The 144,179-nt window shown below is 36.7% G+C and overlaps 1 protein-coding gene across 1 annotated transcript; it reads right to left on the bottom strand.

Annotated features, from left to right (window-relative positions):
• Window positions 1–7,304: 7,304 nt before the first annotated feature.
• Window positions 7,305–119,513, bottom strand: BAALC (BAALC binder of MAP3K1 and KLF4). The gene is made up of 2 exons (XM_074267677.1): window positions 119,068–119,513; window positions 7,305–9,070 (listed from the first exon to the last, which is right to left on the bottom strand). Exons 1-2 carry the CDS (start codon window positions 119,270–119,272, stop codon window positions 8,988–8,990), a joined length of 288 nt encoding a protein of 95 aa, XP_074123778.1. The 5' UTR covers window positions 119,273–119,513; the 3' UTR covers window positions 7,305–8,987.
• Between the last annotated feature and the right edge of the window lie 24,666 nt (window positions 119,514–144,179).

Below are 144,179 nucleotides of genomic sequence, written 5' to 3' on the forward strand. Positions count from 1 at the left end.
TTGAGCAAGGGAGTAGTCTAGTTAGATTGGTGCTTTTTAAAAAATGGCTCTGGCAGTTGTGTAGAGAGGGTGGATTAGAAAGAAGATTGAAAGTTGAGTAGTTAATACATTGTTGGTGGAGTTGTGAACTGATCCATTCTGGAGAGCAATTTGGAACTATACCCAAAAGTTATAAAACTGTGCATTACTCTTTGATCAAGTAGTAATTCCACTGGACCTGTATCCTAAAGAGATTAGAACAATGGGGAAAGCACCAACATGTACAAAAATGTTTGTAGCAGCCCTTTTTGTAGTGGCAAGGAACTAGAAATTGAGGGGATACCTCTCAATTGGGGAATGGCTGAATAAGTTATGGTATGTGAATGTTATGGAATATTATTGTTGTATAAGAAATGATGAACAGGCTGATTTCAGAAGGGCCTGAAAAGACTTACATAAATTGGTGCTAAGGGAAATGAGTAGAACCAAGAGAAAATTATACAAAATAACAAGATTATGTGATAATCAACTGTGATGGACTTGGCTCTTTTCAACAATGAGATGATCCAAGGCATTTGTAACAGTCTTGGGATGGTAGGAGCCATCCTCATCCAGAGAGAAAAGTGTAAAGACTGAATGTGGATCAGAGCACAATATTTTCCTTTTTGTTGTTTGGTTGCTTGTTTGTTTTTTCTTTCTCATGTTTTTTCCCCTTTTGATCTGATTTTTCTTGTGTAGCATAATGAATATGGATATATATTTAGAAAAATTGCACATTTGTTATACTGGATTGCTTACTGTCTGGGGGGCTGGAGGAAACAAAAATTTGAAACACAAGGTTTTGCAAAGTACTATCTTTGCAGTGTTTGGAAAAATAAAAAGCTATTATAAAAACAAACAAATAAATTTTAAAAATGGAGTGGCCAATTAATAGCCTTTTGCTATACAACAGAAGAGAACTGGCAGGAGTTTGATTTAGTCTGGTGGCCAAAGTGTAAAGAAAAGGAGAGATACAATTTGGAAGATTTGAAATCTGATGGGCATGGGGGCAAGGAGTGGGAAGATGGAAGTTAGTGAAGAGTCAAGGATAATTCTGAAATTATGAACCTCTGTGAGTGTGAGAATGGTAACCTGCTGAAGGACAGAAGGGTTTGCTACTGGGCTTCTTAACCTTTTTTTTTTTTTGTGCCATGCATTCCTTTGGAAAGCTAAAGAAGCCAATAGATCTCTTTTCAGAATAACTTTTTTATTTTTGTTTTGAAATTTTATTTAATTTTTAGTTCCAATTTCTCTTCTTTCTGCTCACTACCCATTGAGAAGGCAAAAAACATCTTACCCATTATATATGCGAAGTCATATAAAGCTTATTTCTACTTTAGCCATGTTTGGGGATAGGGAAGTGGGGGGGGGGGGGCGGGAAGGAGGCATATGGAGGAGGTAAATAAATAAATAAAGGGAAACAAAGGGAAAAAATGTGCTTTAGTCTGTACTCTGAGACCACCAATTCTCCATCTCAAGGATGGATAGTATTTTGTATCATGAGTCCTTTAGAGTTGTAGTGAATCATAGTATTGATTAGTTACTAAGTTTTTCTCAGTTACTTTTCTTTATAATATTGATATATATATATAGTGTAGATTGCTCACCTAATTCTTCTCATTTTCCTAATTCTTTCTCATTTTTCTAGATTTTCTTAAACCAACCTCTTTATCATTTCTTACAGCATAATAGTAAGTCCACCATCCATCATCCATCAGTAAGAAGGCAGAAGACATTCAGTTTTATACTAATAACAATACTAAGTAACAATATAATGTACTTTGATGATCTCTGAAGGCTATTAATGGGACAAAGAGGTATAGTGTATCTCAACTCCTCCATGCTGAGGGAGCCCCACTGATTAGTGATGAGGACATAATCCTAGAGAAATGGGCTGAACACTTCCAGTGTTCTTAATAGACTGACATCAATCAATGCTGAAGTCATTGACACTTTATCTCCAGTTGAAATTAATCCATCTCTAGCCAGACTTCCAATAGAAAAATAGGTTTTGAATGCCATCTCCTATGACAAACCACCTAGTGCTGATTTTATTTCAGCTGAGATTTACAAAGTGGGGGATGGGGTGAGGTGGAAGAGCAGGGTCCATTGTTCATACAATGAAATTTTCTGAGTTATGTGGCAAGAGGAAGTCCCTCCCCCATCCTAGAGTTTAAATAAAATTAAAGGAAATTGATTGTCCTGTGACAATCATGGAGGGATCTCTCTCATTATTGGCAAGATTCTTGCCAGAGTCTTTCTCAATAGCCTGATGTGTCCCCTAGTAGATAATTATCTATTTGAGAACCAATGTGGCTTCAAAAAGGGCTGAGGAATTGGCCACATTGTTCAAATGCCAAACATATGCTTGCCTGAAAGACTACTTTATGAAAAATACACAAGTTATGTGTTCATATGGTGGTCAGAAGAAGCAATAGAAGGACACTCTTAAGGTCTCTCTGAAGAACTTTGAAGTTGATTATGTGACATGTCAAAGGATGACATGGCTACATCAAAGAAGGCCTACATAGTGTGTCATTTTGGTTCTCTTTGAAAATGAAGAACAACAACCAGGACTACATACTCATATACCATGCCTTCTCAGCCATTTTCCTATTGATGAGCATTTACTCAGTTTCCAAGTCTTTGCCATTACAAAAAGAGCATCTATAAATATTTTTGTATGTGAGTCCTTTTCCTTTTCCTTTGACTCCCTGTGGTAGAGATCAAGTAATAGTTTGTTGGGCCTTTGGGGCATATTTCCAAATTGTTCTCCAAAATGATTGAATTAGTTTGTAGTTCCACCATCAGTGCATTAGTGTACTTATTATCCCATGCCCTTCAGCATTTATTACTTTTCTTTTTTTGTCATCTTAACCACTATGATGGATATGAGGTAGTACCTCAGAGTTATTTGAATTTCTCTGATTATTAGTGATTCAGAGCATTTGTGTGTGTGAGTTTAACAATTGATAACTTTTACTTCTTCCCCTGAAAACTTCCTGTTCATTATACTTTGACCATATTATCAATTGAGGAACAACTTTTATTTTTGTAAATTTGAATTGGTTTGCTACTATACTTAAGAAATGAGATCTTTATCAGGAAATTTGTGGTAAATTTTTCCCTCTCTCAGTTTTGAGCTTTCCTTGTAATTTTGGCTACATTGATTTTTTGTGTGTAATTTTTTTTTATTTTACATAATCAAAAATTCATTTTACTTCCCTATCTCTTATTTGTCATAAGCTTTCCCCCATTCATAGATTTGCCCAGTTATTTCTTCTTTGCTTTTCTAATTTACTTATGCTTAAATCACGTATATCTATTTTGTGTATGTAGTGTGAGATATTTGTCTATATCTAGTTTCTGCCAAACTATTTTCCATCTTTTTCTGTTTCTATTGACATAATGATTTTTGTTGTTTTTGTTTTTAATAAGTCAATTAGGCTTATAGTTTTCTTAATATTGAATAAGTCTGAATTCCTGGTATAAATCTAGTCTAATCATAGTGTATGATCTTTGGGATTTACTGATGTAATCACTTTGCTATTATTTCATTTAAAATTTTTGCTTTAATAGTCATTAGAAAAATTAGCTCATAGTTTGTTGTTGTTGTTGTTCTCTGTTTTACTCTCCCTGCATATTTATGTGAGAAAACAATTCAACAGGATTCTTTATCCTTTTAAAAAATTATTTATATACTATTGGAATTGTTATTAAAATGTTTGGCAGAATTCACTTGTAAATTTCACCTAATCCTGGGATGTTCTTTTTTTTCTCCTTAGGAAATTCTTTATGGCTTGTTCAATTTATTTTTTTAAAATAAAAAATATTTAAGCATTTATAATAATAATATAATAAGTTATTTAAGCATTATGTTTGATTTTCCATTAATCTGAATAATATTTCTTTTTAAAAATATTTATCTATTTTGTTTAGATTATCAGTTTTATTAGCATACAGTTGGGCAAAATAGTGCTCAATAATTTCTTTCATTTCATCTTTATTGTTGTGAATTCACCTTTTGCATTTTTAATAATGACCATTTAACTTTCTTGTTTTTGAAATCAATTTAGCAAAAAGTTTGTTGATTTTATTGGTTATTTTTTAATAAAATTAGCTCCCAGTTTTGTTTATTAGTTCAATTTTAAAAATTTTAAATTAAAAAAAATTTAAAAAATTTAAAATCTCTCTTTTAATTTTCAGGATCTTTATTTTGGTGTTCAATTGAAGATATTTGCTTTTTTCCCTAGTTTTTTTAAATTGCATGCCCAATTCATTGACTTGATCTTTCTCTCTTTTACTAATGTAATTTCCCCCTAAGTATTTATCAATAAACATATATTTTCCCCTATATTTTGGGTATATTCCACAAATTTTGGCATGTTGTCTTATTGTTGCCATTATCTTTAATGAAATTGTTGATTTTTTTTTTTCTGTGACATTCTTTGATCTACTAATTCTTTAGGATTAGATTAGTTTCCAATGACTTTTAAGTCAAGGTTCTAAGTCTGCAATTATTTAATGTAATTTTTATTGCATTATGACTTGGAAAGGGAGTATTTAATATTTCTGCTTTTCTATATTTGTGAGGTTTTTATGCCCTAATACATGGTCAGTTTTTGTGAAGGTATCATTGCATTCTCAGAACAGATGTATTCTTTTCCATTCCCATTCAGTATTCTGTAGAAATCTATCATATCTAACTTTTCTAAAATTCTATTTTTCTTCTTAATTTCTTTCTTGTTTATCTTATGAGACTAGATTTATTTAGCTATAAGAGTGGATAAATTGAGATTCCCTACTAGTGTCTTTTTAATATTATGCTACTGTCTATGTGCTCCTTTATAATATTATTTTATAATTTCATCCTACAACTTACTTAACTTTGCCTTCAAGAGTTTTTCGCGTGTTTATTTTTATTTTCAGTCTATTTCTTGACTTTGGATATTATGTTAGAGTGGGATTCCATTCATCTATGGTAGGGGTTGACTGACATGCTTATCTATTTTATGTCCTTCTACAACTTTTATAGTTATGTCTGGAGACCTTATAAGTTTTCAGTGCTTCCAAAGTTGTGTAATCTGAGGAGATGTTTGGTCACTGTCCTCTTGATTTGCATTTCAGTGTTTACCTGTATCAGTTTCCTGCATTCTCACAATAACTGCTCCTTTCTGCTTTGGAAGTACAATCCATACTCAGCTCAGATCTCTGCTCCTTTGTGACCACTAAAAAGAAGCCACTAAATTGTACTGTACCCAGTGCTAGCATAAAAGGTGAATTCTTTTGTGTTGAGTTTGAGAAGCCTGGGAGATTTCCACAGAGCTAACAGACTAGAGTTCAGGAGGGGTGTGTGTGTGTGTGTGTGTGTGTGTGTGTGTGTGTGTGTGTGTGTGTGTGTGTGTGTGTGTGTGAGAGAGAGAGAGAGAGAGAGAGAGAGAGAGAGAGAGAGAGAGACAGAGAGAGAGAGAGAGACAGAGAGAGACAGAGAGACAGAGAGAGAGACAGAGAGAGAGAGACAGAGAGAGAGAGACAGAGAGAGAGAGAGAGAGAGAGAGAGAGAGAGAGAGAGAGAGAGAGAGAGAGACAGAGACAGAGACAGAGAGAGACAGAGAGAGAGACAGAGAGAGAGATGGGGAGAGATGGGGAGAGGAAGGGAGAAAGGGAGAATTTATGAAGAGATGATCATTGAATGCATGGTTGCTAATGAGTATACCAAGAAAGAGATTTAGAGAGAGAAGATGGTCTAGAACAGTGTTGAGTATATCTAATTATGGGGCAGATGCTATATGTTAGTTCAGTCCAATACTACAATTATTATACAGTTAATATATTTTAAATCACTGTGTTAAGGGTATTAAAATAAAATGAACATTAGAAACTGACTTCAAGGATTAAAAAAAAAAAGGCAAAGGAGACTGAGGAGCATTCAGGTTGGTAGGAAAACTAGAAAGCAGTTTCATAGTTGGTGGCAGTGATGTTTCCCAGTATCAAAAGCTGCAAGGAGATCAATAAAGTTTATACAAAAAAGAAGATCAAATTTAATAGCTAAAAGATTACAAACTTTAGAGAGAACAGTTTTTGTCAGAGTTAGAAGCCAGATGGCCTGGGGTTGAAAAATGATTGGGAGGTGAAGAAGTGCAAAGTGAAAGCAAGAGAATGAATTAATTTTTCTAGGAATTTGTTTGTGACAGGGATGCAGGGCCAAGATTTGTAATTGAGCTTCCAAATTTTTTAAAGCATAAAAGTAGACCTGAACTTATTTGTAAGCAGCAGGGAAGGAGCCACTAGATAAGAGAGGGAGAAGGACTGATTAGAAGAGCAAGCTCCTGGAAGAACCTATCAAGGCACAATTATAAGGATTGATCACAGATGGGAATAGAACCATATCTATGAAAGATTAAAGCAAAGAAGGATGGGGACAGATAAAGAAGAAGGATTTGGAGGAACTAAATACAAGTACAATACCCTTCAGGATGCTTTTCCTGATCAAACTTTTTACTCTCAAATAGTAATGAACTTAGGCCTATGCCATCCGGGCTTCACATAGTATATTTTACTTCTGTGCACTTATCATGTATTTTATTTATCTTTGTGTATGGGTGTGTAGGTGAGTATGTGTATCTCTGTGTGTGTCTCCACCACCACCCCCAAAACGTCTCCTGTACCAGACTGTTAGCTTTTGGGAGGAAAAAGACACTATTCAATTTAAGCTTGCCATTTTATCATGCCTATCATAGGAGCCTGAACACAGTAGGAACTTAATAACATTGGTTAAATTGAGGTTATCTAAAGGTTTATATAGTTGATAAAGTTGATAAAGACAAGATCTGGGTCTGTAGTCTAAGGCTAAAATTTAAGATCCAAATAATATAGGAAATTTAACTACAAGTACCAGTTCATTTTGTGCCATGTGTAATGTAATGTGGTATGGTAGCAGGCACCCTGCGACTAGAATAAAAAGAGTTGAGTTCAAGTTTTGGCTCAAATTACTGGAAGACTTTCAACAAGATATTTCACTTTTCTGGGCTTCTGCTTCCTCATCTGTAAGGTGAGAGGGGAAAGGATTGGACTAACTGAACTTTTATGAAGTTTTAGAATCCTTGTACTTAGAATCTGAATCAGTTTTCTTAATGCTAACTGCAAAAGGAGTTGTTGGCTTTAACCTGCACCTGGCTTCTGTTGAAACCTACTAGGGCAATGAATTGACAGGCAAGTTAGCTAACTATATTTTCACCTGCATGTGCACAGGTTACATAAACACACATCACCAGATTGCCTAGTTCAGCTAAAAATTGAGTTTATTTAAACAGCAGCTGATGAAAGAACCCTTATTCTCCCTTAGGAAGATCCCAGGTGTGTTACACAGCTTAGAAATGCATGTAATATTATTGGTGGGGAAAAAATGTTTTCAGCTAAATAGATACATTTCTTCATCATTTTATAGGACTGCTAGAAAATAGTTGTCTACCAAAAGTTTATTTTTTTTTAATTGTATAAACTTTCTAAGAAGAGTAAATGCACATTATTCTAACAGTTTCTTAACATGATGACTTCCCAGATCCCAAGATGACATAATCCCTGGGATCTACTTTAGGTTATTTATCTAGAAGGCAGCACAAGAGGAAAATTAGCTTGTGCCATTGAAATGTTCCTTGATTTCTTAATTCATATGATGATAAATAGCCTTTAATTAGTCATTTTTAATGATGTCATACAATTCCCTTGTTCTGAGGGGACAGAGTACTAGGTGTAGAGAGTTAGGGGATCCAGGTTCAAATCCATGTCCTCTGCCTCTTAATTTGTGTGAATATGAGCAAATTACTCATATTTCTGGGCTTCTATTTCCTTCCCTACAAAGTAAGTGGGTTGGATATGATTGATCAATAAGATCTTTTCCAATTGTAAATGACATGTACATAAATTTAGAGCTAGAAGAGACCATATATGTCATTTCATCCAACTCCCTCATTTATAGATGAGGCTCAGAGAGAGAAATGACTTGCCTATGATCACATAGGTAAGAGATGTTATAGAGGTGGAATTTGGAGCAGATCCTTTGGCTCCAAGCCCAATGTTCTTTCCAGTTTTCTGATTCTGTGGAAGAATACAGATTTTGTAAACAGGAAAGATGAATTCATTTGTACCAAATGATCTAAAACAGCTCCCCAGATTGGCTAAGTGGGTTCTTTGCTTTGCAATTACTCTTTGGGGCTGACATAGCACTTCCCACAGGAGAAGAATGAGAAGCTAACAATTGTGTAAAGTTCTGTTTGGCATTGGACTGGTGACACAGGAAATGTTTTTCCTCCCCTATCAAGGATTCTTCCCCATGGGAAAAAGGGACAGCATTATAGCACTGGGATGAATTTGAATCTTTACTCTCATGCTGAAATAAAAACAAAATTGATGATTTCCTATTTCTTGGTTTCTCTTTTTGGGGAGTTGGAGAAAAGCCAGTTTTGAAGCCAACTGAAATGCTGAAAGTTTTGGGACACAGGTATAAAAATTCCTCTGGAGTGATGACCCAGAAATATTTAATGGCTGCTCTTGGGTAATAATATTGTTACACCCTCCCCCTGCCATTTTCCCTTTCAAAATGTGACTTGTGACTGCAGTAGACCACTGCAAGTCCAGATGTCAGACCTGGGGTAGAACATCTGATAGAACCTGGAGGGAGGGGGGAAATCAATTGGCCCATTAGCAGTTTATTATAATATAGGAGTACTGTGCCAACACATTAGATAAACACAGATCAATGAATGTCCAAACACTGATGGCAACTGTTTGCTGCCAGGTAAGAGATGCAAAGTAACCCAAGGCACTCAGCAATTTAGCCTATTCATTTGGAAGCATCCACATTTCTTTACATTCCATTGAGACATCAGCAAAGCACTGCCAAATGATGCTAGTGTCCATCTTCTTTGATTTGAAAACACAGTTAATTCACTCAATTCTTCATATTTCTTCTATATTTGTCCATTTGTTGGATGCTTTTGGTAACACTGATGGTGACTTCTCTTGCTGGCATCTGCTTGCACTCTTTTTTCACCTGTTAAAAAAGATTTACAACATAGTTACACCTTCACTTGACAACAGTCAAAGACCCCTCCTTCTTTAACATTTTGAAGGGTATCATGGGGGTGGGGGGATGAGGTTGTGGAGCAACAGCAAGCAATATTCTTCACTTAGAATTTGATCTCAGAAAAAAATTAATTGACTCAATCCGGAGTAAGTCAGTTAACACCTAGGAAAAAACAGTATTAGTTATTTAGTTTTCCTAAACATCATTTCTTTCCCATTGGAAGACATACCTTCTCCTCACATAGTTACTGAGTCTCACTGGGCCAGAATAGATATTAATGGGGGGTAAAAAAAAAAAAAAAACAGACAACAAACAATACTCAGTGGTGCATGGAAGAGACAAATCAACTTCTTTAAAATAAGATTGGGTATACATATATTATATTTAACATACACTTTAACATATATAACATATATTGGCCAACTTGCCATCTGGAAGAGGGAAGGAGGGGAAAAATTGTAACAAAAGGTTTTGCAATTGTCAATGCTAAAAAATTACCCATACATATACATCTTGTAAATAAAAAGCTATAATAAAAATTTAGCGAGAAGAAAAATAAAATAAGATTGGTTGATGACAACATTCATGCAAAACTGCCTAGGCTGGATTGCTTGACTGGTTTTCAGCTGTTAAATTTTAAAAGCTCAAAATCAGCTAATTGCCATTCTTGAGAACACCTGGCTAAATTCCCTAGGAGAGCAAAGATTATACTAACTGAAAACTGGCTCCAGTTATTGGTATCTCCAAGCTTGCTTAAAGGCTGTAATATATCCAGAGAGAAAATTATGGAGACAGAATGTGGATGAAGCATAATATTTTCACCTTTTTGTTTGCTTGTTTCTGTTCACTACCAAACTCCTTACATCTCGACTATCCATCAGCTTGGCTTGGCTTGGCTACCCCAAGCTAGGGAGCCAGGTTAAAGAGAGTGACTGCTGTCTGCAGTGGGCTTTTAAAGGGCCTGTGAGGTCACACGCACAGCCAACCATCGAGAGCTGTCATTATGAAGCTATCTCAATATGGCCAGGATCCCACCCATAGGGCAGTCCTATATCCACAGAGAATACTTCTGGGCCGCTCAAATCTCCTGTTGCGCTGTGGCGCCGCCCATTTAAAGGACCCTTACATGTTTCTTTGTTTCTTTCTTGTTTGTTTTTTTTTTCTTCCCTTTTGATTTGATTTTTCTTGTATAACATGACAAATATGGGAATATGTTTAAAAGAATTCCACATATTTAAATTATATCAGATTGCTTGCTGTTTTGGGGAGAGGGGAGGTAAGGAAGGGAGGGAGAAGATTTGGAACACAAATTTACAAAAATGGATGTTAAGAACTCTCTTTACATATATTTGGAAAAAATAAAATACTATTAGAAAATAAAAATAAATTTCTCCATATACACACCCACACCCACACACACCCATATAGTATCTTTGAAAAACAATGTCTAGGGGCAATTAGGTGGCACAGTAGATAGAGCACCAGCCTTGAATTCAGGAGGATCCAAGTTCAGATCTGGTCTCAGACACTTAACACTTCCTAGCTGTGTGACCCTGGGCAAGTCACTTAACCCCAATTGCCTCAGCAAAAAAAAAAATAAATAAATAAAGTCCTAAGTTTCTCTTATTTTCATGAAGTGTTTCATGAAACACTACTACATGCCAAAGCAACCCATTCCATTTTGGATTAATTCTAATTAACAGGAAGTTTGGCTTTACATTTAACCCATTATTATCTCTTTGTAATTTGTACCAACTCTAAATCTTAAGAATTTAAATTTTCCCAGTTCCAATTGTTCAGAGTTGAAGAGAGTCATCTACACTCAGAGAGAGGACTGTGGGAACTAAGTGTAATTCACAACATAGCATTTTCACTCTTTTTGGTATTGTTTGCTTGCATTTTATTTTGCCCCCCCTTCTCTCTCTCTCTCTTCCTCTCTCTCTTTTCTCTCTCTCTCTCTTCTCTCTCTCTCTCTCTCTCTCTCTCTCTCTCTCTCTCTCTCTCTCTCTCTCTCTCTCTCTCTCTCTCTGTGTTTGATCTTCTTTTTCTTGTGCAGCATGATAACTGTATATGTATGTATGTATTGGATTTAACATATATTTCTACCATGTTTAACATATATTGGACTACTTGCAATCCAGGGGAGGGAATTAGAACACAAGGTTTTTCAAGGGCTAATGTTGAAGAATTGTCCATGCATATGTTTTGAAAAACAAAAAGCTTTAATTAAAAAAAAAAATTTAATTTTGTATCAGTTCATAGTACAATGACAATGAAACCTGCCAAAGAATGTTTGAAATACATTCTGCAAATAGCAAATCTGCTTTGGAACTGTCCCAATTATTACATCTCTCATCTATTTGGATAGGGATGAGAGCAGAACCCAGACATTTTTCTGAGACTGGCCCTGAAATTCTAGTATTCAATTCATTTCATCAGGCTCATGAAATGCAAATAATAAGAAAAAAAAAAAAAGTCCCTGCCCGCTAAAAATGTATTGAATGAAGAGTGGGTGGTAATGAGGGAAAGATGCATAGATAAACATCAGATTATAGCTCACAGCTAGCATTCAGGGTAAGTGTAACATTGAATACATAAGCAGGCTTTATTCCACTAGTCAGAAACTAGAAAGAACTCATAACTAGGCTTAAGTCAGCACAACTCTCCTTTCTCTGCTGAACCCCATCTCCCTCAGGCAATGCTCCAGACAAACAGGACTAGCCCATGGTCTGGACTCTCCAAAAGATTAGGAGTAATAAAGAATTGACCTCTTTCTTCCACTACAGACACAGTGCACATAATTCACAGTAGTATGGGAGGGCAAAGACTGGTTTTTCTTCTTTACATCATGGCCTTGTCCTTTGCTTCCTTTTGGCTCTGGTCACAGAGCTCTTCTGTTTGGTCAGAAACTAAACATTGCTCTTTGCCTCCAGCCGCTGTGAGTTCTGTGGTCATGTGGTTTCTTTTCTCCTAAGAATAAATATTAATGCTTCTCTCTTGAGACCATTTAAGTTCCCTAAGTAAATATGAAATCAGTACTCTTTCTGTTATCTACTCTCCCTGTCCCTGTCCCCTTCTCTCTCTCTCCCTCTCCCTCTCTACTCCTCCTCCTCCTTCTCTTTCATCCTTTCTTCCTTTCCTCTTCTTTTTCTTCTTCCTCCCTCCCTCTCTCTCCCTTTCTCCTTTCCCTCCCTCCTTCTCTTTCTCACCTCCCTCCCCTCCCTCTTTTTTCTTTCTTCCTTCCCTCCCTCCCTCACTCTCTCTTCCTCCTTTATCCCCACCCTCCATCTTTCATCCTGTGTGTTGGTCTCTCTCTTTTTCTGTCTTTCTGTCTCTCTTTCTGTTTCTCTGTCTTTGTCTCCCTGTGTGTGTCTCTGTCACTGCCTCTCTATGATTCTATCTCTTTTCTTCCCTTCTTCCTTCCCTCCATTTTTCTCCCTCCCCCTATCTCTGATCCTCTCTCTCTCCCTCTCCCTCCTCTATTTTCTCTCCTTTAGTAGTGTACCTCTAAATTTTTTACAGGATAAGGCTAAAGGTATAGCTCAAATGTCTGACTAAATATCCTTTGTGAGATGTCAAAGGGCCAATTAAGTGTACACAAGACAAGGTTACTTGTCCACACATGATTAAGAAATATAATCAGTATTAGATCAACATCACAAATGTGATATCAATTGGATTGCTTATGTCTTGCATACAAAGGCATATTAAATGCCAGAAATGTTTTGTCATTTATAAATACATATGAACATGCACTCAAACACACTTAGTTCCTAATTTATCAAATATGCTCATATCCTGACCCAAAGACCGTGGGTGCCAGAGACTGTGGTGACATTCCATGTTGTATCCCTTTCCCTCCTCATCCCTCCTGTATTTATTGCTTTCCAGAAGTTTACCTACAGAGAGTAGAATAGATATAGAATGAATAGGCAGATCAAGTGAGGGTTTTTTCAGGATGAGGGATTCATGAGCATGTTTGTAGACAAGAGGGAATAAGCTAATACACATGGAGAGATTAAAAATAAGTGATCCACAAGGAGCAGAAATGGTGGAATTCTATTGCTTGATCAGAGAGAGGAGTTGGACTTGATAAAGAGGAAGGCCACTTTATCATGTGAGACAGGGGTGACTGTCTTACTCTACTTCTGGAAAGTACTTTTGATTCCCAGCAACTAACCCTATAAAAGTGACTGGATGCTATTAGAATCAAAGATTTAATACTGGAAGGTAACTGTGAGATTTATTTAGTCCAAGTAATTTACAGATGGAAAACTAAAAGGTTAAGGGACATGTCCAGTGCCATGTAGATAAGTGAGTGGCAGACCCAGACTGGTAGAGACCAAAGAGGGGAGTTGGGAGAGCAATTTTGGTTAGATAAATAGGATTTGGGAGTCATCTGCAACCATGTGCTTATTGAATGATGAAGATGAGATTATCAAATATACTGTAGGGAGAAAAATGAAAAGAGAGTCTAGGATAGATCCTTAGGCTTAGAGACATGTATGAACAGGAAAGGAGATTTAGAGTAAGTCTCAGGCAGGAATACTGGGAGATAGGAAGAGCTATTTTATTTTTGCTTTTTTTAATTTTCAATGCATGGCACAGTGTAAATGTTTAATAGATATTTGTTGAATTGAATTAAGAAATGTCACAGAATTGTTATAGGGATTGGAAAAGCATTTGTTAAAAGCTTACTGTGTGCCAACATCTGAGCTAAATATTAAGGGCATAAGTAGAAGAGACAGATTATTCCTGGTACCAAGAAGTTCACATTCTAAATAATGGGAACAAGATATACCGGAGGGTGCACTTACAGGAGGGTGCACCTTGGCAGTGGTTCTTAGAATGCAGCTTCATAGTATATGCCAAAGTCCTTATGGGCCTGAAGGGCAAAGCATCAGGACACTGATGATAAAACACCATATAGCATTTCCTGGTACTTCTATCCTTATTCTCAAGTCTTGAGTGCTACCACAATTATATTGTCATTCAGTCATTTCAGTCATGGCTAACTATCCAGGAATCCATTTGGAATTTTCTTGGTAAAGATACTGGAATGGTTTGCCATTCTCTTCTCTAGCTCATTTTACAGATGAAGAAACTACAAACAGGATTAAGAGACTTGCTAATTATCTCACATCTAGTAAGTGTCTGAAGCCAGGTTTGAACTCAGGAATATGTGACTCCAAACCCAGCACTCTATCCACTTACTACTAAGGTTTATACTATGCCAACAATTATATCATGCCATATTTAATGCTGTGGAGCAGACCCTGTAATTTCATTAATAAAGGGAACTCTTGAGAAGGAAAATCTCTCAAACATTGCAGATGATTCAGCTTAGAGGTTTGTCCAGGACCACAAACCCATTTAAGTGTAGAGTAAAAGGCAGAACCTGAATGTTGCCAGTTTCTCCCTACCTCTAGGCCAGCTCTCAGGGTACTTACTATTTTAAAGTCTCTCCCTCTCAGAGTTCTTTTGAAGCTTGGGAAACTTTTAAGGTGCTTATAAAATATTCTTTCCTTATATTAGCAGTCTATGGATGCATGTTTCTAACACCCAGTCCTAAAGTCCATTAGTATGGGACTCTCTTTAGAGATGAAAATCAAAGTCCCAGGTCTTCCAGCAGGGTGGATGGGCTGGAATTGATGAGATCTCTACCAATAAGAAAACAGTCTCATATTACTGAGTTTGGGAACTGGGGTTTACATGGAGAGAGGCAAATTGAGTTGTTTTACTTCAGCAGAAACCAGCTAATTATAATTTCAAGTACAAAGTTGGAGCAGGAGAAAAGCTGCAAGATCATAGTGCATGCAGGTCACTTCTTTAAGGAATGCTCTCAGAGTTCTTGAGGTAATGAAAAGTGCTTTGGGTTTGTAACAGCTCAAAGTTCTGAGTAAATACATAACCTCTTCAAGTGTTGAGAGCGTTTGAATCATACAGGTATTTTCCTTCCTGGTGTGGTTTCCCAGCAGCCGTTGAAACCCCTAATTTAGTGATTTATTTTCCTTAATGAGGGCCAAGGAGAAAGTGTTACTTCATTTAAATTACTGACTGCACTTCTGTGTGGTTCCCATTGAAGATGATTGGTGCTTCTTCCATACCTTTCTCTCTTTTGAGGTTATTTTAACTATCTAAAGTTCCCTGAGTTTGGTGGTATCTCTCTGGAAGGTCAGTGGTACACCATCTTTCTTTTAGTGGCTTTTCACTGCTGACCTTCCTTTTCCTGCTGTCTGCTCTTTGACTTTTGCAGGTTTCTTGCCCCAGGAGTCTGCAGTTTCTAATACTCTTGGTTGCACTCTTTCATTAAAAATGATTCTCTAACTATTCTTTCATTGGAGAGGCCAATTCGGAAACAATAATTCCACAATCATATGGGCTTGTTTCTCTCAAGGTTTAGAAGTCAATCAGTTTATTAAACTCCAGAGAAAATTCTTTTTTAACTGCTTAGTGTAGGCTTGTACTCAGAGTGCAATCAGAAGCTGGAAGTTAAGAAAACTGGTTTCTGGTTTTAGCTCAACTACTGAATGAACTGGGACAAGATCAAATCAACATTACCCTTCCTAGAAAGGTTACACAATCAATTCCCCTTTATTCCACTCAGCATCTCAGTAACTTCCGAACTTGAAACACCACTGGCTAGACACAATTCCCCTACATTTTATCTTTTGATAGAAAGTAAATTCTTTGAGGGTGAACTCCATTCTGGGGTATTTTATCTCCAAGATTTAACTTGGTGCCTACATTAGTAAAGGCTTAATGAACATTTTTTAAAAATTCAATTATCCTGAGCCTCAGTTTCCTCCCCAGAAAAATAAAAGAGAGAAGTGGGGTTGTATTAGATAATTTCTTATATCCTTGCAAAATTCTGATCCAGAACATCAGGTTAATTCCCTTTGGTCTCTTTAATTTTCTTCTCTAGAAATGAGAATCCAGATGTTATCAGCTTTACTCAAGCTCCCCAGATTCTACCACACCCAGCTGAAGGATTTGCCATCCCTTGGGCTCTTCAAATGCCAGGCTCAAGATTTTGGAATGTATCCTCTAGGCAGTAAGGAGGGATTGGAAATTTTTGAGCTGTAACATGAAATGATTAAATCGATGTTTTAGTAACATTAATTTAATCTGGGAATTTAAGATATAAGACAACAAAGAGGCAGAACAACAAGAATATCTGAAGTTTGATGATGGGGTTAGAGAGCAGAATTTAGGAAGCTGGTATTTGAATTTCTAGAACTGGCTTCAAAGGCAAAGACTACATTAATATTCTGGCAATCCTCTAATTATAAATCAAATGTATAGCATCATATCATGATAAAAAGTGGAAAAAACTCTAGAGAAATAAAGCTTGCTTCAGACATTCAAGAGTACTTAGTAAAAGAGCCCCTGCTTTAGCTCTTTGAACAGTTATAGAGGTTAACTGATAGATATCACACAGAGCTGATCATAAGAATAAGAAAAAATTAAATTCTCCTGCATTGCCTTCACTCAATGTGTGTGTGTGTTTTGTGAGTCTGTTTCTCTTTTTCTATCTGAATCTTTCTCTGAGTCTCTGTTTCTGTCTCCATATATCTCCTTCTCTCCCTCCCCCTCCTCCTCCTCTTCCTCCTCTTCTTCTTCTTCCTCCTCCTCCTCTTCCTTCTTCTTCTTTTCTTTCTTTCTCCTCCTCCTCCCCCTCTTCCTCCTCCTCCTTCTCCTCTTCCTTCTCCTCCTCCTCCTCCTCCTCTTCCTCCTTTTTCTTCTTCTTCTTCTTCTTCTTCTTCTTCTTCTTCTTCTTCTTCTTCTTCTTCTTCTTCTTCTTCTTCTTCTTCTTCTTCTTCTTCTTCTTCTCTCTCTCTCTCTCTCTCTCTCTCTCTCTCTCTCTCTCTCTCTCTCTCTCTCTCTCTCTCTCTCTCTCTTCTCTTTCTCTTTCTCTCTCTCTCTCTCTCTCTCTCTCTCTCTCTCTCTCTCTCTCTCTCTCTCTCTCTCTCTCTCTCTCTCTCTCTCTCCCCACTTCTCTACTACATTATCCACATAGCTGCCAAGATGATTTTCCTCAAGCCTATGTAAACCAGATCATGTCATCCTCTTACTTAATAGGACCAAATGATTGACTTCTTATGCTAGAGGTAGGTCATTCAGCAACCACATGCTCTTCAGCATCCCTGAAGTGTACACTAGATGAAATGATGATTAATAAATCATTGAGAAACTACCCTGATATCTTCTACTCCAAAACTTCTCAAGAGGTCAGTTGGAACTGTCTAGTATCAAAGCTACCACTAGCATAATTGTAACCTCACAGGGAGACTTGCATCCTATAACAATCTATGTCCAAAAGTATCAAGAATGGAAGATTCATCTTAAAAAGTCACAAGATCATCAGAAAGCTCCTTAGAAGCCACAGGAGTGGAAAAGAAGACAGCAACCAGCATAGTAGTCCAGCCAGCACAGTACCATAACACTCACACCTCAACAGACCAGGTGCATGGGTCCTGGAGTCAATAACATTCATGTCCTAGATGTCAAAGGGGATTCTAAAGCACTCTAAACTCCAAATATCCAAAGAGGTGAAAGTTAGTGCAAAAAGCCAAGGGACTAGGGCAAGACCAAGCAATGCTGGTCATCTTACCCAAAAGCGTAGCAAAGGCCAGAGCCCAACCCTGCCACAAAGCCCTGATTCAGGAGGGAAAAGATGAAGACATGAATAAATCAAAGAAAACATCATCTAATATCAAAAATAACTGTAAACCCAACTTCATAACAACTGTTAGCAGAAACACAAAGGAAAAAGCTGGATTTCCCACAAGGATTATGTGGATATCCAGAGGACTATATGAATTCCTAGAAGAAATGTTTCATTTTTTAATTTAAAAAATTAAATAAAAGGTCTTAAACAAAGAATTAGACAGATAAATTCAGAATAAAAATAAAATTTAAAATAAGAAAATCCAGTGTCTCCCTGTTATTTCTAGGATCAAAATATAAAATTTCATTTGGTATTCAGAATTCTTTACAACCTGTTTTTTTCATTTTGTCACAGTCTTTCTAACCTGCCTTGCTGTGATGTTGGCTTACTAGCAGCCTAGCTGGGCCCTAGCTAACCCAAGTGACTTCATATTTGACCAGTGATTGGCTCTGCTATGTACAAGAAGTTTCTATGTTTCCAATCTAGGCTTAATTGGCTACATTTAGTAAAGGAAAGAAAAGTTCTTTTTATCACAATCATTTTAATAAGCCATCATCATCCAGATATACAAGATTAGCACACTTTCCTAATTACAATGCTCTAGTCAAGGTCAACAAGGAAGGGGCAGGGAGTTTGGCATCCAGACCACCCACTGATTGACTGCCTCTAAGGCACCCTTCCCACTCAATTGCCTGTGAATCTTCTCAGCAACAAGAATCAGATATAAGAACAGAGACTGAGAGATTTGAGCTTCTCATTAGATTGTACTCTTGTGCCACTGCCTTTCTTCTCATGGATCCTTAGTTGTAGGGAGCCACACACTTTCATACCTGTCAGTAATAAACAGCTTGATTTATGATCCTTTTTCTTGGTAATTCACCCACAATTTATTTACTCTTCTCCAATTGGACAATGAAAGGTTTGGGATTTGGGTCAGTGCACAGAGTGTTCAAAAGTAAAATCAGCTGCTACTCAGGAAATGAGTTCCTATTCCCACAGGTCAAGTAGAGGCCAAGTGACCAGTCACTGATGATATCATAAAAGGGATTTCTTTTGGGGTATGGACTGATCTAAATGATCTGAGATTTTTTTTTAACTATTTCTCTCAGTCTTTAATTCACAGTCCTTAGTTTCTATTGAAGGTGAGTTTGAAAATGGGACTTATTTTATGGGGGAAAAGTTACTTTGTGAATGGTACTTGCTTGCATTGCTCTGCCTGAATGTCCTAAGAACTTTGGAGATGGTGCTTCAATTATGCTCAGGATTGACCCATTATTTCAACCTCCCTGTGAGAAAGGAATTAGGCTACTTTCAGTGAAGGTCACAAAGGCTAAAGCAATTTGACAAAGCACCTGCCAGAATCACAATGAACCAGATCCAGAGACCACTCATTAGTTTCCTGCTTGCTATGGGAACCCTATCTGCCTTTCCCACTGTGCTATCCAAGTTCATGTGAACTATACAGTTTCCAGTACTAATCAGATAGGGTTTCCTTCTTATTCAAATGGCTAAAAGGCAAACTTTAAAAGTGCTGTTAATTCACCCACATCATTTCTCCCCATTTTTCTAGTCCCATTAAAGACAAACATTTAACAAACCTCAGATTTCTTTTGGGCTTTATTGATCTTTTTGCCACTGTCTTATGGATTTTCAAGGTACTATCACAGAATCAACAAGGAGTATTTGATCTTAGCAGTTCAAAGAAGAATCAGCCTTATTTGCATCATTAGACAGGGTACAGAAACTGCTAACAGCCTAAATAGAAAGAATTCCAGGAGTCATCAACAAATCCAGCATGGGAAGCAGATAGTCAAAGGTGCTGTAATCCAGTACAACTTGGAGTATTATGCACAAAAATTGTGTAAAGACACAATAGTGAGCACTCAAAATTTTAGTCTTAAAAATACAACTGATATTTTTCTTCTGGAATCCTTTTAGGGAGATGCCCTGAGATTTATGTTACAAAATGGACTTCTGCTTTTATAGAGGCTGAAGGCTTCATATAAAGCAGTTTCCTAGTCTGGCTCCATTTATTTAGTATCAATAACTGATTACATGTGTAACACTATGTATTGAGGGGGATACAAAGAAATAGGAGTAAGCTCATTGAAGGTAGGGACTATTGTTTGTTTTGTTTTGATTCATTTTGTCGTTGTATCCTAGCACAGTGACAAGAATATTAATTGATGTGTGTTGAGTTAGAAGAAATCTAATTTTAAAAACCTTTGATTTTTCAATCTAGGTTTTTTCCCTGAGGACTGGGCTAGTCAACTTTGCAAGTATGTATTAGTAACATATAAAAAGACAAAAACACAAACAAACAAAAAAAAAACCCCACACTTAACATAAAAGGTAGGATCCTAAAATCATGGGGTGAATTGCTAAGTTTTTTCTTTCTATCACCAATTCTTCCTCCTTTCTAATACCCATCCAGAGGGAGGTCCAAGTCATTTTCATGTATCTTTATCACAAAATGTCTTCCTGAGAAGAGGTTCACAAATGCAAGAGTTCTTGAGTCATTTCAGTTTGTTTGAATCTTTGTGATCTCATTTTCTTGGCAAGATACTGGACTGGTTTCCTATTTTTGCAGATGAGAAAACTAAGACAAACAGGGTTAAGTGACAGAGCCACACAACTAGTAAGTATCTGAGGCTGCATTTGAACTCATGAAGATGAGTCTTCTTACTTTGAAGTCGAATGCTCTATCTACTGCACTATTCAGCTGCCCTCAAATTCATGTATCTGTATTAATTTAAGTATGCTAGCTGTTAATAAGCCTAACATTTTGTCCCTCAGTGAGGCATATTCTTTTATTTCTTTCTTCCCTCTCTGTGAGCCTCTTCAGAAACCATAGCTATGGTATGCTGGGTAGAATACCAAACAAATTGAAGGACCTTAGTCTTTCAGTTATACCTGGTTGAAATTAATGTAAGTTTGAATGCTGCAGAATTTGATGTAGTGTGATTATAAAATGATATTGTGCTGCATTTAGGGTGAAGCACAATTCAATTAATATGATGTTAGTTGATCAGGGTTTTAATACGCTACTACATCATCAGCCTGAATTTGCCTCTCATGAAAAGTGAATGTAATATGTTGGGCCTAGGCAGTTACAGTAATATGCTAAAGCATATGCTATTACCAGTAGCTATGTTAATTTTTTAAATCCCTTAAGAAAATGGCCAAGAGAAAGAATACTTCAGAAGAAACCACAGAATCAAAAGAACAAGAACAATAGTTTGTCACAATATTAGAACAATTTAATATATTTGAGTGGTATAAATGTGGTCATAGTAATGCAAAAGAAGAACAAAATGTTTGAATGCCTGAATTTATGGTCCATAATATTATAAAATACACAGGAGAAATAAGAGAAAAATGTATGATTGCCATCAACTTTTTGTGGTTTACAAACAATTACAAGCAATAGAAGTGTTACAGTGTTAGAGGTGAAGTATCTTAGCTATAAGGATTGAAAACAGCAATGAAAACCACATTCCTATTAGCAGAACAGCCATTCAGACAAAAACTTCATATTTACAATAAAAGAAAATGGAAATGAAATGGATAGTGAAGAAAAGTGTTGCAGATGAGAAAACTGAGACCAACAGGCTCATGTGATAGGGTCATACAACTAGTAAGTGCCTGAGGCTGAATTTGAATGCATGACGATGAGCAAATGGTTGATTCTAATGCTTCAAAATTGAGTTCAATATCATAATGTTAAAATTACTACAGAGATGACCAGTGCAAAAAAGGATGCCCTAGCTAAATATTCTGATGTATTGAAGAAAATAATTTAAAAAGAAGATGAATACTTTGATCAACAAAAATTTAATGCAGATAAAATAAAGCTATTCTGGAAAAGGACGACTTCTAGAATAGAGCCTTAAGTCATTCAATTGCATAGTGTAAGAAAGTGAGCATGCTTGAGATGAAAATAAAGGTTTTTATACCTATCAGCATATGTAGGGAGATTTTGAGAAAGAGATGTTTTCATCATATTAAAAGTAAAGTCTTATCTTGAGATATGTATTTTGTAGTCTTTTTTGTAATTTTATTTCCTATAACTATTACTTTGTAAGAATCTTGATTTAGAAATACAACTTTTCTAAATTTTTTTCCTATTATGTTACATTAATAAGCAAAATTTAAAGGTTTTTTCTGCATACTTTTATTGAGCTGGAGCCAATTACCATATTTAACATATAATTATGACTTCATATAGTTAAATTTGAATAATGAAATGAATATATTATGAAAAATTTAAATAATTCATTATTTGAATAATAATCCTCCTTCATGGAACTCATTATTTACACTAATCAGAACCTAGCTGTTCTGGCTCTGTGACCTTGGAGAAATTATTTAACCTTTATGATTTCAGTATGCTCATCTATTAAATTAAATTACTGAAATTAAATGATTTTGAATCTTCTTTTATTTAAATTTTATTTTCAATTTTTAAGCATTCATTTTTCTTCCTCCCCACCTCCCCAAATTCTCTGAAAAGAAAGAAGAAAGAATCCCATAAGCATAGATATGTAAAATAAATTTTCATATTGTTTAAATCCAAAAGAGCATTTCTTAGTCTGCATATTAATCCATTATATCTCTGCCATGAGGTAGGAAGAGTTCTTCTTTATCAGTCCTCTGGAATCATTTAATTAATCAGAGTTCTTAAATCTTCTGAATTATTCATTTTTATAATATTCTTGTCATAGTATGCGATTTTTTGTATACTGTGACAAGAATATTATAAAAATTCTCTGATTTCTGCTCAGTTCACTCTGTCTCAATTCTTGCAAGTTTTTCATGTCACTTTGAAATCATCTGTTTCCTCATATTTTATAGCACAAAAGCATATATATAAAATACAACAATTTGTTCAGATATTCCTCAATTAGTAGATATCCCTTTAATTTCCAGTTTTTTTGTCACCACATTTTTTTGGTAATCTTTGATTTCTATGAAATTTAAAGCAATAGAATTGCTGGGTCAAAATGCATGCAATATTTAGTAGCTTTTTGCACATGGTTTTAAATTGCTTTAAAAAATGATTGTACTTACAACTCCACATCAATGTATCAAGATACCCAGTTTCCCAGATCCCCTCCAATATGTGTCATTTTCTTTCTTTTTTCCCCTCTCCCTCTATGCCAACCTAATAGATATGAGATAGAATGTCAGAATTGCTTTAATTTGCATTTCTCTATTTGTTAATCATGTGATTCATTTTCCACTTGTGTAGATGATTTGTTTTTGTTACTTGGAAAACTACCTTTTCATATCTTTAGACTTTTTAATCTGTTTAGGAATTGCTCTTATAAAATTTGAATCAGTTCTTTATGCATCTTGGAAATGACACATTAGAGAAATTTGCCATAGGATCTCCATTCCAGTAACTGTTCCCCTTTAAATCTTAGCTGTATTTATGCAAAACCTTTCTTTTTTATTTTATACATTGAAAAGTATCCACTTTACCTTTTGCAATGCTTTCTATTCCTTGTTTGACTACAAATTTCCCCCCTTTGTACATAGATCTGGTAGGCAATTTCTTTCTTGTATCTCTACTTTGTGATACGTTACATCCAGGTCACATATCCTTTTGGAACTTATTTTAAATTAAGCTGTGAGGGGTTGGTTCAAACCTATTTTTCTTTCATACTGATATCCAAAAGTCCTAGAAGCAATAAGACAGGGTAAGAAGTCAAAAAGTTACTGCTTAACCATTAGCTGAATTCTTAGGTTTCTTTGCTTCTTTAGTTGTGTCACTAATTTGTTCTGCTGCTCTATGTCTATTTTTTAAACCAGTACCACATTTTATATATTCTATAGTTATTTTAACCAGAATTTCTTTTCCTCTCTCCTGCTGGGTTTTCCTGGCATTATATGAAAATGCTAGTGATTTTTGTAGATCTAATTTATATTGTGTGATTTTTTTTCTTCAGTTCTTAACTGATAACATCTTTTCCAGCTGGAGATCTATGATTTTGTGACTGAATTCCTTTAATTCTTTCTCTCTACCTCCCCCTTTTGCTCTTACCCTTCACTTCCATTTTAAGAGTCATAGTTACTTGCTCCACATGTAGCAAATGTAGCTGTGTATCTTTCCACTGCCTGTTTCAACATTCTTTCTATCAATTAGCACTCTTGTCATCTAACAGTGAACAGCTCCCTGAGGGAATAGGATGAAGGGGGGCAAGTTTTGATAAGGTAAAAGACAGAGAAAAATTAGGCACGTGGAGATGCTGCTCATGATCTTTAAAATGCCACATAAATAAATGTTGCAAATCTTCAAATAAAACTACCGAGACTTAAGTTTTATCTTGCTGCAAGGAAGTAAATAATGTTTAGTGAACTGGTGATACCAGAGAGTACAGAATCACAGATTGTAAAAGATTCTTTGGATAATGGTTGAACTTGATTATTCTATGATTCTAAAGAAAAAGAGGTTAACTAGGAAAGAAGAGAAAACAGTCATCAACTAAGGAAACCACATGATGCAGTGGGGAAAATTCTGGATCTGGAATCAGAGAACCTGGCTTCAGATCCTGATTTTTTCCTATTATCTCTTCTTCCTGTATGCCCCTGAGTGAGTAATATATATATATATATATATATATATATATATATATATATATATATATATATATAACCTTTTTTAGGCCTTACCTTTCTTATCTGTAAAATGAGGAAGTTCATCTCAAGTCCTTTCTACCTTTAAATCTCTGATTCTAAGAATGTCCTGGAGGTTTAAACCTATGGTTCTGGGAACTAGAAAATAGCCTGAATTCAGAGCTTAAATGAAAGAGAAGAAAAAGATAGAATGAAGAGAAAGTGTGATTCTAAAAATCTAAAATGTAAGGACACAGTTGAGTGGATGAAGAAGATGGCTAGTACTGATTCCAGATTCAACTAGAATTTGAAGGAATGTTCCTAAGGTTCTAAGTGTAAATGACCAAAAGCTCTAAAACAGCTGATTTAGCTCAAATTGCAACTAAAAGATGGAAATAAGATTCAGAAGAACAATTACAGGATTGAGTAGAAGAATCTCTGGCCTAAAAGAAAGGAACAAGAATCATCTCGAACAGATCATTTTCTGTTTTTAATCTGCTCAAACTGAGTCATGACTGTACTAGCCTATCAGTCAATCAACAAGCATTTCTTTATCCCAGATATTGTGTTAATGTATCAGCGATACATAATAAAGTTAAAACAGTTGTAATTTACTTCAACTGTCTATAATCCATTTGCTGGAATTCCTTGACAATTCAGTACTTGAAATTTGTACTGTGTAAATGATACTGCCCCTAGAAAAAGATCATGGCATCATAGCGAGGTAATATAGTGGAAGGAGTGTTGTTCTCAGAGTCAGGAAAAACCTAAGTTCAAGTCTTGCCTCAAAAACTTTCTAGCTGTGTGGCCCTGGATAAGTTACTTAAATTTTTCTGTAGCTCAGCATCCTCATCTGTAAAATGGGGATAATATCATCTCTTTGCTAGGGCTGTTGTGAGGATCAAATGAAATAACATTTATAAATGACTTTATATAATTCAAAATGCCATGTAAATGCTAGAAATCATGATTATTTAGAGCTGCAATGGATCCCAGAGCTTCCTTATTATTATTATTTTGATACTGTTCAATTGTTTCCTGGCCTAGAATTGGTCAGTTGGCAGATTCTTTTGTTCTTTTGCTCTTTCACTCTTTTCTTCCTTCCTTTTTCCCTCCCTCTTCTTTCTTCCCTCACTCCCTTCTTTCTTACCTTCTTTTCTCTTCCTTCCTTCCTTTTCTCCTTCCTTCCTGTCTACATAGGCTATCATAACCTAATCTAACTCTTCATGACCCAATTTGGGGTTTTCTTGGCAAAGATGTTGGAGTACTGACCATTTCCTTCTCCAACTCATGTTAAGAATAAAAAACTGAGGCAAACGGACTAAGTGATTTGCTTAGGGTCACACAGCTAGTAAGTGTCTGAGGCCAGATTTGAACTCAGGAAGATGAATCCTTTAGACCCAGGACCACACAGCACCATCTCCCTTTCCTATTTTACAGAGGCACAAGAAAGTTAAATATCTTGCAGCAGTTCATAGATAAGAGGTATCCAAAGCAAAAGTCAAATCTCTGTCATCTGATTTCTCTAGCTAATGCAATTCCATGAATCTCAGCATCTCAGAGTTGTAAAGAATCATAGAGATCATATAGTCCACAACCTCTCTAAGTAGTAATCCATTCAATAACATTCCTGACAAATGACCATTAAGCTTTGGCTTAAAGACATCTACTGATGGGGAAGTCACTCCTCCTAAAGTTTCCCATTCTACTTTTGAAAAGCTATAATCTTAAGAAGATTTTTCCTCATATTAAGCCAAAATTTGCCTGTTCCTAGTTCTGCCCTGTGGGGCCAAGCAGAACAGGTTTCTCTCTTCCACATGACAGCTCTTCAAATATTTGAAGAAAGGAGCCTAGACAAGCTTAGGGGGAAATGGGAAGGTGGAGAATGGGAAAAATGCCAATGGGTGCAGCAAGATGCAGAATGAAAAGTTGAGGGAACCACCTTTGCCTGCTTCATTATTTTGCCAAGAGCCTAATGAGAGAGCAAGAAAGTCATGTGAATCATATAATGATCTTTCCGCCTTCCAGAGTTTAGAAAGGCAGGTGATGATAGAGGAGCTGCTCTTGGCTTTGGGCCAAAAAAGGCAATCTCATCTAGCATTCCTGCAGGTTCCCATGATCACGCTGGAATCACTGAAATAACCTCTTTAGAAATGCTTACCCTGTCTTTCACTCTCAGTTCTTCTAATTTATATCTTAACCTACTGTTATGTTAATCTTCTTCACAGCACTATTCTACTACTCCAACTTTTTCAATAATTTCCTATTATAGGGCTGAGAATGCTGAGGGAAGGCAAATAGCAGTACAAGACAGGTGTAACATTCAAGCCACTGTCCATAATATTGTTGCCAGAGATTGTTACTTAGCATAGTAATACAAGATCCAGCCTTGAGAGTGTGGAAGTGATAAATAGGTGTAGAATGTTAGATAGTGACTATGAAAGTGAAAGGGCACTTGAATACAGACCCTAGGACCTGATTGTGTTCTCCCATTGAGTTTGGAGAGTTGGCTAAAACAAAAATGTCAAACCTTCAATTCAAACCAGAGGGAAACAGATAAAAATGTAATTGGGAAATTAACAAAATAAATAAATAAAAATACAACAAAACCAAGTCCATATATAGCCAGCAGGGATCCTTATTCATAGATTAGTATCCCTTGTTTTTCTTTCTGTTTGATATCACTAGGCTAGAGGACCAGGCAGAGGCAGCTAACTCTTATTTGGGTTAGCTGTCTGGAGAGGTCCTAATGCCAAGTCCTCTGGAGCAAAATCATGGTTCTGAAAACTATGATGACAATGTCTTGACAGATGAAGATATCTGATTGAAATAATTCTGAGTTCCCATTTATCTTTGAAAGGAAAAAGAAAGAGTGCTCAGATAGAAGCTTTGTTTGGATGTAGCCATAAGAAGTGACAAGCAATGAAGCTGTTGAGAATATTTGTGAATATGTCCATGTCTCCTTATTACCTGCTGAGTAAAATTTAAATTTATTAACTTGATATTCAACACGCTCCAGATTTGATGGACACCAATCTTCCTGATCTTATCTCAAACAACTTCCTCAAAAGTTCTCAGGAGGAACAAATAAGATAATTTATATAAAACACTTTGCAAACTGATATATTAACGCTAGCTATTATTGAGCAGTTAGGTGGTATAGTGAATAGAATGTTGGACCTGTAGTCAGGAAAACTAAGATTAAATCTAGCTTCACACATTTATTTAGTTATGTGACCCTGGGCAAATCATTTCATTTCCACCTGCCACAGTTTCCTCATCTATAGAATGGGGATAATATCTTCCAAGGTTGTTGTGAAGATAAATGGATATTTGTCAAGCACTTTGAAATCCTATAAGAGCTATATATGATTGTTGTTATTGTTGTTTTATATTATATGCTTCAATAATATTATTTCTTATACAAGCTACATAGTTACTACCTGTGACATCTTTGCTACTGTTGTTCCCTATGACTGGAATGTTCTGCCATTCCTCCCCAATCCTTGCACTCTCCACAATGGTCTACTCATCATGCTAAATTTCTGTTCATCCATTTAAGACTAATTCAAATACAATCTCTTCTACTTTGAATAAGTAAGTAAATTGATTTCCAGGTCAAGTGAGCAATAAGATGGTGGACTAGACATTTTCTCCTATTCCCCATGACCTTTCTAATGTCTCCAAAATTAAATTTATGTTTCAAAGATAAAGCAATTTCAATTATCCATGATTCCAGACACCCAGAATAAATGTACTCATCATCCCTCAGCCACCTCCCATGTTACTGGCAGTGAGGCCACATTAGCAGACCCAAGGACAAAACACAGGCTTACATGAAAACCTATCTGTGCACTCCATTCCCTGCCCCTTTTTTCCTACTTCTATGGTGATCCTGGTTCCAGGATATGACTATTTGCTTTGGTCTCAATAGTCAGCTTGGCCACAGACCTTCAGGAGCAAAAGCCCTGTAAGGGTTGCCACCCAGTGGCACTAGTGCTGCAAAGTTTCATATTGGAGGTGACAAGGAAAACAGGCCATCAGAAGGCTCTAAGTTGGTCAAGGCCAGAGAAGTAAGGAACAGAGAGAATATGACAAGTCATTATGACAGGATAACCTACATTTTAAGAGATGAGCAGCAATCCACTAAGCTTGAAGGAAAGAGTATTACCTTCATTGCCTATCAGTTCTGATCATGCACAAATCAATTGGGGCAGAGTCCTAGACTGGAGAACTATGAATTGGCTATGTAGGAGGAGCCTTTTAGCCCCAAAGAAAACCACATTCAGAGGGAAGGGAGTCAGGAAGTTAGTGAAAAGGAAAAGAGAGGGTTGAAAGTGCCAAAAATTTCAGGAAGAAGAAATCTCAATGATCTTGAACATAAGCAGATAAGTCAATAGGAAAAACAATAACAGAAGGAAATATCAGATCTAGTGAATGAATTCAGACATTTATGAATAAATACTGCAGAATGAAGGGAAATGATTTCAATATTTGCCCATAAGGAGTGATGAGACAGAGGACTCCAAAGAATTTGAGGACAATGTGGTACCACAACATAATATTCCTGAGTGACTTAAAAGAAAAATGAGAATACTGAGAGAAGAATTTATATTCTGCACAGCAAAAAATAATGAGCAGAACAGAAAGATTTGAATCTATAATGGCAAGCTCATCAAAGAGATTAAAAAAAAAGAAAACAAATGTGTGAAGCCAATAGACAGAAATGACAACTTTGGAGAAGCAAAAACCAAAAATATTAAAAGAAAATATGCTCTGATATTTGTAGAAATATGTATAGAAGAACTGCACATGTTTAACATATATTGGATCACTTGTGGTATAGGGGAGGAGGCAAGGAGAAGGTTTTGTAAGGGTGAATGTTGAAAATTATTTATGTATATATTCTGAAAATAAAAAGCTTTAATTAAAAAAAAGAAAATATGCTCACTAAACAATACACAATCTGTGTAGAGACAACACAAAAATCATAGATGTGTCAAAAGAACACAACAGGACAAAACAAAAATAAACAATATCATAATAAAAGAAATAATGGAAGAAGACTGCCTAGAACTTCTAAACATAGAAAATGAGATCCTAATTGAAAAATATCCAACAAAGGTTCTCCTTTAGCCTTGTGGCCAAGATGGAGAGATATGGGATAGATGACAGCATAGTTAGACATATTTGGGACTGGTAGAATGACCACACCCAAAATATAGTAATTGATGAGTCAATATAGAGCTGAAGGATCATCTGAGACAAGAGAGTCACCCAGGGATTCAAAAACTTTGAACTGAACTTAGTAAGATGTGTAATAGGAATGAAGTCTTACATGTTGGTTAAGAAAATGACATTACAAATATGGATGAAGGTGACATGATCAGAGATTAGTTTATATGAAAAAGATTTAGAAGTTTTAGAATTTGATAAGCTTGATGTCATGATACAGCCAAAATAGCTGTTGTGAGCTTGGGCTATATTTTGTTGTTTTTTAGATGATTTTCCAGTAATATTTGACACTTTGTGAACCTATTTGGAGTTTTCATGTTAAAGATAGCTGAGCAGTTTGCCATTTCCTTCTTCAGTTCATCTTCCAGATAAGGAAACTGAGGAAAACAGGGTTAAGTGACTTGCCCAGGGTCACACAGTTAGTAAATAACTGAGGCCAACTTTGAATTCAGGAAGACAAGTCCTCTTGAGTTCAAGCCCAGTACTCTATCTATTGTGCTACCAAACTGCCCGATGTAGTCCCCCCCCCCCAGGGTATATTAAGAAACATAGATTTTAGAATCAATGACATAAATTTCCTCTGTATTCTGCCCTGATCCACACACACATGGACACCACTGTTTAGGAAGAACATTGATAAGCTGCAGAATATCCAAAGGATGGCAAACAGAATAGTAAAGGATGTCAAGTACATGTCATATGATGGTCATTTTAAGAAATGATTGTTTTTACCAGGATGTTAGAGAAGATGATGCAAGATAGAACATATTTCTTTAAACAGTGTGGTCTTATGGAAGAAGAATTAATCTTTTTTTTTTAGCCTTAGAGCACAGAACTAGACTCAATGAATGGAAGTTGAAGGGAGCAGATTTAGAATTCTGGGAAAACCTCTAACAATTAGAACTATCCAAAAGTAGGTCAGGCTGCCTCAGGGAAATCATGGGTTCCTTATCATTGGAAGTCTTGAAACAAAATCTTCATGTGGGACGAAAATTTCTCAAGTATTTGTTGTAGTGAAGATTCTTTTTCCAAGATATAGATTGAACTAGATAGCCACTTAGGTCCATTGAACTCTTAAATTCTGTGTTTTGGTACAAACACACACACACACACACACACACACACACACACACACACACACACACATTTTTTAATTTCCCTCAAAAAATCCATGAATTATTTCCATTGGCACTTTGTTGTCTGTGTTAAAAAGTTCTGGAAAGTTTTTCTTATATCATTTTATGTATTTTGATATTCAGGGTTTTCTCCTCTTGTGTTCTTCTGAGGGACCTGCAATCTTTAAAGTGCCTCTATGCATTCTGTTTTGTTGATTTGTTTGACTTTCAAGGAGATCATGTGTATATGCCATATATATACACTTATGTATGTGTATATATACAAACATATTCTATACACACATTAAATGAAGGCATATATAGCATGCTTGTGAACTTTGCAAATGACAGTAAGTTGGATGATAGAATTAGGATCTTGACAGACCAGAATAATGGGGATTGCACAAATCAGGGATAGGTGAGACAACAATTTGTCTGGGAAAATATCTGCAGGCTTTAGGGCAATGAAAACTCAAAATAATTCAGTAGTGTAATATGGTAGCTGCCAAAAACTAAAGCAATTTGGACTAGATTAATAAAACTGTTAATAGTCATAAGCATGATAATAGCTAGCATTTATATAATGCTTATAGGCTCCCAAAATATTACTTCTTTTATCCTCACAATAAGCCTGAGAGCTAAATGCTATTATTGTTCTCACTTTACAGATAAGGAAACTGAGGTAGACAGGGGATAAGGGACTTGCCCAGGACCACATAGCTAGTATGTATGTATCTGAGACAAGATTTGAGCTCAGGTTCTCCTGACTACTTTTCTATCTACTGTGCTACCTGGCTACCTTTAAATTCTAGTGTCCTGGGAGAGAGAATCACCACACTCAGTTCCTGTTGGATCATCTCTGAAATATCATATTATCTTCTTGGCCACCACATTTTAGAAAAAAAAAAACAGAATGGTGAGAAAACTGGAGATTATGCCACAGGAAAATTAGTTGAAGGAACTAGGAATATTTCACCTGGAGAAGAGAAGCCTAAAGGTAATGAGTATTTGAAGAGCTATTATATATACTTACTGTAGCACCATAGATCTTTAGAGAATATTAAATCCAACTCCTTCGTTTTTTCAGCAAAAATTGAGGCACAAAAAAAGTGATTTTCTAAAGGTCACAGAAAGTTGATATCTGAAGCAGTATTTGAAATCAAATTTTTTCAGCTCCAAGTCTAACACTCCATCCACTGCATCATTTACTTATTCTGAGCCACCACCCTCCCGAGAGTAGAGATAGAGTTAGTGGATAGAAATTAAAGAAAAGCAAATTTAAGCTCAACATAAGGAAAAAACCAGGGGCAGCTAGATGGTGCAGTGGATAGAGTACCAGCCCTGAAGTCAGGAGGATCTGAGTTCAAATTTGGCCCCAAACACTTCATACTTCCTAGCTATGTGACCCTGGGCAAGTCACTTAACTCCAATTGCCTCAGGAAAAAAAAAAAAAAAGGAAAGAAAGAAAAAAAGGAAAAAAAAATAACCTACAGCTTAAAAATATCCAAAAATAGAACTAGCTGGGACCATAAGGTCCTGAGTTTTTTAGTCACTGGAGGCTCTCAAGAGGAGGCTAGATGGCCAGTTGAAGTTAAGGATATCATAGAAGAGATTCCTGTTAGTTGTAGGTTGGACTAGGTGAACTCTGAAGTCTCTTCTAACTCTGAACTCTTTGATTGTGTTTTTCTTTGATTCTGGGTACAATTTCCTTATAGACCCTGATTTCTGTTAGATGGTAACTAGATAATAAGATTTTTTTCTGAGTTTGGGGCAAAGAAAAAAAAGTAAACAAAACTGATCAATATATTTTTAAAAATCTTAAAATATAGACAATATTCCATACCCTTGAAACCCCTCACCCCCACATACACTTCTGCAAAGAAGTGGGGTAAGGCATCTTCTTATAGTTTTTCTCTGGCACCAAACTTGTTTTTTCCATTTACATTGTTGTAGTTATTGCATACATTGCTTTTTTGGAGTCTGATTTCTTAACTTTGTATCAGTTCATATAATTTCCATGTTGCTCTATAATAATTATATGTTATTTTATAGCACAATAGTAGTCTATTACATTCATAAACCACAATTTAACCATTTTCCCATACAAAGGCATCTACTTTGTATCTTATTCTTTGCTAAAACAAAAAGTGCTGCAATAAATATTTTGGTGCATATGAAACCTTTCTTTTCATCAATGACTTACTTGGGGTATATACCTTGTAGTGCAAAAGAATATGGCTCAAAGAATATGGATATTTTATCTGCTCATTTCTTTATGAAGATTCTGTTATTATGCTTAAAACATTAATGTTATTTAAAATGGGTGTCTATGAGCAGCTAGGTGGCGCAGTGGATAGAGCACCAGCCCTGAATTCAGGAGGACCCGAGTTCAAATCTGGTCTCAGACACTTAATACTTCCTAGCTGTGTGACCCTGGGCAAGTCACTTAAACCCAACTTAACTTAAGGGAAAAAAAGATAAAAAATAAATAAAATGGGTGTCTAATCAAAATAACAACTCAATTAACATCTTCTAAGAAGTATATAGCAATCCTATGAGTTGTTCACCACTCATTCTTATTATGGGCCAGAACTCTGAAACAAGGATTCTTACAAGATTTTGTTAGTAGAATTGATGAGACAATGGTTATCTAGTTTAGCATGGTGATTAATAGTTCTCTAGTTCAGTATGATTGATTTAATCTTACAACAAATAATGGTTTCCTAGTGATATAATGATTGGTTTATACTTAGTGTAGAGCATATAAGCTGGGAACCTCATCCAGATTCATTCAGAGAGCTAGGAAAGACAAGTGGGCTAGAGGCTGAAGCCTCATTCATCCTATCTCATACCACCTTGGTGGAAGAAATGTCCTCCTGGGGCAGCTAGGTGGCGCAGTGGATAGAGCACCAGCCTTGAATTCAGGAGGACCCGAGTTCAAATTTGATCTCAGACACTTAACACTTCCTAGCTGTGTGACCCTGGGCAAGTCCCTAGCCTCAAAAAACAAAAAACAAAAACAAAAAAAAAACAACTGTCCTCCTTAGCTTCTCCACTGAAACCAAGACTCCAGAAGGCTTCTAAGAAAGCTAGCTTTGAAGCCCCAGGCAAGGAGACAAGACTTTGAAGGAGATAATAAAGGATTTGGACTTCAACACCTAGCTAGTCTCATGGTGATTACTGAACAGAAAGAAAGTCTGCCCCAAAGACTTCCAGAAAAACCAACGAAGACATTACACATTCTTTTATTTTCATAAGTATATACAGGTTTTTTTTATTACAGCTTTTTATTGATAAAACATATACATGGTTAATTTTTCAACATTGACCCTTGCAAAAACTTCTGTTCCAACTTTTCCCCCCTTCCCTAGATGGCAGGTAGTCCCATACATGTTAAATGTTAAAGTACATGTTAAATACAATATATGTATACATATTTATACAGTTATCTTGTTGCACAAGAAAAATCGGATTTAGAAAGAAGGTTAAAAATAACCTGGGAATAAAATCAAAAAGTAAGCAAACAATAAAAGAAAGATTGGAAATGCTATGTTGTAGTCCATATTCATTTCCCAGTGTTCATTCACTGGGTGTAGCTGCTTCTGTTCATTGGTGATCAATTAGAACTGATTTGGATCCTCTCATTGTTGAAGAGAGGCACTTCCATCAGAAGTGATCCTCATATAGTGTAGTGAATAATGATCTCTTGGTTCTGTTCATTTCACTTGGCATCAGTTGATGTAAGTCTCTCCAAGCCTCTCTGTATCCATCCTGCTGGTCATTTCTTATAGAACAATAATATTCCATAACATTCATATACCATAATTTACTCAGCCATTCTCCAATTGATGGGCATCCATTCCATTTCCAGTTTCTAACCACTATGAAAAGGGCTGCCACAAACATTTTTGCACATACAAGTACCTTTCCCTTCTTTATAAGTTCAGTAGCAACAAATACCATCATTTCCAGGAAGCCTTTTCCAATCCTTCCCTTGGTTGATTATTTCCTATTTATATTATGTTTTGTTTATTTGTTCATAGTTGTTTGCATGTTGTCTTCCTCATTACATTAGGATTTCTTTCTTTGTATCCTGGAACTTAGCGCAGGACTTAACTCATAGTAGGTACTTAATACTTATCTATTGGCTATTTATCTTTTATGTCTACTCTTTATAACAAAGTTTCTTAATTTGTCGCCCCCACAAGAGATCTATGGGTAGATTTCAGTGGATGCATGAATTTAGATGGCAAAAAAAAATTGGTTTCCTTTTTAATCCTACATATTTTATTTTATACATTTAAAAGTGTTAGTCTAAGAAAAGGTTCATAGGTTTCTCCAGACTGCTGAAAGGGTATCTCATACACAAAAAAGGTCAACTCCTGTTTGTTGCATCTTACTTGAGATATGCAGAAATTCTTCTCCCTCTCTGGTCCTTTTTATTTTAATGCTCTTTTAATTAAATTGGCAAGATACCTGACACAAACATTCTTGCAATCATTTGATGTGTTTTTCATCCCTGGGCAGGTATATGTCAAGCACATATTGTAACTAGTAATCCAAAAATCCAAATCTCAGTCTCACAAACAACAATGCATATCACAGTCTATTCATGCCTACTCAAAAGGTATAACTTTCTTATCAAACTTGTGTATCCAGCAGTGTTACTACTGGATTTATATCCCAAAGAGATCTTAGAGAAGGGAAAGGGTTCCACATGTACAAAAATGTTTGTGTCAGCCATTTTTGTAGTGGTAGAAATTGGAAATTGAATGGATGCCCATCAATTGGAGAAAGACTGAATAAATTGTGATATATGAATGTTATGGAATATTATTGTTCTGTAAAAAATGACCAGCAGGATGATTTCAGGGAGGCCTAGAGAGACTTATATGAATTTATGCTAAGTGAAATAAGCAGAACCAGGAGATCATTTTACACGGCAACAACAAGATTATATAATGATCAACTCTGATGGATGTGGCTCTCTTTAACAATGAGATGATTCAAACCAGTTCCAATTATTCAGTAAAGAAGAGAATCAACTACCCAGAGAGAGAACTATGGGAAATGAGTGTGAACCACAACATAGCATTTTCACTCTTTCTGTTATTGTTTGCTTGAATTTTTGTTTTCCTTCTCAGGTTTTTTTTTTTTTTCTTTCTTTCTTTCTTTCTCGATCCAATTTTCTTTGTGCAGCAAGATAACTGTATAAATATGTATACATATATTGGATTTAACATGTACTTTAACATATTTAACATGTATTATTCTGCCTTCCATCTAGGGGAGGGGGTGGGGGGAAGGAGGGGAAAAGATGGAACAGAAGATTTTGCAAGAGTCAATGTTGAAAAATTACCCATGCATATGTTTTGTAAATAAAAAATTATAATAATGATAATAATAAAAAAATTTTTTTAAAGGTATAACTTTTATTCTTGTCCTTATTCAAGTTCACTACAAAGTGGACATTAACATGTTATAGAGAATCTCCTCCATTTCTTGTGATATCAGAAGGGTACCATTGAAGCATTCTCATTGTCTCTTTGTATCCCTTATTCACAGACAACTCATCTTCTCTTTCTAGAATATATTTTTCAATATTATCTTATCTATTCTTTGAAATTCCTCACTGATTATATATTTATCTTCCTCACATCTACCATAAATCTTTTCTATTGCCTTCAGTATGATATGAATTTTTTAATAATTATGAGTCCAGACCAAAAAAAGTTGTAAAGAGATATATTTATTTTGGTTCATACTTGTATATATATCCCTTCCGCCTCTGGGTAGAAGTATCCACATCTTGTACTTACACTGATATTTGGAAACTCAGAGGAGAGTTACTAAAACAAGTTCTAAGGGCACCAACTCTTATTGGGAGTGCAGAGAAGTCCCAAGGATAACTATGCTTCTAATTTTGTGACTGTGGGCAAGTCACTTGACAAATACAATTCTTAATTTCCTCATTCTAAAGTGGGTTTCATTCTAGCATAATGATCTATGACTTCTGGGAGAGTAAAGTTTCTAAATAGGAAACAGGATGTCCCTGAAGACCAACTTTATTGAATTTTTAAACTTTTGGCCAGAGGAATAAATGCAAAAAGACCTATATGTCTGAAAGTAATTTGGAATGTAAATGAAAACAAGATTTAGGAGAATAGGCAGGGTGTTATACATGGTGTCCTGCATGAAAGAGAAAGGAGAAGTACTGGCCTTAGCTTTAGTTGCCATAGGCTGGGAAGTCTAGCCTCCCCTCCTCTCACCCCCACCCCCCCCATCCTAGAAGCACAGAAACTAGGCTAAGTACTCATGTGGAACTCCTCCATTCTCTTCAGGGTTCATTACATTAAGTAATAGGACTACCTCTGTGGGATCACAGATTTAGAAATATAAGGTATCTCTAAGGTTATCCTAGTCCAAACCCTTTACTTGATGAATGAGGAAACAGAGGTACAGAGAAATTAAATGACTTGTCCAGAGCTAGTAAGTGGATGACTCAAAATCAAAGTTCTTTCCACCAGACCTCTCTCATGCTCTGCACAAAACATTTCTGCTTTCTCTATTCTCCCTTTATTCATTCTAGCCTGATCATTTTCACCATCCTAATGCACTAACATCAGAACCAAGGTACAGGCTGAATTTGATTGCTATTCATGGCAAGTATAAAATTCCTGAAATTGAAAGGTGAAGGCAGAAAATATAGCTTTTAATTAAAACTACAATTCATCAAAACTCCATTATCCTCTAGAATGAAGACCCAACTTCATTATTAACTGATATATGCATATGTATATAAAATGTAATTTTGATTTCTATGAGATAGATATTATTTTTTCTATTTTACAGACAGGGAAATTGAGACAGAAAGTTTAGGTGTTTTGTCCCTGGTTGCATGGCTAGAAAGTGTCAATGATAAGATTTGAATCTAGGTCTAATCTCCATGTCCAATGTTCCATCCACTGCACCATTTGGGGAATGGCCAGCAGTAATTTCCTTGGTCTTGAATTTAACCAAGCTATCATATTCCTACTTCTGTAGTCTGAAAACCATTCTATTTCTGGCTGAAAACACCAGCACTGTGACTTGTGGGGTTGGTACACTAAGTGCCACAAGTGATATTCTTCTCAGGGTTCATGATTCCACTTCCTGCTGAAGATAAGGGGACACAGATCTGAGTTGATAGTCCATCTTCCAACAATTTGGAGAGGGGGGCTGAAACAAAGTATGGAGTCACTAGATTACACATGATGTTGTTCATTGCTAATGAGTTTCAAGCTTTGTACTTTCCCTCAATTTGTTTGTAATATAACTAGAGAAAAACAAAGAGATACCTTTCCCAGGGTGTTGGGAAATCCTTGTGGTTAGTAAAGAATTATGGAGGCATCAGATAAGAGGTGCTATGTAAGGAGAAAGTGTTATGATTATTATATAAGACTTATTTACTATTAAGTAAGAACCTAGAAACATAAAGTATCAGCTACTCTACAAGATTCCTGAGCCAGTACTTTGATTAAGCAAATTTTACTAAACAAGTAATCACAATGCTCCTTCTTAGGCCAAAGAAACATGGTTAAGAAGGCAACTAAAGACACAAATGTCACAAGTTAAGATGCAAAACACCTCTTCTAAACATCTATTAAACTCTTGATGATGACTGCTATTAGAATGTGAAACTGGAAAGAGCTTTAGGAATCATTTAGCCTGATCACCTCATTTATATCAGAGAAAACCAAGATATAAGATGTCACTGAATTGTCCATGTTGCACAATAAGTCAGAACAGAGTTGGAATGAAATCTCAGTTTTCCTCTAGTGTGATTTATGTCATATCATGTTTCCTCTCAAAGAGTTCTCACATTATAAAGATACCCTATGGGTGAGTTCAGGTATTTTTCAATCAATCATATTCACTCTCTTTAGGATTTTCTTGGCAAAGGTACTGAAGTGAGCTGCCGTTTCCTTCCCCAGACCATTTTACAGGTGATAAATTGAGGTAAACATCTATTCCTTAAAACTTTGGTTCACAATGTACTTCTTAATAGTCAACCATTAGACATAATTAGTTCTTAGCAAAAATCATTTCTAAGATGATACAATTTTTAAAAGTAGCTATAAAATATTACATCCATAAGCCTGAAGTACAGTGTCCCACAAATAAACTCAGTGTCCATGAGATAAGTGGGTAGACACAAATTCAATATATAATGGTAGTAAGGCACATGTATGGGGAACATATGTCTAAGACTACTTATTGTTGAATTTTTAATTTTTACTTCTCTTGAGGAGTCTTCTTCACAAATATGTCTACTGGAAGGGCTGCTCAACTATATACTTTGCTCTATAGCTTGGACCCGATTACTGGAGATATCTCTCATTTGAGTCCAGAGTTGGCCTTTTTCACCAGAGGGAGGATTCCTCAATGCTGCATCCTTCCTCTAGTGATTAACTTTCTGTATCCATATGTCTCTGGAAGGTATATTTTTAGTCCCTCAGCTAAGCCATGAATTATTTCAAAAAGATACTTCACCTGATGTACAAGTTGTTTCTTTTTAAGTAAGCTATTTAGCTGCTAAATACTAAAGTCAATCTCAGTTTTGAGAAGGGAAAAAAAAAAAAACTGTCATGCCCCTCCAAGAGATGAAAATCTGGGTACTTCCCTGACTGCTGGAACTCATTTGAGCTATAAGCCTTGGTTATGTAAAGTCCTTCCACAGGGCATTATCAATTTTCGCTTATCTGGTGGTATTGTTCCCTTCTAACTCAATCAGGGAGATGTTTATAATAATAAATAGGTAAACACAATCATAAGATCATAGATTTTGAGCTGTCACAGACCTTCTAAGCCATCTAGGTCAACTTCCTTAATCTAAAGATGAAGAAACTGAATACCAGAGTAGATAAGTCATTTACCCAGGATGACTCAAGTACAGTCAGAGATAGTATCTGAATCTAGTTCTTTGTGACTCCAAGTCTTTCATCTTATATTAATATCTTGTTAATACATTAAAAGCTTAATATCTATAGTGATATTAAATGGACTAGAGGACTGATAGAAACCAAATCTCTATTAAGTGAACAAGATGTTTCCCTCAGTAAACTTTAAGCTCTTTGAGGGCAAGAACAATTTCAGTTTTGTCTTGATGTCCCAGCACCTAACACAGGACTGGACACACAGTGGATGCTTAAATAATGCTAACTGAATTTCTTTTGACTGAGAGAAATAATTGGAAAGAAAGAAAAGAGCCCCAAGCTTCTATGTCAATAGCTTAGCTCTAGCTTGGTCACTGGCGATACAGGTTAACAATACAAGAAAATAGAAAATAATGACATGATATAGGGATTCATGACAAAAAGTACCCAAATAAATGCAGAGTGGCTTTCACTTGATAACAACTTTGAAGGCATATTTAATGCTGCTTTAGATGTGTGCAGGTTAATCAGGCAAGTTCTCAGTCAACATCTTTTAAATGATTCTTATTGTAGTTCAGTCATTTTAGTCATGTCTAATTCTTTGTGATTCCATTGGGAGTTTTCTTGGCAAAGATACTAGAGTTGTTGTCATTTCTTCCTTCAGCTCATTTTACAGATGAGGAAACTGAGGCATAAATACCTGAGATTAGATTTGAACTCAAGAAAATGAGTCTTCCCAACTTGAGACCCAGAAGTCTATCCACTGTATCTTAAAAATTCACAATTAGAAGATACGGTAATAGTCCAACCAATTCATATAAAAAAAATCCTCCCTACAAGTCATCATCCAATATTTCTTGAAGACCACCAGCAAAGATAAACTACTTTCTAAGGCAGCCCACTACATTTTTGGACAATTTTAATTCTGAATTTTTCATCATATCAAATCAAATTTTGTCTTTACAAGCTCAGTTCATGGATCTCCCCTCTGATGAAGAGGTTCCCTAAAGTTAATTCTGACATTATAATTCAGATTTTGAAGATATATATATATATATATATACAAATATATTTCATATATAATCACATTTTATAAAAAAATCTGTTTCTGAAAGAGCATATCATTATTTTTCAAACATGAATATTTTAATTAAAATCACAAGTATGGTCCAAATGCACATATATATGCATGTATATAACATGTATACATATAAACTAGTAAGTAGATCTTTAAGATACTTTCCAACTCTAAAACTCTATGATTCTCCATATATGTATATATGTTATCACATGTAGAATATTCCAAAGTTTTTGTGCTGCTTTAAACTTAAAACTATATCTATCTTGCTATTTATTTATATTAGCTATGATTATTATCATTAGGTAATCCTTTATTATTGTTTCCTCCATTACAACATATGATCCTTGAGAACAAGATCTGTCTTGCTTTTGTATTTATATCCCCAATATTTAAGCATAATGCTTAGTTTTAAGTTTAAAACTATGATAAGACTTTTAGAATTTCCTGCACAGACAGAGAGGGGAGAGAGAGAGAGAGAGAGAGAGAGAGAGAGAGAGAGAGAGAGAGAGAGAGAGAAGAGAGAGAGAGAGAGAGAGAGAGAGAGAGAGAGAGAGAGAGAGAGAGAATTGCAGGATTTCAGAGGTGAAAAAAACTGTGTATGTATTTATGTGCATATACATATGAATACATATATCTATATGAATATATATATTTGGTTCAGACTTTAATTAAAATATCCAAAATACTATTCATGTTAAATATTGATGACATGCAACTTTTAGAAATACAATGATAGCATAAAGTAAGGTCATACTTATACATGTATGTGAAAATGTATATTGCATAACACCCTGGTGTGCCCTTCAGAGAGAATGTCTGGTGTGCTAGCAGTTAAATGCTTAAGAATAAGAACATTCAGAAGCTGAAGAGAGTCCTGAGAAAGGCAGTATACTACAGAGCCTTGAATTCATGTCATATGATAATCTGTTTAAGGAACTGGACATGTTTAGCCTGAAGAAAAGAGTATTAGAGATGAAGGGAGGATGGGACATAGCATCTGTCTTCAAGTATTTGAAGAATAGTCATGTGAAGGAAGGATTAGATTTTTTCTGTTTGGCCCCAGAGAGTGAAACCAGGAGTGATGGGAGGAACTTATAAAGAGGCCAAGTTACTTTTGATATCAGGAAGAACTTCCTAACAATTTGAGCTATGCAACAGAGCATTCAGCTTTGGAAGGAGAGAGTGAGGTAAAGAAGGAATATGGTTCTCTCCCTCATTAGAGGTCTTCAAGGAGAAGTCAGATATAGATTACTATTTCTTGGAAATGTCCAGTGGGGATTCCTTTCATGTATGGATTAGGCTAGATGGCCTCTGATGGAAGGTTCCTTCCTGTTTTCAAATTCTATGATCCTGTAATTCTGAGTTTGCAGCAATCATAAAAGATGATGTTCTCTGGGTTGAAGTGGTCCAAAGCTGTCACTTTGTAATTGGGACCCATCATCTAACAGATCTTCCCTTTATACCAAAGATTCTTAATTTTTTTTTCATGCTTTAGATCCCTTCAGTGTGCTGAAATCTATGCATCCCTCCTCAGAAGAAAGTTTTTAAATGCACAAAATAAAATATAAGATTATTTCCAAAACCCAACTAGAAATGCATTAAATATATGTATTGTTCTGTATTGTATGATATCAACATATTTTATCTTTTATACATTTCTTAAATATTGTTATATTATAAAATATTCTTATATTTTATAATATCAGATTTCTTCTCTAGTATGAAAAGACCAAAAAATTTTGTGTGGATTTTCCATATTGTGAGGGCATCATGCCCCTATACCTGGTGGTATGAAGGAACTTATAAAAAAAATTTTGAAACAAATTAAAGGACACTAGGTTAAGAACTTCTATTTTATGTTAATCATAAAATATTGGAAATCTAAGAATTTACAGGGGCCTCAGTGATCCAATTCAAACTTGAAACCTAAACTTCCTCAATAATATCTCCCTGAGGTTTAGAAAAGAGCCACCAATTTGGTGTGAGCTAAAGGTGCTCCAAGTCCTGAAATTCTGCTCATTTCTTTATAATTTACTATAAAAACATGAATGACCCAAAAGAAGCTTATCAGTCATTAATACCTTCATGCAAAATAATTTCTCAGACTCTTTCCTAATTACTGCTGAGAAAAGTCTTCTTTAGCAAAAAGGAGAGAAAATCAGGGAAATCTGATAGAACAGAGCTTCTTAAACTTTTTTCCACTCATGACCCCTTTTCAAATCTGAGGATTTTTATACAAGCCCAGGGATATAGATATATAAATAGCACTTACTATTAATAAATCATCATTTTATGACTCCCATAATCAGTTATATGACCCAAATGGGTTTTTGACCCACAGTTTAAGACGCTTTGTGATAGAAGAAGACTGGTCTAAAGTAAAAATTAACAGAAGGAGGGCTTAGTCAAGAGTCCCAAAGTTGGAGGTTGTCTACCACCTGGAGGCATGGGCACCTCCCAGAGGAAGGAGTTAATGGCAATTGACAGGATTCCCAAAGTCAGTCACCTGCTGACTAATAGGAAACAGAGAAACAGTTTAGGAGATGGTAAAGAAGCAGAGAAGGGAAGGAGAGACTGCAGCAAAGACTTATTTCCCTCATTTCACAGTTTCACTGGATAGCCTTGATTCAAAGAATGGAATGATTTTGGCTCAGGTTCCAGTTTTCTTTGATAATCTTGATAGATCTTTCAGGTTCTTATCAAGAGAGTCAAAGCCCCTTTTGAGAGAGTACACTTCTGGAGGGATAGCCATGGCAAGAGCCAATGACCTAGTGCCAAGTTCTAGGGACTGAAGAAAACTTATCTTTTTTCCTCATGGTGAACATCATAATGAAAAATCATAAGCCATTTGCTTGCCCCTTGGGCATATCTTTTTGATGCTCTTCATAGCATTCTCATTCCATACACTAGAAAAATCAAACCACAGACTTAACCAGAAGAAAGAGAACAGATGCATACTATATTTGCTAATACATTTAAACCATTGATTCCTTTCCAAAAAGCAGAGACTTCTGGCTGTTGAGAAAACTGTCTAGTCTCCATACCTCACCCTTTTCCCCCAAAAGGAACCACAGAAAACCAAAACAGCAGCTGGGAGGCATGTGACAGACAGATGCAAGGGCCATGTCATCCTCATCCCATCATCTGGTTTTAGTAAATGATTAAGATCGTTGATCATTTATGCAGTCATCAGGAATTGCATGGCTGTGATTCTACTAGATTGACAGAAAACTTAACCCTCTGGAATGTAAAATGTTAACTATTTATTTGGGGATATTCTTTAGTTTCCATAGAATGAGATTTGGACTCATCATATTGTCCTTCTAGGCTGTTCAAACTTGGATTAGGACATATGGAAAGAGTAATGTTTTGTAGTAATCCTCTGCTGTCACACTGCCACCTACTGAAAGTTTGACTCTATTACACAAAATTAATTGCACAGCACGGGAAAATCTCTCCTTGTTGCTGGCATTTTTCTGTCTTACTGACTTCACAAAATTTTTTGGCAAATTATCAATTGGAATGTGGCAGCCCCTCATAGGAAACCATTACACAAAATCAGAGGAGGAGCTGCAGGGTGTAAAGAGACAAAATTGAGCTGATTCCAAAGATTTCAAGGACAATTCTGACTACACTAAAAACAATATCTGAGGTCCACATGACAAAAGACAAACTTAATTAAGGAAAAGCATTTTTAGTGGTAAAAACAACAATAACTCAATGAAAACATCCACCATGAGGCACATAGCTTGAAAAAAGGAAATCTGGGTGTGTGTGTGTGAAAACAGCTTGATGAAAGTAGCTACCAAGAACAAACCAGCAAGGGATATATTATCCTTTTGGCTTCTCCCTTTAATTGGTTGGTTCTTCCCAGAACCTCTAATATAAGGAGATAATCCCAAGTATCTATTTCTTCATTCCTTTCTGACTTTACTCCTGACTTCTCTACATGTCCCCAGCTGAGTACCTTTATCTTCTGCTTCCATTTCCATTCCCTAGCTTTTCAGCTTTCCTTTTACATGTTATCTTTCCTCATTAGACTATAACTTCCTTGAGGGCAGCCCTCCTTTTATGTGTTCTCCATCCAATATCACACACACACACACACACACACACACACACACACACACAGAGTTATATCTTTGATCTTTCCATCACTTCTAAATTCAAGAATTCTGAAATCCAAAAACTCCAATCACAATCTGATCAGCTTTTCATTTCTTTCTCTATCTTCTTTTTAAAAACTCTGTTCTTTAACTGCATCATGGTCTTCAATCTCTTGACCTCTCAATTCTCTCCCAAGTTGTCTCTCTTGCATTAACCATTCTCTTCTCTTTCCTCCATCTTAATGTCTTGGTCAGCCAATTCAACTTCGCATTGTTCTCTTTGCTTGAATGTCTAATCCCCTTATCATATTGACAATTATGTCCAGCCTTTGAAGCAAGGTTGAATCACTCCCATCATTTCTGCCTTCACTCCTACACATGTGCTGCTGAATGATGATGAATCACATAACTGTTCTGAATGGGTCTACTACAAATTTATACACTACAAACTCAACTGGCTGTTTACTGTTGCTAGAAAATCCTATTGTGCCTCTCTTGTCAACTTATTATCCCACTGTCATAGCAACCCTTCCAAACCTTTACATTCCTCCTCAAAATTCTCATGACTTCCCCTCCTTCTACACCTTTAGTTAAGAACCTTGCCTTATGTTTTACGGAAAATTTTGAAGCCATTTGCTGTGAGTTCCCTCTTTCTCCCTGTTCTTTGTCTCATGTTATTGATGCCTTCTGCCACTCTTTTCTTCACCTTTATCTAATATGATACTTATTCTTCCTCTTTTTTGTTTTATTTTTACATGTAAGTTTTACTATTCATTTTTTATTCTTTAAAAAATTTTGAGTTCCAAATTCTCTCCTTCCCTCCTATCTCTCCCCCACCTGCTGAGTAAGAAAGTAAGAGTAAGAAATCATTTATACATGTGAAGTCATGCAAAAACAGATTTCCAAATTAGCAGTGTCACAAAAAAGCAAGAAAAATAAAGAAAATGAGAAAATGATAGTTCAGTTTTCACTCAGAGTTCATCAGTTCTATCTCTGGAGGTGGATAGTATTTTTCACAATGATTTGTTCATAATTGTCTCAAGTTGTAGTATTGATCAAATTACACAGTTGATCATCATCACATTATTGCTATTATTGTGTACAATATTCTCTTCTTATTCTGCTCACTTCCTTTGCATCAGTTCAGATAAATCTTCCCAGGTTTTTCTGAAGCCATCCCACAACTTGTTCTATCATTCCCCAATTAATGGCCACCTTAATTTTCTTTCTTTTTTTCTTTTTTTTTTAAATAATTATAACTTTTTATTGACAATACATATGCATGGGTAATTTTTTACAATATTATCCCTTGCACTCACTTCTGTTCCAATTTTTCCTTTCCCTCCCTCCACCCCCTCCCCTAAGTGGCAAGCAGTCTTATACATGTTATAGTATATCCTAGATACAATATGTGTGTGCACAACTGAACAGTTCTCTTCTTGCACAGGAAGAGTTGGATTCAGAAGGTAAAAATAACCTGGGAAGAAAAACAAAAAATGCAAACAGTTTACATTCATTTCCCAGTGTTCCTTTTCTGGGTGTAGCTGATTCTGTCCATCATTGATCAATTGGAAGTGAATTAGATCTTCTCTTTGTCGAAGATATCCATTTCCATCAGAATATATCCTCATACAGTATTGTTGTTGAAGTGTATATTGATCTTCTGGTTCTGCTCGTTACTCAGCATCAGTTGATGTAAGTCTCTCCAAGCCTCTCTGTATTCATCCTGCTGGTCATTTCTTACAGAACAATAATATTCCATAACATTCATATACCACAATTTACCCAACCAATCTCCAATTGATGGACATCCATTCATCTTCCAGTTTCTAGCCACTACAAAAAGGGCTGCCACAAACATTCTTGCACAAACAGGTCCCTTTCCCTTTTTTAGTATTTCCTTGGGATATAAGCCCAGGAGTAGCACTGCTGGATCAAAGGGTATGCACAGTTTGATAACTTTTTGGGCATAATTCCAGATTGCTCTCCAGAATTGTTGAATTCGTTCACAACTCCACCAAAAATGAACCAATGTCCCAGTTTTCCTGTATCTCCTCCAGCATTCATCGTTATTTGTTCCTGTCATCTTAGCTAATCTGACAGGTGTGTAATGATATCTCAGAGTTGTCTTAATTTGCATTTCTCTGATCAATAGTGATTTGGAACACTCTTTCATATGAGTGGAAATAGTTTCAATTTCATCATCTGAAAATTGTTCATATCCTTGGCCACCTTAATTTTGAATTCTTTGAAAGTGGACTTACTATTTACCCTGGCTAATCCCTCTATTTATTCAAGTGAATCCTATTCCATCCTGTCTCCTCCAACAGATTATCCCTGCTCTTTCACTTTTCCTTCTCTGTCTATCTGTTGGCTCATTCTCTACTAAGTACAAATATGCCAGGGATTTCCTTATTCTGGGAAAACTCTCACTTGATCTTTCCATCTCCATTAATTATCATCCTATTTCTCCTTCACACTTTTTAGCTAAACTGCTCTAAAAGACCATCTAGAGAACTCCCTTATTATTCTTTTCTTAACCCCTTACAATTAGGCTTTTGACTATCATTCCATTGAAATTGCTCTCTCCAAAATTACTAATATTTTTAGTTGTCAAATGCAATGGCTCTTCTCAGTTCTCCTTAACCTTGACCTCTCTGTTGCATTTGACATTATTTGTCACTCTCTCCTTGATACTCTCTTATCTCGAGGTTTTTAGGATAACATTCTCTCCTGGCTCTTATTTTACCTATCTGACCTCTCCATCTCTGTTTCCTTTGCTGGATCATCTTCTATATCACACATTCTAACCATAAGTATCCCTTATGGTTCAGTTCTTTTCTCCCCCTTTACTACTTCACTTGATGATTAATAACATTAGCTACCAAGGATTTAGTTACTATCTCTATGCTGATAATCTTCAGATCTAATTATCCTTCCTCAGTCTTTACTGACCTCCAATGTCACAGACATCTTGAAGTGGATGTCCAGTTGATATCTTAAATTTAATATATCAAAACAGAATTCATTATTTTTCCCCTAAACCCTTTTCCACCTCCTACCTTCCTTATTTCTATAGAGGGCAACAAGATTCTTCCAGCCTCTCAGGCTTACAATCTAGGTAGGAGTCACCTTGGATTTCTTACTATCTCTCATTCCTCATATTGATTTATGCCAAGGTCTGCTGATTTCACCTTTGCAACATTTTTCAAATAATCCCTCTTTATCTCCTCTACCATCACTATAATGCAGGCCACTTATCACCACACACTGGTGGGTCTTTCTGCCTCAAATCTCTTTATACTTCAATCATTCATTCAACTTCATTTAACCACTAAAGTGATTTTTCCTAAAGTATGGGTCTGATTGTATCACCTTTCCTACTTCAGGAACTATAGTGGAACTCTATTATCCTCAGGATCAAATACAAAACCCTCTGGCATTCAAAGTTCATCATAACCTAGCCTCTTCTACCTTTATAGTCTTCTTAGACCTTACTTGCTAGCATATGCTCTCCAATAATACTGGCCTCCTGACTATTCCATGAATAAGATATTCCATCTCTTAGATCTAGGGCTTTTATCTAGCTATCTTCCATGCCTAGAACACTCCTTCTTCTGCTACACTTACTGATCTCCCTGGCTTCCTTTAAATTCCAATTAAAATCCTTTTACTGGGGGCCTTCCTCAATCCCTCTTAATTCCAATGTATTTCCTATCAATTATTTCCTATTTACTCTATAGCTGATTTTATATATATTTGTTTGCATATTGGGTTCCCCATTGGATTGTAAGCTTTTTGATGACAGGGACTAACTCTTACCTCTTTCTGTAGCCCCAGAATATAGCATAGTGCCTGGCACATAGGCACTTAATAAATGGTTATTGATTGAATATTGATAAATTTTTTTGAATCTCTAGCACTTAGCTACAATGTCTGGTACGTAGGAGGTGCTTTAAAATGCTTATTGGCTAAATGACTACTGAAAATTTAGTACATTCATTCAACAAACATTTAAATGCCTACTTCATGTGAATCACTGTATTAGGGACTATAATTAAAAGAAGTTCTTCTTTTTCATCTACTCACATAGTTTCCTAATTAACCTTCACTGAGTACTTTTCCTTACTTGCCTTAGATCATATCTTTAAAAACTATCCTTCCTCAAAGCCTTCCCCAAATTTTTCTGTCAATTTTTCTTGGCAAGAACATTCATATCTTTGTGCTAATTATTATAAACCATATACCTTATATGCATAATAATTTATCAGTAGGGCTCTATCTAAGCACATTTAGTGGGAATAGAATTAGGGCAGGCACCAAGAGACCTGGATTCTAGCATTGGTTGTGCTGACTGTGTAGCCCTAGGCAAGTAATAGTGATAAGAATCTCATGTCCTCATTTTTGGTAGGCCCACCCTTCTGGCTTGTTCCCCGTACTCCTTTTCTTTCCAACTCTTTTTCCTCCTATTCATTTCCCCCCCTTCTCTCTTGTCTGCCATCTTTTTCTTCTTGCCTGTCTGATAGTCCTTATATTATTACATTATCACTTATACTTCGCATTAGGGACTATCTTTCTCCTCCTCCTCCTCATTCTTTTTCTCTTTCTCCTCCTCTTCCTCCATCTTCTGATTTTTCTACTTCTTTTTACTTATTCGTTCTTTCTTTCTTTATTATCAACTCTTTTCTCTAGCCTTACTTTCTCTTTACACTCAAGTACACTTATGTGTGTGAATCAACCAACTTTTATAGTTATCTTTTATCTTCTTGTTCCCTTACAGCATTCTTGTTTTGGCTGTTCCAGTTTAGTCTGGATCATGATCATCATAAAAATTCATATAGTATATAACACATTGCAGAAAACTTTCTTCACAACAAGCTGTGAGTCAGGTGGGCAATATATTTATTCCTATTTTACTACAATGTTCTAATCTAAGAATCCTTAAGTCTTTTGAATCATGGATCCCTTTGGCAATCTGGGGGAGCCTATGACCTCTTCTTATTAATGTTTACAAGTACATAAAATAAAATATGTAGCATTAAAAAAAGGAATTCTGAAGAACAACTTGGAACTATGACTAAGGACAGTAAAATTGTACGTACCCTTTGACCCAACAGTCCCGGTAGGTATTTACAGGTAGTATACTAAAGATATCAAATAAAAAGAAAATAGGTGGGGCAGGTAGGTGGCTAGAGCACCAGTCCTGAAGTCAGGAGGACCTGAGTTCAAATCTGCTCTCAGACACTTAACACTTCCTAGCTGTGTGATCCTAAGCAATTCACTTAACCCCAGCCTCAGGGGAAAAAAAAAAAAAAGAAAAAGAAAATAGTCCTATATGTACCACAATATTTATAGCAGTTCTTCTTATGATGGGAAACAATTAGAGACTAAAGGAGTACCCAGCAGTTGGGGAATGGCTGAACAAGTCTGGTATGTGATTGTGATAGAACACTATTGTGCTATAAGCAATTATGGAGGGGATGGCTTCAGAAAAATAGGGGAAGACTTATATGAACTGATGTAAAATAAAGTGAGCAGGTCCAGGAGAACACTGTGTACAGTGACAGCAGTATTATTATGATGATCAACTGTGAAAGACAACTACTCTAATCAATAAAATGATCCAAGACAATTCTGAAGGACTCATAAAGAAAAATTCTATCTACATCCAAAAAAAAAGATGTTGAATTCTGAATGCAGGTTGAAGCATGCTTTTTTCATTTATTTTATATTTCTTGCTTTTAATTTATTTTGGCAATATGGCTTACATGTGTAAGTGATATAATGCTTGCCTTCTCAATGGGCTGGAGAGGGAATTTGGAACTCAAAAATTTTTAAAATGAAAATTAAAATAAATGAAGCATAATTATTTTTAAAAGGAAAGAAAAAATAATTATATTTAAATAAAGTGATCAAAATATTATTTTTTGTATTAAATTACCAAGTTAATGAACTCCAGGCTAAGAAGTCCTCTAAAAGATTTATGATTTCATTGATGTGGTTTTAAATCAGATGCTCTTCTCCACCCCCACTCCACAATAATATCAGCTATTTGGGTTAATTCAGTTCTAATCAAGGATTATAATCAGTGAGAAAAATGGCTAATATTATTTAAGCCTTCTTGTACTTTCATATATTCCATGTGTAATGGATTGAGTGTTGGATATGGAATCAGGAAGACCCAAATTCAAATCCTCACTCTAATATTTATTAGGTGTGTGAGCTGAACAAGTTTTCTTCTTTATTCTTATTAGTTTCTTTCGCTCCTAAAAGTATCTTGCAATTACTGTATATATATTCTGCATGTCTTTATGAATATTCTATCCATGCTTTCTTTCCTTTTAAAATGGAAACTCTTTGAGGGAGAAGAACGATTTCACTTTTGTCTTTTTATCTCCTATAGTTAGTTAGCATGGTGTTTGGCACAAAGTAGATGATTAAGACATATTTGTTGATTGATTATTATTATTATGGATTGCTATAGCAACAAAGGCTGTTATATCCTTCTATGTACTCACAGCTCTGACTCACCTCAATAAAGAGCCCAGTCTTTTATCAATGATACCTATGGTCTAGATGAGTTTTCCATTCTGGACAGCTTGCATCTCCAAAATCATACAGATGTTGTTGGTTTCCCCTACCCCCAGAGTTAGTTCTTAGGCACATTATGGCTACTATTCTTAGAAAAACCTGCCTTTCTCCTGAACTCTAACTGTTAAGATCTGTTGAGACTTGGTGACTTTGTAAATAGGGTGACCTGCCAAAATGAGTGGAACCCTGGAGATAGTGCAACAACTCTCATGAAGCAGCCAGTTAGTGTGAAATTTATTTCTGGGTAGGTATTTTTCTCCCTTTAAATACAAACTGCTAAAATACCCAAGGAAGCAAGTGCAAACATGAAAAATTCCTTCTGCTGAGATTTCTCTTTGAGGTGTCCTGGGAAATGGTTGCTGCTTACATAAATGAGGACCATGAGAGAAGGCAGTTGATTTTGGAAATCTTTAGAAGCTGCTGCTACTGCTGCTCAAACAGGATTTTCCCAATGCCTTCTACAGTTTCTAAGCAGATCTCAAACTGTAGCATCTTTCCAGAATGTTGTTCTTAATTACAAGACTGTCAGTTTGCCCTCCAATCCTCTTAATATCCTAAGAATTATCCGTCTCTCTTTGCTCTGTTTCTTTTCCTCTCCCGTTTTCCCCTTCAGGCAGAAGGAGCTGCCAGCCAGCAGACGTCAGAGCTCCCTATATAAAGAAGTTCTTAAACAACCTTTGCTTCATAAAGGTCACACTATACTAGATTATATTTGAAAAAGTCTGTTTCATGCCATGATTTACTGAGTCGGGGGAGCACTCTAAAAGATGCTTACAACATCAATGCTAACTTCAAGTTAGGGCCAGATCAAATGGCAAGGAGACAGGACTGGACAATGCAGGAGTCAGTTTTGGAAATATGTTTAAGAGAGGTTATTTTGATTTGGATTTCTTCCTTACCTTACCCAATGGTTATTTCAATGCAGATAACAAGTGATGGGGAGCTTATTTATTTCTCTTTTTAACCAAAGTAGAAAACTATAGTGTTCATAAAGCTAGATTAGGTAGTTGTCTATGGATTGTAACTAAGAATGAATGAGTTGGAGTGGCTAGGTCATGCAATGGATAAAATCCTGGCCCTGAAGTCAGGAGAATTTGCATTTAAATCTGAAATCAGACATTTACCATCTATGTGATTCTTAATCCCAATTGCCTTGCCAAAAAAAAAAAAAAAAACAACAACAACAACAACCGAATGAATGAATGGTGTTTAAGTTCTTGCTGTGTGCAGCCTAGAGCTATGTCTATTTATCACCCTAAATACTTGTTAGTCTATGGGAAATAATTTGTAGGTTCAAGTTGTGCTCCTAATTGATATTTATTTAGCTATATCTTGATTCCCTTTGCACCAAATGCCAGTTCTTCAGTGAATCCACATAACAAATATCCAAGTCAGCAGCAAAACAAAAATCAGTGCAGATATATATATATATGAATGTTTCAGACAACATAAAATGAATAAGTTCTCTCATTGGAAATGAGATAACTCAGTTCAACCAACAAAGAGTCCCAGAATTCACCTAAGGGGAAATATCTTGAAGTCTCTAGTATAATAATCCCAAGATAATGAAATGATCGAGGTGCCATCTCCTCTACATGTTGGCTTTTTCCCAGAATATTTCTCTTCCTTAAAGGACCTGAAAAGAATCTGTAACCATGTGTTTTTTCTAATAAACTTTAAAGCGTTAAGACTAACCTCTCTCTTTTCCCAAGCTCTTATCAATTCTGTCCTTCCCACAGGTGCAGATATTGAGTAATCAAATCTTCACAAGTGAGACAAGTGGGCTTTGACATTACATATTACATATGTACATTATATATATATATATATATATATATATACATATTACATATACACAACATCCACATATTTATATATTCATGTATATGTATTTATGTTTATATGTACATAATATACACACATTCATACAAAACATATACAAAGCAAATATGAGTTAATTTTGGAAGAAAGGTTTTATCAGCCAGGAAGAACCAGAAAAGGCTTGAGCTAAATCTTGAGGGAAACCAGAGATTCCAAGAATTAGAGGTAAGGAAGAAGTACATTCCAGGCATAGGGACTAATCATACAAAGATAAGCATACTGAATAGGAGAAAAAAGAAAAGATGTATGTGTGAGGTCAGCAAACTCCCACAAGGTTTGGAGAGATCCAAAAGTTGAAAAAAACATACAGGATATTGAACGATCACTTGTTGGGAATGCTGTAAAGAGATTCTGATTTCAAGAAGGGATTGGTCCAGATGTCTTATGAGATTCCGAATGCATGAGGCTGCAGGGGTAGCCATAAGCTTGCTTTTTTAGAGATTTATGCTGGTCCAGTAAGAGTTATTAGCAACCTTTTATCAAAGAATTCACTATCATTTTATATATCATAGTCACTTAGTGATAAATCCTCTAAATTTGCGGAAGATGCTCAGTAGAAAATCAACTAGCATATTAAGTTAATATGGGGTTCTTTTGGGGCAGCTAGGTAGCGCAGTGGATAGAGCACCAGCCCTGAATTCAGGAGGATCCGAGTTCAAATCTGTCTCAGACACTTAACACTTCCTAGCTGTGTGACCCTGGGCAAGTCACTTAACCCCAGCCTCAGGGGGGGGGGGGGGGGAATGTGGTTCTGTTGGTCTGCTGGAGGAAAGCATAAAAATTCTTATCTTTTATTGACCAAAAAAGTAAACCAACCAAAGATGCCATAAATGGCAAACGGACTTGAGATATTTATCTTTTTTAAAAAGTTTTGTTTATACCTTTTGTTTTTATATCACACAATTTTCAGCCATCCCAACCTTTTCCACTATCCAGCATAAGCCTTCCCCTTATAACCAAGAAAAACTGTTAAATAAAATCGATGAACTCATGATGACATCTGACGTGTATATAACATTCAACACCTGTACTCCCTCATTAATATGTGAGCTCCTTGAAGGCAGAGAGTATGTTCTTTTTCTCTATTCTATCACATTGCACTGGGATTCAAAATATTTACCTATTTTGCTATATAAGCCACTATACCCCAAAATACTTTGCTACTGTAGGGTTTTGTTGAAGTAAATATTTTGCTAAAAATAACATTCCCCATTTATAGCACTTGCAATGTATGCTCAATTAACATTTGAAAGGAAGTCCTCTAAAAGGGAAGGAAAGAGTTTCCACACACTTGAAGCCTAACTTTCCTCTATTTCTTGGATTTCTGTAGTTGTTATGTTAAGTGTTTGAGGGTCTTATGATCTTAAGAATATCAGTTATATATACCTTATTGTGCATTTAAATCAATATGTTGTCTTTTCTAATGGTATTTGCATTTTAAATCCTTGATCTCTCTTCTGAACTATAGGTTAGTATCCTCAACTAATATTTATCTCAAACTTGACTTGTCTAAAATAAAATTTTTTTATGTACCTCCCTAAATCTACTTCTCTTTCTAGGTGTCAATAGCACAACCATTCCCCTAGTCTTGCTTGAAATTTTTATTTCAAATCTTTGATTCTTTCATCTTATCTAGCCTGTAATTTCATCTCTCTGTACAGCATTTCTCTTTTATTTCTCCTCTCAACTCCCAATGACATCATCAATTCTCTTATTACCATCTTCTTGGAGGATTACTGTAGTATATACTACATATGTATGTCTAATACATATTCCTTTTTAAATTTTATTTAATATTTTCCAAGTTATTTTCAAAATAATTTTTTTACATTTATTTTTAAGATTTTTGAGTTCCAATTTCTCTCCCTTATTCCCAACAGCAATTAAGAAACCACTTGTGAAGTTATGCAAAACATTTTCATAAAAATCAAATTGTGAAAGAAAACATAATTTCCCACCCTAATGAAAATAAAAACGTTCAAGAAAAAAAATAAGTGAAAAATAAAGATAGAGATAGAGAGAATACTTCATTCTCTATTCAGACACAATCACTCCTTTCTCTGGGTATGGATAAGATTTTTCATCATAAGTCCCTCAGAGTAGTTGTGAATAACTTCACTACTGAGAATAACAAAATCATTAACAGCTGATCATCCCAAAACACTGCTATTGCTTTGTATATAATATATTTCAATTTATTCATGGAGAACTTAAAAGAGTTTTTTTTTTTACCCTGAGAGCATCCTGCTCACCGTTTCCCAGTGAACAATAATAATCTATCAGAGAAAATTGCTTCAAATTTTTTTACAATTATTATTGCTAATTGTATTTCCCCCCATTTATTCTCTCTTTCTTTTCACCCTGTCCCTCCTCAAAAGTGTTTTGCCACTGAGCACTCCCTTCCCCAATATGCTCTTTCTTTTATCACCCCTTTCTTCCCGTATCCTATTCCTCTCCTATTTTCCTGTAGGGTAAGATGCAGTCTCTATTTGAGCCAATTCTGATGAGAGTAAGGTTCACTCACTCACCTTCTCCTTCCTCTCTTCCCCTTCACTGTAAAAACTTTTTCTTGCTTCTTTTTTTATGGCAGATAATTTGCACCATTTCACTTTTCATTTTCCCTTTCTCTCAACACATTCCCCTCTTCCTCCTTAATTTTGTCATTTTTTAAAAAGATATTATCTCTTCATATTCAACTCACACCTGTGCCCTCTATCTATCTATATATTCCTTTTAACTGCCATAATAATGAGAACATTCTAATGAGTTACAAGTATCATCTTCTCATGTAGGAATGTAAATAGATAAACCTTATTAAGTCCCTTATGATATCACTTTCTTGGTTATCTCCTTATGCTTCTCCACAGTCCTGTATTTGAAAATGAAATTTTCCATTCAGCTCTGGTTTTTTCATCATGATGCTTGAAAATTCTTTGTTTCATTGAATGACTACATTTTCCTCTGAAGGATTATACTCAGTTTTGCTGGGTAGATGATTCTTGATTTTTAATCCTAGCTCCATTGCTCTCTGGAATATCATATCCCAGGTCCTTTGGTCCTTTAATGTAGAAGCTGCTAAATTTTTTTTATCTTGACTATGACTTCACTGAACTTGAATTGTTTCTTTCTGGACGTTTGCATTATTTTCTCCCTGACTGAAAAGTCCCAGAATTTAGCTAACTTCTACTACCTCCTCCTTCAAATCCATCCTTCATGTCATTGCCACAATAAGTTATATTATTCATGAATGTGATCATGCAACTCTTGTGCTCATAAATCTTCAATGACTTTCTATTGCCTAAAAAAAACAGTTAAGCTCCATTGCTTGATATTCAAGGTACTCTGAAATTAAGGATCATCTTATCTTTCCATACTCTCTCCATCATACATTCCAACTTGCAACTCTTCCTTCCCTGTAGATAATTCTGTGTCTTTATGAAAATTCTTATGCCTAAAATGTCCTTTTTTCAACATATTGCCTTTTGAATTTCTATTGATCTTTTGAAGCCTAATACTAACATCATATATAAAATGTATGCTCTTTAGGGCAAGACATGCTTTTTTTTTGTCTTTGTAGCTCCAGCACCCACCACAATGCCTGGCTTTAAAAATGATCACTCGAAATCTTCTCTAATCCTTGTCCCACTCAAGACAAGATAATCTGGATCCTGTCTCTTTAATAAACAAATAACATGCCACTATAGTTAATAGTGATATTAACTGTTGGTACATTAAATTGATAGTATGCTCTATATTGGGCTTTCCTCCCATTACTAGATTATAAACTTCATGAGGGCAAGAATTATCTTATTTAAGCTTTATTTCTCCTCTATTCCCAGCATATTTTTCTGCATATAGAGAATATTTACTAAAATGTGTTTTGAATTGAATTGAATTGAATTGAATTGAATTATTGAATTTAAGTTTTTTTAGGTTTTTTTTTTTTCAGCAGTACAATTTTTGAGGTGACAATTGGGAAAAGGAGTTAGATAATTTGCTACTTTTTGGCAAGACGAAAGAAAATATATAGAGATTGGTTGAATTCAATTCTTTGGCTCCTCATCCATCATCAATCTTTGTTATAGAAAATAATTGTTTCATAAGCAGGGACCAAAGAAAACATTTCTTCTAACAATTAGAGACAATTAGTTGTAACCAGATCTACAAGTACTATCACCTGCGGCTGTGGTAAAAACCATGGCTTTATGTAAAATGCTTCTTTGTAATAATATTTGTTGAGATGAGATTTTACTAGCACTTATAAATATATATATACATATTTGCCCCTTCAGCACTTGGAGAATAAGCTAAAAAACTTCTGGATAGTGATGATTGCAACCTCAGGGCTCTTTTACCAGGTGGAGAGAGCTCCCCTTGCCAGAACCTTTGGAAGGATTACCTCACAGAGCAAACTGACTAGGTAAAAGAACTCATTGTCAATGTGAAATAGCTTGTTCATAATTCATTTACACATAGCAGGTGGACGAGATAAACAATATTCACAGGTGCCATTTCTTATCTTCCTTTTACTGAGAGCAGACAAAACTCAGCTCAAATATCACCTTATACTTTCTCTATCTATTCTCCTCAGCTATTAATATCCTCCCCATCAAACTATCTTAAATTGATTCTGTATGCATTTTGTCCTTTAATAAAATGTAAGCTTCAGGAGCAGAGATACTATTTCTTTTTTGTCTGGCACATAATAACTACTTGCTAATTGATTGATTGAACATGGCCAAGTGTGAAACCTGGGCCCTTTTTGGAAACCTTAATTCCTTTTATGACAGTCATATTTTATTCATTAGCACTGAGAATCTTATTTGGGGAAAGCCAAGTCAGAACCTTTCAATGAATACAATAGAATTCTTCTTTATATACCACCCCCCAAACATGGCTTTTGCCCATTCTGGCAAATGTAATGTTTCCTTTAAGTACAATAAAGGGAAAGTAAATGTATTATGAATTTGCAGCAGAGATAGAGTAGGCAGGCTGAAGTAGAGGAAAGAGGGCTTAGAACCCTAACTACCTGGATTTTTGTACTTTTTTGCCACTGACCAGGGATTTGGGCAAATTGTTTAATCCTTCTGATTTAAGCTTCCTAATATGAAATATGAGAGTAATAGTGATTTTTCTACAACTTATTTCATAGGTTGCTGTGAAGATTTTGCAAATTAATACTACTGAACTCCTCCCTCCCAGATAACAAAGGCTTTCTGTAATCAGCATCTGGCACATTATATAAACATATAATGAATATTTATTGAGTGATTGATTAACCACTTCAAGAAAAAATAAAGTGGAAATGTTTAAGTGTGGGAACTTATTTGCTACATGAAACTCAATGTTCAATGTTCATAATATATACACCATCTCTAATCCTTTCCGCATAACCTTATTAAGTTATTGCACACATAAAATCAATTCTTCTCCTTGGCCAGTTTTAATTTCACATTTCTAGAGTGCAATATCTGGTCCCTGGAGCCTTGGTCTTGTCTCAGCAGCTTCCCCTGAATGTCATTAGAAGCCAGTTTAATCATCTCATTTTGTTTTTTCAGACAAATCAAGTTAAAGGCTTTCCCCCTCCTCTCCTGACGAGTGCTAACAAGACTTAGGGCCTCAGGAGTAGAGACTGCTGGCTTTGATTTAAACCAAACCACACCTCTCAATATTTACAGAATGAGGTGTCCTTCCCAATGGAAGGATTTAGAAGGCATCATTATCACAGGCAATAACCTGCTCACAAAGCTGTGGGACGTAGCCCGACTGTGGGATTCTATTCTCTTCTGTGTAATAAAACCAAAGAACTGGAAGGATTTTAAAAGTCAATATCTTTCCCATAGGTCTTAAATAGCATGTTTTCTATTTTTCCATTGGTTTTATTTTCTTTGGTATAAAATAGTTTAGTTGTTCTGTTGTAGCAAACTCTTCATGACTTCATGTGGGGCAGTGGTCCTCAAACTTTTAAAATAGGGGGCCAGTTCACCATCCCTCAGACTATTGGAGGGTCGGACTATAGTAAAAAACAACTCACACTCTGTCCCCGCCCCTCAGCCCATTTGCCATAACCCAGCGGCCGCATAAACGTCCTCAGTGGGCCAGATCTGGCCCACAGGCCATAGTTTGAGAACCCTGAGTGGGGTCTTGGCAAAGATATGGAATGGTCTGCCAATTCCTTCTTCAGTGGATTAAAGCAAACAGAATGACTTTCCCAGTGTCACATAGATAGTAAGTATCTGAAGCCAGATTTGAATTCAGGTCTTTCTAAGCCCAGCACTCTACCCACTTCTCACCACCTAGCTACTTTCATATAATAAGTTATTGATCTGTTTAGTCCAAGGTTTTCTGTTCCATATGTTGAAATGAGCCTGAAAGAACACAGCTAAATTAAGTGAATAGTTGTTATTAAATTTTATCAACAGAATCCTTGAGATTTTCTAAGACAAATGGAGAAAATGGTTCCCTTGGTTTTTTTTAAACTTTCAATAACAGTCTGAAGCATCTAGGGGACACAGTGGCTAGTGCTGGACCTAGAGTCAGGAAGAACTGCATTCAAATCTAGTCTCACTTACTAAACATGTGCCTTATGGGGAGTCACTAACTCTATTTGCCTCAGCTTTCTCATCTTTAAAATGGGGGTTATAATACCATCCCATCCCACTCCTAGGGTTGTTGTAAGGATAAAATGAGATAATATTTATAAAATATTTTGCAAACTTTAAAGCACCCTATAATTCCAGTTATTACTATAGAATGAGCTAAGCAGTCAATTAACAATAATAATAAGTACCTGGATGTTAGGATTACTAAGTGAGAACTGAGGTTTTCTGGACAATTACAAGGTGAGAACTCAGGTTGACTTGATAGAGGGGGCAAGCTCATTGGCTGGGGTGGTTCTTCCCAGAAGCCCTTGCATTATCCCACGCCCATTCTCTGGGAGAATAAAAGAGAGGACTCTCAGAGAAAGAGGAAGACTCTCTGCATTACATCAGGCCTGACGGGGCTCTCTGCAGGAAGGGAAGTCACTTCTAAGGACAAGAGTTAACAGCAACTGCCTGGAGACAACGGTTCACTACAAGAAGAAGAATCTGTCTTAAAGATTTGAGTAGACACAGCAGATCTCTTCCCAGAGAGCGATCCGGCAGCTTCTAGAGACGACAGCTCGCAACATTTGGCGTCCACACGTGGGGCAAGGACTTTTGCTTATCCTGACAAGAGGAGCTAGACCAGACCTTCGCAATTTGGCGCCCGAACAGGGACAGACACGGTCCTGATTCCAGTGGAAAAGCTTCTGATCTAGATCTCAGTCTCTCTGACCCAGAACCGTGAGTAAGGAGGAAACTTTGTTAAAGATTAAGTGAGCGTGCTAATAGATAAATAAGGAACTTAACTTGTTAAGGGCTAAACCAGGAATCTCTTATAGCTGAAATGGGGCAGATGTTAGCTATATTCAATCCCTGGACCTCAGCCGACTCAACCCCAGCCCCAGAAGCAACCTCAGCTCCATTCAGGAGTGGTACTATAGAGAGTATAATCAAGATAATTGAGGAGCAGAGTTTACTTGTAACCTGGGTACAGATTGCTAAACTCTTGGCTGCATTAAGACGCACATCCCCTTGGTTCTTAGAGGAAGAAAAGATAGATGTAGATAAATGGAAGCTAGTGGGATATGAAATGAAAGAATTTCAAGCAAAAAATGGGCCTCGTTCAATTTCTGCAGAAGTATTTTATATCTACAACATAGTTCAATTAGCCTTAAACTATCAAGCAAGTTGTAGGAGAAGGAAAAGTTCTAAAAATGAACAGAGGAGGAAGTGTGAGGAAAAAAGGAAAGATCAAGATCTTTCCCTAGAGCAAGAGGATTTAAATGAGGAATTATGGTATGATTCTCTTGAAGAAGCTTCAACCCTGCCTAGAGAACAGATTATTGACAGGCCCACATCAACCCCACCTTCAGAGATGGAGGAAGAAAGAGGGGAAGAGGCAGAAACACAAACAGAATTGCCTGTGAAGAAGCCTAAGCCTATGACAAGATTAGAAAAAGCATTGGTTAAAGCTAAGAGAGAAGGACAGGATATAAGTGATTTTATACATGCATATCCTGTGATTGAAAATACTGACTCTGTAGGTAAAAAAAGGAGAAGATATGCACCTTTAGATTTGAATAAAATTAAGGATTTGAAAAAAGGTTGTACCCTTTATGGGGCTACATCAGCTTATGTCAAAATGTTACTAGATGGTTTGTCTTATGAAGTCCTAACCCCGAATGATTGGAAATCCATAGCAAGGACATGTCTGGAACCTGGAGAAAATTTATTATGGCTTGCAGAATTTCATGAATTATGTAAAATTCAAGTCAGATGCAATTTGGAAATAGGAGTTAACACACAATTCACTTTTGAGCACTTAGCTGGTGAAGGTCAATATGGAGAGAATTCGGAACAGATTAATTATACCATGACAATATATGAACAAATTGCTAAGGCTGCAATAAAAGCTTGGGGTGTCCTTCCTGGACAGAAAGATCGTGGAGAGGCTTTCACTAAAATACAGCAAGGTCCCAATGAACCTTTTGCAGATTTTGTGGGACGTTTGCAAACTGCTGTCAAAAGAACTATTGGAGAAAATTCAGCTACAGAAATAATGACCAGACATCTGGCTAAGGAAAATGCCAATGAGATTTGCAAAAGAATTATATGGGGATTAGACAAAGATGCTCCTTTAGAGGAGATCATAAGACGTTGTGCTACAGTGGGAACAAATGCTTTTTACACCCAGACAATGATGAACATGGAAAAACAGGGTCCCTCCTGGCAAGGGACTTCTAGAGAAACTCGGCGATGTTTTCAATGTGGAAAAATTGGACATCTAAGAGCTCAGTGTAGGTATGGAGATACAGTGAGAAGACAGGGTGAGAGAAGACCTAAAACCCCATGTCCAAAATGCAACAGAGGACTCCATTGGGCATCAGAGTGTAGAATAATTCAGGGAAATGGGATGAGGGGCCCAGGTCCAGGGCCCCAGGCAAAAAAGACTTGGGGCATGATGGCAGCTGATGTTACACCTAAAGAACCTTTAGAAGGCCAGGACTCTGATTTGATCAACCAGCAGAAAAGCAATCATATGGCAGAAAGGGATTACCTGATAAGTCAGCCAAAAGGCAATCAGATGGAAGAAAGGGATTGAAATTAGGAAAAATAGAGTTGTGTGCAGTAGAGACTACCGAGATACTCCCTGGAGAAGTGAAATCTGTTCCTGTTGAGCCTATGGATCCTTTGCCTCCAGGCACAGTAGGCTTGACCATTTCACCTTCTGAGAGTGCCTACAAAACAGTGTCCATCCATACACTGATGTGGGAGACTGGAGAACGTGTATCTAATATCCCAGTCACTAACACAGGCAGACAACGTGTGATTTATCAACCAGGAGAAGTAGTAGCATCAGGCTTATTGTTACGGACCCCTAATAAGCAACCTAGTGATAGTCGCCTAGATTTTGACTCCAATGAACAAAATCCAGGAATATATTGGACAGCAGCTGTGACAGCTGACCGACCTATGCTTACTATTTATATAAACGGAATACCATTTGAAGGATTGGTAGACACGGGTGCAGATCGTACAGTTATTAGAGGTGCCAATTGGCCCGGTCACTGGCCAAAGATTAAAGCAGACACCTATATGTCTGGGGTGGGAGGATCAATAGCAGCAGAAGTTAGTGCTAGGCCTTTGAGATGGGTATTTGAAGGAGAAACAGGAGCTTTTACTCCTTTTGTGGTTGAAAAAATCCCCATCAATCTGTGGGGAAGAGACATTTTACAGCAGATAGGATTACAAATAAGCACTTCGGCTTTTTAGGCAGGGCTGCTGTTGAAGGCCTACCTGCACTTTCACCAGTTCCTATTCAGTGGAAGACTGATTCACCAGTGTGGGTAGAACAGTGGCCCTTAAGAAGTGATAAAATTCAGGCCTTATTAGACATAGTGCAAGAACAACTTGACCAAGGACACTTGCGGCCTTCTCTAAGTCCTTGGAATTCCCCAGTATTTGTGGTGAAAAAGAAATCTGGAAAATGGAGGATGATAATTGATCTAAGAAGAGTAAATGAACAGATGGAAACTATGGGAACTCTTCAGCCTGGACTTCCATCTCCTACTCAGTTGCCAAGAGAATGGCCTCTATGGGTTATAGACATTAAGGATTGTTTCTATTCTATTCCTCTAGATAAGGAGGATATGACAAGATTTGCTTTTTCAGTGCCTAGTGTTAATTTGGCTGAGCCTTATAAAAGATATGAATGGACAGTTTTGCCACAGGGAATGAAAAACAGCCCTACTATGTGCCAAATGTATGTTGCAGCTGCTCTTGCTCCAGTAAGAAAAGCCTTTCCAAAAGTAATATTGTTACATTATATGGATGATATTTTGGGATGTGCACCTGAGGAACAAATGTTAGAGGCATGTCTACAAAGGACCATGGAAACATTAAAGTACTACAAACTGCATATAGCTACAGAAAAAATTCAAAGACATGCTCCTTTTCAATATTTAGGATATGAAGTATATCCTAAGACACTCACAGTACAAAAGCTTTCTTTAAGAACAGAGAAGTTGAACACCTTAAATGACTTTCAAAAATTAATAGGAGATATCCAATGGATGCGTCCAGTGTTAGGCTTAACTACCAATCAACTACAACCACTATATGACATTTTAAGGGGAGACAGTGCTTTAAATTCACCACGCCAGCTTACAAAAGAAGCACAAAAGGCTTTGAGAGAAGTTGAACTGGCTTTATCCAATGTGGTTGAAAGAGTCACTCAAAAACCCTTGGAAATATCAGTTTTTGCTACAAAAGAGGCACCCACAGCAGTCCTTCACCAAGGAGACAGAGTGATTGAGTGGGTGAACCTCCCAGCACAACCAGAACAAAGCCTTACACCTTACCCAGTGCTTGTGGCTAGGATTTTATTAAAGGCTATTAAGAGAGTAACACAATTATCTGGGATAAGTCCTGAAAAAATATACACATTCTATACTAACGCACAGATTAATGTATGCTGTGAGACCATCCCAGAATGGCAAATTTTATTAGCCACCGCTCCAAATTTTGCACATGGATCTCCATTAAAGATTACCCGGCTACTACATAATTGGCGATGGATTTTTGAAGAAAAGGTTTCTAAGGTTCCTCTTAAAGGACCAACAATCTTTACAGATGCCTCCAAAGAAAATATTTGTGCCATATACTCTCATGATTTAACCATAAAGAGAGTAATCAGGACTCCTTTTCAATCCACTCAACAGAATGAATTATTTGCTATCATGCTAGCTCTCACTTATTACCCAGGAGACGTAAATATAATTACTGATTCAGCCTATTCAGTAGGTGTAGTACAAAGAATTGCCACAGCCCAAATAAAATTTGCAGCCTCCAATATTTATCAGCTCTTTAAGGAACTTCAAGAGCAAGTGAGAAAACATCCAGGCAAGATTTATATCTTGCATGTCCACTCACATAGTGGACTTCCAGGTCCCATTTTTGATGGAAATTCAAAGGCAGATAGCCTTCTAACCATGTTAGCCAGTAGTCCTTTATTTCAGGAAGCACAAGAATCTCATTCTAAATATCATCAGGCTGCTCGAGCTTTACGTTTACAATTTGGAATCACAAGAGAGGAAGCTAGGAGCATAGTAAAAAGCTGTACAGCTTGTCTTCCTTTCCACGCTCCTACACTCCCTCCAGGGAAGAATCCTCGTGGTTTGAGACCCAATGAAATCTGGCAAATGGATGTGACCCATTATAAATCTTTTGGTCGTCTATCTTTTATTCATGTTGTGGTAGACACCTTTTCAGGATTCACATTTGCAATGCCAGCAGCAAAAGAGACAGCCCGAGTGGTCACTGAATTCCTTATACAGGCTTTTGCAATTATGGGTGTGCCACAAGCAATAAAAACAGACAATGGACCTGCATATACGTCCAAACATTTTACACACTTTTGTGCACAGTATAAGATTTTACATACCACGGGCATACCCTTTAATCCTCAAGGGCAGGCAATAGTAGAGAGAAGAAACAGAGATATTAAGGCACTCCTCCAAAAACAAAAGAAAGGGGGAGCCACAGGTAGCCCTAGGGAACTTCTAAATTTAGTTCTCTATACCATTAATTTTCTAATTTTTGACAAAGATGCACTGGCTCCAGCAGACAGGTTTTATAACCCACCAGAAGGGCAGTGTCCAGTGAGAGCATCTCCACTGTCCTTAGATAATTGCCAGGTGATGTGGAGAGATCCAGAAAGTGGTGAATGGAAGGGACCAGATAGGTTAACTGCCTGGGGGAGAGAGTTTGCTTGTATTTCTTCAGCAGGAGAAGGAATCAGATGGGTGCCAACGAGTCATATTCGCCTTGTCCATCAGAGAGAGACAGAAAAAGAGAAAGGCCTCAAAATAAAGGAGAAGATCTAAGAAACATCTGACACTGAAAGAGCATGGATAATAAGAAGACTGTTAAAGAACTTTAAAAACCAGCAGGAATCATTGGACTTCCTCACACAAGATGAGACTAATGGACAATGGACTTATGGACATTTATAAATTTTCAATTTATGATTATGTTATATACTTCTAGCATGTGTTACGTTACTATGTTACTATGTGCTTATGTAATTTATGTAATTATCTGTAATACTTCCCATATTGATGGATTTATGTTTCAAGGTCATGACTGTCCTATGTTCTAAATCAAAAGAAAGGGGGATATGTTAGGATTACTAAGTGAGAACTGAGGTTTTCTGGACAATTACAAGGTGAGAACTCAGGTTGACTTGATAGAGGGGGCAAGCTCATTGGCTGGGGTGGTTCTTCCCAGAAGCCCTTGCATTATCCCACGCCCATTCTCTGGGAGAATAAAAGAGAGGACTCTCAGAGAAAGAGGAAGACTCTCTGCATTACATCAGGCCTGACGGGGCTCTCTGCAGGAAGGGAAGTCACTTCTAAGGACAAGAGTTAACAGCAACTGCCTGGAGACAACGGTTCACTACAAGAAGAAGAATCTGTCTTAAAGATTTGAGTAGACACAGCAGATCTCTTCCCAGAGAGCGATCCGGCAGCTTCTAGAGACGACAGCTCGCAACATTTGGCGTCCACACGTGGGGCAAGGACTTTTGCTTATCCTGACAAGAGGAGCTAGACCAGACCTTCGCACCTGGACATACAAAGAAAGGCAAAAACTAGTCCCTCTTAAGGAGTTCACAGTCTAGTGGGGGAGACAAGATGAAAACAATTATATACAAATAAGATATATTTAGGATAAATTAGGCACAGTCTCAGAGGGAAGGTCCTAAGTTTAAAGAGGATTTATAAAAGGTGGGGCTTTCAGGAAAGGACTTGAAGGAAATCAGGAGGTAGAAAGGAGAGAAAATATTTCAGTATGGGGAACAGCTAGTGAAAATGCTCAGAGCGGGAAAACAAAGTATCCTGTGTGAGGAATAGTAAGGTGGTCAGTGTCACTGGAACTCAGAGTGTGTGGAGGAAAGTAAGGTGTGAGAAGACCAGAAAAGTAGGAAGGGGCCAAATTGTGGAAGGCTATAAAAGGCCAATAGATGATTTTGTATTTGACCTTGGAGGTGATTGGGAGTCTTTGGAGTTTAATGGACGTGAAAGAAAGGGACATAGTCATCCCTATTAATATGACAGCTAAGTAGAGGATGAATTGAAATAGGGAAAGACTTGGTCAGTGGAATCAACAAGAAGGTTAAGACAATAGTCAAGGGATGAGGTGATGATTGTGCTGTCAGAGAAAAAAAGGAAGAGATAGAGAAAGAAGGCATTTGAGTGTTATAAGATAAGGAACAGTTTCCATTTTTCCATGAAGTATGAGGCAAGATCCTCAGTTAAAAGAGTGGAGAGAAGAGGAGCAATAAGAGTTTTGAAGAAGGATAAAATTTGAAGGATAAAATTAGCTTGTTTATGCCCTCACCCCACTCACCCTTGTCTTTATGGATTTTGTTCAAGAAAATTATAATAAACAGGTCTTACTTTTTATGGGTCAAATATAGTTTGATTCATTTTCCCCCTCTTCAACTCCCTCTATTCCTTCCTCCTCCTTTTTTTATTTCTCTCTCTCCCTCCCTCCTTTCCTCCCTCTCTCTTTCTCCCTTTTCCCCCTCCTTCCTTCCATCCCTTCCTTTCTCCCCTCTCCTTTTTCCCCCCTCCCTCCCTCTTTCTCTTTCCTTCCCTCCCTTTTACTCTCTCCATGTATCTACATATACACACTCATATATATATATATATATATATATATATATATATACATATATATATATATATATATATATATATAAATATACACCTATGTGTGTATGTATATGTGTGTGTGTGTATACACACACATACAGATACACACACTCTTCTTAAGGTTTAGTTTTAACCAACTATCTAATAGACATCTGTAATTCAATGTCACACCATCACTTCAAACTCAATCCTGAATGTGCCCCTTTCCAAATACCCATTTTTCCAATATTCCAGACTAACAACTTGAGTCATTTTTGACTATTTATTCTTCTCATTGCTTTCATCTAAACTTGTCAACAAATTCTGTCACTAGTTCTGATATTCACAATCATCAAAGTAGGACAAGTCAACTGTGGGAACAAGATAGCAGCATCTACTTTGTAATGCCTTCACAAGGGCATTAGCTACTCTTCTAGTCTGAAGATGCCTCTAGGGGAAAGCCAGGGTTCTGGGCTGGTATTTCTAAACTGGCCTTTATATTTGAGCTATGTAGAGTTGATTGTGTACCCAATTCTGTATAGAAGTGAATAAGATATCTAATAAAGCTTTGACATAGCAGTGCAGTGTAGCCCCAGGATTTCTGACAATATGAGTAACTACGTATTTGTTTGAGTTTCCCTTTGTTTTGTGTGTCCTTGAGAAATTACTGTACATTGATTTATTTAATCTTGGATTCAGAGCACATAAAAGGGCTAGAAATAATTTTTTTAGGACAGCTATGTCCTCGGTAACACGTCAGAACTCTTCACTATTCTCTTGACATGTCTGTGTAAATGGCTACAGACCTTCTGCAAATTACTAGTCATGAAATTCTAATATCTTCATTGAAAATGTCTCTAGAATTTATCTTTTTTCTTTTTCCCCTTACTATCACAGATCAAGACCAGTATCTTAACATATTGTTTTATATTATCAAACAAACATTTAGCTGATCTTTCTGAATCATATTACCATCCAACTCCCTATTGCTTGCTTCATCATGGACATACTTCTCTGTTTAGCCTTTTTTTTTTTTTTTTTTTTTGCTTTTGGCTCTTCATTTTGATCCAACTTTATTATATACTACTCCCCAAAATGAATTCCTTCCTTTCACTCATCTTGATTTCACTATTTAAATATACTACACATTTTCCTTGATCCTTTTGAGCATGACATTCTTCAACATAGAATGCCCTTCTTCACTCTTCCTCTCTAAATCCTAATTGTCCTTCAAGATCTAAATCATCCAAACTCTATATATAAACTCTTCTTTTCCCTGAACTCTGATCTCATTTATGTTGAGGAAAATAGATTGAGTAACTTTTATTCTTTCAATGATTGTTTCCACTCTCCAACTAGAATTTTAACCTCTTTGAGGGCAAGAAATATGCATGATCTTATTTTGTGTTCCCTACAATATCTAATAGTGCTGGGAAAAATACTTGTTGACTGAGACATGTAATTCCTTATCATCATAAATTTTCCCAAGAAATTTATTTCATTTTACTCAACCTCAAAGATCACTAAATTACAGAGTTTTAGAGAGGGAAGGAATTAGAGGATGACTTATAACATTATCATCTACAATGTACTCAACAAATTTCCATTCAGACTTTGCCTAAAAACCTCCATTAAGAGAAAATTGATCATGTCCTAAAATAGCTCATTTCCTTTTGGGACAGTACAAATTGTTAGGAATAATAGCCTTCTATTATCCTAAAATCTGCCTTTTTACAATTTCCATCTGTTGATCCTAATTTTGACTGTCCTCTAAGGTCAAATAGGATAAATATAATCCCTCGTCCACTTGATATCCCTTCAAATATCCCCATTAAAATTAAGCATCTCTTGTTCCTTCAAGTGGTTCTCCCTGAGATTCATACTATTCAATCTCCCTATTATCAGAGCTCTCCTCCTCTGAATATGCTTCAATGTGATGATATCTTTCCCAAAGGAGGGGGCCCAAAACACAATATGCAAGAGAAGGTCTAAATAGAGTAGAATATAATGCAACTATCTTTCCCCCTAATTTTCTACACTATTCCTGCCTAAAACTGAACTAACTCTTGGATGCTGGGCCACACTCAGATCTTTTTCACAAGAATGATCTAATCATGTTTCTCCTATTCTATAGTTGTGAAGTTAATTTATTTAGTATTGTGCAGGAATTTGCATTTATCTCTATTAAATATTATCTTATGAGATTTAACCTATCATCTCACTATAGGCTATTCAGATCTTTTTGGACCCTGGTCATCATCCAACAGATTCCTTTGCAAATCTGCTAAGTATTCCATTAAAATTTTCATACAGACTATTGACAAAAATGTCCCTAAGATCAAGGAGAAATCCCTGGGGTTCCCTAATTGAGACCAAACTCTTAGGCAGGCATTGATCCATTAATGAATATAGTGTTTGTGTTTGATAATTCAGCCAGTTCTCTATTCACCTGACTATGTTATTGTGACGAATACATCTCTTCATCTTGTCCCAAAAAGAATATGAGAAACTTTATCAAATGCTTTGTTAAAATCTAAGTAAATTGGGGCAGCTAGGTGGTGTAGTGGATAGAGCACCAGCCCTGAAGTCAGGAGGATCTGATTTCAGATTAGGTCTCAGACACTTAATACTTCCTGGCTGTGTGACCCTGGCCAAGTCATTAACCCCAATTGCCTCAAAACACACACACACACACACACACACACACACACACACGTAAATTAAATCAGTAGTGTTCCCCTAAATAACCACTTTTATAAGCTTGTATAAAAGGAAAGTGTTGGACTGCTATGATCTATTTGTAATGAAGCTATGTTGGCTTTTCGTGATCTTTGATTCCTTTTTAAAGTGATCACAAATAATTCCTCTTTTACAGGAATTTTAGAATTTTTTCCAAGAAGCACTATGATACTGTGGTAAAAGCATTGTCTTGGGGCTCTGAGGAACTGAGTTCAAATCCTAATTCTGTCATTTACTACTTATGTGATCTTGAATAAGTCACTTAACTTTCTTAAGCAATAGTTTCCTCAATAGTAAAATTAAGAGATTGAATTAAATGTCCTATAACATCTCTTAGCTTGAAATCTATGATCCTATGAGGTTAACCATTTCTTGCCACTTTAAACAAAATTCCAAGGACATTTTAATGTTACCTTTCTACATTTCATCTCATCATAGTAAACCACCCCCCAAACAGTAAAGTCCCAAGCTTACTTGAATTGTTGTATTCAAAAATCAAAGACTCCATAATAAAAATGAAAATGTACTTCAGTATGAGTAATGAAACATAATTACTCTCAAATAAAAAATATTACATCAATTCTGTGCTGATTTCAAAAGATAGTAGAAATGTTCCAAAACAGCTAATCTATTCAGGTGGGATATTTTTTTCTACATGGTTCTAATACTAATGCTTAATAGTATATAATAAAATTCATTTTTAAAAAAAATTCTGAAAAGAGATTTAGAAAATCACATTTGGAAATGTCAAGAACTCGTACACACTTAAGTTCAATGGAACTAAAGGTGGTAATATGACATAATGGAAGAAAATCTGGCTGTAGAATCGGAATGTGAATTTTCTCTGAATTTTCTTCTCTTTGTGGCCCATGGACAAGTTAGTTTGCCTCCTCTCCAAGGTCCTTTGGAAATTTAATTATGCAATACCAAGTCAAAGTTCCCACTAATCCTATTTCCCACAGCCTCTGAATTTGAGTCTTCTCTAGCACTCAATCATATTAAGGATACCCACCCCAATTTGGATGTTGCCACTCCCCCATAAGCATTAGGGACTATTGCAAATTACTATTGTTCAGTTATTCAGTCACATTCAACTCTGTGCAGCTCCATGGACTATAACATGCCAACTCCTTCTCTCTCTCTCAAAGTACATCCAAGTTCATATTCCTCATGATTAAATACTATAAAAGAGATAGAAACAAATGTCTCATTATAACTCATGAATTGGATTTAAGTAAGGCAGAGCCCTAGTCACTTTTTCAGAGTCATATAAGTCCAGTGACAAGATAAAAGTCAGGACAATTTGCAATTATCCAGGGTGCAGTGGATGACCTTGGTATCTTTAATACATGACCAAGCTCAAAACACTCCACAGCAGTTGCTTCATCAACTTTCATGGTCATTGGAATTCATTGTTCTCATCCTTTCATGGGCTGGAGGAAGTCTTCACATGCCTAGGGTAGACACTCCAAGATCACAAATAGATTTGTGATCTATCAATTAACTTCATCCTGGTTTAGCTCATTTCCTGAAAGATTTTTACTGGGATGTGGCCATTGTGTATGCTACAACTTCTTGAAGCCACAGGTGAGAATTGGGCAAAACAGATAGACACCAAAAGTAGATAGATGAGCAGCCTTGAAAAAAGCTCAGCCAGCTTTGACATCAGAAATGCTCGTCCTCCTTAAACACCTCGGACACTCTTTCTAAGACCATAAATCGTAGCTAATTGCCTATTCATACAAGAAGAGGTGAGTTTCTATATTTAAATTTTCCACATTATAGGTCTGAAATCTTCTCCCCCCTCTCTACAAATTGTTTGACAATCCCCAGTGAAGTTGCCTTCTGGTTCCTCATTTTGAAAATGACCTTGGTTTGGAGGTGACCTTGAGTTCTTGAAAGTTTGCAGTTATTAGCAAAACTATAAAATTTTAATTCTATTATTGACCTAGTGATAGTCTATATGTCCATAATCTGAGGGCCTACTTAGCTTAGAATGACGTGAGAGGATTATTTATTCCTAGAAGGCTTACCATAAAGTGTTAAATTTTAGTGGTCACAGAAATTCTCAAAGGTCATTTCCTAAAGTCTCCCAAAGACTGGGAGGTAAAAGAATTTGGTTTTAGATCCAGTTCTGTTATACCTGCCTTGTGACCTTGAACAAATAACTTGACTGGATAAGTCTGTATATCTCAGTGTTTTTATCTGCCAAAAAAAGTGTGTATGTTGGGAGGACTGGAGCGGATAGGGAGAACTACAAGATCTTGGAAGCCTATTCAACTGTGATAGTTTCTGGTTCTAAATGAGGTTTCTGAGGCATCATCCCTGATTTTGGTCGAAAAATTGTACATATACATTAGACAATTTACCCACATTCCACCTGTCTTTTCTCTCTATCCAAGAATATGTTCCATTCAGTGAAAATTGCTTTTACTCAAGCCAGTCACCAGGAGTAAATGTTCTAGACAGCAAATGCCAACTGCCTTTCAGAACAGCTTTGCCTGGCTAATGAAACACAGTCTCCTTTATTCTGCAAGATCAAAACGGTAGAAAAGAAAGGTCATGAATACAGGGAATGACGCTAGAGCATAAGAAATTCAATGACCACTAGAAACAAGGAATCATTTAAGGAAAACTCTTGTCTTTAGTATTCTGTGAAGGTTCCAGTGAATATGCAGGGCTAGAATGATTTTATAAATAGAGGTTTTGATATCATTTTAATTGAATAGGAAAGTATTGGGGTATTTATGTGGCCTTGTAAATATTCATGAGGGTTAGGGGAAATATTATTAGTCACTCAAAGTTTAGACTAATCAATTAGAATATTTTGGCTAAATGTCCATCCAGATCCTGTTGATTTCCTTTGATATTTCAGTCAACAGACTAGAAAATCCTCAAAGGCCATATACATATTGAGGTAAGATCAAACAGAATCCATTTTTGATAGCCTTTTGTCTGAAATAGTTAGTAAACTGGCTCCAGCCTACATTTTCAGTCTTATTTCAAATTATTACCTTTCATGGACTCCATATGTCAGCCAAATTGTCCTACTTATAATTTCCCAAGAATTTTCCTTGCATTCTACTCATTTCTCATACTGTTCCCTTTCCCTCAGATGCCTTCCAAAAATCATGGAAGATCAGAATTAGAAAGGATCTCAGAGGCCATGTAGCCAAACACATTCCTGGACAAAATCTGTCACTCCAACATACCTGGCATCCATCTTTTGTTTCAATACTTCCAATGGCAGAGAATCCATTTTTCTCTCAAGGCAATACATTCTACTTCTGATTGAAGCAGGAAGTTTTTTCTTACCTCAAGTTCAAATTTGTCTTTTTGAAACTTTTGTTCATTGCTCCTAATTTTGATCTCTAGAATCATGAATAATAAATAATTTATCTTCTATAATAGCCATTCAAATGCTTGAAGAGAGATATTAAGTTCTTCTTTCTCCAATTCTTCCACCCCCTCCCCAGGCTGGGGTTAAGTGACTTGCCCAGGGTCACACAGCTAGGAAGTGGTAAGTGTCTGAGATCAGATTTGAACTCGGGTCCTCCTGAATTCAGGGCTGGTGTTCTATCCATTGCACCACCTAGCTGCCCCTCTTTCTCCAATTCTAAATCTTCTCTTCTCCATGATCAATATCTTTATTTCTTTTAGATGGTCCTTATAAGCAATGATCTTAAGCCCTTTAGAATCTGGTCAACCTCTTTCAGGACCATCCAGCTTATCACTGTCTTTTATAAAATATGGCATCCCAGAACTGAACTTCCTACAGATGTGCTTCAGCCAGAGCACTGTATAGCAAAACTTTTGCTGGTCTAGTCTCAAAATCTATTTCTTTTTTGATATAGCCTAAGATTGAATTAGGTTTTTTGAATGCCATAGTGTGCTATCAATTCACATTTAATTTGAAGTCAAATAAAACTCCAAGATAAATAAAATCATTCCTTCATCTTGTATTTGATTTCTGAACTCAAATCTAAGACTTTCCATTTATCCCTTATAAATATTGACTCATCATATTGAGATTTTAGAATTCTATCTATCCAACAAGGTCTGACTGAAATATCACTTCCTCCATATAGACTTCTCTGTCGTCTCAATCATAAAGTAGATCTTTCTCTCTTTTGAAAGTGTTTTAAAAAGTGTTTTATATTTTTCCTATACATGTTTACTTATATTTCATATAATAATCTTGCTCAATTGTTTTCTAACAGATTGAAGGTACTACAAGACAGGGACTTTATGATGCTCATATACTTTTCTGATACTGCAAATATCGATGTTCTCCATATGGTTGTCATATTTGTAATAGGCTCCTGCACCTGAATTGATAGAAGATTCTAGAAGGCAGCTTCTTTTCTGTGTGGGTATATCAGAGAGAGACAGCTAGAAACAGAGAAACACAGAGAGAAATAAAGAGAAAGAGAAACAGACAGACAGAGAGGAGAGACAATAATAGCACCTCAGAGGACTGTTTAGAGGTTCAAATATGTCAATATATGTGAGACACTTTGTGTACTTTAAAGAACTATATAAATATTATCTGCTGTTGTTGTAACTCAGTACCAGGAGAAAAGATACTGACTTCTGGCATCCCAATGCATGGTAATGTCTCAAAACATTTTGCTGAAATAATGTAAAGCAGGACCAGTCAAAACAAGGACTTATTAGTTAACTGGAAAACATGGCCTTATATTTATCCTATTTTTTTTTTCTGTCTCCAGTCTCTCTTTGTATTTCCCTATTATTTGCCACAAAGATTATTTTATGGAGAACTCACACAGGCAAGTGCTCACAAGATGGTCAGAAAAAAGCTATACAAGGACACCCTCAAGGTCTCTCTTAAGAATTTATACTTAAGAATTTATACTGCTAGATGGTGCAGCAGATGGAGCATCAGCCCTGAAGTCAGGAAGATCTGAGTTCAAATTTGACCTCAGACACTTAACTAGGGTCTTGCCTAGGGGTGTGACCCTGGGCAAGTCATTTAATCCCAATTGCCTCAGCAAAAAAAAAAAAAAAAAAAAAAAAAAAAAAAAAGATTGTATGACATGGAGACACTGGCACAAGACTGCCCAGCATGGTGTGACCTCCTCAGAGAAGATGCTGTGCTTTATTAGCAAAACAGAATTGAATTAGCTCAGAAGAAACTTGAGATGTGCAAAGTTAGAGAAGCCACCCCAAATGTTCATAGGGACTATTTGTGTTCAATCTGTTGGCAGAACATACGGTGTTCTGATCAGCCACAGTCAGACACACTGATTTGACTCCAACGTAGTGATGTCATTTTAGTTCTCTTCAAGAACAAAGACCAAAACCACCTTTCCCACCCTATTTCTTGTGTCTTCTTCACGTGACCCTACTCCCAAGAATTAACTTTAAACATGACCTTTCTCCCTTAGCGTTTTGGACCAGTGCTCTAGGGGGAAAAAGCACCAGATTTGAAATCAAAGGACAGATATTCAAAGTTTGGCTCTTCCACTTAGTATCTGTATCACCTTAACTAAATCTCTTCCTCCCTTTTGACTTCAGTTTCCTGACGCATAATAAAATGTTTGGATTAGATGCTTCCTTAAAGTTCCCTTCGGGCTTCTTTCTCCTCACTCCCTTTCACATACATACTATTCCAAGCCAGACTAGTTGACTCACTGTTCTTTGAATCTGACTTCCCAGGGCCTATGCACAGGCAGGTCCCTTTCTACCTTGAATGCATTCTCTCCTCCCCTCTCCTATGGAGAATCTTTAATTTCTGTCAAGTCTTCACTGAGATGCCTCCTACTAATAGCTTTTCCCCACCACCACCCCATTGCCAGTTATTTATACTCTCGCCCTCTTGCAAGTATATATCTACATATAATGTGTAAGTAAGCTCCCTGAGGCCAGGGACTATTTTTTTTAATGTTATCTTTGTATCCCCAGATGTATCTCCATCAATATATTCTTAAGTTAAGTTTGCTGAATTGAATTGAAAATTGAACCTGAAAGACCAAGGGAGGAGATTTTTTTTTCAACATAGAGATCTAGTGCTGTATATAAAATTAGGAAAACTTGGATTCAAATCCTGTCTCTGATATTTGCTACTTATATGATTTTTAATAAATTATTTAGTCTCTCTGAGCCTCAGTTTCCTCATCTGTAAAATGTAAAGAATAATAACTAGAGGCGCTCTCCACCCAAGTATTCTAAAGACATCTCAGACTCAGCATACTTAAATCAAGACCTCTGATCTAAACCTCATAATGCACTCCTCCAAATTTCCCCATTTCTACCAAGGGCACCACCAGTTTTCCTGTCTCTCAACTTCTCAAACTCTGAATTATCCTTGACTCACCCTACTTACATTATCCAATTCATTGACAAGTTTTGTCAAGTTCATTTCCTTATTATCTTTATATTCATTCTGTTCTCTGTATTTAAACTACTTTCATTTAGGTCTTTATCACCCCTTGCTTAGACAATTATAGTAGCTTCCTAATTAAGTCTCTCTCTAGTTTTACCCCCTGCCACGCTATCCTCCACACAGCTGCCAATTTGATAATCTTTTTTAAAATAGTATTTTATTTTTTTTCCAATTACATGTAAAGGCAAGTTTTAACATTCATTTAAAATTTATTTTGAGTTACAATTTTTTTCTCCTAACAGTGTCTTGGACAGATGGATATTTAATAAAGATTTGTTAGTTCAAATTGCACACACACTTTGAGGGGGATACACCTGTGATTTCATCACGCTAAGAAACTTCTTCCCTCTACCAATGCAGATAGACCTTGCTCTGTAATATAGTCTATTTTTAACACAATAAAACTTTAATTAAAAAATGTAAAAACCATTCATAGCATAATATGCATTTGAACAAAGCTTCTTAAACTGTGGTTCATGATCCCATATGGGGTAGCATAACTAAATATGGAGAATCACAAAATTATGATTATTATTAGTAAATGTTTGATTTGTATACCTATTTTATATACCTATATATCTGGGGTTACATAAAAATTTATCTGGTGAAAAGAGGTCATGAGAGGAAAAACTTTAAGAAGTCCTGCATAAGAGAATTGTTTAGAACTTAGAAAGGTTATTTGTTTTGTTGGATGTTCCACAAACAATACATAGGGAGCCAGAACTTCCATCAGAGGCTCCTGATGGATGATATTGTTATGCCACAGTCTCCTTCACCTGTTCTACCTCAGTTTCCCTGCACTAGTTTCCCTCATTGTCCTGACTGAGTTTCCCTGAATTGTTCTATCTCAGTTTCCTTAACTGTTCTGCCTCAGTCCCCTAAGTTGTAAAACCCCCTGGTTCATTAAGACTGAGGACCATTTGCTCTAAGGTTATAAATTGTCAATGGGAGAGGAGGAGCAGATCAGACTTCCTGACTCCTAGCTCCTTCTGTCCCCAAGAATTTATGACACTGCCCCTCTAAAATATTCCAAAAGATAAGACTATCTCCGATACTTCACTGACATCTTTATTTCTGTTATTCAAACATTCTGACTCTGGCTTTTAGTAAAAATTTATAACTTCCCCCCATCCTGATTTTCCCGCTCTTTTTCCTTCCCTTTGTCTGAAGAGCTATAAAAGTGTTTATCGTTCCCCCATTCATTACTGGATACTTTGAGACAAGAGTCCTGTCCAGTCAATTAAACTCTCCAATTAATAAAATATTAAAAAAAACCTCTCTAATCTCTATCTTGCCTCAGTTTCTCCGGCATTACAATATCAGAGGCATATGTATCCTAGTTCACCAGTAAACATACCCATCAAAGACCCATATTCAACTTTAGCATTAGTCTTTCTATTTTTCTTGTTATTTAATTAATTTATCTATTTTAGGCAATCATGGCAAAGTGATTTCCCCAATGTCTAGTATGTGTCTGAGGCTGAATTTGAACTCAGGTTTTCCTGACTTCAGAGCCTGAGCCCTTTCCACTGTGCCATCTAGCTGTCCCTTGGCCTTTGTTCTTAAGAGCTGAAAAATTTAGTAGAGCTAAATCAGCTCCATGGAGGAAGCCATCCCACTAAAGGAGCTCCTTTGATAAGGAATTGGAGTCAAAAGACAAACTGTCGTTCTAAATAAAAGCTCTTTGCCTCCCAGGCCCAAATATCATTCATAAGAACCCAGAAGGCTTCTTTAGTGCTAGAGCTAGAGGGGAGGTGAAGGTGAGAGAGAGAGAGGGAAGGAAGGCATTTGCACATAACCTGAATAAATAGAGATGCTCTTGAGCCTATTAAGGCAGCAGAAAGTAGTGACAATGAAGAGATTTAACACAAATTAGAAAGAACTGTGAGCAATTTTACTATTATCTTCAGTCTAATTAAATTCACTATCCCATCATACTCTGTGTTTTAACCACTCTGGAATACTCTCCAAACTCAAAATTCAATTCTCTATCTCCTTTCTCTATCCTTGCTTATGCTTTTTATGCTTCCACTCATCTCTGCCTGCTGACATCCTTCTGATTCTTCAGATCCCAAAGCAGCTGTATCCTCTTATATTAGGTGTTCCCTGATCTCCATCTTTCCCAGCCTGAAGTGATGTTTTTCTTTGAATCATTCACAGTGCTGCCTCACACAATTGGTAGAACTTTGGACTTGCAGTTAGGAAGAGTTAGATCCAAATCCTACCTTGAACACTTACTGGCTCTGTGACTCTAGGCAAGACACTCAATTTCTCTTTGTCTATTTTCTAATCTGTAAAGTGGGAATAATAAAATAGCAGGAAGTGATCAAAGAAATCCTTGTTTTGCTAGGCTGGGACAACTTTCATGGAGCCAGACATGCATAAATTTTATTCCTTTTCTGAAGGGCATGGATTTTATTAGGATAATACAAAAAATATGATTGGAAACATAAGAGTCAGAATCAGGATTCAGAATGAGCTTCCTCCACTGTAGTCTGTTAGAGCTGTAGAAATAAATCTGTCCTTTTTGGGGGTCACATACCTTTTCCTTTTACACATGGGTTTCTCTCTATTGGATTTCTGGCAAGGTATAGGGAGGAGATTTCTCTCTCCCCTCTTTCTTCCCCCACCTATTGACAATGGCAGCTAATACTATAAGCACATAGTGACAGGAATACATACAGACTTTTTGTTTTAAAAGCACCAGTTAATACCTATTAACCTGGGAAATGGATCCTACTATTCAGAGTTATCATCTGGTCTGAGACTTTTATCTGCCTCAATTTTCTCAGATGTAACATGGGAATAATAGCCTCTATCTCCTAAGGTTGTTTTGAAGCTCAAATGAGATAATAATCACAAAGTACTCCACACAGTGTCTGATGTATCATAATAGACCAAACGAGTGCTTTTTTTCCTTCCTTGTCTTTATTTTCTGGAGGGGGGGAGAAATATAATGAGCTATTTGATATAGTTTATGTTTTTATATCTGTGAATAAGTGCCTGTAAGCTATTCCAATTTATGGTGAAGGAAATAAATATCTGCCCTATCAACCTATACCTGAGGTTCATATTGTACATTGAACATCTTTATGGGGAGGGACTGAGGAAAGCCTAGACAAATCTTAGCTTTGTTTTTTATTTTGTTTTGTTTTTATGAATTTGAACCAATCTTACCAGGGTGGGGTGGGGGGAAGAGGGGAAAGCAGACAGAGAAGATGGAGAAGTGGAACCAAAATGGCAGAGAAAAGGCAGGAATTCACCTAAGACCTCCCAAAGTCCCCTCTAAACACCTTTTAATAATGCCTCAAAATGAATTACAAAGTGGCAAAACTCACAAAAGGTAGAACAATTTATTTTCTAGTACAACTTAGTTGGCAAAGAAGTTCTGTTGCACCAGCATAAGAGTAGAATGTGGTGAAGTGCAGGCTGTTCCAGTGCACACTAGACTCCAGCAAATCAGCAGCAGGAACTAGAGGCACTGAATCAGTGGTGGCAGTGGTGGCTTTTGGGGCTCTCAGCCCACAAATGGCAAGGGGATTAGATAACTGGTTAGAAGATTACAGGGATTCCTTTGCTTGTACCAGGTGCAATGCTGTTGCATTGTCCATATTTGATTCTGGGGGCAGTCCTGAGTACTGGTTGGTCATTCACAGACCAGGGCGCAGGCCAGGAAAGTAATGACTGCTCCTCTCTTTAGATCATACCACCTTGGAAGAATAGAAAACTTAAGACCTCAAAAACTAGCTCTGAAAGTAATAACAAGAAAGGCCTGAATCTTGAGACAGTTCTTCCTTCACCCACAGAGCAGAGCTCTACTTTAATGTAGAGTTAAAAGTCAAGAAATACGATGGAAAATGAACAAACAATAAAAAAGAACTTGACCATAGAAAATTACTAGACATAGAAAATCAAAACACAAACTCAAAAGAAGACAACAAAATCAAAACTGCTATATCTAAAACCTCCAAAAAAAGGTTTGTGAATTGATCTCAGGCCCCTAAAAAATTCCTAAAATAGTTCCAAAAGGATTTTTAAAAAATCAAATAAGATAAGTAGAGGAAAAATTAGGGGAAGAAGGATGAGAGTTATATAAAAAAAATCATGGAAAAGGATCAACACCTTAGTAAAAGAGGCACAAAAAAATACTGAAGACAATAAAACTAATTCTTACCTTTGACACAATGTGAACATTAATCTCTTGGTTCCCCGGATAACTCTCTAAGACTGTAATTTGCAGGGAAGGTACATATCTGCATTGGGAGAAAATTCCCTATAAGAAAGAAATAACAGGCCCAGTACCTGTTCCTTCTTCTAGCTATGTAAGTCCTTATTTTATCTCTCCAGCTTTTCAGTGGCAGTCTTTTTTATCTGTATATCTTTTTTTTTTTTTTTAATGGAAGCAGCAAGGTGTCACACTGGATAGAGTTCCTGGGCAGTTCATTTAACCCTGTTTGCCTTAATTCTTCATTTGTTAAAATGAGCTTTGTCAAGAAAATCCCAAATGGGGTCAAAAAAGTTGGATACAATAGAAACAGCTGAAATGAAACTTTCTCAGTGGCTAGAACATTATGTGACATGGAGAAGATCCTCAGTGAATGTTAGTTAGATTGAAATATAGTTATGATGTATAATAAGGATTGGAAAAGAGCCCTGAAAACAGGACTATCTTTAGCCTTTTTGTGTGTATGTATTACCAGTGCTTTATACAGTGCCTAACACATAGTAGGAGCTTAATAAATGCTTACGCACTGATTGACTTAATTTCAAATTTCAGTTGTCAGTTACTATCTGTAAGTCCTTGGGCCAGTTACTGTCTTTGTATCTCAATTTCTTCATGTATAAAATAATGGGATTAGACCTATCATTTAAGGTTTCTTCCAATTCTGAATCAATGAGCTTGTGATACCTAAGCAACTTATTTTGCTTATGTTAACTATTCTGTACCATTAACATGATAATACAAATATACACACACATAAATACATATAATTCTCCCTCGGTACTCATTGAATTTCCCTATTATAACTAAGTGCCCTGTGTATAGTAAGTATTTAATAAATATTTGTTGAATCATTTACAAATCACTATCTACTCAATAAGGAAATCTAGAAGCTTAAAGTCAAAATGTTAGAAGTCACTGCCAAGTGAAGGATGTTCAGAAATTGAAAACAAAGTATCTCTGAAATTAGACTGAAAGTCAAGGAGAAAAAAAAAAGTTTCATTTTATAAATGCTTAATTTGCAGAATTCTGGATACATTGATTATGAAAAAAATTAGCTGCACCTGCACTCAATTCTATTGAATTGTCACCGGAATTGGTGTTTGTGAGCAAGCAATTTGTTTGCTATTGATAGACAGTTGTGTTTCCGTTGCCCTTCAAACTAGGGAAAAGACACAGGAGGGGCTGATTAGTAGGCATTTGTCAGAAAATCTGGGAAAAACTAGGAGAGAAAAAAGCAAAGCTAATTCCATGGACTGAATAATATCTTAAATGGGCTTTCTGATTCCTGAAAACAAATTTTGAAAATGTATTTGACAGAGCTGGATGGAAATTTGGTTGCATTTTTATTGCTTCATTTACAACCCTTTCTTTGGCTTTGATTGCAAACCTCACCAATAAGTAGAGCTTGACAAAACATATACCTCATCTTCCTGCCTTCCTAAGTTCTGCCATTCAGGCACCATCCATTCAAAAATTGTGCTGAGGGAGGAATTCGGCTCTAATAACTTTCTGATTCTAGGCAAGATCCATCTGGGAGCCTGTGGGAACCTTCCTTCTTCAGCTTACAAACTTCTGCATGACTTTGCCCTTTTCACTTTCTATTCTTGTTCAAATCAAATCAAACCAACATATATTCCAAATTGTCAATAAAATTTCAAACAAATCAGTAAGATATGTTGTGTGCAAAAATGTGTGTGGCAGCCCTTTTTGTAGTGGCAAGAAACTAGAAACTGAGTGGATGCCCATCAGTTGGATAATGGCTGAATAAGTTATGGTATGTGAATGTTATAGAATATTATTGTTCTATAAGAAATGATCAGCAGGATGATTTTATTTTATTTTTTTATTATAGCTTTTTATTTACAAGATATATAGATGGGTAATTTTTCAACATTGACAGTTGCAAAACCTTTTGTTCCAATTTTTCCCCTCCTTCCCCCCATCCCCTCCCTCAGATGGAAGGTAGACCAATACATGTTACATATATTAAAGTATAAATTAAATATAATATATGTATACATGTCCATACAGTTATTTTGCTGCACAAGAAGAATTGGACTTTGAAATAGTGTATCATTAGCCTGTGAAGGAAATAAAAAATGCAGGTGGACAAAAATAGAGGGATTGGAAATTCTATGTAGTGGTTCACACTCATTTCCCTGAGTTCTTTCTCTGGGTGTAGCTGGTTAAATTTTTTACTGTTCTATTGGAACTTAATTGTTTTATCTTATTGTTGAAGAGGGCCACTTCCATCAGAATCAGCAGGATGATTTTAGACAGGCCTGGGGAGATTTACATGAACTGATACTAAGTGAAATGAGCAGAACCAGGAGATCATTGTACACGGCAACAATAAGATTATATGATGATCAATTGTGATGGACGTGGCCCTCTTCAACAATAAGATGATTCATACCAGTTCTAATTGTTCAATAATGAAGAGAGCTATCTACACCCAGAGAGAGGACTGTGGGGACTGAGTGTGGTTTACAACATAGCATTTTCATTATTTCTGTTGTTGCTTGCTTGAATTTTGTTTTCTTTCTCAGTTTTTTCCTTCTTGAACCAATTTTTCTTGTGCAGCAAGATAATTATATAAATATAAATATCTCTCTCTCTCTCTCTCTCTCTCTCTATATATATATATATATATATATGTATATATATATATATGTATATATAGGATTTAACATATATTTGAACATATTTAACATCTATTGGATTACCTGCCATCTAAGGGTGGGGTGGGGGGAAGGAGGGAAAAATTTGGAACACAAAGTTTTGCAAGAGTCAGTGTTGAAAAATTACCCATATATATGTTTTGTAAACAAAAAACTTTAAAAAAAAACAAAACAAGAATTGCTGGGGAGGGAGAAAACAGACTAGATCTGTAATTTTATCAGTATAGAGGATTTCCAGGTGACAAATTTTTTCTGTCAATACAGGGCAGCACCTTCTCTGAAACCTATGACTTGTTTCCTAAGATGACTAAGAGCTTGAATAAATTGTACAAGGACACACAGTTGCTGTATATAAAAATCTGCACTTGAATCAGATCTTTTTTGGTTTGGGGTGTAGTTTTCTGGTTACTATACAACACTGTGTCTTTCACAAAGTAATCCAATTACAATTCCACAATATTAGAATTAGAAGGAAGTCCTTTGATATCAAAGAAATCTTATATCAAACATGAGGCTTTCTGAAGGCTATATGCAGTCCTCAGCACTCTGGAATACCTAGAACTAGATTAAAATTTAATCAGGAAATATTTAATAAAATAAATAAAAATACAAAAAAAAATAATGTTACAGTAGATAGAGCTCTGGGCCTGAGTAAGGATGGCTTGTCTTCCTCAGTTCAAATCTGGCCTCAGACACTTAATAGCTGTGTGATCCTGGGCAAGTCACTTAACCCTGTTTGCCTCAGTTTCCTCATCTGTAAAATGATCTGGAAAAGGAAATGGAAAACCACTCCAGTATCTTTGCCAAGAGAACCCCAAATGGGGTCATAAAGATTTGTATGTGACTGAAACAACTGAACAATAATAGCATATTATCCATAGGGATCCTTTATATTTGTGTTAGTGAGTTTGACATTACTAATCCAACCCCTTTATATTTTAGATGAGAAACTATAGCCAAATGAACTAAAGTGATTTTTTCCAAGGTCACATACCAAGTAAACTGCAAAAGTGAGACCCCAAATTGCAGCTTCAAGTTCAATGTTCTTTCCACTGTCTGACAGCATGCTATACTAGAATGAATATTAGCTTTCATGTCAAAGGACCTAGACTCAAGAATCCTGTCCCTGTCATTTTTATATCAAAGAACTGGATTGGAATCCTACCTGTATGACTTTGGACAAGTCACTGTTAAGTGGGTTTCACTTCCCTCTCTGTCAAATGAAGGGACTGGACTGGACAGACTAAGATTGTTCAAGTTCTAACTCAATGACCTTATGCTTCTCTTCCACCTAAAATGCTGAGAATGCTGTTCTGTGTCTTCAAAAATCACAAGGAAAACACAGAAAATGCTTCCAAATTTAGCTGTTTGGTCTCGGGTAGATGGTCTACAAAAGCCAGGAAAGGTTCTCCTGTTCTATGGGTTTGGCACCTGCATCTAGGGAGCCTTGAATGTGACTGAAATGAGAACCACTTCTCAGGCCATTCTTACCAAGCAGGACAAATTACTTTCTTTTTTATTCCCAGAACACAGTGGGGCTACTTTCTTTGGTAAGAAGCTGGGGTAGAATTTCCATAGCTTGATTGGTTCCCTTCACAAGCAAAGGAGGAGTGGCAGGATTCCAGCCAAGAGCTGGGGAAAGGATGGGATGGTGGTGGGTGAAACAGCATCACAAGATCAAGAGATTCTGGGGAAACCAACTAGCCTCCAGTCCTAAGGCTTTCATTCTTATTTAATGAAGGTTTGATTATCCATTTTCAGGATGATTCACAGATCTAGGCCACTGGTTTTCTCAGTGGTAATGATATTGCCTACTCATTCTGGAAATGTTTGCCTTAAAAAAAAAAAAAAAAAAAAAAAAAAAAAGCTTTGTCTTTCTATGATGGTTTTAAGAAGTAATCATTTGAGTCCTTTCTGGTTCCTAGGCAAATTGTTATCCCATAGGACAAGAAGGCTGATTAATCTTACATTCTGTACAGCAACTCACTCATTATTCGGCATCATTTTTACTAATACCTGTGTTCCAAGCCTGAGCTTCCTTTAGGTGTAAGAGAGTTTTGTGGGGGAGTTTTAATTACTATTTTTTTCTTTTTTTTCTCTTCTTTAAATGCTAAATATAAGTCAAGAGAAACATGAATTCAAGACCCAATTCTAGGACTTATTAGTCATTTAAACTTGGTCAGCACTCAGTCAACAGAACTGTGAAATGCTCTCTTCACTCCTAAGTCTGGAACAGAGGGCTGAAGTCCCATAACCCAGATGAAAACTAATGTGATTTAACTGCTCTAAGCTTCAGTTTCTCATCTTATGAAATGGTAGCTTTTTTTTAGGGAGGAGGAAGAAAAGGAGGGAGAAGAATGGAAGAAAATAAAAATTAAAAAAGAAATTTACATGATGACTTTATATATATAATGTGTGTGTGTAAGTATGTATATAGTGTGTGTTTGTGTGTGTGTGTGTGCAAGTGTATGTATGTGTATTGGCAAGGCAATTGGGGTTAAGTGACTTGCTCAGGGTCACACAGCTAGGAAATATTAAGTGTCTGAGGCCAGATTTAAACTCAGCTCCTCCTGATTTCAGGGCTGGTGCTCTATCCACTGTGCCATCTAGCTATTCCCTTTCTCATATATTTTAAAGGAATAGCAAGATATATATATATATATATATATATATATATATATATATATATATATATATATATATATATAATAGATTTGTAGTTTCATGTACAAACATCTTTTTATTATATTATGCTTTAAATATTTATTTTTTCACAAATTAAAAATAAAAGTAATTAAAATTTTAAAATAAAATAAAATGGCACAGATATATACATCATTTCCCTCATGGAGTGGTTGTAAGGAAAATGCTTTTCAAAGCTTTAAATGGTTTCTAAATGTGAGTTTTCAAAATATTGATGATAATTATTCCTTAATGTTTTGGACATAACTATTGAGATCTTGGAATACTTGGGCTTTCTGATGTTTGAAGGAAAACTGATTGAATGCATGAGGTACTTTTGAATTGATAAATACATCCTTGTGAAAGTCCTGAACTTTGAATATAGCCAGATTTAGGACACATTCTCTCTGATGAGAGCTTTCTCTTCATCCATCTTCTATAGAATTTTGGAGTTGAAAATGACCAAAAAGTCATTTAATGTACAGTTTTACTTAATGTAGACATCTCGACTATAGCATTCCTGAGGTTATAGTTATATGACCTCTGCTTACTGCCTTCTGAGGACCATTACAATTTTCATCAGCTATAATTATGAAGTTTTATTTTTATACTAAATAAAATCTGCCTCTCTGTAACTTGTGTGATATTGGGCAAGTCACAACCACCGTGCACTTCCTTGGTTACATCTCCCCTTTGCACATTGATTTTTCCTATTACAATGTAAGTTTGACATGCTTTCACTTGCATCCCCAGCATTTAGCAAAATGCCTGGCATATAAGGAGTATTTAATAATTTAATAAACACTCTATCTGAAGCCATAGAAGAAGTACCAAATAATGTCGATTGAATCAAAAGTGGCAGAGAATGGCCTCTATGGGTTATAGACATTAAGGATTGTTTCTATTCTATCCATCTAGATAAGGAGGATATGACAAGATTTGCTTTTTCAGTGCCTAGTGTTAATTTGGCTGAGCCTTATAAAAGATATGAATAGACAGTTTTGCCACAGGGAATGAAAAACAGCCCTACTATGTGCCAAATGTATGTTGCTGCTGCTCTTGCTCCAGTAAGAAAAGCCTTTCCAAAAGTAATATTGTTACATTATATGGATGATATTTTGGGATGTGCACCTGAGGAACAAATGTTAGAAGCATGTCTACAAAAGACCATGGAAATACTAAAGTACTACAAACTGCATATAGCTACAGAAAAAATTCAAAGACATGCTCCTTTTCAATATTTAGGATATGAAGTATATCCTAAGACACTCACAGTACAAAAGCTTTCTTTAAGAACAGAGAAGTTGAACACCTTAAATGATTTCCAAAAATTAATAGGAGATATCCAATGGATGCGTCCAGTGTTAGGCTTAACTACCAATCAACTACAACCTGTATATGACATTTTAAGGGGAGACAGTACTTTAAATTCACCACGCCAGCTTACAAAAGAAGCACAAGAGGCTTTGAGAGAAGTTGAACTGGCTTTATCCAATGTGGTTGAAAGAGTCACTCAAAAACCCTTGGAAATATCAGTTTTTGCTACACAAGAGGCACCCACAGCAGTTCTTCATCAAGGAAACAGTGTGATTGAGTGGGTGAACCTCCCAGCACAACCAGAACAAAGCCTTACTCCTTACCCAGTGCTTGTGGCTAGGATTTTATTAAAGGCTATTAAGAGAGTAATACAATCTGGAATAAGCCCTGAAAAAACATACACATTCTATACTAATGCACAAATTAATGTATCCTGTGAGACCATCCCAGGATGGCAAATTTTTTGGCCATCGCTCCAAATTTTGCACATGGGTCTCCATTAAAGATAACCAGGCTACTACATAAATGGCGATGGATTTTTGAAGAAAAGGTTTCTAAGGTTCCTCTTAAAGGACCAACAATCTTTACAGATGCCTCCAAAGAAAATATATGTGCTGTATACTCTCATGATTTAACCATAAAGAGAGTAGTCAGGACTCCTTTTCAGTCCACTCAACAGAATGAATTATTGGCTATCATGCTAGCTCTTACTTATTACCCAGGACACGTAAATATAATTACTGATTCAGCCTATTGAGTAGGTATGGTACAAAGAATTGCCACAGCCCAAATAAAATTTGCAGCCTCTAATATTTATCAGCTCTTTAAGGAACTTCAAGAGCAAGTGAGAAAGCATCCAGGCAAGATTTATATCTTGCATGTCCACTCACATAGTGGACTTCCAGATCCTATTTTTGGTGGAAATTCAAAGGCAGATAGCCTTCTAACCATGTTAGCCAGTAGTCATTTATTTCAGGAAGCACAAGAATCTCATTCTAAATATCATCAGGCTGCTAGAGCTTTACATTTACAATTTGGAATCACAAGAGAGGAAGCTATGAGCATAGTAAAAAGCTGTACAGCTTGTCTTCCTTTCCTCGCTCCTACACTCCCTCCAAGGAAGAACCCTTGTGGTTTGAGACCCAATGAAATCTGGCAAATGGATGTGACCCATTATAAATCTTTTGGTCGTCTATCTTTTATCCACATCGTGGTAGACACCTTTTCAGGATTCACTTTTGCAGTGCCAGCAGCAAAAGAGACAGCCCAAGTGGTCACTGAATTCCTTATCCAAGCATTTGCAATTATGGGTGTGCCACAAGCAATAAAAACAGATAATGGACCTGCATATACTTCTAAACATTTTGTGCATTTCTGTGCGCAGTATAAGATATTACACATTACTGGAATACCTTTTAACCCGCAAGGGCAGGCAATAGTAGAGAGAAGAAACAGAGACATTAAGACACTCCTCCAAAAACAAAAGAAATGGGGAGCCACAGGTAGCCCTAGGGAACTTCTAAATTTAGTTCTCTATACCATTAATTTTTTAATTTTTCACAAAAATGCACTGGCTCCAGCAGACAGGTTTTATAACCCACCAGAAGGGCAGTGTCCAGTGCGAGCAGCTCCACTGTCCTTAGATAATCGCCAGGTGATGTGGAGAGATCCAGAAAGTGGTGAATGGAAGGGACCAGATAGGTTAACTGCCTGGGGGAGAGGGTTTGCTTGTATTTCTTCAGATGGAGAAGGAATCAGAGGGTTGCCAACGAGTCGTATTCACCTTGTCCATCGGAGAGAGACAGAAAAAGAGAAAGACCTCAAAATAAAGGATAAAATCTAAGAAACATCTGACACTGAAAGAGCATGGCTAATAAGAAGACTGTTAAAGAACTTTAAAACCAGCAGGAATCATTGGATTTCCTAACACAAGATGAGACTAATGGACAATGGACTTATGGACATTTATAAATTCTCAATTTATGATTATTTGATCATGTTATTTGTTACATACTTCTAGCATGTGTTATGTTACTATGTTACTATGTGCTTATGTAATTTATGTAATTATGTGTAATGCCTCCCATATTGATGGATTTATGTTTCAAGATCATGACTGTCCTATGTTCTAAATCAAAAGATAGGGGGAGATGTTAGGTTCCTGCTAAGTGCTAATGAGATAATGAGATATTAGGTTCTTACTAAGTGCTAAGTCGGTACTTGACAATTCTCTAGTTCTGGCCTCTACTGTGAGTTTTACTTGTGAATTTCTGGGGAAGAGCTTGCATGCTTAGGAGGATCAAGTTCATTGGTTGAAGTAATTTTTCCCAGAAGCCCTTGCATTATCTCATGCCCATTCTCTGCGAGGATAAGAGGGAAGTCACTACTCTGGACCAGGGTTAACGGCAACTGTCTGGAGACAACGGTTCTCTACAGGAAGAAGAATCTGTCCAAGAGATTTGAGTTGACACAACAGAGAGCGATCGGCAGTTTCTGGAGACAACAGCATGTTACAAAGAAGGATGAGGAGGGAGGAGATGTGGGGGAGACTATACATAAGAAAACAAGGTTTGAAATGGGCACTAGGAGGAATGAGATTGGGAGTCAATAAAAGTGAAATAGAAAAATTGTTAAAGCACAAGTAAGAAACAACTGCAGTGATGTAGCACAAATTTGTAGGGGATGAAGTCAATGAAGGCCCTGAGGTTATACATCAATGCTTAGAAATCCTTGATCAGGAGCAGACAAGTTGGATGCTGGAGATTATTCAGGGATGAGATCAGAAAAAGTCGGATATAAGGGGTAGGAAATGGCTGGTAAAACATTAACAGAGAATGAGCTCAAGCCTGAATATGAACAAAAATGAAACCAGAGTGGGAAGGGGGAGGGGTGAAAGGGCACCAAGTACATCCAGATCACAATTAAGGAAGATAAAATTAATCAGACAGTGGAAGAGCTGGAAGGATATGAGGTTGTGGTTGGAGAATCAAATTTCAAAATTCCAGATGTTAGAGAAAAGAAAGATCTAATGTTGGACCATCCCAATATGCCATGGGATCATAGGATCATAGAACTACAGCTTGAAGGGACTTCGGAGGTTATCTACTGATTTTATATCTAGTTCAGCTTGCCAACCTAGAGAATACTGTTGTTCACTCAAGGACTTAAGAGGCCAAAAGTAACCATGGCAACCAATCAGACATTTTACCCAGAGTTCACTGCCTCTGTAGGATGTAGGATGTGGGATGTGTTCATGGCACAACCTACAGAATGCACTTTACAAGCTCCTGACTCTTCTGGAAATAATCTAGGAAGATTATTTTATCTGTACTGGAAGAACTCACAAATCATTTCAAAGCATGGCTGATAATGGCATTAGCAGAGAGTACAGTAAGTAGCCCACCTGTATCACCTATTGTGTGGTATGGAAGATGTAAATGTGTATAGGCTACAAAACTTTGGAAATTTAAAGCAAAATGGACAAGTACACCATGCCAAGGAGTTAATCTACTCTGAACTACCTTTTAGGCAGCAAGCCAGTGGTTTGCAGTTTTAGGTTTATTAAGTAAATATTATCAAATTTCTATATCATAGAAATATAGGAGAAAGACTACTTTTATCTACTCAGTGGTATTTTACTAGTTTATCATTTGTTTCAAGGTATCTTGCAGGCTCTTATCACTTTGCAACTATTGATGAATAAAATAGTTGATAAAATGAATTATATGAAAGCGTTGGTATATCTATAAGATCTCATCATCTTTGGAAGAACATGAAAACGTAGGGACAGTGAGACTGTTAAAAATACTGAATTGACTAAAGTAAGCTTGTATGAAGTTACCAATTGACAACCTTCAATTCTGCAGAAGCTCTATCAAGTCACACAGTATCTCAGAAAGATATATACTAATCCAGAAGAAACAGAATCATTCCTAAATAATTTCATCCACAGAACCTTAGAGATCTGAGGGTTTTTTGTAGTAGTTAATGGTTTATTAAGAATAATGCTGCAAGATCTAAACTACTAAGTAACTTTACTTGGGCATATATAGTTGAAGAGATAAAGAAACAAGTTTAGAAAGGTCAAATATTTTAAAACCTATACAGCCATTTGGAGGTCTACGGATGGACAAATATGAACAAGCTTTCAGACTTGGTCACTACATTATTATATCTATGCAGATCCAAGCAAGTCATTTATCTTATACTCAGATGCTAAACTTGAGAGCAGTCTTGTGTCAAGAGAGTGATGGTCACCAGAAACTAATTTCATTCATCTGCCGACTAGTGACAATAATATTCACTTCCCATACACAAACTGAAGTTCTTGACTTTGAAGTGAGTAATCACAGAAAAGTACAAAGACTATGTACATGAAGCAAAATTTCAAGTGCAGAGGTTAACTCTCCTCTCACATATGTTGACCAGTATCAAGTTAAATGCTTCTTGCTAAAGATGAGCAGCAGGTCATAGTCAACTGTGAACTCAGTATGCTTAAGGAAGACTGCTAAGGATGCAGATATCCTCTCCCAAATTCCCTGTGACACTGAAGTAATGGTGATGATGAAAGAAAGAGTGACGATGATATACAGGGAGCTTGGTCACAATCAGTTGGAAGTATATCTGAGAGCTTGAAACTTCTACCAGTCAGCATGGCAGGAGTGTATGTGAAACTTGTTTCATTGAATCTATCTTCTTTGCCTCTTGTGCCATGTGGATGACATAGCAAGAGCAAGTGGGTGATGAAAGATTATGAGGAGGGATGAGAACCAAAGAGCAAGGAAATAATGCTAATGTTTTCCAGTTCCATTCACTTGAAGGCAATGATGCTAGATGCTGGAGCTGTACAATGGAGCAACAAACTATGAATGATTTCACTTATGGGACCATGAAGCAGTTGGTGCTACCAACCATGTTGATTTATGGGCAAGAAAATACTACAGGAAGATTTTAGATTTAGGAATTTTTTCATGTAATGAGCACTAAGTAAATCTGCTCAAGTTATTTCTTTTTTATATACTATTTTTACAATTACACATAAAGACAATTCTTAACATTCATTTAAAAAAATTTTTGAGTTCTAAATTTTCTTTCTCTTTTCCTGCATATTTGAAAAGAAAAGAGTAATAAATCTTTATACTTGTCTCCATTGACTTGTTTGGGGTTTTTTTTTAACCTCTGGAAGAGATAGTAATAGCATAAGTCATATCTTAGTAGTAATCATTTTACTAGTAGTAATCACAGTAGTGATCATTTTATCATTTCTGAATAAGTTATCTCCAACTAGGAATCATAAATTTCCTGTGGCTTGAAAAGCATTGTGGGTAAAGTTTGTTTTGCTTTGGGTTTGGGTTTTGTTCTTGTTTTTAGAAGGAGAGGGGACCTAAATTTCCATATCCCACCTTGACTGAAAGTGCAGGAGACTCCAGTCTAATGCAGATTAATACAGAAGCTTCAATTTGTTCCATTTTACTGACCTGAGCTGTATCACCCCTCTTTGGGTAGCCTGGTAGTGCTTTACTCTTGGAAATGTATTCTTGGAAACTCTTGGAATATATTAGTGATGGATTTAATGGGATAAGTTAATCAGTTATCCCTATTGCAGCTAAGAATTCCTCAAGAAATCCACCAGTCTCAACTTCTTAGAGGCAGGGATTACAAATATGTGCTGCTATGCTTGGCCAAAGCATTTCTCAGTTTATAGATTTCCTGCTAGGATATATTCTGATCAAGGCAGAAATTTTTAGAACAATCTAGCCCAAGAAATGCTAGCCTTAATGTGCAGAAGTTTAGAACTACATATTACTCTCCCAAGCATTCCAATCAAATATATCAATACATTAAATTGGGGCAAAGGATACTCTCATTGGAGTCATTTTATGATATAACTTTACCCTGAATGAGGCTACAAACTTTATGCTGTAAAGTTTATGATGTTTGCATACTTTTTGATTTGTGCTCTCAGGATAGAGAATAAGTGAATGAATAATTGAATGACTGACTGAATGAAAAGGCATTATTAAGCATGTCCTGTATGCCAGGGACTGTGTTAAGTATTATAAAAAGGGAAGACAGAAGTTACAGATAGTCACAAGCAATACATCTCTAATCAGAGAGAGAGGGTAAAGGAAGCTTATCAGTTAATTGTGACTTCACTTTGGAGGAGTTCTTATAGAAATAAGAGATGATAAGATGACCAAGTTGATTATGAGGACCTCCAAGGAAAATGAGTTTTAATGAGAAATTTGGGTGTTAAGAGACAGATGACATCTGAACAGATTTTTATCTAGAGTTCACAGGAGTGGTAATGTTTCAATTTAGTAATGATGGAAGACACCCTATCTCCTGCTGCCACATACTCCTGTATATTGCTATCATGGATGTTCATGATAGGAATATATGGCCAACGCCAATCCAAGTAGCCAGTTATAGAATGGTCTACTGAATCACACATGCACGACCTTCATACCTTTCTTTCTTCTTTCTTCATCCTGGTGAGCTACTAGATATCTATTAATTTTCTTGATTATCCTCCCTCTCAGAATGAGAAAATGCATGTAAATTATCACCTTGAACTTCATGAGGTAAATCTGAGAGACAAATATGAGCCATGGAGTGAAAAATGTTTCACATAAGATGAAAGCTGAAAAAATGGTGCTTCAGCTACTAATTGGATTTGAAGTTATTTAGTTTTAGGTTGTTATATAGTTGGTCGACTAATTAGAATGATTTTTCGCAACAAAACCAGTTTCCAAGTAAATCTTCAACTGAGAATATTTAGCTATCCATCTGTCTATATAATAATAATATTTATGAAGCACTATAAAGTCTGCAAAGCACTTTATAAATATTTTTTATTTTACCCTAACAACAACCCTTAGAGTTAGGTGTTATTATGATCTTCATTTTTTGTTTGAGGAAACTAAAAGCCAGAAAGGTTAAATGATGTGGCCAGTTACATAGCTACTAATCATCTGAGTTTGGATTCAAATTTAGGTCTTCCTGACTCTGGCACTTTAATAAATGTGTCACCTAGCTGCCTATCTGTTATCTATCCGTTAGGTTTTCTCACTCTACTTTGCTTCTGCTAATTTGTCTGGTTGCAACTCTATTTCCATTCTAAGTTCACTATCTCTAATCTCATCATGTTGCTAACTCAAGGTTTGATTGACACCACCTCCCTTGGGCTCCTCTTCCCTCTATCCAGAGGATTGGAGAGTTGATTACCAAAATTTTCCCTGTGCCTTCTTAAATAGAAGGCATAAATTGGACTCTCAGCTAGCTCCATTCTGTATTTGTTACTCTGCTTGGTTTCAACTCCACAGAGCAATATGCCCCCATGCTAGGTACATCTATCTTAACTGGTACCCTGTCTAATCTTCCCATTTTCTTTTATGTTTTGTCTCCCCTGTTATGTTGTAAGCTTATCTTCTGTTTATTGATAGTTTCTCTACCCCTTAACTCAGTGCTTAGTACATAGTGCCACTTGAATGTATACAGATCCTGGATATCAATTATTGATACTAGAAAAGAGATGTAGTAGCAGAACAACAGAAATAAGAATCAGACTGCATACTGCTCCTGAGTATTGTATTCAACTCTGGCTATCATATGTTAGGAAGTTCATTAGACATTCACTATTATCAATGTAATTATTATAGGTGGTACCAGAATTATTAGATAAGAGTTTTCTCGTGTCAGAGCTCTTTAAAAAATATAGCTGAAGAAACTTGGGTTTCTTGGGAGGCTGTGACTTAGAATTTGAAAACAAGTCCTCTGATTCAGGAACCAGTGTTCTTTCCATTGTATCATGCTGCTGGTTACACACACACATACACACACACACACACACACACACACACACACACACACACACAATTTATGGAGTTGAAAAGATTAAGAAAATGATAGGGCAGCAAGAGAGGGCACTGAGAAAGGAATTATCAGTATGTATTGAAGTCCTTGAACCTTGGCAAGAGGTGAGTTAATTTTAAAAAAAAATGACAAACCTTGACCCAGATACTTTCACCAAGAAAGTGGGCAAAGTGGTTGAGCAATCGGTGGGTGGTAGCAACAAGAACAGATAAAGGGTAGTTGTGTGGACATCAAAAAAGTCAATCAATAACTATTTATTAAGCATCTATCACATGCTAAGTGCTAGACAAAAGAAGAAAGGACATTATGAAATACAGGCAGAGGAGAGATCTGGAGTCAGCGATAAGGAGCAAAACCCTAGCTTCCTGGGTTAGTTGGAAAAGAAGACATAGCTTCCAGTGGAAAGAATTGCTAAGGACATGATATCCTTAGGGGATAGGAAAATTTCTGTTAAAGCTGGAAAGAATGTGGGACTCCATTTGGCAGAGGGGCTCAGGATACCCATCCTTCATTCCCCAAATGGCTCTGCAGCCCTCTCTCTAGACTGGACACCCTTCCCTATCTAATGTATCCCTCTCCTTTTTCAGTTACATTTTTCTTGTTATTTTTCCCCCTTAAAATATAAGTTCCTTTAAGACAGGGACTGGCTCTCCTTTTGTGTATTTGTAACTCTAGGGTTTAGCTCAGTGCCTGGCACATAATAAGCATTTCTTAAATGCATGTTACCTATTTCTTACTGATAATGCTTGCCATCAGGGCCAGAATTAGGGGCAGTAGGTAGAAGCCAAAGAAAGACAGGCTCATTCTAAAAAATATTTTTCTTATTAAGTGGAGCTATCTAAAATTAGGAGTCAGTAGAATGGAATAGCCAAGAGGCTAGTGCCATTAGATTGAAGAAAAATAAGAAAGGGGAGATAGAACTAGATAGATGAATGAAGAGCTTTGAGTGGAAAAAAAATTGTATTTGATCCAGGAGATAATGGGCAGCCCAGTGGAGTCCATGGCTGGACTTGAATCTTAGGAAAATCATTTTAGTGGCTGAAAAAAGAAGAAGGATTGAAACAAGGAAAGACTTGAGGTGACCAGATTCATTAACAGGTTTATTGCAATGTTCCAGACAGAAGTGATAACAGCCAATATCGGGATGGTAGCAGTACCAGAGTGAGCAGGATGTGTTTGAGAAATGTTACAAAAGGGAAATCCACTGACCTTGGCAATAGACTGGATATGGAGCTAAGAGGTAGTGAGGAGTTGAGGATGACTTCTAGCTTATGAGCTTGGGGAACTGGGAAGATGGGGTTTCCCTCCACAGAAATAGGGCAGGGAATGAACTTAGAGTTAGGGCTATTTGTCTGAAAAGTTGTAGAGGAGTTTTCTTTGTAGGGATATATTTGAGTGGAAGACCTTGCCTTCCAGTTCTGAGATTCTGTAATTCTGAGGTGATATAATGAGGCATCAGTTCTGATTTGGGACAGTTTAGGGGACTGGAGCTTTTGAAGACCAATACCAGGAAAAATTTCAGTGTCAGATATATTTGGAATGGATTGCATGGGAGTGGTTTGAAGGGATTCAAAAAATTGTGAATAACAGCTGTGATTCTAAGAAATATTGGTAGAATTCTAGAGGAAATGGTACTATGAACAATGGAAAGCTAGTGACTTTTATGGGTCATTGCTGACCTTGGGATTCTTTGCAAGTAGACTATGTTCTCATTGTCTTCAGTATCCACTGAATTATGCTTGTTTTATGTTAAAATTGATTCAAATTGAATAAAACAATTTTCTCCTCATTTCTTTTTCACTGATTTGGCTTTTGCTAAACTGCAGCTGGCTCTATTTGGCACAGTTTCTTCGTTTCTGACTAGACATGAAAGGTGATCCAACAGAAGGAAATGATGTGCAAATGTATTCTTCACCTGAAATTCATTATCTAGTAACAGGCTACTTGAAAATTCGACATTATTCTGAAGAACCTAGGTAAAGATTCAATGATGCTTTAATAATTGGATTTAATGAGCTGACAAAATTTGAGGATGGGCATGGCTACCACATTGGCACCGGACAATTTATCTCCTTAGAGACTGACCCTCTGGTTTCACATCTGGCTTATTCATGTTCTCAAACCAAATTGGTTTTCATATCTCTCATTCAGCTGTGCTGTTTCCCCCTAAGTATCTGTCTATATCAATGTCTTTGGGATAGTTTGGTAAAAATGGGAAGTATAGTCAAAGGACTTGGCCATTGTTATTTATTTAACTTCCCTGGGCCTAAGTTTCCTTAGTCATTGGACAAGATAACCTTTATGGTTTCTTCCAGATTTAAATACATGGTGCCATTATCCTAAGGTCTCAATTCTCCCCTGCTTATTTTTCCTCTACATGTGGCCAGACCTCCTAGTAAATGATAAAAGCCAGTGAACTTGATTCCAGCATGATTTTGGCCCAAATATAAGCAGCCTTGTATTAAAATTTCATTCAGTCAAGGTTCAAATTCCTTCTTCCATTTTTTGTGGTGGTTTAAACTGGTTAGTTTTTATAGCTTGATTTTTGCCTCCCTCCATCCAAAATCTCACAATACTTTATATTCAAATACTATCTTCTCTAAACTGGAAGGAAGGACATCTATGAACTGATGTAGATGGAACAAAATCAGATCAATTGTACTCCGTCTCTCAGTTCCAGACATTTTCTCTGGCTTTCCCCCATGCCTGGAATACTCTACCTTCTCGATTCCCTGGCTTCATTCATGTATCTGCTAAAATACCACTTTCTTCAGAAAGCCTTTGTCAACGTCTCTTATTTCTAGTGCTTCCCTTTATAAATTATTTCATATTTATCTTGTAAATAGGTTGTTTGCACATATTTTTGCCTTTTCTTTCCCCATTATATTATGATACTCTCACAAGCAGCAATTGTCTTGAAATTCCTTATATCCCAGCACTTAGCATGGTACTTGGCACATAGTAAACCTAATAGTGGTACTGTTTTATTTTTCTCTGATTTAATATTTTATTTTTCCTGCTACAAGCAAAACGATTTTTTATACTTGTTCTTAACACTTTGAATTCCAGATTCTCTCCCTTCCTCTTCGCCCATTGAAAAGGCACAAGTGAAGTAATACAAAAGTGAAGTAATGATTTGTTCCAACCCAAAAGAGCCTAATTCTAGTAATAAGATAAAGTATAACAAATAATTTCAAAATATGTAAAAAGATAAGAAAAAGCAATTTTAAGAAGGAGAAAGCCCCAACAACTGGGAGAGAAAAGTGGAGTTGAGAAGGTTTTTATAGAAAAAGTGGCACCTGAGCTATGCCTTAAGAAAGTTCAGGATTTTAAGCTGTGGAGTGAGGAAGAAGATGTATTTTCCAGGAATAAAGTTTTTCACCGACACCACTTTCCTAGACCAGCTAAGCAAAAGCACTACAAATCAAATTCCAAGAGATTTAGATCATGTCTAAATGGGGCCAAAACATCTGCTCGAAATGGGAAATGCAATCACTCTAATGACTAATTTGACTGATTTGCCCCCCATTTATATCTAAAGATTGAATTCTATTCAACAAATATTGATTGAGTTGATTACATTTTTTCCACAAAGTAGACAGCCTCAATCCCAACACTGAGCCAATTCCTATCAAAATAAGTAACAGCATTAGTAATTATAACTGTTCAGTTTATGTCAAGGCAAACATAGAGAGCTGTATTGAGCTGTGTTAAAGTCAGAGGATTGTATTTGATTTGAACTTTTTTCTTTATTATAATTAGATTTCATAGTTACCCAATTATCCAGCATTTGAATTCAACTGACAGGTATGCATTCTTAATTTTCTTAATCTGAAATATATCTATGTGTCTTATGGGGGGGAAAGGAGTTATGTGATCAAATATGCTATGAATAGAAAGAGAAAACAAGTTTAATGCTTCAAATATTACAACTTTGCACAAAGAAAACAGATTAAATGGATACTATTTTCTTTTGAGGTAATAATGATGTTTTTGTCAAGACTGAAATGGTCAATAACGCCTACTCACTGTCTTTATAGAGTTTGGACAAATCTAGAGATTTAGTGATATGTTCAAATGAATTCATCTATATAATTCCTCTGAGCCTGTTTTCCCCCCAAAATAAGATCCTTCATGATAGCAGAATCCTAAAATATCAGAGTTGGAAAGGAGCTCAGAGAACTAGTTCTACCTGTTCCTAAACAGGAATCTATTTCACACAAGAGCCAAACCTTATCTGAATATCTCTGATGAAAAGTCACCCCCTGCATTCTGAAAAGACTTCATCCTACTTTGAGTCAGTTTAAATTATTAGGAAGTTAGCTTTTTCTGATATAAAACTTAATTCTTCTTGTTCCCTGAAATTTCTGCCCATTGTTGCTTGCTCTACCTTCTTGGACCAAGCAGAACAAGACTAAATTACCCTCTAAAGTTGATAGCTTTTCATCTACTTGAAGATAGTCATTATCTCTGCTCTGAATCTTCTCTTTTGTATTAAATGTAAGAGGGGGAGTGTAGGGAAGAAAGGATGTTGATAAGTCAATCAATAAAATTATTCCAACCACCTAAAGTAATTGCTGTACCCTGGTACCTTAACATGATAGCAATTTATCTTAATTAGAAAAACAAACAAAATCATGTGAAAAGCCTTTGATCAATATAGATAGCTCTGTTGAGACACTGGATAAACTGGAAGTGGCACTGGACAAAGAAAGAATATTTAGATTAGGTTAAAAGACTTTATCATACCCTAAAAATCAGCCATAAAATATTAAAGTCTTTAGAATTCAAGAGATTCCAAGTCCAGCAAGTTTTATGACAATGGAGAGGTGAGAAAACTGTTTCTAAGAAGGAATCATTGGCGGAAGGGAAAGTATCAAGGTTTTTGCTTCCTTCCAACCCCTACAATTGACCAAAAGAGGATTATGTGAATTTTAGAGGTCCAGATGACTTACTGCCTTCCCAACTGCGTCTTAGTAGTGTTTATAGAAAATATAAGTATACTCTCTCTGTCTCTCTTTTTCCTTCCCTCCACTCCCCCTCTCCTCCTTTCCCCTCCTCCTCCCCTCCTTCTCTTTCCTTCCCCCTCTCCTCTTTCTCCCACTCCCTCTCTCTCTTTCTCCCTCTCCCTCTCCTTCTCCCTCTCCCTTTCTCTCTCCCTTTCTCTCTCTGTTTCTCTGCCTTTCTGTCTCTCCACACACACCCTTCCACATACACCTCTACATCTTTACAAAACATCTTAGATATGAATTGAAAGAGAGAATATCTAAATATAGAAATGTTTTCCTTCATAAATGTCCTTGAGGACAGTGCTTATTATTCTGCCCTTTTTATCTTCAGTGCTTAATACAGTGCCTAGCACAAAATGCGTTCTTAACATATGGTTGTTAACCTATTGATTAACATGGCATGAACTTCAACATTTTGACTGCCCTCTTCTCCACACTCTCCATTTTCTCAACCTCCTTCTTAAACAGGTCACAAACCAAAATCCTAGCACATTTAGTGGCAGGGAATATATAGTAAGACAAAAAAAATGGGATTTGGAGTCAAAGATTATTTTGTTGTTTGTTGTTCACTTGTTTCAGTCATATTTGACTTTTTATGACCACATTTGGGTTTTTTTGTTTTTTGGGTTTTTTTGCAAAGATAATGGAGCGATTTGTCAATTCCTTCTCCAGCTCATTTTACTGAGGTAAACAGGGTTCAGTGACTTGTCCAGGGTCAGACAGCTAACAAGTATCCAAAGCCAAATGGATCTTCCTGACTCCATGCTTGGGACCATCAATGGTGCCTTTGAGCTGAGTTGGGTTTAAATTTTAAATCAGCTACTTACTGACTGTGGGACATTAGGCAACCTCTTAAGGTCTCAATTTCTTTATTGGTCAAATGAGTTTGAATTAGATAACCTCTGAGATCCCTTCCAGTTATCATCCTATAATCCTTTGACATGACATTTCCTGAGCAATTACATTCCCAGCACAAAATTAATACAATGCCTAGCACAAAGGACTTCCTCTCTCCCTTCCTTCCTTTCTCTCTCTATCCCAGGCTCTCCCTTTTTTTCCCTTTCCCTCCCTTCCTCTTTCTACTCCATTCCTCTTTCTCCTTTTTCCTTCATTCTTTTCTCTCCTTATCCCTCTCTTGGCTCCACTGTGGCTACACAGTAGTTGGCATGTTGTGCTGGGAAAGAGTCCTCCATAATTTGCTAAGAATGGAGTAAGTAATGTTGCTAGATTCAGATGTCAGATACAGTCAACCCCCTAGACTTGTGGCTGAAGATTTTTGAATATGAAACCAAAATCTATTCAATTCAACAAAAATTTAGTAAGCAATTACCAGAAAATACCTGACCTCAAGAAGTTTACAACTTAGTAAGGGGATGCGAATATACACAAAATAGTAGTAATAACATTTACATTGCACTTTAAAGTTTGTGCCTATGGCATCTCATTTGAGCCTCAGAATAACCATGTTAGTTAGTTAGGTATTATTGTTATTTATATATTATTATTACAGATGAAGAAACTGAAGTAGACAAAATTTAAGTGATTTTCTTGAGGTAACTTAGTAAATGTGTCAACTCAGGTCTTCCTGACTCTAAACTCAATACTATATCTACTATGCCACCTAATTAGATATATTTATATCAGTTATCTAGACATATTTATATCAGGGTTTTTTTTGTAATGGCAAAGACATGGAATGTTAGAAAGGTGTCCTTTAGTTGGGGTAATGGATAAAAAAATATTCTCTATGGGTATAAAAACATTTGAAGGAGAAGGAGGAGGAGAAGAAGAAGGAGAAAGAGAAGGAGAAGAAGAAGAAAGAAGAAGAAAATCATTTATATAGTTCTTCTGAATTTTACATTATAAATATCATGTCATTTTCTATTCATAATAAACTCGGGAAGTAGATGCTACTATTTCTTCATTTTACAGATAAGAAAACTGAGGCAGGCAGAGGTTAAATAACTTGGTGATGGCCTCAAGGTGTAGAATAAGATCCAATTTTTGACATACCTAATTTGGGAATATGTTTTGTTTGTTTATGGATATTTGTAGAAAGATTTGGTTTTTCTTTTAAATTGGGGAGAAAGGGGAGGGAGAGAAAAATAAATGCTTGTCAACCGAAAAATAAAAATTTTTCTTTTTCTTTTTTTTGAGGCTGGGGTTAAGTGACTTGCCCAGGGTCACACAGCTAGGAAGTGTTAAGTGTCTGAGACCAGATTTGAACTCAGGTCCTCCTGAATTCAAGGCTGGTGCTCTATCCACTGCACCACCTAGCTGCCCTGAAAAATAAAAATTTTTAAAGCAAGTGAGCCATTTTAACACTCTGGGACCCAGTTTCCTCATCTGTCAAGTCCCATCCAACTCTGAATTTGTATAGCACAACCAAATAGTGAGTTCATATCCTGGCTCTATTACTTATTATCTATGAATTGAGACAAAACCAAACTTTTCTGGACTCCAATTTCCTCACCTGAAAAAATATAAGATTGGACTGATCATCCCTCAGGTCCCTTTCAGTTTTAAATTTATTATATATAAAATGATGATCTATTAATTATGAAATGTACCCATGCTAAATGATTATTTAATTTAATAAAGTAAATAATGTAAAAATAATAATAAAGGCAATTTTTAAAATTAAAGGAGAAAGAAATAAAGCACCCCTTGGGAGATTATCCAAATACACTCTGCTAAATTTTCTTTCCAATCTTTGGTCCAAAATGGAACTCGGGCCATGTAGCCAGGCTTTACAGAAAAATGGGAAATATCCACAATTTTAAGGGCTCATGCAGACAAATCAGTATGAGTCCATATATGACACACACTCAATGCATCACCATATCAAGGCAAACTGACCTCAACCTAGTGCAATCGGCTTTGTCTCCTAGGAACTCATTCTTAGAGATGATAATTGATTCAGGTCTTACTTGGAAGCTGTGTTACTTGTTTGCTTTTGCTGCTCAGTGGATCCCAGGGTTGGAACGGTAAACGATTGCTGTGGTCTTAACATCACTCTCTGTTGTTATGGCAACCTTTTTTCTAAACAGTCCTGCTGTTTTCTCCCAGGCCTTTCAGTTTCTCATCCTATGAAGTCCATAAACACACTGGAGAAGGGCATGGTGATTTCCCAAATTTCACAAGAAACTTTGCCAAGACTTTCAATTAGTCAATTGTCCACTGTCTTCTGATTCTCCCATAAGCTTTCAGCCTTCCTGTCTGCCAGTGACCCCTTGCTGTGAACCTTTCTCGTTGTCACTAATTAGAAATTTGTGTCACAGAATGTTAGTGAGTACATTCTTCTCTGGTGGGCTTTGAAATCCCACGAAGTTGAAGGAGAAAGTAAAAATGCATCTAAAAAACATTTGATGTTTGCAGCACATATAACTACCCCAGGTCTTCCCTTTCCCCATAACATTTTTCTGTGACCCATAATTAAATCTGGAATCTCATTCTAAAATTTCTACATTGGGGTCCTTCCTCACTACTGATTAAAAATTAAGGGGTTCAGAGGCATTAAATCATCTCTTTTTTAATTACTTAAAATATCTATTCTATCAACATTTATATAGAGGTGTATATCTATTCATGTACATATATCTATATGGTATCTATATATCTATAGATGAAATAACACTGATGAAGTAACAAATGTTCTGGGACAATTGAATATTTTCAGGGGATGAATCTGAAGCCCAGAGAAAAAGTGACACCCAACATAGCACATCTTTCAAGTGCCAGGATTCAAATCCAGGAATTATGACTCCAAAGCTTTTTTTTTTTTCCCCCTGACTTCCAAGCTTTTAGCCACAGCTTATTTTGCATCTGAATAGTACACCTTGTCACAGACTAGGCAATGCCATTCATAACATCACACAGCCCCCTGCTGGCTCATTCCAAATATTTCATGAAGGAGTACCAATGCATCTTTGAAGACATACATGACCCCAAACCATCAATCAGTGGATCATATGGTCTCATTCTTGATGTTGCTTAATGATGAGATTCAATTCAAACAATGCAAGTAACCCTCCCTATACCCTTACTATGCTGTGCAAAGCTCCTGGCCAATGACCCCAGATTCCAAGATGGGAATAGGCACTGGACTCATGATTTCAATGGCATATAGTCTGTCAGCTTGTCAACAAGAATTTATTAAGTGCTTATTGTATATCAGACATTATGATAAGTAAGCACTAAAGATACAAAGAAAGATTGAAAATTTATTACCTCAAGGAACTCAAATAACTAAGTAAATATAGGATATTGTGTAAATGGACACTAGATGTAAATGGCCTTATAGATATAGTGTTGGACTTGAAGACTGAAAGACCTGCACTGGCATCCAGCCTCAGAGATTTACTAGTGATGTGATCTTGGAAAAGTCATTTAACCTCTCTCAGTCTCAGTTCCCTTATATGTAAAATGGAGATAATAACAGTACCTATTTCCTGCATTACTATGAGCACAAAATGAAATATTTGTAATGCACTTACAAATGTTAAAATAACTATATAAAAGCAGATCTTTTTATAGGGGCAAGGAAGCAGAAATAAAGCAGTTGCTAACCAGTTGGGGAATGGCTGAATAAGTTATGGCATATGAAGGTAATGGAATATTATTGTCCTATAAGAAATTATGAGCAGGCTGATTTCAGAAAAGTCTGAAAAGACCTCCATGAACTGATGCTTAGTGAAGTGAGTGGATCCAGAACATCATACACAGTAACAACAAGATTATGGGATGATCAACTGTGATGGATTTGGCTCTTCTCAATAATGAGATGATTCAAAGCAATTTCAATAGATTTGGGATGGAAAATTTTTATCAATTGCATCCAGAGAGAAAACTGTGAGGACTGCATGTGGATTGAAGCATAGCATTTTGGCCTTTTTTATTTGTTCTTTTCCTTATTCATGTTTTTTTCCCCTTTTAATGCGACAAATATGGAAATATGTTACATATATCTAACCTAAATCAAATTGTTTGCTATCTCACGGAAGGGAGAGGTAAGGGAGGAAGGGGAGAAATTTTAGAAAACAAAATTTTACAAAAATGAATGTTGAAACTATCTTTACATGTATTTAGGAAAATAAAATATAATATTTTAAGGGGAAAAGATTTTCCAATAAGAAAAAAAATGCTACATAGATATTTTTTATGATGATGATCATTTGATCATGGTTGGAATTAGAAGAGACTTTAGAGAGCTCACCTTGTCCAATCTCCTTATTTTACATGAGGAAATTGAGGCCTAAAAAAATAGTGACTTAGCTAGGTCATCTTGGCGATAAACATCAGAGCTATAATTTAAAAGTAGGTCCTCTAATTCCAAAATGTGTTTCAAAATCAGTGTCTATGATAGTCCCCCAATACTAGGTACTCCCCATCTATATACTCATCTATTCAAGGGTCTCAGACAATTTCATTGCCATCATGCTGACCCAAGTCAAGTCTAAAGCAGGCCATGAAGGGTTCAAATGATATATAGATGTTTCATTAGCTCCATAATTCTGCAAATAAGACTGAGGGAGAGTCAAGAACTCTTGACCCTCAGGCTATTCTTCCTAGTGGTTCTTAGAGTCTGCTAATTGGGACACTTCAGGGAACACATTATCACTAGATAAAGAAGGAGTGTCAAGTTCTGTCCTTGGCAGGTACTAGTCACCCTGGCTCTATTGCTAGAGCCCAAGCCAGAATTCCTTGGCCAATTACCAGATTTTTGCAAATGTATTCTGCTTGTAGGAAACTGAGATACTCCTTCCACATTAATGTTTTGGTGGTGTAGTACACTTGATGTTAGAGGCTCTAATCCCAGTAGATGCCTTGATAAGTCCTTCAGGAGTTTCTGGATAGATCAGATGCTGTAACACTCAAATTGTCCTACCAGGCTACCTTTACTATTTTCTTTACTAAAAACAACAATGAAAACAAGTGGATAATTCAGAATGAGCAAATGTTGTACCCTGAATGGGATTACCATTCAGTACAACTACACTTTAGTCCTAATTCCTGATTTCCTGGAACAGCTGGAAAAGGGTACAAAAGATAATGAAGATGATGTTGATAATGGCTAGCAGTACACATATAGCACTTTAAGTTTTGAATAGTATTTCAGGAAAAGGATCCACATGTGCAAAAATGTTTGTAGCAGCTTTTTTCATGGTGGCAAAGAATTGGAAAATGAGTAGATGCTCATTAATTGGGAAATGGCTGAATAAGTTATGGCATATGAAAGTAATGGAATATTATTGTTCTATTTTTTAAAATGAAGAACAAGCTGATATAAGAATGGCCTGGAAAGATTTACATGAATTAATACTGTGTGAAACAAGCAGAACCAGAAATACATTACACAATAACAGCTAGATTAGTGCTATGATCAGTTGTGAAAGACTTGGTTCTTCTTAGCAGTTCAGTGATCCAAGGCAATCCAAATAAATCTTGGAAAGAAAATGCCATCTGTATCCAGAAAGAAACTATGGAAATTGTATATAAATCAACACATGCTATGTTAACTTTTTTCTGTTTTGTTTCTCTTGTAGTTTTTTCCTTTTGTTCTCATTTTTCTCTCCCATGTTTCATGAAGATTTATATATTTTAAAAGTTAATAGGCATGTATAACCAGAAAAAAACAGTTTAAAAAAAGCATTTCACATTTATTTCATTTTATTTCTTTTCACAAAATGAAAACAGAGGGGCACCTAAAACTTTTTTTTCATATATGAAGTGCTTTATTTGTTGTTGTTCAGTTCTGTCTGAATCTTCATGAACCCCATTTGGTATTTTCTTGGCAAAGGTACTGGAGAGGTTTGCCATTTCCTTTTCCAACTCATTTTTGCAGATGAAAAAACTGAGGCAAATAAGAGTTAAGTGACTTAGCCATTATCACTAAGTATATAAGGCTACATTTATACCCAAGAAGATGTGTTCTCCTGACTCCAAATTCACCCAAGTACCTGAAGGATGATACCAATAGGTGACAACATGTCATCCATGAAGCCCCTCTAGCCCAATTCAGATCTTCAAACACTGAAAGAAAACTAATAGTTTCATCAGGGAGAATAAATCCTATATAATTTTTTCCCATATTTCCCTTCATGAGAATCAACATCTACTTAAACTCTTGTTATCTCTGATGCTGGTGGGTATTCAGGAGAAACTTGTGGTTAGACATAGATTGGCTTCCCAACAATCTTCTCAATGCTTGGCTACTTGTTCTACTAGGGGGTCTACAGACCAGAAGATATCTCAGTGGATAAACTGCAGAAACTCCCCACACCAAAACTGATCCAATCTTTCACAAGCAATACTTCTGTCAGTCTTGAAAGCCCATCTGGGAAGGGAGTTATGTCAGCACCAACATCACAAAGCTGGTAAAGCTCCCCACAGAATGCTGCTGAAAGACACAGGCAATGGAGTGGCAAAGCCCTAAGTGAGCAAGTCAGTTTGATGGTGAGCTCTCCTCATCCTAGAAGCTTCTTTGTGTATACTTGGCTTAACCTGGTTAGTGAACCTTGGTGCCAGATTGTCTCCTCTGGGCTTTGCCACCAATGACTTTGAATCTGGATTTCTATGAATGGCACTAGAGTAGCAGTTTTTGAAGTAGGATGCAGGTCAATTGTATTTTGTAAAAGTAATAAAACCAAAAGTAATAAAGTAATTTTGTAAAAACTACAAAATTAGGCAAATGGGAAGATAGCTGGTGGGCATTAGCATTGTTTATGGCATGATACTGACAAAAAATTGTATATGATGAGTGATATGAAAGACATTCTCAAATACATGTATAACCAATAATAGAGATAAGCTCATCAAAAATGAAATATGACAGGCAAAAAAGAGCAGAACAGTTCAAGTAGTACGTTGTTCACCACAGAAATGAGGAAAGAACTAGAGAAAGACATTAAATGAGTTGAGTGGATTCCCTAAAAAAGCATTTAAAGAAAAACATGAAGAAAAATTGCTCAAGATGAGAAAGAATGCAGGGCTGGTGCTCTATTCATTGGTATAGATGAAATCCTTGATCCACCTCTGAGACTGTGGTTTGTGACTGAGGAGGTAGAGATAAAGGCCAGATTAAGGATCATCCCACATGAGGGGATGGAGCTCGATGTTTTAGTGGAGTTAAGAGGACCTTGTAGTGAAGCTCTCATTTTAGAACAAAACTGAAAACAAGCTTGAATAAGAAGATCCAGAATGAAGCATCGGGGCAATGAAAAAGGAGTTAAGAAGTCAGAAGACAGAAGAAAGTTACTCATTATGATAGAGATGAAAGATTACGTTGCATAAAACTGAATAAAATGTTAAACATCCATCACCTCCGAGTTTTTTGTTGTTGTTTTTTGTGGGCAAAGACCAAAAGGACATCAGTCAAGTGAACAGGTAAGAAAGATGTGAGAGCTTTCTAAATGAAGTCAAAGTAAATAAACCCAGTGGGGAAGAACCTTGATTCTCTAGAAAGAGAAATTAGCCTCTCTCAAGAGATAGAATTAAGGAAATCTAGTGAGAACAATGACCCTTCCTCCCCTCTTGAAGAAGAACAAATAGCAGAAAAGGCTATAACACAGGGAATGCCCAATTAAAAGCTGAGACACAACGGATAGAGTTAGAAAGACTCACCTCCTTGGGTTCAAATATAAATTCAGACACACTAGCTGTGTGACCCAAATAAGTTACTTAACCCTGTTTACCTCAGTTTCTTCGTCTATAAAATAAAAACTAGAGAAGGAAATGACAAACTACTCCAGTTACTAATATCTTGAAGAGTCAAACATAATTGAAAAATGAACAAAATTAAAGGTTAAAAGGTTAGAGATCTTTTGAGGTTTAAAATAAAAAATCAGAGGGCAAAGTAGTTACTATACCAAAACTATCTTCCAGTATTTGAAGTATTATTACTTGAAGGATTAATAGTCTGATAGAATGGAATGAGTGATAGGTTTGTAAGTGGAGAAAATGGGTTTCAATACCAGCTCTATAGCTTAATAGCTGTGTGATCTTGGGCAAGTCACCTACAAAAATAGGGGGTTGAACTAGCTGAACCCCATAATCCCTTCCAGATCCCTAAATCTCAGATTCTATAAACTTTTCTCCATAAAAGTCAAGATGAGAGGAAATAATCACCCAACTTTCACAATCTTAGGACATATTTAACAGAGGCACTTTCTCATACCAGGCTGTCAAACACTAGAACAATTTGTTTGTTAATTTTCTGAAGCACAAGGTGATCTCTCCATCCATGGGCATCTTTAAAAAAAAATTAGTAAGAACACCTCAGAGAAAGAAATGGCAAATCACTCCAGTATCTTTGCCAAGAAAATCTCAAATGGGATTCATGCAGAATCTCAAATCATGCAGAAAACCCCCAATGTAATCATGTTTTCAGCTGTGTCTGAAAACAGTTGAAAAATGATTCAACAATAATAGAAAAGATCACCTGTGATTCAGATGAATTCCTAAAGTCTCTTACAGTACTAGGGTTCCCAAAATCTAATCAGTCTTACTGATGTTAAACCCTGAGGACTTGGAAGATATATTTTCCTCCAGAGTCCTTAGGAAAAGAGTGAGGTTACAGAAAGAAAATGACCATATGCATCCCTCGTATGCAACATGGTGGAATGAAATAGACACTGGACTGGATTCAAGTCCTGACTCTGATAGCCTTGTGACCTTTAACAAACTAAGTGACATTTTTGAGATTCAATTCCCTCATCTATAACAATGGGAGCAATTATTCTTCCACCACATATTCTATAGGGCTGTTTTGTTAGTATGAAAAACATTTTTGAAATGTGGTTTATTGGTCTTTTCCAGTTTTCTTCTTTATAAACTTATGATAAATCTTTAACTGTGACATGGTGTGACACCATACCAAAAAATTGACAAAAATTTTCTTGTTGAAGAAATATAATAATCTAGCTACTTTCATAATGGTCAAATATTAGATTTGTTAGTTTTGCAACCTGTCAATATGGACATCTTAATATTGCATTATGTATTCGTGGCATAGAAAGTCTCATTAAATCTATTTCAAATAGTATGTGAATTATATATATATATATTTCTCCAGAGTTTTTAGTCAAATAAACTTAAAAGTTGTAACTGATTTTATGATTTAGATTCTCATGATCTTAAAAGTCATATGAAAATATCTGATATTTCAATTTAATCAACATAACATGGAAATAACTTGCTTTTTCTTTCTGCCTCATACCTAATTCTGGTAGACCTCAATATATTGGGAATATTTATCAGGCTCAACTAACTCTAAAAATATTATGTATGAATTATTTTCTATTTCATTTAACTATTCTCCACAATCTTTTTTGTTAGTTTTAAATTTCAAATTCTCTTCTTTCCACCTTTCCAGTATCCATTGAGAAAGCAAATAATATATCAATATAATCAATTTGCAAAAAAAAAAAAAAAGTGGTTAAGACAATAATAGCCAAAGTTTATGTTGCTCTTTACAAAGCTTCTACAAAGCTCTCTAAATACAAAATACATTTTCACTTAAGCCTCATAGCAACTTTGTCAAGTAGATACTACTACTACTACTACTACTAATAATAATAATAATAATAATAAACAATCTCTGGGAAGAAAATAAGCATTTATTAAACATCTGTTTTGTGCCTGGCACTGTCCTAAGTCCCATTTGATCCTCAGGACAACTCTGTAAATATTATTATTATCCCCATTTTACATATGAAGAAATTAAAGCAAGCAGAGCTTAAGTGCCTTTCCCAAGGTCACACAGCTACCTGAGGCTGGATTTGAACTCAGATCTTCCTAACTCCAGTTTCTGCTCTACTAATTTAGTAGCCTATGAGGAGGGGGGAAGGAAATAAGGTGAGTCTGGTATGATCTATCACAATCAAAATTCCCTTTTAAGTGAACATTTAGAAAATGAAATTGATGGCCCCAAAGGGCCAAATGTGTGCTACTGCTTTAAAAAAAAAATCCCATGATTTCACCAAAATTACAAAGAGATTTTGTGATGATTGTTATTTATTTGTACAAACAGCAGATAAAGCATTGACCTTGCAGTCATGAAAATTTGAATTCAAATCTAGCATTAGGTATTTAACTAAATGTGCAGACCTGGGCAAGGCACTTGACCTTTCCCTACTTCAATTTCTTCATCTTATTTTACAGATTACCTATCTCTAGGCTGTTGTGAAAAACCTAAGGAGGTTTTTGCAGTGTCCTTTTAAAACTTTAAAGGGCTACATAAATGTTAATTTTTTTGTCACAAATAAAACACAGTCTTTTAAAAGACTATCAAATTTTGAAGCTAATAATTTGAATTTGAATCCTAGCTTGGTCACAACCAAGATCTGTCAAGTTATTCAACTTCTCTGGGCTTCTTCTGTAAAATGAGGGACTGACCTCAACCTACCTCTGAGATTTTTTTCTAGCTCTAAATTTATATTCCTACATAATTTATCTTTTTAAAAATTTAATTAATTTATTTAAAAAGCATATGCATGGGTAATTTTTCTAACATTGACCCTTGCAAAACCTTTTGTTCCAAATTTTCCCCACCTTCCCTCTATCCCCTCTTCTAGCTGGCAGGCAGTCTAATACATGTTACATATGTTGAAATACATGTTAAATCTAATATATGTTTACATATTTATACAGTTATCTTGCTGCACAAGAAAAATCAGATCAAGAAGGAAGGAAAAGAAAAACTGAGTAAGAAAACAAAATGCAAGCAAATAACAACAGAAAGAGTAAGAATGCTATGTTGTGGTCCACACTCTGTTCCCACAGTTCTCTCTCTGGGTGTAGATGGCTCTTTTCATCACTGAGCAAGTGGAACTTTTTTGAATCTTCTCATTGTTGAAGAGAGCCACATCCAACAGAATTGATCGTCATATAGTCTTGTTGTTACCATGTATAATGATCTAATGATTCTGCTCATTTAATTTAGCATCAAATCATGTAGGCCTCTCTAAGCCTTTTTGAAATCATCCTGCTGATCATTTCTTACAGAACAATAATATTCCATAACACTCATATACCACAATTTATTAAGCCATTCACCAATTGATGGACATCCATTCAGTTTCCAGTTTCTTGCCACCACAAAAAGGGCTGCCATAAACATTTTTTCACATGTAGGTCCCTTTCCCTCCTTTAAAATCTCTTTGGGATATAATCCCAGTCCTGCATAATTTATCAAACTTTTAGCAACACATTTTAAGAAAATCTTTTGTGGTATACTAATGCAAAATAGGGAGAGCTATGGATTAAACCATTTAAATAGACTTGAAACTTGTGGAATGGCTGGACATAAAGGGCAATTGTTTCTACACTGATATAATCTCAGAAGAAAACCTTCAATGAATTGTCCCAGAGACTCGGGAATAACCCTGTGCTATTTAACATTGTTTGTCAATGACTTGGATAAATGCACAGATTGCATGTTCATCCAATTTTTAGATAACTCCAAGTTAGGGAAAGTAACCAAAACACTTCAGTAGCAGTCAAAATAATTGACATTGATCAATTTTAACAAGAAAATATCCAATAGAAATAAATGTTAAGTCTTAAACTTTGGGTTCATAGTATTGTCTTCATAAACACAAGATGGAGGACACATGGTTAGATAGCAATTATTCTGGAAAAAATACAGGATTTTAATGCCTCTTAAGTTCAATATGTGTCAACAATGTGATATGGAAGCCAAAAATGCTCAGGTGATTGGGACTGCATTAAGAAAGGTGCCACTTCTATAGAAAGTTGAGGAAAAAATTTGCAGAAAGTGTTTCTGATGAAGGACTCATTTCTAAAATAGAGATCTGACTCAAATTTATAAGAATACAAGTCATTCCTCCATTAATAAATGGTCGAAGGATCTAAACAGACAATTTTCAGATGAAGAAATTAAAGTCATTTCTAGTGATATGCCCTAACTCACTATTGATTAGAGAAATGCAAATTAAGACAACTCTGAGGTACCAGAGTTCACACCTCTCAGATTGGCTAATATGATAGGAACAAATAATGATAAATATTGGAGGGGATGTGGGAAAACTGGGACACTAATTCACTGTTGGTGGAGTTGTGAACTGAATCAGCCATTCTGGAGAACAATTTGGAACTATGCCCTGAGGGCTATAAAACTGAGCATACCTTTTGATCCAGCAGTTTTACAATTAGGTCTGTATTCCAAAGAGATGATAAAAAAGGGAAAAGGACCCATATGTGCAAAAAATGTTTGTAGCGAACTCTTTTTGTAGTGGCAAGAAATTGGGTATCAAGTGGATGCCCATTAGTTAGAGACCCAAGTCATTCATTGCTATCTTGGGGAGGGGAAAAGGAGAAAAAATTGGGATACAAAGTTTTACACAAAAATTAATGTTGAAAACTATTTATGTGTTTGAAGAAAAAAGAAGAAAGAAAAGGAAGGAAGGAAGGAAGGAAGGAAGGAAGGAAGGAAGGAAGGAAGGAAGGAAGGAAGGAAGGAAAGAAGGAAGGAAGGAAGGAAGGAAGGAAGGAAGGAAGGAAGGAAGGAAGGAAGGAAGGAAGGAAGGAAGGAAGGAAGGAAGGCAGAAAGGAAGGAAGGAAGGAAGGAAGGAAGGAAGGAAGAAAGGAAAAAAGGAAGGAAAGAAGGAAGGAAGGAAGGAAAGCAGGAAGGAAGGAAGGCAGAAAGGAAGGAAGGAAGGAAGGAAGGAAGGAAGGAAGGAAGGAAGGAAGGAAGGAAGGAAGGAAGGAAGGAAGGAAGGAAGGAAGGAAGGAAGGAAGGAAGGAAGGAAGGAAGGAAGGCAGAAAGGAAGGAAGGAAGGAAGGAAGGAAGGAAGGAAGGAAGGAAGGAAAGGAGGGAGGGAGGGAGGAAAAGAAAGATCATACCATTGGACTCTTGCCTGTTCAAACCACAGCTAGAATACAGTACTAAGTTCTAGAGTGCACAATTTAACAAGGACATTAATAAAGCAGAGAACAATCAGAGGACTGCAAGTAGGATGTTAGATATATTCTTCATGAGGTGAGGGATTGTGTCTTTTCTAGCTTTATGTCTTAGCCAGTTCTCAAGATATTGCTCCACATAAGCAAGTGTTTGTTGAATTATAAATGGGTGAATGAAAGGTTGAACTTATCTAAAATTATTGAGGAGCAGGGGAGAAATATATCAAACCATAGTCTAGTTTCGCTGCCCTGTCCTCATCCCAGGTAGCACTAACCTCTTATTTTCTGTGTGACTTTGGATCTTTGTTGAAAAATATAAACTTCACTTGACATTTCCTGATGCCATTGTTATGAATGGCTGAAAAAATTTTATTAAGCATTTACTATATGTAATACATTGTTAAAATATTAATAATGCTATTATAAAATATAGAAATTACAAAAATAATAGAAATTGAAGTTATTATCTAGGAAGTTTCAAGATTTATTCTCATCTTGTTACTTAAGATGAAAAGCAATCTCTGGTCAGTTTTATGACAGTTTCATTTGAAAGAGACTAGATCAACATAAAATATCAATTATAATTATTATAAATATCATTACTTAGACCATTCTCAAAAATATATATGCATATATTCTTTTCCTTGTCCCCTCTTCCCTCCTAAGCTAATAGTAAGTGCCTTCACTCTGCCCTCCAAGATTACATTCTTTTTGTATCTTATATAATTTATCTTTTCCATGGAATACAGGCTCCTTAAAAGCAAGAAATACTTAAGGCAGGGGCAGTTTCATTGGAGAGTAGTATCCATATAGAAAGTAAACTGAAACATATCTGGAGAGGCTGAAGCCAGATTATGGAGGGCTTTAAAAATGAGGATGAAAATGTATACCTTATTAGAGAAATAATGAGATCCCCTGAAGATTTTGATTAGAAAGTAGACTAATCAGAATCGTGCATTTGGAGAATTATTTGGGCAGCAGTGTCAATGACGGATTGCAGAGGGGATAGAGGCAGAAAGACCATTTTGAAAATTGTTATAATAGTCAAGGTAAGATCTAGAATTTTGAATTAAAGTGGTTGCAGTTAGAGTAAAGAGGAAAAGACAGATGTGAGAGATAATGAAGAATTAGAACAGGATGGATGGATAACTGATGAGATAAATAACTTGAAAATCTGGCAGGGTAAGAGAGTATTTTTCCCAGAAGTTTAATAGAGGAAGCAAGATAATAATTTGAGACAGCTAAAAAGTCAATAGAAGATTCTATATTGTTTCATGGGGGGAAGGGGGTTAATTTAGGAAAGGGGAAAATAGAAGATATTTCTAAGTAGATTGGAAAGAGACCATGGAGAATGAAGGAGTGGGGACAGAGGAATGGCATCCAGGGCCAGGTAACTAGAATAACTTTGGCAAAGTGAAAAATTATTCTCTAAAGTGAGGCAGAATGAAAGCAACAGTAAAAATAGGAAGGTTTTGAGATATGACAGAGGAGATGAAAGAATTTTTAAATTGGACAGCTTCATTGTCCATACATAAAGAAGTTCTTCCATCCCAACTGATATTCCCAACCATTTAATGCGGTTTGGGTTTTATTTTTCTCCCTTTAAAGTCTTGTTATTTCATCTAAGTACTTTTTTCAGTTGTATACATCCTCACACTTCCACACTATCAGATACATTTATGAGTTAATCTATGACTTCTCAAAAAAGCGCGCATGTGTGTGTGTGTGTTTGTATGTGCGAGCACGTATGTATTTCTTGAAGGTGGTGACCAATCTTCTGGTCCCTCCACATTTTGGTAGGCTGGTCTTTGAACAATATTTGCCAACTTTGCAGCTTGTTAAGACCTCAGGATTTTTGATATGCTGGTGTCACCTTTAGAAGCCAGAATCACCTTCGAAAAATGGTGAGACATTCACTGGAAGGAGAACATGGTGAGTCTCCAAGTCACTCAAATAAATTTAAATTAAATTTGAAAATCATGTGACTAATTATTTATATTTCTTTTTATTTTTCATAAAAAAAAAAACAAAAAAAAAAAAACAACTAAAAAGAGACAGTGTGAAACTGTGGAGAAAACTTGTGACTTTGACATAGTTACATTTGGTTAGAATGTTAGTGCTGCTACTTTAATTCCTGTGTGAACCTCAGCAAATCACCTGCTTTCTCATCAGCAAAATGAGAGGATTGGACTAGAGAATTTCTAAGCTTCCCTAGATGTATAATCTTATAAACTCTCAGATGCAGAAACAGCACAGAGACAGTAGAATTCAAGTGATTAGCCATACAGGCTACTTAATAAGGAAATTGTTATTCAAGATTTGATTTCATTTGAATTGATTGAGAAAGAAGATAGCAGCTCCTTTGTAATAAACAGCGATGGCTCTTTCTCCTCTTTTTCTATGAAATACTTTTTGGAAAATTGTGGGTAAAATGTCACAGCATGATACCAGTTAGTATAAGAGATTAGGTTGATGAGAAGATGTAAAATAATTTCCTATGAGGAATGATTGAAGGAATTGGGGATGTTTAGCCTAGTACGGGAAAAAAAAAACTTTAGGAAGCTATATCCTCAGATCAGAGGAATCGGATTTGAATCAACTGCAGATAAATGCTATTTCTTAAGTGTGTGGCCTTAGGTAAAGTACTTAACCTTTCAGATTGCAGCTTGCTTATGTGAAACTAAATGACTTCCAAGTTCTTTCCAATTCTGAGCCTATATTCCTAAATATTTGAAGAGCTGCCCTCAATAATAGGGATTAGATTTGTTCTGCAAACTCTTAAAGGGGGGGGGGGGACTTAGACAAATGAGTGGGAGTTAAAGAAAAGTGTGTTTTGGCCTAGGCAAAGTAGACCTTGCTGTCTAAATTAAAATTGTTTTCTGAACAAGGAATCTTGTTGTAATCCTTGTGGTTGTTTGTCCTTTATTCTTGAAAAGGATCATGACAGCAGGAAGGTGATGCCATGATTTGCAAGTGAATTGAATTTAAGTGAGGGAAAAACTGTGCAAAGTCACCAGCCTTAGAGTAAGCTCTCTCCTTCAGAGCCATCCAATGGGAAGATATAGATCAGAATGATTTGAGATGGCATCAGATGCTTGAAATGAGCAACTTAATAAAGTAATGAGTTCTCTTTTACAAGAAGTGTTCAAATAGATGCTAGATTTTACAAAATTAGATTCTTCCATGTCCTCCAGATGGCTTTTTGGGGAAGGAATTGGGGGTTAACTGACTTACCAAGGATCACACAGCTAGTAAGTATCTGAGGCTGAATTTGAACTACCGTCTTCCTGAGGCCAGGGCAGGTGCTCAATCCACTGTGCCATCCCACTGCCCCTCTAGATGATTCCTAAGGTCATTTCAACTCTAAGATAAGAGGAGTAGGACTAGAAATTAGACCTAAGGTTTCATTGATAGAGAGGATTCCTGTATGAAGAAACTCCTTTCACCAATTCAAGTCAGAATCTCTATAATTTACAGCCTTAAAATTAAATAGAGCACTGAAAAGATATTTATAAGTACATTGGAAAAAAGTTAAGTGACTTATGCAGGACCACCTTACTAGTATGTCAGAGGTAGAAACATCTTTGAGTAAAATGATTCTACATGAATTCTCATTACCCTGTTTTCTTTCAAAATTCTGACTTTATGGTTCCTAAAAATAATTTGCATATTATAAAATTATGGGACCTATACCTGGAAGGAACCTTTGAGATCATCTAGTCTTACCTGCTTTTACACTAGAGAAGAATAGAACTGGGAAGTTATTTACATTGTAGCAGATGAGCATGAATGATCTGGTTGTATTCTAGCCTTCAAAGAAAACAGTAAACCAACCACTCAGGGAAACCCAAGAGCAGAAACACTGGTCAAACATGACATTCTCTAGCTTGGTATTTTGAGGGCTCATAAAATGTACGAAGTGAGTTCGATTTGACTTTGTGGAAGAAGCAAAGGGCTGCTTTCTAAGAGTACCAAAATGAGGAGAGCTGAGAGAATTGCTGCTCTCCAGTATTTGCTGAAACACAGCATTTAAACATCTGATCCAAGTCCAAGCAGAGGGAGACCAGATGACTAGGAAGATGAGCAAATTAGCTGGGTGGAGAGGTGATGAGATGGCTAGAGAGAAAGATGGAGAGAAACATGGATGCAGAGGTAGAATGGGGGTATGGGCTCGGGGGGTGCGTGCAGATGGGGGGGAATCAGGGGATACGCCATTGTGATAATAGCAGGAGTCCTCCCACCCTCTCCCCTTGTAGATGAACAAGCACAACGAAATACAGAGGGACAGAAGTCAATTTCGTTCAGAAACTAGGGATGTAATTGCGAAGGGAACCGGCCTTTGGGAATCAAGTCCCCCAGTAAAAGGAGTTGCTGGGTGAGGGTGCCACCCTGGAACATGTGATAGCCCTCCTGCTGTGGGTCCTTAGATCGCCCCTCCTCCCCCCAACCTAATTCTCGGTCCCTTTTCCCTAGAGACCCGCCTGGGCTGGAGTCTGGAGTCCAGAGGGAAGTGCTGCCGGTGACTCGGCTCGGCCGCTGCCACAGTGGGCTGGAGGGGGGGGAGCCAGGGTGAAGACGTGGGGAAAGCCCTGGCCCCAGTGGGCAGCTGGCTCACTCACCCGTGTACAGGGAGCCCTGGTCCCGCAGGCCGCCAGTCTCTGGGCCGCCGTCCGGTTCCCCTGGGCTGAGCCCGGCGGCGGTAGCGGTTGCCGAGAGCTGCAGGTCCGTGTCCGTGTTAGTCAGCCAGGTGGACTCGGTCTCCCGGGTCCAGCTCTCGTAGTAGCGGGGCTCAATGGCATCGGCGCGACTCCCCCCGCAGCCCATCCTCCTCCTCCACCTCCTCCTCTTTCCCTCTCTCCTCCAACTCCAGTCCCGCTTCGGACTCTCCTGCCCGTTGGCTTCGGCTTGGCTGAGCCTTCACCCCCAGCAGTGGAGCCCGGGGTAAGCAGGCAGCAGCAGCATCGCCCGCCGCCGCCAGCACCACCGCGGTCCCAGTGCCCAGCTCCCTGGCAGACCCAGCCCCGGAGCTCTCCGCGCCCCGCGCTGCGCTCTTCCCCCTCGCCTCTCTCTCCTCCTCCTTCTCCAAAGCCCGCCCGCTGCTGCCCCCCTTCTCTCTCCATCAGTCTCTCGCCCCCTCGAGTGCCCCTCCCCTTCGCTGCTTCTCCTTCACTGGAGAAGTGTCTGCACAGTCCCCTTGCGCTCAGTTTGCCCTCCTCATTCCTGTTCTCTTCAAGGGGTCAGCTGGGGGTGGAGCCGAGGGGAGCCCCACAGGCAGTCCAGCTTCTGGGATCAGATCTGGCCCCCGCTCAAGCCCCCTCCCCATTTTCAGATGCTCCGCGAGCCCCGGCTGCAGAAGGATTCCATCCTACCGCACTCCCCACTTCCCCTCCCTAAGAACTGATACTTTGATGGGGGACACTTTTTGCCACAGCTCACCGGTTGATCAAGTATTGCAGAGGAAACAGCCTGCACAAGGGGAAACCCCCGAAAGGAAATAAAGAGACTACTAAAGCAGAAGGCGCCGTGAAAATGATCTGCTCGCGTCCATCCTTAGCTGCGAAGGAAGCACTATTGTTTTATGTATTAAACCTGGAAGAACTAGATTTTCAATCGGGGAAATTCCAGCTCCTGGTCAGAGCTGCCTTCTCCGATTCTGAGCTAGAGAAGGTGGAAGGGCCTTATTGCTCAAACCTAAAGAGCCTGTACCTCAGTATCTGTGGGAGAGTACATCCAAACAGTTGGCAAGCATCAAGTGCAGGGAACACAGCCAGGGGCTCCTTCCTAGAGTGCCTTTCTCTGCGATTAATTAGTTGGATGTGCCGATCGAAAGACCCTTTCTGACAAATGACCCAGTTCATTTCAACAAATACTCTTGTAGCACCTAAATATACAAGGAATGTTACTTAGATCCTAGACCCAGAACAAGAAGTAAAAAAATAAAGAACATCTTGAAGGGGGCTTAGGGAAAGGCACATGGGGATGAAAGGAAGAAAGGAATCACATCTGTTGTAAACTGAATCCTGCTGTCCAGTATGGGTCCTTTGTAGAAATTCATTTAAGGCTAAGTGATGATTCTGGTGCTGGGTTAAGCTCAGTTTTGATGGCTGGAGGGAAGTAGGACAGGATTGCCAACTTCTGCACTACCACTTAGTTCTTTTCAGTAATGCTTTTGAGTTTATATGAATGGCAACCAAGACATGATGGGATTGAAAAGAATTCCCTCACTCCAGCTCCACTCAGGCCTTTTGAAGATTTGCTATGTAAATTCCCTAGGAAGATATGGAAGGAGATATGGAAGAAGACATGGGAGAAAACGCAGGCTAGCAGTCCAAGAGATATGATAAAGAAAAATTCAAGACATCACTAAGCAAAAGTTTGGAAGAGAGATTCAGACTAGCATAAGGGGAAAAAAGGTTCAAATATTAAATTCTCTGGCTAGCTGTAGCTAGAGGACAGTCAGGAAAAGAACTGACAAATCCCTCCTGCAACCCACCCACAAACCCAGCAAAAGTCCCATAGCAGCAGGGGGACCAGAAGATGTCATCAGAGAGCAACAAAGAGGAGCACAATGAAGATGTCTGCAGAGAACAGCACAGCAAAGTACCAGAGGACCCCAGCTCAATGGAGCATGAGTGACATCACCACAGTAAGTGAGCATCTCTTACTGTGGGGAGTCAAGCAATGACAAATGTATGAGTGGCAGATGTGTTCCCTGTAACGCAAATTTATATATCCTTGGCTTTTTTTCTCTCTCAGTTACCAAATTTTGTCATTTCTTGTTTCTTGCCATTCACATGGTTAATAATAACCAATTAATAAATGATATAATTATATAATTGTAACATATTATAAATACATAATGACTAATTAAGGGCATTATTTAGGCCTTTATTGCCTCATGAGAGGACACTCTAGTAGCTTCCTAATTAGTCTTCTCTTCTCCAATCTTCCACATAGCTGCCAAATTGATATTCAAAAAGCACATTGTCATTCCCAAGGTTCAGGAAGTCTCAATAACTCCCAACTGCCTCTAGGTTAAAGTATAAACTCATTGGTTTGGAATTTAAAGCTCTTCATAAAATATGTCTCAAAGCTATTGATTTCCTAGTCTGATTTTCTCAATTTTCCTTTTCTTGTGAACTCAACAAGTCAACTCAATGAATCTATTTATTCTTATCCTCCCCCACACACACACTCACTGTTCCAACTACCATATCATATCTTTGAATGGATTATTCCCTCATTTCATTCACCTCCACCTCTTGGAATCCTTAGTTCCCTTCAAGACTCATCTTTGCTTTCCCCAAATGGTCTTTTCTGATCTCCCTAGTTGTTAGTCCTCTTCCTTATACATATACATTTACTTCATATTTCTTTTAATGGTGCAATGGTGCTACCTGCTATGCATCATGGCATAGCAGATAGACTTTTAGCTAAATATCACAAAGACAATGGATCAAGTCGAAGAACCTTTGATATATACTAACTACTGGACTGTAGGCAAGTACTATCTGTGGCCCAGACAGTTCTCTGAGATTATAAATTGTATAATTGTTGCTAATCTGTATTGATTGGGTATAATTTCTTCATTAAGCTAGATTACAAGTCCTTGAGGGCAGGATTGATTCTTGTTTTTGTATTTTTAGAGCCAACCACAGTTCAGCATACAATAGATACAATAGATGCTAGTTGGTGGTTTTTTATGACAATGACTCAAAGCCCCATTATCCAGATTGCTTTCTTCTGGATGTTTTCTAGCTCAACAACATCCTTCACAAATTGTGGCCCTTGGAACTGAACACAATGCTCCAGCTCTAAACAGGACAGAGTGCCAAGATTTTTCATCTTATTACTTAAAGCTATGTTTCTCTTAACAAAGTCCAAGACTGAATTAGCTTTTTTGGTTACTTGCTGATAACTCTCACACATAACATTCCAGTGCCTGTCTATCCTTTGTACCAGGTTCCCCCCTGTTTAAAGTGCCTTCTCTATCCCTGCCTCATAGTTTCCCTGGATTCCCTCAAGACTTAGCTCAAATCCCACTCCCTGTAGGAGTTCTTTGCAAGTACCCTGTTAGTGCTTTCCTTATTCAGATTTGTTGTTTGTAAGGGTCCTTTAAATGGGCTGCGCCACAGTGCATCATTGAGGCCCGGAAGTAATTTCTGTGAATATTAGGACTGCCTAGTAGGTGGGATCCTGTCCATGATGAGATAGCTTCGTAATGGGTGACTCTCTCGCTGATTGGTTGTGTGTGTGACCTCACAGGCCCTATGTAAGCCCACTGCAGGCAGCAGTCGCGCTCTTTAACCTGGCGTTCTTCACCCTGGCTCCCTAGCCTGGGTGGCCAAGCCGAAATGGATAGCCAAAAGAGGTAAGGATTTTGGTAGTGAACACGTGGGTCTTCTGACCAGGTGTTCACTCGGGAACCAACAAGTCAGGGCATCAGTCAGGGCATTATGTGAGTAGGTATAATAAGGCTTTTAAGATTACACATGGCTGTTCTTGAGCGCGCTACCGGTTATTAAGCTATAGATTCAAGAGATTGTGGCCAGAGACCTTTGAAGGCCTCAGAGGAGGCGAGCCGGGTAGAGTTCACACTACAAAAGACAGTAGTCAAAGGTACTCTGGTGGGTCTAGGACAGACTAGTAATTGTAACTGCCAGGAGAGCACGTTACAGTTGTTGTTGAGATATTTCAGTATGTTACCCCATTTGGGGTTGGCTTTCTTGGCAAAGATACTGGAGTAGTTAGTCATTTTCTTCTCTAGCTCATTATTTAGAAGAAGAAACCAAGGCAAACAGGGTTAAGTGACTTACCTAGGGCCACATAGCCAGTAAATGTCTGAGGATTTGAACTTAGGATGATGAGTCTTCCTGATCTCAGGCCTGATGCTCTATATACCAGCACCAACTGGTTGCCCTAGTATTCAGAGACACAGAGACATATTTGTCTAACCCTGATGGATATTTCTATTCATTTTGTGAAACTTTTTTTAAAATAAAAAAAATGGTGATGATATAAATTAATCAATTAAGGTAACAGTAATTATTTATTAAGACTATCTACAAAAATATTGAGGATACAAGGAAAAACAAAAATAGTCATGAGCCTTTTCTGGCCCATGGGCCATCCCAGTGTTAGTAGCAAGTTATTATGCTGGAAATCAATTTTAAGCCCTCAGATACATTTCTTTTTCTCATCTTTCATAGAATGCTACAACTGGTAGGATCCCTTCCACCCATCTTTGACCCAAAAGCATAATGGAGTTTTCTTATTGCTAGAGATGGTCTGGAAATCAGAGCCCTTATCTGTAAATCCACTTTAGGAAATATTTTAAAGCAATTTGAAACATTTTTTACTAGTCAAGGCATCCCTATTGATCTTCAGATTGCTCTCAAGTGGCTTGCAGAGAGACTGAGGTGAATTACCCCTAAGCACAAAATCAGATTTCCTATCCTATAGCCAGAAAAAGAATAAGCTAGAAATTGACCTTTGAAGTGAACTCATTCATTATTTTTGAAGCAGCCCTGGCTCCCACAAGGAAGTGAAGAGAATCTTCTTAGATTCATGGAGGTCTGGTAGTTAGATTATTTGGGGTGGGGAAGAGGAAAAAACATAGTAGAAAGGAGGAATTTGAGCAAAGGAGAAGATGCTGGAATGTTAAGTTGGCAGAATCACTAATGAATTCTGCAGGTTGATCACAAGAAAGGATTGATTAGAAATGATGAAAGAGGAAGTTTACAAAGCAGTCACAGGAAGTGAGTTTAATTCTAATTTTGTTCAAATACACATCAAATCATTCCTTCCACCAAAGGACAGTAGGGCTTTCTGTTGTTTTTGTTCTACTTTGTACTTTTTAGTTTTAACTCTAAAGACAAGCTGTAAAAATAGGTAGAAAGTATTATCCATAATTGGCTTTCAAGCACTTTGTCATATGGGCCCCAAATTGAAATATATGGATACATTGTAAGTTATGTTTCTTTTAGCCTATGCTTTTCAGATTTTCTATAGTGAGAAGTTTGAAGTATTGTACCAGCTCATTTCTAATATGTAGTAAATGACTCTTCCAGTCTCCCACAGGGGAAAATATACCTAACTCTATCATAAATGGCTTCGATAGAAGAAAATCTAGCCAGATGAGGTAGGCAAGGGGATCAGAAGGCGGGGATTGGAGGAGAGAAACAGAATAGCCTGGAATTAGAAATTGTTAAGACTAAAAGAAATAAGGCCCAAATCAGAGGCTATAGCAGCAGGTTTAGAAAAGCACAATTCCAAGTAGAGTTTGAAAAATGGGAGGCTGATTCTCCGATTGAAAAATGGTCAAAGGATATGAACAGACAATTTTCTAGTCATATGAAAAGGTGCTCTATATCACTATTGATCAGAGAAATGCAAATTAAGACAACTCTGAGATACCACTACACACCTGTCAGATAGGCTAAAGTGACAGGAAAAAATAATGACAAATGTTGGAGGGGATGTGGGAAAACTGGGACATTATTACATTTTTGGTGGAATTGTGAACGAATCCAACCATTCTGGAGAACAATTTGGAACTATGCTCAAAAAGTTATTGAACTGTGTATATGCTTTGATCCAGCAGTGCTACTATTGGGCTTATATCCCAGAAATCTTAAAGGAGGGAAAGGGACCCACATGTGCAAAAATATTTGTGGCAGCCCTTTTCGTAGAGCCAAGAAACTGGAAACTGAGTGGATGTCCATCAGTTGGAGAATGACTGAATATGTTATGGTCTATGAATGTTATGGAATATTATTGTTCTATAAGAAATGATCAACAGGATGATTTTAGAGAGGCCTGGAGAGACTTACATGAACTGATGCTAAGTGAAATGAGCAGAACCAGGAGAGCAATGTACACAACAACGAGATTACACGAGGATCAATTCTGATGTACATGGCTCTTTCCAACAATGAGATAATTCAGTTCAGTTCTAATAATCTTGTGATGAAGAGAGCCATCTATACCCAGAGAGAGGACTGTGAGAACTGAGTGTGGACCACAACATAGCATTTTCACTCTTTCAGTTATTGTTTGCTTGCAATTTGTTTTCTTTCTCAGGTTTTTTCCTTCTTGATCCGATTTTTCTTGTACAGCAAGATAATTGCATAAATATGTTGGATTTAACATATATTTTAACATATTTAACATGTATTAGATTACCTACCATCTAGGGGAAAGAGTGGAGGAAGGAGGGGAAAATTTGGAACACAAGGTTTTGTAAGGGTCAATGTTGAAAAATTTCTCATGCATATGTTTTGTAAATAAAAAAAGCTTTAATTAAAAAAAAAAGAAAAGAAAAATAGGAGGCTGGTCATTTTCAACTGGTAAAGAATTTAATTAAACATCCTTGTTAGCATTTTATTTTTGTAAGATATCTTACAATCGTGATCTATTTTTCCCGACAATCCAACAAGATAAGTTAATATAATAGTCCCCTTTTGTGGTTCTTTTACCAGTCACAAAGAAAGATTTTTTTAAAAAAAATTCCTAAAGGTCATAGCAAATGTATAAAACAGACCAAAGAACAATTCCAAGTTCATAAATTTCAGATCTTAGAGCTCCTGAGAACAAAGAAAGGGTGGGGCTGTAATCTCATATATTTGGAGAAGGAGAATTGTCTACAAATTCAATTCTACAATTTTCAGAGACATATTAGTCACATATCCACATCTCTACTGCCTTTGACAACTTTGACAAGATTTCAGCACGCAACAGGAGGGTCCTGTGGAAATCAGAAGGCATACATAAGAACAAAATTCTAGCTAAAGGAGAGGAATTGAAAAAAGCAGAAAGGATTTAGCAGGAGCTTCTTGGCAGAACACAAGGGTCATTGTACAGTATGAGAAGCTCAGATCAAGGAGGAATTTGAACTAAAGCAAAACTAACAAGGCTGACACATAATGCATTTTTGGACTCTCTGTTGATGCTGAGCATCTTAGAATGTCACTGAAATGATCAGAGCCTGAAATAAGATCCTGTTCTGAAAGAAAATAAGGAATTTCTAGGGAGAGTTTTGTTTACACTTCGCAGGTCAGTTTTAGTCCTACTCAAATGGATCAATCAATAAGCATTTATTAAATATCTACTATGTGTCAGACACTTGGTAATACAAAGCTACAATCAAAATAGTCTCTGGCTTCAAGAAAGTTATGTTCTAAGGCAGAGACAAGTATGTCTATCTATATATGTGTGTATACACATATACAAAAGACATGCAAAATAGATGCTTTACACAGACGTATATGTCAAAAGACATCACCTGTACCATTTTACCATTTTTACTTATCTTAAAGCCTTTGATGACAGGCAAGTAACAAATCAGTAAGTGCAGATACACTGGGAGTTGTAGTCACATTCCTGCACACAGGCAGGCCATCTTCTCACTGGAAGCAGCTGTGGGATTTGATAGTCCCTTGGGCATCTGGGCCATCTTTTAAGGACCACACTGCTCATCTCCAAGTGGAAGGAAGGAGATAGAAAACGTGCCCTAAAAATTATCTGCTCACTTAACTCGTCTGTTTACCACAGCAGGCAAGGATCCTACCTAGTTGAAACACCACAAAATGTTCAAAAGCTTCTGCAAAGATTTTTTTCCATCATCATCAGTAAATAGAATGTGTACACACTTACAGACAGCACAAAATGCAGTAGGCCTGAAAAAAGAACAGCTCTTTTTGCAAGAGAACTCAGCAGGTATCACATCCAAATAGCAGCCCTGAGTAAAGTGAGGCTGGCAGATGAAAGCTAGCTTACTGGAGCCAGATACACATTTTTCTGGACTGGCCACAGTAAAGAGGAATGCTGTGAAACTGGCATAAATTTTGCAATTAAAACTAATCTAATCAACAAGTTTGTATGCTTACAAAAAGAAGTGAATGACAGGCTCATGACAATGTAATTGCTCTATACCACCATCATTAGTGCCTATGTTCCCACCATAACAAATCCTCATGAGGTCAAAGAAAAAAAAAGAGGACAAGCTTATAATTCTGGTGACTTTAATCCTAGAGTAGGCACTATGTGTCTCTCTCTTTCTATCTCTCTTTCTTTCTAACACTCTCTCTTGTCTCTCTTTGTCTCTTTCTGTCTCTGTCTCTTTCTCTGTCTCTCTGTCTGTCTCTCTCTCACACATACGCATGCGCGCGCGCGCACACACACACACACACACACACACACAGAGTGTCCTTCCATCTCTATCTCCCCAACTCTCTGTCTCTGTCTCTCTATTTCTGTCTCTCTCTTTATTTGTCTCTTGTATCTTTCTGTCTCTCTGTCTTTGTCTCTCTGTCTCTCTCTGTCTCTCTCTCTCTCTCTCTCTCTCTCTCTCTCTCTCTGTCTCTCTCTCTCTCTCTCACACACACACACACACACACACACACACACACACACACACACACACACACCCTCAAGTGACTTGCCTAATGTTACACAGGTAATAAGTGCCTTCAAATTCAATTTTTCACTTAAAAGTCATAGATATATGGTTATATGGAAGTTTATTGCAATAAAGTACATGCTCGCTGTTATAAGCCAATGATGTGGTTTGTTCTTTGTTTTCAAAAGAAGACCAATGACATCATAGGGTGATGTTTTGATTCATTCACGAATTGGATTGAAGTGAAGCAGAGTTGTGCTTAGTTGCCAGCTTTGCCCTCTCTTGCAGAGTCTTTAAAATCCAATGGAAAGATAAAAGTCAAGATGACTGGTAATGGCCTGGGATGCTTCGGATAACCTTGGTATCTTACATGTCTAACAAAGCTCACTTCCAGGATTTGCTTCAGCTGCCTTCAGTGACAAATTGTTCTCATCTGCCTATCCACTAAGGGAAGTCTTCACCTACTTAGACATCCCCCTAATTCACTGACCAGTTTGTAGACCATCAGTTATCCTTAATCTGATTTAACCTATCTGCTGAGGTTGTTTGCCAGGGTGTGGCTATTGTACATATCACAGCCACAGATAAGAGTTGAATTCCAGGTGGACATCAAAAGTGGATAAGCTATGATACTAATAAAGCTGAGGAAATTTGAGTTAACCCCCACACTCAGGGGTATGCTGGAACCAGTTCCAATTGGCTAAGAGAGCTAATTGTTAAATTTTCACTGAGCATAAAATACATATAGACTTAAGAAAGTAATGGGAAAGTGTAAATAAGGCAAATTAAACTTAAAATTGTGTCCTGTGTACTTTTTAGGGGGCAGGAGGGTCAAAGAATAGACTGTTAAGTGTTTACCATTGTTAAAAAAACATACATCTCTGATTATACTCCCATGAAACCAGATAGGGCTTGTGGATAAAGATACTGCAGCAGACCTAGGGCAATTTAAAATAATTTTGCTCAGAGGTAGACTAGTCTAGGATTCAACTTTGGTCCAATAAAACCATGACTGGGACAACATATTTTATTAATCATTTCACCGAAGATTAAAAAATAAGAATTTTAGAGGCTGGAACGGGAGGGACTTTAAGATTATCTAATACAATCCCATCTGTTTACACATACGGAAAATAAGAAAGTGAAGTGACTAGTCCGATGTTCTTTCCACTTTGTGAAGTATAACAGTATCTTATTATTTTCATTCTTTTCTTTTGTTATCATGATTGATATTTAGATCAGGGAAGACAGCCATAGGTTCATAAGTCTAGAGCTAGAAGGTATCTCAAATCTCATCTAGTCCAAACCTCCCAGGAAGATTGTGACTCACCCAGAATCACAAAGATCTCTAATCCCAGAGTCTTTAATTTCTCCACGTAGTTTTCTGTCTTTCTGTAAAGAGGGAGATGTCAGACAATGAAAAATTACATGAATTCTACACACTGAAAAAATAATATGGAAACATGATTCAGTTTATTCCCCTAAGCTTCTAATAAGTAGGACTGCTACTACCCTGTCCCCTCCCCCACAAAAAAAAAAAAAAGGCTTGCTATGAGGAAATAGTATTGTGATGATGGAAAATGAAAAATGAAGTATAAGACAAAATGGAATCACACAGGGAAAAATGATATTTCTTTAATAAGGGTGTTGTGATAGGCAAGGAGCCAAGGTTACTGACTGGCATTTTAAAAAGTTGGCTGACCTACAGAGCCTCAGTGATCAGTCCATTCAGATGGAGAAATGTAGTTTTGTTTGAAATTTGGGCCCAGTTCAGACAAGGAGGAAATAGTTTATAAACTGTTTGGGTGGACTCTAGTAATATGTAAGGCAGTTGGGTAGATCAGTGAATAGAACACTGGCTTTGGAGACAAGAAAAGCTGAGTTCAAAACCTGCCTTAGACATTTACTAGTCATGGGATCCTGGGCAAGTCAGTCAGAAAGCATTTAATAAGCACCTACTATGTGCCAAGGAAACAAAGAATGACAAAAAAACAGTTCCTGCTTTTAAGAAGCTTACAATCAAATGAAAGAGAAAAACATGTAAACTATGTGCAAACAAGGAATAAGTAAACAGAATGTCTTGGGAAATAATTTGTAAGAGAGAAAGCACTAAAGTTCAAGAGGACTAGAAAAGATTTCTTGAAGAAAGTGGGACTTAAAGGTCACCAGGGAAGCCAGGGTGTGGAAATGAAAAGGGAGAGAAATCCAGGGCAGACAGTAAAAATATTTGGAATAGAGAGTTGAAAGGAACAAGAAATTTTATATGGAAGGGGTAAAGTGTGGGAAGACTGGAAAGATGGAGAAGAGACAAGTTATAGCTACTCTCTCACCTCTCTCAGCCTCAGTTTCCTCATCTGTAAAATGGGAATAATGAGAACACCTGGGTTATTGTGAGAATCAAATGAGAAAATATGACAAGAAATTTGCAAGTCTTAAAGTCCTATCTAAAGGCTAGCTGTTGCTGCTGCTGTTTTCTTGTTGTTGCTGTTGTTGTCTGCCTGAACCTAGGAAATGTGGGGAGTGAGCAGGAGATATGAAATAAAAGGTCCCTAGACATTCCTGTTTTCCTTTTGTCTGCTTCATTTGTTCTGGAACAAGGGGGAAAGAACTAATCACAAGGGTGATTTAGAGTTGTCAGGCTCTTGCCATGTTATTTTCAAAAGCTATTGTAAAGACCACCTGGGACAGCTCTTTATTAACAATTACTGAAGGTGTAATAATCTTTGACAATGGACTCAATCATAGCCATTTTGGAACAGAGGTTTCTCAGCCTGTACTGCTGTCTCTAGATCTGTGACAGTTGCATAGATAACTGGTAACTGAATACCTGCATCTTCAATCCCACTGCTTTTAAGGTACCTCCCCTCAATTAGACAAAGATGTGCTTCTCCTTTTTTCCTGGATTGGCCCCTGTATACCAATCCCTTCCAAAAGGAGCCTATGGGAGGAAATCAGGAGATAAGGATAAATGAATCGAGAGAAAAATAGTTATATAAACTTTTATAAAATCATAATATATTAGAACTGGAAGAAATCATAGGGGTCTGAGGATCATAAGACTATAGTTGGGTAAGACCTTAATTCCTCTATTTTACAAATAAGGAGACTGAGATCCAGTAAAGGGACTTGCCCAATGGGCAAAGTACAAGTTACTGGCAGAACTGGTTCTCAGAGGAGTTCTGACTCTCAGAATGATAGCATGTCACATACCTGTCCAGAGACCCTGTAAAATCTTTTCCAGGTTAGGACCTTGGAAAAATGTCACTTGTTTTCCCATAGTACATGTGAGAAGAAATGAAAATATTTCATTCCAATAGCATTTAAGTTTCTTGAGAGCAGAGACTTCTGTTTTTCCCTCTGCATCCTCAGCACTTAACAGTGCCTAGAACATAGTAGGTACTTAATATCCTTGATAAATTGAATTTAATTGAATGACATGCAGGAAATGTTTTTAGTCTCCAGAAGGATCTATCTCTGCTGTGAGTGGTCCCATCCAAAGAAACAAAATTTTTCAAGGAAATAGTACACAAAAATTTTGCCATAATTTACTGTTACAATCTGTCTGGCAAACAGCCATATGATCAGAAGCCATGTCAAGCTAGGACTAGAAAAAACACTGATATAATTAAATCTCTTCTCCATGTTCTAGCAGCTGTATATACCATGGAGAAGGAACAGTGAGCTCATAAAGTGTGAATAGGCTGCCAAAATGTTAAAATTAACCATACAGATAGAACCAGAAAATTTGAAAGATGGAAGAAATTTTGTCAGCCATACAGTAAACTCATGTCTGAAAGGAATCCCCATATACCTGACAAAGGGGCATCCTCCTCTTCTTGAAAACCTTTGAAGAGGGTGTACCTACTTCTTGGGACCATACATTTCATTATTGGACATACATTAATCATTAGGAACTTTCCCTGAAAATTTAGATAAATGGACAACTAACCAAGACTCCAAAGGATGGATACTGAAGCATTCTACCCACCTCTTGACAGAGAGATGATAGATCCAAGTGCAAAATGAAATCATAAGTCATATCTATGACTAAAAAAACCCTCAACAACCACCACCAAAAAAAACTTCACCAAAGTTTAAATAAATATGTAGTCCAACCAGAAAATCTGAAGTAAATGTATGTACTATTACCATCTGAGCATCTGCTGCATTATTTCAGCATGTCATGTAAGTCAGACTCAATATGTGTCATATCAACTATTTCATTCCCATAATAATATTATAATGTCCTTTGTTAACTAATAGAGCATGGATTATTCTGAAGTATTAAGATCGAGTTAATTAGAATAATAAGTAACGTGAAGTAGCTAGAGAAGTGTTGTAATCAGGAAGCCTTTGCCAGTTGTCCTGACCTATGTCTTACCACTCTACTCTGGTGACCCTGGAAGGGAGAATGAAGTTCATGATTTTGCACTACTGTCCCTCACTTAAATCCAATTTACTTGCAAGTTGAAATGTCACCCTCCTGATATCACAGATTCTGTTCAAGAACAGAGAATGAACAACAACAATTCAGGAAGATGAATTTGGTCCTGAAAGTTGTAGCTATGTAATCTTGGCTAAGATACAACCTGTTTGAATCTCAGTTTCTTCATCTATAAAATGAGCATAATAATGTCCTTAGTCCCTACCTAGTTGGGTCCCTGAGCCTCGTGGTACAATGTCTTTAAAGCATTGTTCAGATATTGTGGTGCCATATAAAGGTTGACATTAGTAAATGTCTTAGAATGGCATGCATATTATCCTTTTACCTCTTTGCTGATCTTTTTTTCCCCTTTCTCCCACCTCTCATTGCACTATGTACTTCTCCTTATAAATGTTTCTTATGTGTGTGCATGTCTTATTTCCTTACGCCTCAAGTAGCTTGCCAGCTTCTCGAAGGCAGAGGTGGTATTTTATCCAAGTCAGTTCCACAAGCATTTATTAGATGCTTGCTATATTCTAAGCATCTGGCATACAAATACAAAAAAAAAAAAAAAAAAAAAAAAAAAAAGGAAACGTCTGTTTAGAATTGAGAGGGTAGAGGACTGAGAAGTGGAGCTGGGGACAAAGGACCAGTCAGGAGAAGAAGATTCAAATTTGTATCCCCTTTGCCCAGCATAGAACTTTGAGCATTGTAGTCTCTTAATACATATTTGTTGACAGATTCCCAAAACTTTCAAAATGCTTTATAAAGAAAGATGGTGTATCCTTACTTTAAGTCCTAGGAAAAGATAGGAATAGGAAGTAAATGGTTCCTGGCCATCTTCCTAAAAGCTATAATCCAAAAGAGATGAAAAGTTTCTAATCAGGATTCTTATTAGAGATTCCTACTCATACTCATGCACAATTCCTTCAAGGTGAGAATATGGGAGGAATGTGATCCATGAAGTAATTTTCCTTTTTGACTGTCACATTTTTGTATATTGTCACTGACTACTTGGTACCGGTTAATATTATCAATCAATCCATCAATAAGCATTTATTAAATGTTTGCTATGCACCAGGCACTGGTCTAGGTGCTTGGAATACAAATACAAGCAAGCTTTCAAGGCACTTATATTAGAATGGGCCAGGTGACACATAAAAGGAAGTTAAAAAGAGGGAGGGAGAGGAAAGGTACCTGATATGTGGGGTGATGGGGGAGGGGAAATGGTGAGAAAGTCTGGGAAAGTGTACCCTAGGAAGAAATGAAGATTTGGCTAATCTCAATACCTTTCTTAAATGAAGTTTCTACTATAATAGGTATAATCTTTCAAATTAATAAGAAACGAGATAGATCAGATATCTGTCTATTACATCAACAAAAAAAGAAATCACATGGAATCATAGGATTTAGACCTAGAAGTGATCTTAGATCTAATCCAATCCTCATTTTATTTAGACCTAGAGGTGATCTTAGATCTAATCCAATCCTCATTTTATAAAAATAGGAACTAAGATACAGAAAGAGTAAAATCATGTATCAGGCTCACCCAATTAGTGGCAATACTGGGGGCTAAAGTCTGGAATCTCTTGACTTCCAATGCAGTGAGCTTTCTTTCCCTCCACCTTTTTTTGGTGGATATTGCCTAGAATTTTACCTCCTTTCTTCTGCTTACATGTTCTCACAGTCTGTTCAGCTGCAGAGCTAAGAAGAAGCTATAGTCAAAGGAAGAGTGACCTTTAGGGGGATTTAAATGACTGAGAAAAACTGACTGAACCCAATACAATGCTGATCAGATAAGAATGAGCCCTGGAATAAATGTTCTAGAGTTCCAAGACCCCAGGTTGTCACTACTACCCTGTTGTATGCATATTTGAATGCTATTTCCCTGGGGAAAAAAAAAGATGTTGGCAGCAGAAACAAGCTGTACAAAGAAGGAGGGTATTTGGGATTCTGAGCGTGGATTCCCCTTTTGTCTCTTAGACAAAGCTTCTGGGCTGCTTCTGGTTGGAAAAGGTAGGTTGAGGAAACCAACAATAGAAAGCAATAGTGTCAGATTAATGAAGTAGGCCTTTCAAGGCAATAGGAATTTTATGTGCTTTTGCTATCCAAAATGAGTCCAGAATTGTGAAAGCTCTACTAGGACACGTGGACTTTTCTCACTTATTTTTAATTTCAGTTCACCATGCATTGAAAACAATATAGGATTTGTAATCATGGGATCTGTGTTTAAGACCCAGTTCTCCTATACTTTTGGAGTGAACTTGGATAATCACTCAACCACTTTGGGCCTCAGTTTCCTTATCTGTAACATGTAGGGATTGACTTAAATGACCTCTAAATACTCTTCCACCTGTAAGTCTATTATCTACTATGTGCAAGGCACTGGGGATATTAAAAAAAACACAGAAAACAATCTTTGTACTCAAAGAGCTTATTTTCAACTGGAGAAATCAGGTGGGAACCGGCATGCACACAGACAAGTACAAAATAATGAAAAGTCATTTTAGGGAGAAAGCATTAACAAGGGTGAGAATTGTGAAAGTCCTCTTTTGGAAGGTGGCATGTGAAGGAAGGAAGCTGGAAACTCCAAGGAACAAATGAGGAGCACTGTGAGAGAAGTTCTTCATGAGTTTTAAAGTGTTATACAAATATAATCTATTATTTATAGTAAGGATTCACAGAATAAGAATTCAGAAATAAACTCAGGAAGTAATCTTTTTAACCTGGCAGTTTTTGACAGTCTTTTAATAATAATAACCCATTGTGAGCAGCTGTGCCCAATTATTCATTAGCATTAAGATGCTGCTTCCTAAAATGAGCAATCTGAGAATTAATGCTGGGATCATTAGACTAATCCATTTAATTCTAGGGAAGACAGAATGATTAAATGATACCAGAGCAGTGGACCTAAGGCTTATAAAACTGGTGCTCAGTTATAGATTCAGGGATGGTTTAAGGACTCCATTATATTCTATCTTTGTTGTAAATTGTTAGTCCCTGGAATTTCCCTCAGAATCCATGACACTGGTCCGATATGTTTGTGTTTGAGGGAAATGGATTCTCAAGGTAGGTATTTATTTATCTCACCTGTCTGCGGTTTATTCAAGTTATGCAATATCACATTCTAGGAGTATGATGAGATCTTCTCAGACCACAGTGGGAAACAGTCTCTCATCCAAATAGAGTCCCAGGCTCTGCTAACTAGTGCATGAAACTAGCACTTTCAGCTGGGAGTTTTCCTTGCAATGATTATAAGGCACAAATTTCAAGCTAGGAAGGCAGTTTTTGATAATGACAATAATAGCTCATTTATGCATTCTCTTAAGGTTTGCAAAGGGCTTTCTTTTATAGCAGCCCCATGAAGTAGGTGGGAATATTCAGGGCTGCATCTTATAAGTGAAGTTGAAGCTCAGAAAGGCTAAGCAATGCTTGTGATCACACAACCAGATAGTGTCAGAGCTAAAATTCAATCTAAGACCTTTCAATTTAGCTCAGTGCCTGACACATAGTAGGTGCTTAATAAATGCTGACTGGTTGATTATGTGCTTTTTACTGCTTCACAGTCTATAAGGTTTGATTTCTCCAACCTGATGGTAAAATTCTTTGTCAGTTGATTGCTTGACATAGAATTATCTCACTCACAAGTCCCAGGGACATCTCATTTACTGAGCTCACTCTGTTCTGAGTTTATTGCAGGGAAAGAGGCAGCTGCCTCTCCTATCACCTTTGATTCAATAAGTTTTATTAACCTTCTTTTATGTTCAAGGCACTGAGCTAGGATAGATATAATGATAAATAACATGAGCTCTTAGGGAGCTTACAGCTGGGCAGGAAGGATATGTACACAAATAGCCATCATTCAGAAAGGAATATTATCTATAAATGAATAGGGGAGGCACAAATGAAACCCTGTAAAACAGTGATGGCAAATGTAAATAAAAACAAGGGCCACTAAACTATAGTAAGGAGTCCTATCTCCACTTAGAAAACCACATATGAACATTGTGTGGTTTTCTAAGTCGATTTTTTGGTATTTCTTTGTATTTTTATTTTGTTAAATATTTTCCAGTTATATTTTAGTGTGAACACAGGGAATGTTGTGGCTGAGTATTTGATAACTCTGCTATAAAAAAATTTGAGGGGGCAGCTAGGTGGCGCAGTGGATAGAGCACCAGCCTTGAATTCAGGAGGACCCGAGTTCAAATCTGATCTCAGACACTTAACACTTCCTAGCTGTGTGACCCTGGGCAAGTCACTTAATCCCAGTGGGAGGGGGGGAATTTGAGGAAAAATTTACTTAGATATGGGGGGATTAGGAGGAAGATTATAGGAGGAGCAATTTCTCCCATCCTCACCCATGCAAGTCAGTCTATTCTTTAAAAGTCCAGAAACCATTCTAAAAACTTGTTACCCTAGGGAGCTAAAAGTTAAGATTCAACATAACTTCCTTAATCCCTGAGTATGAGGCAATTAAGAGGACCTACAGGTGCTCTTTAATGTATGGTTGATAGATCAAAATGGGTACCTGTGATAAGGGAGATTTAATTAAGTTGAATCACCTTAAGATGTCCTCAAAAGACTATACTTGTTAAATATCTGTCTCCCTCTATATGATTCAGTTAAATATATATTTTTATTACCTGTTGAATAATTTGAGACCAGATTTAAACTTGGAAAACTATTGACTCCAGGACTGGCTCCCTATCCACTCAGCCACCAGTGGGCTAGCTTGAGTTAAATCAAGTCCAGAAAAGGAAAGGACTGGGGAAAGTTTCGGGAAAGTAAAAGTCCTATTTTTGGATTCGGATCCTTTTAAGTGGGAGCTGAATCTAAGACAGATTAATTTTTAAATCCTCCAAGATTAATTTTACATTTACAGCAAAATGGTCATAAATAATAGATACAGGTTTAGAGGACCCTTAATCAATCAATAAACATTTGTCAAATACTTTCTAAATATTGGGAAATACAAAAAAAAAGCAAAGGAAAAAAACCAGTCCCTGACCTCAAGGAACTTACATTCAAATAAAGATGACACCATATTTATACATTGGCATATATAAGATACATGTAAATTAGAATAAATAGATTATTTTAGGAGGAAAAATCCATTGGATTAGGTGGGGAAACTGGCAAAGATGGTAAAGAACTCTTGCAAAAAGTGGTACTTGAAGTATTGCTGTATCCTGTGAGTTTTTAAGAGGTCATCTTGTCTTCCCTCCTACCTTTAAGAAGAACCATATCCCAGATAAAAGAGAAAGTGATGAATTTTCAAAGACTTTCCAATGTCTTTTAATATTCATTCTGACATTTAATAGCCATTATCATGATATGCCTTGGCAGGTAGATGGTGCAATGGAGAGGACAATGGGCCTGAAGTCAGGAAGACTTCAAATCTGGCCTCAGACACCCATGAGCTGGGTTATCTTAGGCAAGACATTTTATTTGTCAAATGAGCTGGAGAAGGAAACAGCAAACACTGCAGTATCTTTGCCAAGGAAACCCCAAATGGGGTCACAGAGAGGCAGACATGACTGCAAAATGACTGAACAACAATGATATATACATATATGTCTGTCCTTATACATTATGTTATAACCTAAACTCATTTCCTCTGGCTTTATCCTTGAGAAAAAGAACAGAGAGGTCACTATCCCTTGTGGAGGTTCCCCTGAGGAAGACATCTCTTGACCTTTCCTGGGTCAGTAAGATTGGGGCTTAAATAACAAATGTAGAATCAGGTTCTCTCTGTATTCAGTATACACTGAAAATTGCTAACACCCTATTCTGATCATAGATTTAATTTAATTCAGCATATAATCAGATGCTTACTCACTGAATCAGTGGGAAGGAGGAGGAATGAATTATTTTTTAAAGAAATGAAATATCTGAAGACAAGAAGGATGTCTATTCTTTCTCTTTAAGAATGGAGCCCTTAATATTTCCATCAGCCTTGACACATGTGAATCACAACCCTCTCATTCCGACAGAAGAATCATGATTCAGAATAAACACCTTTCATCAGTAGGCTGGCTGTACATCCCCCTTGCACAGCGTAGGCTTCCCCCAGTGAGTAACTCTGGGAACACACCACACCCAGGCTGCTTCATCATCTTGATGTTTACTGTGAAAAAACTCTGTTTACATTTCTTCTAGGGACTGGAAATTGGGGATAACTTTAGCATGAGCTCTGAGTTTATAATCATAGGTGGGGGTGGAGGGGAAACAGCTCAAATAGCAAATAGCTCTTTCCTTCTCATTATCTGAAACTGCTGGAATGCCAAAGGGAAGAGACACAGGCAAATTGCATTTCAAAAATAAAATCATAAAGAGAAATGAAATAGCTATCGATTGTCTTAGACAATGACTGATTAAAATTTTAAATCAGCACCAAAGGTTGTTTGAAAAGGAGAAAATATTACACCAACAGTATGTGCTTCTTAGTATCAGGACTTAAGGATTTTACTATGGAAGGGACATTTCTCCCAGTAGAATGCAAGCTCTTTGAGGGCAAGAACTAATTTCAGTGGGTTTTTATTTATTTATTTATTTATTTTGTATCAGTAGAGTCTAAAACAATACGTGACATACAACAGAGGGCTATGTACTTCCTATCTACTCTGCAGATATCTCTAGTCATTAGCAGTGCCTGGAACATAGTAAATGCTTAATAAATAGAATGATTGAATGATTAGGTGTTTAATAGATGTTTATTGTTGATTAGTTGACTTCAGAGATATTCTACTCAAATACCTTAATTTTACAGATGAAAAACTGAAGCTATGAAGTATTTTACCCAAGATAAATCTAGATGGTAAATAACAGAACTAGAATTCAAATCTGCGTCCCTTCAGAATGAAGTATAGTTATCACTTCCCACAGCTTGACTTTCCCCATCATACTTTCAACATATTGGCATAAAAAAAAATTAAATGGGATTTTTGGAGGAGTTTTGTGGAAGCCACAGAAAAAAATTTAGAAGCTCAAAAATGTATAAAATATGTGTATGGTATTAAATAATATCAAAATATTTCATCTTTTAATACCATAATAATTCAAATTTCTTCCCTAGTATGAAGGGAGGGCCAAAAAAATTTCAAGAAATTTCCAGATTAAGAAGAGACCATATTTCTAATCCTTCAATGTAAAAGAAATAACAGTAATTTTTTTTCTCTGCTAAATTGTGTAAACTTAGGCTACTTACCCTTTGGATGCTACAGTTTATGAATCTATAAAATGAGGGTATTAATACCTGTTCCTCTGCTACTTTTTATTTCCTGTAAGTTTAAGATAATAATGATTGTGAAAATGCTTGAGAGCTTTAGAAGACATAGATATTTAAGGTAAAGCGATTCAATTCAGTTCAATAAGCATTTGGTGGGCACCTATACAATTATAAATTACTGTCACTATTTCATTACAATAATAATGAAAATAATTTTTTTGAACTAGTTTCTAATCTTGTGCATATGCCACAGGAGGAACAAAAGAAGACTGAATGGAAAGATTTCTTTCCTTCATTTCTGCCTTTGGTTGATGTTTTGAATTCTTTCTCTACCTTTGAGCTGCCTATCTCCTCTGTCTTGTTTGTGTGTGTTTATATGTATGTATGTGTATATGGAATAACCATAGTGTGTATATGTGTATATATATAAATATAATATATATGTGTGTGTATGTATATGTATATATATATACATATACACACTATGGTTATTCCTAAGAACCAACTGTTCCTCTCTTTCCTACCAAATACTAGGACAGACATCAGGATAAAATGAGGCTACAAGTTAGATGAATTACTTTTAATCACACAGTTAGCAGGTATCTCAGTCAGCATTTGGGCACAAATTTTCCCTGTCTCCAAATCTGAGCATTCATCCATGACATCAGATTTCCTCTTAAAGATTTATTGAGCACCTATCACGAACCCTCTTGGTGTTCCTCATACACAATACCTCATCTTAACTCAGTACACCTTTGCAAAGTTGCCTCCAGAATCTGGATTACATTCCCTTTTCCCCTTTGCCTTGGGGAGCCCTAGTTTATTTTAAAACTTAGCTCAAGAGTCCCTCCTCTTCTAAGGATGTCTTTCCTGATCTCCCTACCTGTCAATGCTTTCTTCCCCAAATTTACTTTGCATTTATTTTGAATATCCTTCTATACTTCCATATCTTACATAATGTGTTCCTTTGCTTACCTGTAAGATCCTTGATTTCAGAGACTGTTTCATTTTAATCTCTGTATTCCCAATATATAGTACAATGCCTGGCACATAGTATGTGTTTTATAAAATAAATTGTTGTTCATTGATTAACTGGTTGATTTCAAGACATTCTTGGAGGAATTGATATGAAAATGAAAACTGTCGCAGCTTCTTCCCTCAAGGAATTGAGAGTAACCCTGGAGGATGATGATAAGATATAAATATAAATAACATACTACAAGGTAGCTTAAATAACATAATCTATATAATATGTTTTGTAACTCTGGAAGCCTCATATATATCTATCATATATCATAATGACTATTATTATTATTATTTCAAGGTGAAAAAGACAAGGGGTAGATTTAGTCAAAAGGCAATAAATATTTCATTGAAAGGAAAACTTTATGGAAGACATGACACTTGAATTGAGCTTTAAAGGAAGTCAAGGGTTTTATTAGATGGAGATGAGAGAGTGTGTTTCAAGCACAGAGGGGTATATCAGATGCCAAAACTATTTCATTATGGAATCAATATAATAATGATAATAACTTACATTTGTACAATTTAATATGTGCAAGTCACTCTGCTAAGCACTTTACAGTGGTCACATTTAATCCTCACAATAATTCCAATGTGCTATTAGTTTCCCCTTTTTACAAATGAGAGAATTGAGACAAACAGGGGTAAGTGATTTGCCCAGGATCACACAGCTAAAAAGAGTCTAAGGCTGGATTGGAACTCAGATATTTCTGAGTCAAAGCCCATGCTCTATCCACTACAGTACCTGGTTTCCCAGAAAGCTAGGAAATAATTTTTATAGCCTGTGAGACATACTCTATTCCAATCAGTATTATTCAGTTTTATAGAATCATATCAAAGTTCTGTATATAAATCCCCAGAGCTGTGAGCTTCACTTGTTTAACTATAGGAAGTTTAACTAAAAGCCCTCTATCTTTGTTTTGCCTTGTCATTCCAGTGTGGCAGAGCTCACAACTAAATGGAAAGTCCCTCAAAATATTTTTGTACCTCTGGGCTAATCCCTTGTCCAATAGAAGCAGGACTATCTCATGACCACTTAGGTCACTGACTATATCATTTCCTCATGCCTGACCTTAAGGAGAAGCCTGTCTATCTTACATGGAGATATTCCTTGCTTTATCCAACTTGTGACCCTGCTGACATATTATTTTACTTATTTAGCTTATGTATCATATGTCAATTAATGGAATTATTTTGTATTTGGTATAGCTGTTCTGGAATGACTGGACATCTAGCTCTATAAAAAAAAATGTAAGGAGGCGGCATCTCACATTGCAGAGAAGATCTGAGGTCTGTTCATTAGAGAGGATCATAGATACTTTAATAAGCTGCCATTGGCTCAGAACTCTGTCTCTTTTAATGTAAATGGGATAAGTTTAATCTTCACAAGTCAGTGTTTCTAATATAGATAGGTCTCATTTCTAAAATACATAGAGAACTGAATCAAATTGATAAGAATACAAGTCATTCACTTATTAATTGTCAAAGGATATGAATAGAAAAAATTTAAATGAAGAAATTAGTCATTTATAGTTATATATAAAAATGCTCTAAATAGTAATGATGGTATTGATTAGAGAACTGCAAATTAAAACAACTCTGGGGTATCACCTCACATCTATCAGATTGACAAAATGACAGAGATAATGATAAATATTGGAAGGGATGTGGGAAAACTAGAACACTAATGCATTGTTGGTAGAGTTGTAAACTGATCCTACCATTCTGGAGAACAATTTGGAACTATATCCAAAGGGCTATCAAACCATGAATACCCTTTGACCCAAAATACCACTACTGGATCTATATCTCAAAGAGATATCATAAAAGAGGGAAAGGGGTCCACATGTGACAAGAAATTGGAAATTGAGCAAACATTTGGGGAATGGCTGAATAAGTTATGATATATTATTGAATGGAATATTAGTGTTCTATAAGAAATGATGAGCCCATGATTTAAGAAAGGCCTGACAAGACTTACATGAACTAGTGCTAAATGAAGTGAGCAGGACCAGGAGAACATTGTACATAGTAACAAGAAGATTTTATGTTGACGAAAAATGCCATCTGTCTCCAGAGAGATAACTATGAAGACTGAATGAGAACCAAAGCATATTATTTTCACCTTTTTTATCTGTTTGCTTTTTTCTTTCTTGTGTTCTTTTTCCTTTGTTCTGATATTTCTTTCACAACATGACAAATACAGAAATGTGTTTAAAATGAGCATGCATGTATAACCTACATCAGATTGTGTGCTGTTTTAGAGAGGAAGAAAAAAATTTGGAACTCAAAATCTTACAAAAATGAATGTTGAAATTATTTTTTACATGTAATTGGAAAATAAAATACTATTAAATTAAAAAAAAACACTTGGAGAAACTAGATGTACATATAGTTCCTACACCTGGAGAAATAACTGAGTAATGGAATTGAGAGTGACGTTGAAGAGTCAAAGATGATTTGGAAATTTAAAGTCGGAGTGTTTGGGATGATGATGGTATCATCCAAAGAAATGCAGAAGCTGGGGGGGGGAAGTAGGGAGAAGAAGATGATGAACTTGTTTTAGAAATACTGAATTTGAGATACCAACAGAAATGATGTTTTTTTGTTTGTTTGTTTGTTTGTTTTTTGAGGAGTTGGCACTCAGGAGAAAAATCATAACTGGCCACCGAGATTTGGTAATCATCTCCTTAGAGAACTATGGGAGCAGGTTAAGGGCAACTTTGTGGTTCTCTGGATAGAGCCCTGGCCTTGGAATCAGGAAAGCCTGAGTTCAAATCCAACTTGAGACATTTACTAGCTGTGTAATTCTGTGCAAGTTACTTAATCTCTGTTTGCCTTAGTCCACTGGAGAAGGAAATGCCAAACCCACCAATATCTTTGTCAAGAAAATCCCACGGATAGTATGGTCATAAAGAGTTGGATATGACTGAATGACTGAACAACAAAATGAGAGCAGATGAGATCATTAAATGAGAGAGCATGCATAGAGAGAAATGGACCAAGGACAGAAACACTTTAAATGCCTACACGTAGTAGGTGGGAGGAGGAGAAAGATGAATCATTGAAAGTAAAGGAAGAACACTTCAAAAAGCAAAAGGAGAAATTGGAAAGATCTGGGCACAGAAACTAAGTGAGAAGAATATATAAAGGAGGGAGGGAATCAAAAGTATCAAACTACTGAAAAGTCAACTAAGAAGACTCTGATTCAGCCACTAAGAGGTTCCTGGTGACCTTAAAAACTGACACATGTGTTTTCATTAACTCTTCACAACAATCTTATTTTATAGTTAAGGAAATTGAGCTTCATGGAGATTAAGACTTTTCCATGGTCATACAACTAAGATGTTCTGGAAGTAAGATTTGCACTTAGGTGTCTCTGACTTCAGTAACAATCCTCTTTCCATTATACCATAAGGTCTATTGATACTTCTGCTTCCTCAAGATCAGAAGGGAAAAAAGCCAGATTTCAGGGGGCTTGAGAGGTGAATAGTTGGTGAAGAAGTAGAGTCATCAAGAAATAGTAATAGATGTAAAAAATGTAATAGAAGAAGCACTAGACTTGAGGAGTCAAGACAAACAAGGATTTGAATACTGGGACTTACTATCCAACTGTCTATGGACAAGTAACTTAGCCATTCTTCAGCTCACATTCCTA

The sequence above is a fragment of the Sminthopsis crassicaudata genome, chromosome 1, assembly GCF_048593235.1.
Source record: "Sminthopsis crassicaudata isolate SCR6 chromosome 1, ASM4859323v1, whole genome shotgun sequence".
Taxonomy (NCBI): Eukaryota; Metazoa; Chordata; class Mammalia; order Dasyuromorphia; family Dasyuridae; genus Sminthopsis; species Sminthopsis crassicaudata.

Excerpts from the sequence above, each read along its gene's own strand:
- BAALC (XM_074267677.1), bottom strand. The coding sequence starts at position 119,272 with ATGGGCTGCGGGGGGAGTCGCGCCGATGCCATTGAGCCCCGCTACTAC. Across the intron at positions 9,071-119,067 it reads CCAGGGCTCCCTGTACACGG|GTGAAAAAAGAGTGCAAGCA; the intron begins GTGAGTGAGCCA and ends CTTTTTTAACAG.